The 107,034-nt window shown below is 40.9% G+C and overlaps 2 protein-coding genes and 1 long non-coding RNA gene across 6 annotated transcripts; 1 reads left to right on the top strand and 2 right to left on the bottom strand.

The window, feature by feature from the left end:
• Positions 1 to 23,283: 23,283 nt before the first annotated feature.
• PGS1 (phosphatidylglycerophosphate synthase 1) lies at positions 23,284 to 89,252 on the bottom strand. Of its 4 annotated transcripts, XM_072403443.1 has the most exons (11): positions 89,107 to 89,191; positions 55,194 to 55,367; positions 54,118 to 54,322; positions 52,671 to 52,748; positions 51,735 to 51,822; positions 50,464 to 50,653; positions 45,373 to 45,551; positions 41,980 to 42,474; positions 39,735 to 39,883; positions 32,769 to 32,895; positions 23,284 to 23,776 (listed from the first exon to the last, which is right to left on the bottom strand). In XM_072403443.1, exons 3-10 carry the CDS (start codon positions 54,121 to 54,123, stop codon positions 32,776 to 32,778), a joined length of 1,305 nt encoding a protein of 434 aa, XP_072259544.1. In that variant the 5' UTR covers positions 54,124 to 54,322; positions 55,194 to 55,367; positions 89,107 to 89,191; the 3' UTR covers positions 23,284 to 23,776; positions 32,769 to 32,775. The 4 variants fall into 4 exon arrangements, with proteins under 4 accessions (XP_072259544.1, XP_072259541.1, XP_072259542.1 ...); XM_072403440.1 differs by lacking the exon at positions 55,194 to 55,367 and having other exon boundaries at positions 89,107 to 89,252; XM_072403441.1 differs by lacking the exons at positions 55,194 to 55,367; positions 89,107 to 89,191 and adding an exon at positions 85,749 to 85,834.
• A 5,454-nt stretch (positions 89,253 to 94,706) lies between these two features.
• On the bottom strand, positions 94,707 to 97,395 carry LOC140325549 (uncharacterized). The gene is made up of 2 exons (XR_011919691.1): positions 97,167 to 97,395; positions 94,707 to 95,061 (listed from the first exon to the last, which is right to left on the bottom strand). It is a non-coding gene; the product is annotated as an uncharacterized lncRNA (long non-coding RNA).
• Positions 97,396 to 97,523: 128 nt separating this feature from the next.
• On the top strand, positions 97,524 to 100,133 carry SOCS3 (suppressor of cytokine signaling 3). The gene is made up of 2 exons (XM_072403439.1): positions 97,524 to 97,680; positions 98,513 to 100,133. Exon 2 carries the CDS (start codon positions 98,580 to 98,582, stop codon positions 99,177 to 99,179), a length of 600 nt encoding a protein of 199 aa, XP_072259540.1. The 5' UTR covers positions 97,524 to 97,680; positions 98,513 to 98,579; the 3' UTR covers positions 99,180 to 100,133.
• The last annotated feature ends 6,901 nt before the right edge of the window (positions 100,134 to 107,034 follow it).

Below are 107,034 nucleotides of genomic sequence, written 5' to 3'. Positions count from 1 at the left end.
GCTATATAAATACTGTATAATAATGTTAAAGACATTTCAGTGCTAATGCAAGCCAATTTTTTGGGGTGTCATGAACATACCCCGTGTTCAAAACCAAATAGGTAGCATAGACAACTAAATTCAACCACCAAGCAGTAAGTTGGAGCAGGTATTGATTGCCCAAGAACAGGACGGGACGTGTAATGATTTGTGGAGCTACCCTCTTCTAGCTAACCCTTGGTGTGAGTAGGCTGAAGGTTTCCAAATCTCAATGGTAGGGATGTTAAATTGGCACAATATGTGGATGAATGAGGATATTTAGGGCCCCTATCTTGGCTTCAGCATTGCTCCTCCAGTTTGACAAATGTGGCCTCTTGCAACCTAATTGTTCCGTCGATCTACAACATTCATCCTAATGTCCATGAAAGATTGTTCCTTTTCCTCAAAGAGATCGTCACCAGACTATTCAATTTAACTAAACTTACCGTAAGATTGTATGGGCATTTATAATTTTATTTATACTATTTACCTGCAGCGCGGTGTCTCATCTTAGATAAGAAGTCAACAGCCCAAGCAAATTCCAAGTTGTCACCAAAGTGACACCCTATATTATTTACCTTTGCCCCTATCCTGGCAGCTACAGAAAGTTATATTGGGAGTTAGGGAAAGGGAAGAGGACTTTGGCCACCATAGAGACCTCTAAAGAGCAAAGGGATGCAAAACATGTAAGGAGGCTGTGCAAAGTAACAGTCGATATTTCAAACATGTCCAAAAGGCACCTTGCCAATGAGCATTTTGTTGGTTATTTTACTTGCAGTTTTGGTGAATTTTTACCGCTTAATTTCCATGTCTTTGTTCTCACCCTGCCTCTGCCCACCAGTCTATAGTTCCTTTGCACTTCTTGGCTGCATGTGTTGCCTACCAGTCTTTGGTTTGCTTGTAATGCCTGACATTTGTTTGCACTCTACTGCTGCCTGCCAGTGTTTGCTAGCCAAGCTAGTGCTGCACTTTTTAAAGATGCAGGAAGGATGTTGGAAAATTGCCAAGTCCTGACCTGTAGTATTCACCCTTCTCTGCTGGGTCATCTATTTTTTGGAAGGTTGTGCACCTCTATAATATACAGTACTAGGCCAGTTGGGTCAAAGTATCCTGGCTTGGCCAGGCGCCCTGTGCCCCGAGGGTGCAGGAATAAGGATCCGTCCAACTGGAGAAGAGCCAATGAACCTTTGTGCACTTTTTTGTTCACACAGGTTTGGTTTTAAACACCCATTGCTGGCTTAAAAAAATATATGATAAAAGATTTTGTATCATCGTGTGTGGCCAACTTGTAATGGCATGAAACTATTCTTCTTCCAAACATAGACAGAAAACAAAACCAGAAAAATAAAAGATTTTCTCTGAACTTTGTGGGTTTTTCTTTCCTAGGAGTTCTCTTAGAAGGATGAGTAATTTTTGGCTGGAGTAATGGCAGCACTGTGAACTTATTTTTTATTAAAGGCTTCAGCATCCTCTACAAACTATTCTAAAAAGAAAAAGTCATGAGCAATCAGTGAGCCCGGTTCCAGGAACGATACTATAAAAGCATTTCCAGAAATAGAAAAAGTTTTGTGTATAAACTTATTCACTGCAAATGAGATTTCTTTCTTTTGTTTTCATTTGCGACATGTTTCAGAGAACTGCCATTAGAAGAAAATAAACTTCTGGCGAACACCGAAGTAAATAGAAGTGAGACGGTGAAAGAGGCCAGATGTGAAGGCGGTTGGCAAGCCTCAGAGAACCTCAGAGAGAACTCATCATCACGCACCTTTCACCTAAAAAGCAAAGGGGAAATCTACCTGCAACCAGCTACACCAGAAAAACCACCGGGGAACATTTATAACTTTAATGTCTTTACTTATCCATACAATTCCGATCAGACTGTTGTAAATCTTATCAAAGATTCCTGAGGTATGAAAAATCTTGTTTATGTATGGAATTCTATGAACACACAGTGAGATATTTCTCAAAGAGTATGACAGGTAAATATGTAGAGTGCTCAGTCATCAGCATCCATTGTGTTACTGATCCTTCTGTATTATATGTCTAATTGCTTGGTCTGCACCTGCGAGCCTAGGGATTCTTTATTATATATAAAAAAGAAAGCATTAAATGTCAAGCAAGAAACAGGTAGCATATGTGAGTAAACAAATGGCAGACAGAGCTAGCGGTGGAGCATAGGAAATTACAAGAAAGCAGTGCAGGCAAATGAGCACACAAAGGAAGGCAGCAATAGCAAGCAAGATGGACAGGCAGCGCAAGCAGACAAAAGGAGCCGGCACAGGCAGCGCAAGCAGACAAAAAGAGCTGGCAGGTATTTTAAGGGAGCAAAAACTGACCAGCAGCGCTATAAAGCAAGCACACGAAAGCAATAGATAACAAGCAAAAAGACAGCAAGAAAACAAGCAGTGCAAGTAAGCAAGAGACTGGCAAGCAAGAAAGCAAAAGGCCCAGCAGGTAGCACTAGCAAGAAGACAGGAAGTCCGTGTAAGCAAGCATAGGTTGGCAAGCAGTGATATAAAATGAGCAAAAGACAGAAGAAATGCGCAGGTTAGTAAAAACAAAAACTGGTAGGAGTACTAGCAAGCAAAAGACTGTCAGGCAGCGTGAGAAAGCAAGGAATGTAAGTGAGCGACGGGCAGTCACAAATATCAGGAGAGCAAATGGGCAATGCAAGCAACATTGGGGTTTTAGCCACAGTTTGCCATCTCCAAACCAAACCCATGTCCCCGTGTCTGCTGTTTTTGGGGCATACAATTTATATACAGAGTGCATATGGTTAAGGAAACATGGGGGCAGGTGATGAAGGGAAAAAAGCAATGGGGAATGATCCAAAATGAACAGGGAATGGTAGCGAATGGTACAAGATGAAGTCCCACCAAGTACCTATAATCCACTCCTTTAGATGTTTTATCACTGCCCACACTTGTTATTGGTGTAATGCCTGGGAAAGATATTTAAACCTCCTCAGCTATTTGGGAGTTGAGCAAACAAAACTCTGAGTATCTGTCTCAAGGCTTTTGTTTTAGTGCCAATACCTGAAGACCTCTGCCCATTTCCTTAGGATCCTATTCCTGCTCTTACCTTTTGCCTATTTGACCAAGCCTTTCCTGCTGATTTTGTAATCATATCTGCAGACAGATAGGTACAACCTTGGGGTCCGGTCAATGGATACACCATGGTGAACAAGGACAGCATGACAAAACTATGACAAGTAGATGTCATTCGTGGCGACTTTGGAATGTACAAGCAGAAGCCAATGGCGAAGCCAACCCACCAGGCTCCTGATGTTTGAGTTCTAGTGACCCTATAGCAAGAATTTCAGTTTTTATCTGTCTGAAAATGTCCAAAATGGAACCATTGGCTTTTCTAAGTCCAATAACCCAAATCAAGAGGCTACAACCAAAGCTTGAGATCTGTTAATGCCGAATCCTTAGTGTTGGCTCACCATTAGATTTGTTCCAGCCTGAATACCAGAAATGTTTTTGGAGTAGGAGTCCATGCAAAACCATGAACGTCTAATCAACATCTGTAGGTGTTATCGTAGCCTGATGTGCAATTTATTTGTCTGTGCCCTGAAGGGGTCATGGCAAGTTACACAGTCATACCCATTTACTCCACCTTTTCCTTTCACATCACCTTTTAACAATGCCGGAAATATTTTCTTAAAACTGAAAGAGAACGCACTTCCTTCTTACAACATATTTTTGCCGGGCCGCACAACATAAAATATTCATTTGCACATCATTCGATTGGCTCACAGCTTCCTGGTTCTCCCTGTGGATCTTGGGTTTACGCCATACCATGGAGAAGTGTATAGAAAGAGAAGACCCAACGAGTTTTGAAATATCTGGTTTCCAAACAAAGGAAATAAGCAATCGCCCTACAGTGTAATTTCAAATTGCTGAACAGAACTTGTGTCAGTATGACGACCTCCTATTGACACAGCTGCAGAGGGTCATGGTGGGCTTTGCATTTTGGGGTATTTGGAAAAGGCAAGATTTCATCCAATGCAATGACCAGATCTGAACTATATGGGCATTCAGCTGTGGTGTCCAAGCAGATTGTGCCTCATATGGTCAGCTTATATATTTTTTTTGGAAGGGGAATAGAACCCGATTATGCCACTTTATGCAATTATTACCATTTATTAAGAGATGTATGTGTATATAATAATCAGCTAGGGCCAATTAGATTGGGTGTTAGGGCCCATGCACATGTGTCCAGTGTGCTTGAAGTTTTAGGAATCCACATAATGTTTATATGTATATGATCAGAAGATGTAAAATTCTAAATATTCTAAAAGCCAGTGAATGGAATTATAAGATAGGGGGAGCTATAAGTTTATGTGTGATTGCCGATCTGTTCATGACAGTGACATAGAATTGCACTATGTTTCAACACGGATACCAGATAAAATATTGCACATCACCTACTGCTGACGCAATAAGCACTCGAACTTCCTCACACCGTTCACCGTGGGAACTTCTCAAGGCAATTATATGCGTGCCATACTATATTGCTGCAATGCCCGGCAATCAGGCAGAAATGTCACTTCTGCAAAAATCAATACTTCACCCCTGCACTGGGCGGTAAGGGGGACAAAATGTGGCGTTCAACAGATATCATTATGTCATTAATATGCAAACCTAAAAAATTATATAAGCATTACCATGTATTCCAAATCATCCTTAAAGGTCACTTTTATTAAAATAATACTTGATCTTGCCATGAGTCCTTGTTTGGGTCAACGCTTTGCCCCTAGCTACTAATTGATGTATTAGTCACAATCACCCCAGATGGAGATGGCAAAAAGCCATACCAATGCACAGCCATGGGCTACCACTGGCACCATCAGTAAACTGGATTAGGTGAAGCATGTGCAGCTAACACTAGAGATATGCATATAGACAGGAAGTGGCCGGAGGAAATCAGTAGTACTGGGAAGCAACAAAGAATGAAAGAGGTGAAAACAAGTATTTCATATAAGAAAAATTAAGATACACATCACTCCCCAGCTCCTGATATCCAGGCGTACCACCCAGCACTTTTCATTAACCACCCAGCTGTTTTTGGGGAGGTACTAACAAAATTGGGTCGCAATACAGAGACTGCCACCCACCTACAGTTATTTACCAAAAAAAAACACTGCACATTACGGTATGGTTTAGGTGGCTCTTAAAGTTGGTGCAATGTTTTGAGTCATTGACCAGGAGCAAGCACAGAGTTATAATTCTCATATTTTTCTGGCTCTCTATTCTGCAAGTTTTGCCTGGGTCAGCAACATGGAAGCAAGGAAACAGCCAGGCAATGGCATTCCCAATGTTCTCATGACTAATTTAAAGGATAAATACAGATTCCGTGCATACAAGTTCATCTTTGCCTATATTGAGCACAGTGAACCTCGGATTCTGGTAGCAGTGCAGAAGCTAAATCCTTGCCAGGTATATTTACTAAATTGCATTAAAGTTCTATAAAACCAGCTCCAAAAAATAATAAATAAATTATCATAAACAAGGCGAAACCATTCCCTAAAAAAATAACAACACAAGGAGCCTCCAAAATTATCCAATGTCAAAACCTGTTTGGTGCCATAAAAATTGGAGGTACAAATTCACAATTTGGCAACGTCTTTTATTCTTTACTCACACTGCGCAAAGCACAAATCATTCACATCAATGGAGTGTTTTGTCTGTGGGTTGGCACCCCATGCAACATGAATGGCACCACAGTGTTTTTAATACATTACCGTGCAGGTAAAACCTTGCAGTATTGCAACTCACCAGCATTAAAAAGCCTAATTGTATATTATTTAACCATTCATATATGGTCAGGCATTAAATAAAGCATGTTTCCATTCAGTGTAAGAAAGGAGAATGTATCCCCGGGGACAGTGTTTAAGTATCTACTATGGTAGGTGCCAGGCCAATTATGTAGGTTAAATGGGGAGGAAAGAAAGCGGCTTTTTTTGGCAAGCTGGTGTTTCCATTCATTTATAAGGCACACCTACACCTTTGCATTGCAGTATAATAAGCAATGTTGGTACAAGTGTGCTGAAAATCTTGGCAGCCCATACAGAATAGGCAGCATGGTCTGCAGGTGATTTCAATGCAACGCACAGGTGTGACGCCATTGAAAATCAGTACAGACAGCAGAAACTGGAATGCATGCAGATGTTTTCTAGTAAAGTTTATTAAATTCAGTCCAGACAAACCAAAAAAAGATTCTAGACCAGAACAGGATAGCAGTTACCTGAATCTAGATTTCTGTGCAACCGCCAGGAGCTACAGAAACCTCATCAGTAACTACAGCAAAAGGAAACTCCGCCGTCTGCTTTACAACACATTATGGAACATTGACAATGCGTTTCGTTTTTGTGCACTAAGGGAGTTTCTTACCTTTGTGCAGAGTTGTATGAGCTGAGGGTGCTTTAATCCCAGCCGTCACACACACAGGTGTTTACTATAAATGTCATTTAATCACAATCTTATACATTTTAACTACAGAAGGTGTGTAAGGTGTAAACTATCCAGATTTTTTTTTGTCTCATTTGAACTCAACATGATTGAAATGAGTGCCAACAAGAGGATATGTTTCATGATCATGAGTATTTCAAATCTGTATAGTTGACAGCAATGTCAGTAAGAGTTCTAGGCCAAGGCAGGTTTCCCTGGAAGGGTGGTGTTTGACATTGTAAGAATTATGGTTGCAGATAAAACAAGCTATTTTGGTGATTTCAGCAAAGTCTATTTAATCTTTGCTGCATATAGAATGAGCAAGCATGGCTGCACCCAAGGACATATGGGATGGTGCGCTATACAGAGGAGCAAGTTTTTATCACTGCATCACATTCTGATAAAAGTGTTTTTATTATGCATTTGAGAATAATAATTGTTGTGTTTCTTTTATTGTGTCTTACCTGGAGATTCTGCTAGTAACAGCACTTCCTATTGCAATGGGAGAACCACTGCTTTATAATACGTGTCAGCGTTCCATGCTTACTCCTTTCTACCACAAATACTGCAGCTGCTTTGTGAATTTAAGGTGAATCAACTGTCTAAAAGAACAGACAAAAAATCACATTGAATTAGGGCAGCTTGATCATTTCAATTAACCCTTTGAACAGTTGTGCTTTTGAAAGCATTGTAATGCACAGAAGTGTATTGCGCTGGTAAGGTTTGTTTAGCGGTGCCATTAATGGGCTGCTTAAATCTCTGCTGCTGGAAATGATCGGTCTTGATCTGTTCCAGCAAAAGTAAAATGAACGAGCACTGTTCACTTCACTTGGTGCACCGAAATGAAGAATAAATCCAGGACCGCGCATAAAAATGGAATCCAGTTTTGGAAGGATTAACCTCCTCGGCGGTTCATTTCTGTCCGGATTTATAGGTCTAAAAGTGGTACATTGTTTTTCATGAAAATGTATTTTACATTGTAGGCCTGTAATTCTTAAGCATAACTCACTGATATATGTCTAATATTTAATAAATGTAATACATTTAATAATAAACTTTAAATAAAAATCACAAAAATCTGTTAAAACAAGGGTGCATAAATAAATAAAAAATACTGAAACCTGTAATATACACTGTACTGTAGCACTGTAATATAACTGTACAACAGCATATATATATTGAAATAAATAGACATTTGAGTGGGTGCAACCTCTTGTAGGACACCCCAATGGGAGATCCGCAGCTGTAGCAATGAGTTAGCGGGTATGTGAGTCATACTGAAATGATTGTTTCAGTTTCCCTTTAACTTATAAAGGGAAGCGACAGAATTGCAGCAGTGCGGAGGGACTCCGAAACCAGAGGGTGGAAGAAGAACAGCACCGAGGGTTACTAAAAAATGTTCACTTCACAGAAGACAGTTTGAGCAGAGGTGGAGGAGCTCCCAAACTAGAAGGAAAGAAAAAGTAACTTTGGAGATATATGACTAGACACGTTCATCATGAGACTTTGCTCTTAAAGGAAACCTGAAAAATAAATGAAAAGCTGGTAGAGATGGGTTAGGATACCTATTGGGTTTTTATTTATGTTTGCATCCCATTTTTTGCCCCAGGGACTGCTGTAAACGAGGGTAAACTTTAAGTTGTCACATAGAAAAATCTTCCAATAGAGATATCTGTATTCAAAGTCATTTTCCTAGTTGTGGAGATTTCATTGTGTCTGCAAAAAGATGATGGAAAGAAAACTGCAGATTTTTCCTTTTTAAATTGCAGACCTCCATTCAGTCCTTTCCTGGAGTGAAGCAACATAGAAGCTGCAGCAAGTCAGATAGAGGCCCAGGATTAATTGGCCCCCTTTCTTTTAGCCTGATTGTCCCTGGCCTATCTGTTTTATGTTATTAAGTGAATGCACAATGCATAAGCATTACCTAGAACAGGGGTGCCCATGCTTTTTGGGCTTGGGAGCTACTTTTAAAATGACCAAGTCAAAATGATCTATCAACAAAAAAAACTTGGACTTTATTGGAATTTATTTTGAAAGGCAGGGCTCCGCGATCTACTTGCGTTGCCTTTGCGATCCACCGGTAGATCGCGATCTGTCTGTTGGGCACCCCTGCCCTAGTACAATCTGCTTGCAAATTCAGCCTGCCTTGGATTTCCCATTCTTGCAGACTGACATTCACCCATCAAGAAATTTATAAATTGGCATAATGCCTCCTAAGACCCCTTTATCTGCTTGCATTAGTGCTGAGGGTTTCCATACTCAAGAATAAGGGAGCTGTGATGTTTTTAGGAAGCTATGTACAGCTCTCTGCTGGTATAATCAGCATGCATTGCAGAGACGCATCACTGGGTCCAAAATAAAGTATTATAAAGTATTTATTACCATGATGATGAGCAAAGAGGAGGCAGATTAAACTTTGATAGAACCGGGAGCATATCTCAAAGATTAAGCAAATGACCCGGAGGAACAGGTTTGAACACATTTTTAAAATTCATTAAAAATATTCATTTAAAATATCATTAAATAAAATGAATAAAATCCTGAGATGAAAACCTAATCAGGGCTGTAGATCAGCATTAGATGATCCAGGATTTGATCAGAGGATATTGCAATGTGTATATGTATATTTGTATCAATTGTTGAAGAATTCCACCATCCTACCAAGCATGGAAGGAAATGAGTATTTTTATTGTTGCCCTCATTAAAAGACCCGCTGTATGATATTTTATTTTATTTCTTTTTTTTTTAACAATTAGTACATGTGCCTAATGGCAGTCCTCACCCCTACCATGCCAATTTTGGCAACCGTTTTACCTATAAATAGGCAGAATTTAATTCCCCCATATGCACAAATTCAGCCTAGACTACCAGAAAAGGGGATATTTTACACTTTAGACCAAGAGACACCACCAGGAGACATTCCTTATAATATTAAAAAACAAATCTGTATTAAATCAAACCATAAATACCATAGATAAAACAAAATGAGTAAAAACAATTCACAGTAAGGCTTGTAATGGTAATATCAAAAATATATACAAGATGCTACAGACCACAAATTCATATGAACTGGACGGTTACGCGTTTCACGTATTATCCGCATCTTCAGACAGTTATTGTGAAACGCCATATATAAGGTAAATCCCCAAGAACAAACATTTGTAAAATATATAACTTTTACCATTCTCTGTAAGTTTCCTATTGCCCCAAAAGTAATAGATATTTGCATTCCCAAAGATTTTTTGCAATACAAAGAGACTTCGGCTGAACTGAACACAGGATACAAAGGAGGCAAGGAATTAGAAAAATATACATGTATATTAAAAGTTAAATATAACTACAATGTAACAAAAATATTAAAAACAAAAACAAAAGTAACAAAAATAATAAAAACAAAAAGCCACATATGTGTTAGGGGTATTCTCATCTAATTATTTATAGGCCGTTGAATATTTTTGTATGAGGTGCCTCCTTATCCCCTTACTACTTCATTCTCCTATAGACTTCAGATTTCACCTTTAAGTTTAGGATAGACTACAAGATTCTGATAAAACTTTTGAGGAATATAACTCACACTGCAGATTTGGGGGAATTTTAAAGCTATGGATGCCTATTGAATTAAAAAAAAGAATGCCATGATTTGCATGTTGATTCTGTGGAAATTTAGGCTGAGGAATTGGGAATTTCCAGCCCATCCTTAACCAGATGAACTTTAACATATTATTTAATTAACCAATAAATATATTACTCAAACCCACATGAGTTACCAGGACACAGGACTGCATTACCAAACCACATTGTTATTTTAAAATAAGACGTCCACTGAAGTTTAGGATATGAATAGTCACAGAGGAATAAAATCAGAAATAAAATCCTTTTATTTTTTAGAACAGTAAGGAAGAGATATTTGTATAAAGTTACATATATTCTTTTTTGTGTCTATGACCCCATGGGGAGATTTTCAATCAGCCCCATTTAGTAGAGCCAACTAGGAATAGAAATTTTGCAAATAATAATAAAACAGGGCTTTTCCTAAATTTAAACTAAACTATTTTAGGTAGATTTCTACTTGAAAGGATACCTGTTTCTCGTGGGGTTACCAGAGCTTGGCCAAGGTCTGTCCACTTTCCCAATGGGTTTGCCCAGTGGAACCCAAAGGAAGCTATCCCCTCTATGGAGAGGCCGTCTATGAATAAGAAGCATATTATAGGGCCTGTTAATAAAATATAAGATACAATGTATCTGATATCTGGCCAGGAATATATGTTGTGTATCAGCTAAATTAAGATCTGGGAATTTTTTGTACTGTTTGATTGCCCTGCCCATATGCTTCAATATACATTGTATGGCAGCCAATATTTTCTTTGGCAGTGTTGTAGCTCTGTATGAATTTGCAAATGCAATTAATAAAAAATTTAGAAACATTTCAACATGTTTGTGTGTTGAGTTAGTGGATTATTTGCTGGAAAGTTTTCGTGTACGGTGAGTACCTGGGTTATCCGATAAACTTGGAATAGATTTTTTTAAAACACTGGAAATCAGTGTTTCAGTGGAAATCAACCTCTTTTGATCAGGGCCTGGAACAGAAGTACCTCTCACCCCCCGATGGCGGCCCTGGGCTGTTTTATGTCTTGGGTACAGTGGTAAAGAGTTAAAACCCCTGTAATTTGTTTCTATGTCCCACTGGGGAGATTTCTTTCACTTCTTGTCTTGACCTGACAGAAAGTAAGAGGGGATGTCCCAAAACTATAGGCAATGCCCTCTTTAACAGTCATTACTTGTACAAGAGTTCCCTTTAAAATATATACCCTCTAATCCTGATCCAGTGCAGCAAACAAATCAGATTTGCCCCCAATGACAGTTGTCACCAATCAAGAAATAATGAATCTCCCCATTTGGGTCACAGAGTGCAATAAAAAAAAAAAACTTAACAAATGCTCAAATCCCCAATTACCCCTAAAAATGGAAAATATGGTCTTTAAATAGACTTTACAAGGAGGAGACAAAATGATTGCTACAAACCAAAGAGCAACGTTTCCTTAGAATAGAAACCCAACAAACCAGATTGTTATATTTGGTCTGATCTATAAAAATAAAAGATAACTTGGAAAAAGGAAAGAAAAAGTTGTGTTTTTTGGCAAAATAGTAGTTCTTATTCATATGTATAAACTCCGGCTTTTTCCAAATTATCTAATATATCTGGGCATGGCACACAAAATAATAATTCAAGGATAGATAGACCCTCTTCCTTTTTTCTTTATTATTTCTATAAAAATAAAAAGCCAGACCTCCCCAATAAAATGTTCTGTGGAAGTTCTTGGTCTACTGTTAAAGCCAATGTGGTTATTGCTCTGTGGCATTTCGCCGTAGGAGAGTAGTCGCTGATTGATGTATAAAAAGAGAGAACCACGCCGTGGTTTATCGAGCTGCCATGGCGCTTAAAGCTGAGATCAAGGCAATTCTAGCAAAGACCAGTGACCTATTGCTGCTTTCTGGACCTAAAATTGCCATCAGCATTTTCTAAGCCCCTTACTTAGTATACTTCCTAGATCCCCTCTCTCATGTCTAAAAGTTCCAGCATTGCAAAACCAAAGCTTACTTGCTCGGGACTTAGTACAGAAGTAGCCCTTATCCACCTCGATGTTGGCTATTTCTGGACCTGATGTTGACCAATCCTGGTAAAACTCCTCAACAGAAAGCCATCATACAAGTGAAGTCTTCTGGACCCTCTGTAGACCCGGCCAATTTACATCCCATAAGAAAGGTTGATGTTACCAGGGAGGTACAAAATGCACCAAACAATTGGGAACTCTCCACAGTCCAGAGGAGAAAGACACAGGGACCTGGTGCATAATATAATCCCAAATTTTGGTAAGTAAAATTTGAGTTTATAGTATGCCAACCACAAAGCAGCTTCCACTGTCAAGCTCATCCAAAATGGTGTTGTGGTTTGAATGGGCAGTCCGCATTCCCTATGGGAACCTTTAAAAAATTGTAAGCCTATGTTCAGATGGACGCTCAATGTGGCATGCAGTTACCACAATTGGGTACAATTGGGTCTGGGTTCAATAAGGGATGTGGCCCATGTGATATATATGTATTTTATATATATATGATATATATATATAAAAAACCATAGGAGGACTTTAGTTGCGGTTGTCTGGATTAGGAACTGAATGGGCATAGGAAGAAGAAACACATATTTCATTTGCACTTCTTTTTGCGGTGCAAAACTGCTTTCTCATGCCAGGGAACCGTTGCCTCTGGGGAGACGCTGCATGTAGCATCTCCCCGGGGCAGCAATGAGCGGTACCAGCACCAGCTGGTCAAATGTGCAAGTGCTGGTGGTGTGAATGACCAACTGGCACGGGAGCCACAGGGGATCACCCAAACCCAAAGCTGGGCTAAACTTGCCCAAAAGTTTAAAAAAAAGCTTGGTAGGCTTTTGGAAAGTGCCTATGGAGGTGGTTGAGCAGGATTCTGCAGGCTCAAGCACTGACCGTAAAACTGCAATGCAGCTGCGCCGTCTGCAAAAAAAGAAGACTCAACAGCTCATTTAACTATTATTAATGATAACAAGAAGGAATGGCGGTTCCTTCTGCTAAAAAAAACCTTTTCCTAACCATTCGCCCATCACTTTTTCTGGTTACTGTCCTCAGAAACAAGGAGCCGCTGATGGTTTTGCACAAGCAAAATTTCAACACTGAAATGGGGACTTTTGTTGATCTGGGAAAAATGAGAATTCAAAGAGCAAGTTGTCTGACCGAGAAAAAGTGCCGTGAGCAGCAGAAAACGATTTCCCAGCAAGACACTTTGTGAGGGCATAAAGGAACTAGTTGAAAGGTTTTTGTGGAGGGGCCACAGTTTATTGGCTATTATCGCATTCCAAGAGAGGCCTCCGCACAAAGTTCAGCTGCTGAGGATGATCGTTACAAACTGATATTTTCCAACCAGTGCAGCCGTGTAAAGGAAAATTCACCTCATTTAACTTTTTCTGTAATTGCTGCAGATTTGGTAATAAAAGAGGACCTCCTGTTTTTAAAAAAAATAATCAGCAATTTGTTAATATACAAGGAAATACAAAGAATTTATTTTTCTGCCATTCAAAGATTTACTCCCTGTCTGGGAGGACGGTGGACCTGATTTTATTCTGCTGCGGTTCCGTAACACTTACAGGTCTTGTTCCTCCTCCAGCCTGTGATTGGACAGTAAAAGCAGAAGCAGCGCACTGATGAGTTCACCTTTTTGTCACCCTACTTACTTTTACCTATTAATGTTACATCTATCATTTTTTTACAAACCCCTGCAACATAAAATTTAAGCTGAATTTCAGGCAAATGCTTTTAACTTCCAAAAACATTTCGATTCTGTTCAGCAAGTCTTTCAACCCTGGCACCCCTGCCAGATAGCAGAGCCCATTCGGTGACTTTACTTTTCTTTACTGCATTTAAGACAAGGGTGTCAAACTCTGGCCCGGAGGACGAATCTGGCCCCCAACATCCTTTTTTTTTGGCCCCCAAAGGAATCCTAAATATATGAACTGCAGCTGGCCCGCCGCCGCATTGAAATAGCGCCGCTACTGCAATTCCCAGCATCACTCGTCTCTATAGACCAGCGGGCTCGCTGCCTATATGTGGCCCCGCATTGAACTGTTTTATAGACGCAAATAATGCCAGGACTTTTAGTAGCGGCGCTATTTCAATGAAGAGGGAGTTTCAGCGGTGGGCCATAAGATTTAGCTCCGCATTGGCTGTGTCTGGCATTTCCAGCTCTCCCCCTCAGCTTTTCCTTGCTACTCCAAGGCATGGACTTGAATGGTTGGATTTTCATAGAAGAATATTTGTATTATTATTGTTAGCCTGTGCAAAAAGGTTACCAATGGAATTTAACTCAGAAGGCTACAAATAGAGAAAAAGGGATAAGATTTTTTCTTAAAATAAAATTTATAAAAACATTTTATTGCCTCTTTCTCTATTATAAGCTTGTTCCAGATTGAATGTTATTGAATGTGTTTCCATATGAAAAGTGTTTATATCCAATGAGAAGGAAAAATGTACTAAATTTTTTCAATCAATTTTATGGTTGGTCCATGTGTTTGAGTTTGACACTCCTGATTTAAGAGATAAAGCTTTTTCTTTGCTTCCAGTAACAGGCAGTTCCCTAAACAGCCCATCTTTGCACTTAATGGTGCTGGAATATCTGCAGAGGTTGCTGGGGGTGCCATGAGCAATGGGCAATTTGTGGCTCTCAGTTTGGGTGAAACTAATGGCTTTTTGTCTATCTGTAAGGGTGACATTTTGGCCAGTAATGTAAGAGGCATTCTTCTAAATAAACAGGCTGTGTTTATAGGAATAACTGAACTGAAAGTTATTTTAAGGGGTTCCCACTAATTAAAAAGTTAAGAAAGTTCTATAGAATATCACTAAGTGACAGCTCTGGGGCTGTTGACATTACATCCAAGATGGCGGAACCCAGCTGCAATCCCAAGGCTATTGGGAAACATTTACAGCTGATTTCCATGCATAAAATACAATATATGCACATATAATCCAATGGTAAAATTGTTGTTTTGATGACAGGGTTTCTTTAAGATCAGCAGGATGCTTTGTGTAGAATTATTTACAGATTGTCCCCAGGTGACACAATAGACTTTGACCCCCACATGGGGCCAATGTGTATACTGGAAAGCAACCTGAGCAATAATTATATAAAAAAAGAAAACAAAGTGTCAGGACGAGGAACTAGCCACAGGAGACGTGGTAGGGAGGCGTGGAGTCCAGGCAATGATTATATATGCTGGGAAATGGGAACCTTCTATTCATGTCTTCCTTCCCTTGGGTACAATGACATAACGATCGTTTATGGCTGCCTGGAAGGAAAGAAAGGCGGTCAATGGGAGATCAGCAGTATTGATCTGACAGCTCTGCACACTTCTGCAATGACAATGAGAGAAAATCATTCACAGATTGAATGACCGAAGGATGGATACATACTGGGGAAATAATAGAAGGATGGGTACATACTGGGGGAATGATAAAAGGATGGATACATACTGGGGGAATGATAAAAGGATGGATACATACTGGGGGAATGACGGAAGGATGGATACATACTGGGGGTATGATAGAAGGATAGATACATACTGGGGGAATGATAGAAGGATGGATGCATACTGGGAGAATGACGGAAGGATGGATACATACTGGGGAAATAATAGAAGGATAGATACATACTGGGTGAATGATAGAAGGATGGGTACATACTGGGAGAATGATAGAAGGATGGATGCATACTGGGAGAATGATAGAAGGATGGATACATACTGGGAGAATGATAGAAGGATGGATACATACTGGGAGAATGATAGAAGGATGGGTACCTACTGGGTGAATGATAGAAGAATGGATGCATACTGGGAGAATGACGGAAGGATGGATACATACTGGGAGAATGACGGAAGGATGGATAAAAAAGCCAAAATATGTATTTATGAAATGGAAATATAACAGCCATGATATGCTTTTTATTAGAGTTGCTTTCCTAACTAACATCACATAAATATATATATATTTCTTTTTTATGAATGTGATATGTTAGTTAGGAAAGCAGCTCTAATATAAAGCATATCATGGCTGTTATATTTCTCTCTTTCTATCTCTCTCTCTCTCTCTCTCTCTCTCTCTCTCTCTCTCTGTATATATATATATATATATATATATATATATAAAGAGGCTTCACATTAATAAATTCATGCAATACCAATGCAGTTAAATGTGGCGAAACATAACCTGGTGCTGTCGGTTTCTGCACCGTTATTGCCCGGATATTGCCACCCATTCAGTAACGGCTGCCTGGTCGCAATGTTTTAAATATACTCACTGTTCCAGTTCTATGGTGGGTGCTGCCATCTTTTTTTTTTTGCCTTGAAGCCTTGATGATATAATGGTCACTTATGTTCATTTAGTGAATACCTAGAATACCTAGCATATCCCAGCATCAAATGCTGAGCAGCGCATGATTTTTAAAAGAAGAATACAACAATGTTTTGCCATTTCTTCCTCCAATAAACATCTGCCTGCATGCAGCTGTGCCGCAATGCTCATGTGCTAAAAGAAGGAGAAAATCATCAATTTGCTGCCTCTTTTGCCACTGTCCAGTCACAGGCTTGGGAAGGGACAGGACCTGTATGTGTTACTAAACTGTAGCAAAGTAAAATTGGATCTAATGTAAGGGTTGTAATAGGTAATAGGGCTGTGCAAACCTTAGGGCTACATAGTCTGAAATATAAATATTTTGTCAGATCACACAGCCCCCATCTATCTGATCCATCTGTGCATTTAGCTTTACTTGGAGTTCAGCTAATGTTTGTCTAAATGCAGCAAGAAAACAGAAAGACCAAGGGACCGACTTAACACGGAGAGAATTAAACGTTGCCAAAGGCAGATAACACTTCTGGGAAACAAACCGCCCTCTCCGGACCAACAGAACTTGTTTTGTATGGTTTCTGGAAAGTGTTGTGCAGGGAACAAGCTGGCGCTACATTTAGAACAAGGCTTCAGGCAGTCATGGTTAATTGTGTGGTAGGGAACGTTCACTCCGACAGGTATTACAGCAACCTGCAGGAACGCCTGTCCTCATGCTCTCCTTCACTGACAGGTGTAACTGGTGCTGCCTGTATTGTCAGGATGGTGAAATATCTTTTTGTGCCTGTAAGCACACAAATTTTTTAGACAAATTGGATGTGGCCCCTTTTGACAACATAAAAAAATTAGAATGAAGCCTACAGGTACAAATAAGGGTGTCAGGTGCATTGCACAGATGCCCAAAAACACTTTTAATGGAACAATAACAAATTGAGGCCAGGCAGGTGATGCCTCTTTTGCAATAAAATAATCTTACCTGCTGATCACAATTTTTTTCTAAAACACTCACCTGTCATTGCTCTGCCATGGCCGCCACCATCTTATTCCTGGAGTCAGGTCACTAATGGGCTGGGTTCACACTGTTGTAATGCAATCATGCATAAGTGGTAAATAACTAAACCCTAATACTGACCGTTCTGTTGCAAGACTCCGCCATCCTGTCTTTCACATTCCAATCTTTGGCCATCTTGATTGAATGGGCCAAGATGACGAAACTCCTGCACAGGTGCACTGGAGTTCATCCAGTCCTGGCAGCTGCGGGAAAACCAGGATGTGCCAGGTATCCCTGCATCCTACGCTGTGCATGCATTCTGACATAGGGATGTCATTTCAGTGCCAGTTATTGTTCTCCTTGCTGGAGGCTCTAACATGAGGATGCAAAGCCTGACCACTACCAAGATGGCCACTGCTTTGGAGGAGGGTATGGTGGCATATTAAAAAGGATACGCTTATAAATCAGTAATAGAGAAAAAGATCAGCAGCAGGGAGGTTTCAAATTAACAAAAAGTTATTTCATGACAGGGTTGCCTTAAACAGATCCCTAATCGGCCCAAGAATGGCTCACATGCTGGCGCATAAGGTCACAACATCTGCATTGTATCCTAAAATTGTATTTATTTCACCATAAAGCTTCTGCTGACGTCAGCAGCCCATTGCACGGATGCCGTGGCTTTACAGTCCCGGAATTGAAGTGCTGTCTATTACAGCTGGAATATTTACACATTGCACCATCTAGATCCTCCCTAATGCCTAACTAATTATTTGGAAAAAAGCACCTAAATGTTCAGAATCAAAATATTTCAACATTTTTTAACCTTTTCGCAGCTAACCCCTTAACCTTTTTTCAATCATGTGAAAAATGAAAACTCATAGAATAAAAAAAAATGGGGTTTTTTAATGTTCCACAATATTGGAGCAACCATTTATCAAACCTATCATTTTATAAAAAATAATACATCCAAAAAATTCTGCATTGGAAGGCCAAGTCAGGTAGATGAGCACCAAATACATCAAGATGTAAAAATTATGGTTGGCTGCAAAATGGCAACAAAATAGTATAGCCGAATTTTCCTTTTAAAAATCATCACAGGTCACAGGCGTTAACTGTAACTATTGGCACTGGGATTATTCTTCTAACTATGGTGTACGGTCTTTACTCAATAGGAAGCATGCAATCATTGCAAAGAAGAAGGGGCTTCACAATTTTTTTTAATATAATAAAAAAACACTGAATTTTCTTGATATTACAAGGGGGCTGACACAGTTTCTGAGCCATGGAAGGTTCAAGCTTCTTTTTACAAGGGCAATGCCAGGTCTGTAAATGTAAGCAAATGCTGCACTAAAAGTTGCAGAGTGTTTTTCCATTCCAGTATTGCATAAAAAGCAAAACACCAACCAAAAAAATGGTCAATAAAATATACTATAAAAGAAAAAGAAAAATTTCACTTTAATTTTCAACTTCAATTAAAAGAGTGTCTTTTACATTGGCGTCCAGTAGAAAGTCAAACCTTGATAGTGGTGTTTAGAATACCTTGCAAACAGCTAATTAGATCATTGGTGTGCAGCTTGGCAAGTGGCATTGGCTCCAGAATTCTACAGCCATCATCAAATGGGATAAGCTAAATTTCAGGGAACCCCTAGCAACCTCTGGAGGAACCCTAGGCTTCCATGGAACTTCCATGGAAAATGACAAGTCTAACCTTTCCTCAACTTAAAAAAAAACACTGCAAACAGAACGATCTTATTGCAGAAGGGACAGACTGTCCCTTCTGCAAATGTCCACACTGTCCACACTGAGCCGCGCAGTGTAGATTACTGGGATATACTGGCCTGCCGGAATGAACACCGTACATACGTCAGATGATTCTCCTCCGATTATTGCTTCAGGGCAGGTATCGGACGAGAATCTGACGTGTACAGCGCTCGTTCGACGTCATTCATCCATCCTGGCGGATCCATTAATGATCGTATTACGAGTGGAGGGAAGAGAGCGCAGCGGGGTGCCGCTTCATCATTCTCTCTCCTTTCCAAACAGCAGAAAGGCGCTGTATACACAGCGCTCATTCATGCATGTTGGAAAGGAATGGTGACAAAAGTGAGGGCAAGTGAGTATATTACAAAAGAATTGTGATCAAGTAAGTATGCCTATTTTATTACATAAGGGACATCACCTGACATTCTGCAATAAAGCTTCCTGGTTGCATTTTTTTATTTAATAAGTTTAGTTCCACTTTAAATTCTGTTAATTGATGGCTCTGTTTCCTTCAAAGCAGGGGTATAACAAAAAAAAAAAAATGAGTAAACTGGCATAAAACTCTTCTTGACCCCTGCACAGCAGCAGCCAGACTGGAAGAGGCCGGGACTAACACAAACCAATCCGGTATGCTGCATGCACATGAGCTGACCAGGAACATGCTAACAGGAGGTCGGTAAATGCAGCGATTTTTATAGGAGTTATGGTTATGGAACATATAATAGGATGAAGCCATGAATATGAACACCCTTAAGGTGTCCAATAAAAATGAGCAGTGCTTTTGTAAATTTGGCAATATCAGACCTAACAGTAACAAGTTGATTTCACTGAAAAATGTTAGAAAATTATTTTATTGCAAGGAAATATTACCCTTTTAAACTTTCTGTTTACTTTTGGAGCAAGAAGGCCTCTCTTCGGCCAACCTCACATCAGGAAAGGTCAAGTATGTTTTAGTATTCTATAGAAAGCGATTATCTGCCTCTTGGTGGTTAATCTGTTCACAGATTTGCAGAAGTTACACAGAGATCACAAAATGTGAGAACACTTCAGGAGAACAGTTATCGTGATATCTTACTACTGCCTAGCAGAAAATTGTAAATGAAGCAATTTATAGACTGATTATTCAGAAGAATGACTGATTTCTCTGTAATATCTGCCTAAATATTCAATTCCCTTTAACATTTGTAAGGTGTTAACACACGTTGCACAACAGCATTGAAAAATAAACAGAACAATGTTCAATTCCTGATAAACTTATGTAACCCACATTTCCTGAACTGAGTTCTGTAAAGGTGACCTTATATCAGATTCATCAGAGTTTTACGTAAAAGTCTGCTAGGCAACATTTGTGTGTTAATTGTTCATGTAGCACTGTCATATTCTGTAGCGTGATTCATTTATATCACCAAAGGAAGGTACAAATCCCATGGCCCCACCACTGACATACACCCAACAGGGCTAGACTGGGTGGAAGCCAACTAACCTGAGAGCTTTATGGTATCTGTGGGATTGATACACAAAATCCATGCAGTGTCCTTGGTGGGAATTAAATATGGGATTTCATTCATTGTCGATTCTCCTATAATTGCAAAAAATGCAGTAACTGGAAACTTACCTGTAAGGTGTATTTATAAATAAAACCTCAGTCCATTTTTTTTATCGCTGAATCCTAGCTAGAGAGATCCATTTTTCCCAATTGTCATGTTAGCCCCGTTTAGTTGTCCTGAACTGGAATAGAGGGGAAATCTTTTAATTGCAAGACTTGTTAGGGTTACAACGGTTTCAGAATAAATTTTCTAGTCAGACCGGATTTTTTTGGGGACTTGTAGTAAACTTTTATGCATTTTCTATATAATTTTGCCAAGCACAAGTGTAAAAAGTTTTTGCTATATGGCTCACCTACTCCCCATCCCTGATCCCTGAAGACACTATGCCCTATTCAGCAGCACCACCACTTTATCTGCCCTGTCACCTGCAGACACTGTGGCCAATTAAGCACCACCAGCCCTCTCCAGCACCACCTTCTTCCCCGCTGTGCCCCCTAAAGATATTCTGCCCAATTTAGCACCACCAGTCCTCTTCAGAACCAGATTTCCCCCTGACCCCTGCAGACGTTCTGCCCCTTTCAGCACCACCTTCTCCTCTGCTCTGTCCCCTGAAGACACTTTGCCCTAGTCAGCATTACCAGCCCTCTCCTAAACCACCTTCTCTCCTGCCCTGTCCCCTAAAGACACTTTCTAATTTAGTAGCACCAGTCCCTTCCAGCACCACTTTCTCCCCTGCCTTGTCCCCTGCAGACACTCTGCCCTATTCAGCACCACCTTCTCCCCTCCCCTGTCCCCTAAAGACATTCGGCCCCTTATAGCACCACCGGTACTCTACAAATTTGATTGACCCACATCATCATGCAACCAAACTTTCTGTGAGCTGAACGTTACAGGCAAACCTCCTAGGCTGTGTCTTCAGACCGGTCCAAGCTCGATGAAAGAAAGGGAAACACTTAAATATTTAGGTAATGCTGCAAAGGTGCATATACATTTTAAAACTCCCCATACATACACAACTTTAGCACTGTTTCTGACCCACCTCTATAGAGAATCAACAGAGACTTCCAAGTCCTATAACCATCTTTCCTCAAGTCCTAGAGGAGTTGAGGCATCGTCAGATCTACCCCAAACTTACCACCAGTTTCAGGGGTTTTCTTGACCTTTTTAACATAGGAAAACCCTGGAAATAACTTTCACGTCTTGGGAACCCCTGCTATAATTAACTATATCCACAGCTCACAGTACATTAGCATGATGGCCAGTGGTAAGAATTCCTCTTACATTGCTGGTCATTGGGAAGAATGTCACCCTTACAGAAAGCCAAAAAATGGTGTCACTTAAACTGACCTGAAAGTCACAAATTGCTCATTGCTCAAACAACCTCTGCAGGTACCCCAGAACCATTGTTGAGAAACTGAGACAGTAATATCTGACAGATCCACATTTGTCAGTATATATATCATTGCACTTTTTTTGCTTCAAATTACTTACCTGATATTGTTTGTAAACGAACATCCACCGTATTATTATTATCCAGTGTTTATATATGTTTATATAATGGTCTGACATATTACCAAGCACTTTACAAAGCCCATAGTCATGCACTAGCTATTCCTCAAAAGGATTCACAATTTAATGTCCCCACAATAGTCATAGGTCATTACCACAGTCTAAGGTCAATTCGGGGGCAGCCTATTAACCTAACTGCTTGTTTTGGAATGTGGAAGGAATCTGGAGTACCTGGATGAAACGTACACAAACACAGGGAGAACATGCAAACTCTATGCTGATAGTGTCCTGGCAGAGATTCGAACCTGGGACCTAGCGCTGCAAAAGATGTTTGCAGAACCTGGGACCTAACGCTGCAAAAGATGTTTGCAGAACCTGTATTTGGACTGCAATGGCTTAGCACCACCAACTGCCACCCCCTTGTCCATGGGTGAATGCCATAAAAGCTTACTCAATTAATGGCAGCTTGTGGAGCTTAGGCATCTGCGCAGGAATTTTATCAATGACAGTTAGAAATGGAGTAAAGGTTCATTTTGAAGTAAATATTCTTTACTATTGCAGTGTTCTCCTCAGCCCCTTTTAGCTGGGTGAACCACCCGGCTGTTTCTGGGTGGATACTGAAAAGTTAGGTCACAATAAATGGGGCACCTACAGCTTCTTCCCACTAAGATAAAAAGATAAGATAAAAAAAATCTGGGGAAAATATTGCATTGTATGCTTAAACCTTAACGTTAACCTATCCTTAGCTTTAAAATCTACAGACAATCAGATAGTCATATCCACTCATCACAATCAGGCTTTTTTCATTGTACCCAGCTCATTCTATTATAATTTTGGACGCCTATCAACTAGGGTCTTCCTGATTAAAATCACCAGACTTTAGTCTCTAATGACATTAAAGATGTTTTAATAGCTGTGACCCAAGCTTTAGTTCACATACAAAAGCTCAATAGCTGCATTGTTTCGTTGCAAGGTTCCTTTTTATTTTTATTAAGCTCAGCATATTATGATTTAGTAACACCGCCTGCATTGTGACTTTCAATGACAGGTCCTCTTACACAAAAAAAAAAAAACATGACAGGTTTTGTTACAAAGCATAACTTTAATTAATAAAGATAAAGTACTTTGTTTCAGATATCACACAGAGTAAACACCGACTGACCGCGCATAAAGGAGCCTTCAGACTGACACTTATGACAGTAGTGATCCGTCCATGTTTATGGGTGGCGGAAGTTTCCTGCAAACCACATGGCATTCCGCCCAGGCTTACCGCTAATTACCTTAAACACAGAGCCATTGTGTTATTGTTTTATTGACTTACATGCATGCTGCTTATAATTACAGAGGTGTTACTTAGCAAAGTAGTTCTATGGATAAAAGGTCTTATTAGGAGATTAGGAAGACTAAAAGCAGCAGCCTGGAACTCAAACATTGTTTTCTCTTCAAACACACAATGGTGTATGGGTAAAAAAATAATAAGCAGACGTTGCCTTCTTAATAGATCCCAATGATGTTTGAAAAACTGGTATGCCAATATGAAGCTTGCACTTGCATGTAGCCGTTCAGTAGTGTTATCTGAAAAATAATGGAAGCATAGTTAACAAGGCCTGTAAAAATGTTTGCACATGGTAGTCATGGGTGTGGATACAATTCCATTGTGGAAACTTGATTTTACCTATTGTTATTATTATTATTTATAATAAACAGGATTTATATAGCCCCAACATATTACACAGCGCTGTACATTAAATAGGGGGCTGCAAATGACAGACAGATACAGACAGTGACACAGGAGGAGATGCGCCTGTCCAGAAGAGCTTACAATCCAGGAGGAGGGGGAAGTATCACACAATAGGAGGGGGAAGTATCACACAATAGGAGGGGGATATAGATTGGTGGGTAGTGAGGATTTAGGATACAGAAGAAGACGAGTGGGTTAGTTTGCAAAAATGGGTTGAAGGAACCTTTTAAATGAGCAGAAAATAGAAGCAAGACTTGGAAGGAAGACAAAGATGAGAGTTCCAAAAAATTGTGGGTGGCCCACCACGATAAAGAGTGGAAGAAGCCATGAGATACCCCAACATGGGAAAAACAATAGCAAACACCCAAAAAAATGTGCAAAACCTAATCAGGTGCCATTTAGGTCAGGTTCAGACCTGCTTCTGGACTGAGGTATCCTGCCCGGCTCCTGGGAGCTGGCACCATGCTGCTCAGTCATTTGCACAACGCCACTGGCTTTAAAGAACCAGCGTCTGCACACTGGACAGCTGGCAGCAATGTGTGGTATTAGTACAGCTCATTGCCACCCTCTACTCATTCTCTACGGGGCTGCCAAAGGGAGAAGCTGCATGTAGCGTTTCCCCAGAGGCAGCGGTTCCTTGGCATGAGAAAGAGGCAACCGTACCACAACCTCATGGCTGGTGAGAACATATGTCCATATGTGCCAGTGTCAGCTGCACAGTATGGCTCTTGAGTAACTTTTAGACAGTGGACCAAGCCCATGCCATGTGTCAGTATGGCTGGATGTAGTCTGCACAAGGCACAACTGAGACATGGGGACAAAAGTTGTCACTCTTTAACAGGAAGAGCCTGATAAAAGGGTCTTTAAAAGGGTGTTGATTCATAAAAAGTGTTTGAAATGACGCTATCCTGAAACATTTAAAATGTAGGGATCCATAGACGACCTCCATGCACTAGAAACATCTGATGCTGTGTGACAGGAGGCAGATGTCACTGGATGCAATGACAGATCTGCCCCTGATCCAGAAAAAGGCAAAAAGCCTCAATGAGGCATCTGCCAAACGGTCTGCACGTTGGAGGACAGAATTCCTTCCTGATCCTCTCAGAGACAGATTGATTCTTCGGATTAATCCCCACACTGGTGAATCCCTCTAAAAACATCACTGCTACCGAGAAAGGCTTCCATATTTAAATCATTGGACATTGTTGGCAGACAGAAAATATAAACAGGTATTTGCTCAAGCCATGCTGGGTCGGTCTATCTTAAGATTGTAAAACATTTTTTTTTTTTTTTTTTTTTTTAGCTTTGCTTCCTCGAACCTTTGGCAAGTATCTCAAATGGTTTTTGAAGTCAACAATACATATCAGGAAAAAAAATGTTTTATTTGAGAATGTTTGCAAGAGGAATTTACATCTGAACAGACATAAATAACATCGGTGTAATATCAACGCAATGTAAAAATAAACACTACCTGTTCATGGAGTCCATATGCCTCTAAAGGCCCACTATGGGATCTATTCATTTTATCCAAATATTGCACACACTGGATTCAATTAGAAAAAAAACGTATGATGTGCTGCCCAATAACCAATAAATATAAAATGTTGTATTGGTACTTCTGGCAGCTACATATTTTTATATCTTTTCTGTCTTCAGATCCCAACAACATAAACTGTAATTTAAGCTATGTAGACATGTCGGATGAAAGTCGCCCAGGACGGGCAGTCGTGCACCTCCTGGACAAAAAAATCTGGCGTGTACAGCAGTCCCTTGAGTACGCTTATCAATCTGCCACCGTGATCAGGAAGCACGGTGAGATGATGTTTGCTCACCCTCACCCCTCCCCTCTCCATAGAAAAGAACAACGCTATGTGTACAGCGTTCATTCATTTATCTGTCATTGTTAGCAATTATGAAAGCGACAGTCACCTGACTTCTGTACACATAGAGCTTAATGACTTACCCCTTGTAGGATGACTCCATCTAAAGCCACAAGCAGACTGCATATGGAAGCTGTCTTTGAGCTAACCTATAGTGCACTGTTATTCCTTTGCCAGGGTATATTATTACAGATTGGTATAATAAAATTAAAACTGACCCAAGGCCATACAGATTAAAGAACTAAAGTCGCACTTAGAAAATTGGTGATTAGGTAGGTGTTTATTGCAGAAAGGGAACCCATTTTTTCAAACTCACCTACCCGTCTTTTTCTGTCTCCTAAACCCTCACTACTTCCCACCATTTCAAATCCCCCCACCCATTGTGTGCTACTTCCCCCACCTCTTAGATTGTAAGCTCTTCTGGGCAGGGTCTTCTCCTCCTACTGTGTCACTGTCTGTATCTGTCATTTGCAAACCCTATGTAATATACAGCGGTGCGTAATTTATTGGGGCTAAATAAACCTATTTACTAATAATACTGTGCTCGCAACAACTTGCAAGCACAATAACTGCAAATGCAATAACTGCTCTTACCTGCCTGATCACCGCCCAGCTGTCTAATTTTGCTGGGCTGCACCTGGCATTTCTGGCTACCCTTGCAGTGCTGGGAATTAATAAACATCCGGGATTATGCATGGGATCCAAGCATGGCCAATCAAAACGGTCAATGATTGTAAGGAGGAAGAAGAAAAGAAAGCAGCACTCTGCAACTGAATGGAAATGGGTGAGTAGTGCAGTTTAGACTCCTGTTTAATGTACGGCGCTGCATATTATGTTGGCGCTATATAAATCCTGTTTTAAAATAATAATAACACCACATGGACAACTATATGATATATTTCCCATATTGGTTCCCTTTTATTCTGGTAAATATACCACTGAAAGAACTTTTTATACCTGCAATAAAGATGTAAATAGCATTGCTATCTGCTCCAGTCACCTATGTGGACTATATCTCCCCCCCATCACGTTACAAAGGAGAAGATGTGTTCTGCAATCCTAACATGCTTTCTGTACTATGGTGACAACACAACTTCTTTATATTTACAGTAAGTGAGAGTTACCCTGACACAGGAATGCGTGTTACCAACAGGTTCACAGGGAAATAGATATATTGCAGCCACCACATCTAAAGACTAGTAAGTTGCAACATACGTAATAGTTTTTTCTTCAGCTTTTGATAAACTTACAAAAAAAAAAAAAAAACCCACACCTTAACTCATTTTATAGAATACAGCAATAAACGTCAACAACAAATATAAATGTAAAATTAGCCACACCTGGACAAACAATGTAATATAGGATATTGTAATCCCTTTTTTGTAGCTGATTGTTCTGTTATATGCAAAAACCAATTCATGTAATAGGAGGCTTAAAAGCGAGCCGGCATTGTTCATTTATGGGAAAGCTGGACAGGAAGTTAGTTGTATACTGGAAAATAAAACCCCAGACCCAAGACTTCTTTCATTCTAACAAGAAGTATTTCCATATCAGTATTTAAATGCCAGGAAATATTTAAAATGCTAAGTCTGCCAAAAAAGATATTTACATACAAAGATTTGTCTGGCTTTATATTCAACAGATAAAGACTTTGTATATGTATTAGTTTAAGAGACCCTGTCACCAACTTTTACAATACATGTAAATGCACAAGATGTAATTTATTGCAGATATTGTGCATATATGTGCTATATTCAGCACATGCGGATGTCTGAGTGTTCATTTTTTATTACTGTGTGCTGCAACACTGCAAAAATTAGATCTGCACAGTTTGTGAGAATGCCCCACAATGCACTATAGTGTGCTGTCCTGTGGTGCAATGCATAATACTCCAAAAGTGCATAAGGGTGCAATAAGGAATGAATGACACCGTATTACAGTTATGTTTACTTTACTGTGCGGCTGCAAGAATGTGTGGAAATGGACCCCAAAGGTTTACTTGCAGTGTTCTCCTTTGCTTAAATGATGTCTTATTCACTAACAATGTGCCTTTGCACTTGCTAGAAAATTTGGCCATTCATTTTCCCAGCAGAGACCCCCTGCCTGTTTGTATGTCATAGCCCGCTCTTCCTATGAGAGTATATAATTACTCTCTGTGCTTGGCCAGCCCATACCTACCCCAACCTTTTTAATATCTATTTAATATTCTAATGAGAATAATATAGAGCAGTCTTTCTCAACCTTTAACATAGGGAACCCCTGCCTAATTGGTATATTGACAGCTCATAGTACATTAGCATGGTGGTCAGTAGAAAGAACGGTTCTTGCATTGCTGGGAAAGTGGAAAAAAAATCATTGTAACTGACCTGAGATGTCAAAATTGCTCATTGCTCAAGGAACCCATTGCAACCCTGGTTTAGAACACTGTTAAAGAATGTCACTTGAGTGAAAAGCCTGGGCTGTGGATATCATATCTAAGATAGAAGGACCTAGCAACAGATTCCAGGCTTCTGGATGTTAGCACAAGTGATGCATTTAAGGGAAAATACTATGCATAAAGTTTAATAAATTGATAAAACTTTAATAAATAATAAACAACGTTAAATTCACATATATCACTATTGGAAAATTGGTGTTGAAAAGAACCACCAAGCAACAAGGTCCTGCTAAAGGATCTTTTTAAGATTGATCTCCAATCTAACAATTAGGCTGGGTACACAAGTGCAAAAATTATCGTTGGAAAGATCTTTCACAATCCTTTCCAACGACAAAAGATCGCATATATACATCGCTGTTCTGTAGAGAGGGGAGGGGGAAGAACGACGGAGCAGGACCCTGCTGCGCTCTCTCCCCTTCACTTTCATTACGATCATTCTTTGTCCGACGTTTGTCAATATTTGTGTTCGGAAGAAAGTGCAGTGTGATGGGGTTGTTTTTCTCAGGAATTGGCACTCAATGGAATCCCCTAAACTTGTGGCCTCTATAGCATCATCATTTTTCCTTTGTGTCTCCCTGGAGTCTCTGAGAGTTTAAAAAAAAAAAACAGGTACTTCCAGGTATGGCAGAGAAGATTCCCCTCATCCCCATCTGACAACACTGTACACATTGTGAAATGGAAACATATGGATACTTCAAGACCAATGTTGCCCCTTAAAGCCAAAAATCAGCACAGTTGGCTCAGTGGTTAGCACTCTGGCCTTTGCAGCGCTAGATCCCAGGTTCGAATCCCAGCCAGGACATTATCTGCAAGGAGTTTGTATGTTCTCCCAGTGTCTGCGTGGGTTTCCTCTGGTTACCTACTACATCCCAAAAAAAACATGCTGTAAATCTACTTTCTCTCAAAAATTTTCCTTAGACTACATTATTGACATATGAGGGACATTAGATTGTGAGCCCCTTTGAGGGACAGTTAGTGATATGACTATGGACCTCGTACAGTGCTGCGTAATATGTTGGCGCTATATAAATACTGGCTAATAATAACAATATTATAAAAAACAGTCCACGAAAGTATGTTCTTCATTTTAAAGGTAACTAGTGTAAGTACCTGAATTTGACTTATCAGAGTTTTGTAATCCCCTGTGCATAACTCAGCTTGGTAGGTGGAAAGACAAAAAGGGGTCAACAAGTTCTTTTGCAGAACACATGCATTGGAAGAAAAGAATATACCAGGATAGAAGCAGACGGCATTAGAGCGGAGGTGTGGAGCTGACCGAATGTATGCCGCAGTCAAGAAATATCAGGTCACTAACCTGGCTCAGTTCTCTGGCAGGGCTGCGTAAAAAATCTGATGGAGAGAAATGCAAATCCCCAGGAAAAAACTTTCATATATGAGTTTTAGCTATGAAATTTGCTTTTTTCCTGGAGCTCAGGTGGAAAAAAACAGATTGGAAACTATTAGTGGCCTTTCTAGAACCTCAAGGCCACTTAAAAGTACTATGGTGATTTTTTTCCAAACCAATATTATACTGTACTAAATCTCACTAAAACATAACCTTCCCACCAAAAAAAAAAAAAAATCATTTGTTTTCCTGTAACTGGTAAGAGAGAAAACCACTGTTTATATTTAGCTTTAAATTGGAGGGGGCGACTTCAAAAATCTCAGAATTGCAGCCTGTGAGAGCCCCAAGAAAGAGGCCAACTTGTGAAGTCGGACGATTTGCATAAATTCGTCGATGTGAAACTACGAGGGAGTTTCTAAAATCCTCCCCCTTTGGCTCAATCTCAACCTTTTAAATTTCATGAGGACTTCAGCAGCAGTGAAATTAAGAGGAAGTGTGACCTCAGCTCTGCCGTTTCTGCTGAATAAAACTATGACTTCTTTAAAGGGGGGCAGAGAGATGCGTTTTGGAGGAACAAAATGACAGAGCGCCCTTTGCCTTTCGTTGCAAAAGTCAAATGAGTCATGCCACTCAGAAAAAGATTTAGAAGAAAAAAAAAAAACCTGTGTGAGATTGGTAAAAGATGACAGCATAGGCCAGGACTTCCTCTTCTGCGTACTGCATTGTGAAACCACTTCTCTGTCATTGAACTTGATGCACACTGGACAGCTGACGAAGCCCCTCGTGATTTTTGATAAAATTAGATATACATTTAGGTTGGGGGTAAAGCAGGTCTGTTCTCACTGGCCGCTTCTAATGGATCTTTCATTAACTTTACAAGCCTGGGTATTTAAATAAATGACAGGGCATAATATGCAGCAACTGTATATTGGTTCAAAGAAAGTCCACCTAATCATTAAGCTCCAGTCCAATCGTTTTTTTTTTTATATACTGTAATGTTTCTCAACCCGGGTTCCTTGGGCAATGAGCAATTTGTGCCTCTCAGATCAAGTGACACCAATGATATTTTTGGCTATCTGTAAGGGTGACATTCTTCCCAATGGCAATGTAAGAGGCATCCTTTCATTACCACCACACTATGATACTGTAAGCTGTGGATATAGTAATTATAGCAGGGGTTCCCTGAAGACTTGAAGGTTATTTAAATGGTTCCCCTATGTTAGAAAGGTCAAGAAGATGTAGTAGGTATTACTTATAAAACATGAACTTTGAATAAATATATCTCATGCAAAGTTCACTTTATTTACATACATCTGCTTTGTAATGCTGAACAGCACATTATAAGAATGCAATCTTGCATGTAAATCATACAGAAGTGGTCAGGAATTTTAAATGAGGATGTATGATCTAAGCAACTTTGACTGTGGAATGACTGTCGGTGGTGGAATTGGTGGTTTTAGATTTACAGAAATTTCTTGTGATTTTTCGGGTAATATTCTAGTTAGTTGGATTATCAGACATGAATACGCAGCTGCCCAGACAACCAATCTTTACAGCACCGGCCCATCTCTACAGCACTGAAATAAAACCTTGAAAAGAATGAGCTTCAGTAACTTCTGTCATTTATTTTGTAATATCTGCTGCCATCTTATAAGAGTATCTGTCGTAAGCTGTGTACACACTTCCAATAATTATCGTTGTAAATGACAGATCGGCCGAAAATGGTTCACAAAAAAAGGTGACTAACGATGCCGACGAACAAGGATTGTCATTGGAAATGAATGACCGTCACGGCGGATCTGATTCACTATTTATTGTGTGTACAGTCGTTCAGTGATTGTGCATGTTTCTGCAATACACTTTCTCCTTTACATGTCACTCCCTGCATCGTTCAAACGATTGTATCTAGCATGTGTACACTATTGATGGATTATATTTGAACGATCGTATCGTTACTGCATGTACAGAATTGTGCACAATATGATCGTTGAACTATAACCACGCATAATCGTTAATCGGACGTAATCATTGCCTTTCTAACGATAATTATTGGAAGTGTGTACCTAGCTTTACTGTGATAGGGATGAAAGAAATTGAGCTCACTTGGACTTAATAAGAAAGCTGTCCATGCATGAGGAGACTAAATCTATTATATATCTATTTAATATTCTAAATAAGTAAAAGGCAGACTTGGTCAGTATCTGTTAGGCCAGGTTCAGACTGGTGGTGGGAACAATCCTTGCACCTTGCATACCTGTGTAGTTAAAGAGCTCCTGGAAGATGTAGTCCTTGGGACATTACTATACCAATCTCTTAGCAGTTGCCCTTTAGAAAAGTTTGATTTTCCTTTATTGCTAGGGTTTGTCTACTAGCTTTGCTATTCTGTGGAGCCTATCACTGACAACTGAAATAAATAAAATTATTTTGCTAGGTCTGATCACTTTTGCTTTCATAAAAAAAATGTCCAACGTCACAGAAGTCTTCTTCCTGTAACACTACCTTAAGACCAATGACCGCTATGTCTGCTCATCCCTCAGATACCAGTTTTGTAAAATTCCTTTTCCAGCTTAAGTTTTACAAGCAGTAACTTAATATTGACATCAATAAGAGGCCACAGGGATCTCAGACTCTCGGTGTGTCCTGCTCAGGCTCCCAGATAACAAATCTGCCTACAACCCCCTTTTGGAAAACTTCAGCTCCTATTGCATGATGTGATTTGTAGGCAAGTATAGTGGAAGATAAAAAAAATAAGACAGAAGTGACATTGGGGCTTAGTTGATTCCTTCCCATATAGATTGCCAATTCAGAAAAAATAGTAACCTTAGCACCATTAAAATGAATTTCTCCTACAAACACGGTGATTAAAAGATGTTCATTTAAGAGCCAAATAATGGGCAATAATAGTAAAAAATATACTATCCCAGCAATAAAATGAGTGTTTTTCTTGTGCATCTGGGATATATAAGATGCTTTCTACCATTTACAATCACAGTCTATTTACTTGCAGGTCCTTCCATTACCATTGTCCAGATATGGCTGAGGATAAATGCCATTATTTACACCTGATTGAGATATAGAATCTTTTGGGAATGTCTGCTTTAGCTAAACAAAAACCGGCACACTGACCGCTTCTATTATAAAAGAACACAGAATAATTCACTAACCAGAATGTCAGAAGAAATTCTTTATTAGAGGAGTCACCAATTTCACCCAAAGCTTAACATAGCGGCTGGGGTGCTGGAAAGTAGAAGGAGTCACTTCGTTTGAACGCTCGTACAGGCTCTCTTGCTCCTGAAACACATAAAAGTATTTTATTTTAGTAATTTAGAAAAGCTTGTGCCCGTTTTACACACTGTCAAAAACAGAAGAACTTTCAGCATTAAGCCTGGACTGATGACCTGGCAAATACCAGAAGGGGGTCTGATTTACAGGCAAGATATAGTTTTGTTTTTAGATGTAAAAGTGAAAGAAGTGGTCCTAATATAAATATTCAAATCCTTGTATTTATGGTTTTTTTAACTTTCTGTTTCGAGTTGACTAAAGGTTTGTAGATGCAAATCATGCCTATATAAGCTTGTTTGACATTTGGTTTCAAAATCATGGTCGTTAACATGGGGTTGCCCCCTGGGTTTGGAAGTTTAAAAAGTTCCACCTTTTTTGGAAGGATGTAGGGAGAAAAAAATTGTTAGGTCAGATACGCATATTGGACGTGATGACCTGGCTCTGTGCAGGCCACTAGAGTTCATTCAACCCAACATCTTCAAATCATGTTTTTATCGAGCTGGCATTGTTGTGCACATGGGCAAAGTCCTGTTGGAACAAAAAAGATGCTTCCCCGAAATTGTCACCACACAGTTAAAAGCACAAAGTCTTAAATTCCTTTCATTCTGTAACATTAATAATACCTTTCCCTAAACAAGCCATTTAAGCTACCAATGTACAGTGTCTGTTTCTTTTGTAATATCAACTGTGAGTTGTTGTTTATTTTCAAGCAGACTTTTTATTTTTTTGATTTGCACATATATAGCAATATCTTACTTGTTACACATATATATTTATAAATTGTAAGATCTTAGGATCTTAGACCCTGAGGCAGGGTCCTCTCCTCCTGTGTCACGGTCTGTAGCTGTCTGTCATTTGCAACCCCTATTTAATGTACAGAGCTGCGTAATATGTTGGTGCCATATAAATACTGTTTATTAATATTATTATCATCTCTAGACATACGTTACCCAACTAAACTTTGTAATAAAACACGATTGAAGTAGAAGAAGCAGATTGGTTCTGCAAAACGGGTCAAGTGAGCAACTTTTTTCAACTTGTTTGGAGGCTTCATAGAAGTTCAAATTTTTTTGGCAGCAGCACTTTGTCTAATGGTCATTAGGCACCTGGTTAAACTGACCTCTGTGAAGATATTTTTATATTGTTCTTGATCATTAGGGATCTTACTTTAAATTATGTATAAATAAAAATTATTTAATTTAAAATAATTATTTTTTACATATGTAATTTTGGCATGTAGTACCTTGATAAAATTATTAATTAGGGTCTATTTTCTAACCTTCACCAAACTCAATCATTTAGGGAGCCATCTACCGTTGGCCATGTAATGTATATGTATATCAAGCAGCTATATTTGACAATTACACATGCACATCCATCCCCTACTACAAGTGTACCAGACCGGGCCTGTTTGTTTGAAATGATTCCATAACAAGGAAAAGGCTACTTTTAAATGGCAATGATAATGATTTGGTAATGCTGACACGTGTTCCTGATTCATGTGAACCTAAGCTGAAGAAGCAGCTTGATACAATGATTACAATATAAATATTTTTTTGCAACCTGTTCAGTATTTGATCAATAGAGCCTTACAGACTGAACAACAGTGATAATTAAAAAACATTACTGCTCCACTGGGCTTACCATTTTTGTTGTCATTATGCTTTGGTTTTTAATCCCAGTTCAGTAGTAATAATATAAGAAGGAGAAGTTATGAACACCAATGTCTGCTTGAATTATGATTAAGTTTTATGTTCAGCTGGGTTTCAGGGACTCCTATACTTTCAGACCATAACCATCCCTAGGTACATTTCTATCCCTTGACACTTCTTTATCCTGCTGAGCTCATTTATGTTGAATACCAGCCCTTCTTTCCAGCTCTGTCCCTTTCTTCCATATTGACTTCTAAGGCAACTAGTGACCCTAACTGGATTTTCAACTACCGATCAAGGAGCAGGAGCTTTAAAGCTTAGAGAAGTTGTTCTTCAGGGACCAAGAAATCTATAGCAATACAAGAATGTGAGAATTATGGCAATCAACAGGAATGCAGAAAGCACTAGTCTGAAACGGTGCCATAAAGTATGAACGACACCCCAGAGTACCTTATGTACAGTACACTACCAAAGATAAAGCAGGTCCAATTTTTGATTTGTTGGGCAGCATATAAATGAATATACAGGCCTAATGAATACAGGCCTAATGAAAAGTGCACAAAAATGCACTCTTACATTTTTGGAAAAATCATTTTCCCTCCAAAACTAATTCCAAAAGTGCTAGTCTAAATTTTTCAGGTCTTGGATCCCACCAAAATCCTCAGTTGAATGCAGAGTTCTAGCAACAGATCCCCTGGGGTTTCACGGCAATGTTTACAAGCAGCCAGCCATTTTCTTTGCCTTCCCAATAATGGGCAAGGGAGATGCATGGGATTCTTAGCTCCTCCTATTCAATTCTCCATAAAATAAACATTTAGCAGACCTGGGAGTGCACAGGGAGTGTGGAAACTCTCACAGTAAGGACAGGAGGTGTGCAGACCTGACAACAAAGATGATAGGTGCCCCTAATATTGGTAATGGTAAATGTGCAGAGCCCTAATAATGGTAACTTAGGTGTGCAGAGCCCCTAATTACGGTAACGCTAGATGTGTGCGTTAGATGGATCAGTAGGTGTGCAGACTGACTAATGATGGTAACAGTAGGTGTGCAGACTGACTAATGATGGTAACAGTAGGTGTGCAGAGCGCTAATGATGGTAACAGTAGGTGTGCAGAGCCCTAATGATGGTGATGGTAGGTGTGCAGAGCACTAATAATGGGACCAGTAGGTGTGCAGACCCTCGAACTCAATGCAGAAATGTTACCAATGGAGTTTTCAAAGGATAAAACTGACTGGTTTCATGATAGCCATACATCGACTTTAGTTCAATCAATCAACTAGTCAAAAATCAGAAGACTTTACCACCACACTCCACGATCGATGTGTTGAGAAGATAACTTGTCTGTGCACATACAAAAATCAATCAAGAGGTCTCAAAAACCTGCCAGATACTTGTACGATCAATGTAAATTTTCCAACCTGACCAATGTTGATCACGTAGGTCAAATCTTAATGGACTCTGCCATTAAAGGAGATAAAACAACCTGTGTATGGCAAACTGAACTCTCCAGCAAACCTGAAACCAAGTGAGTGATTCAAAAATACTGCCTATCAGTTCCTTACCGTTCACACAACTGGGCCATTAATACTAAGCTCATCCTTGACAGTAAGGTAAATAAAAGCCTTTTTTTTTACCACAACTCCCCTCTATCACATGCATTGCAAAACGTCCTGTGATAGCAAACCATTGCCAGTAAGTTCACAATGCAGGGTGTGTAATAAGGAAGCTTAACCAAAGCCATCAGGGCCATAAACCACATCACACACATCCCAGAGTGTGTAAAAATATAAAACTGCTGCACTGTAGCATTTCCTGACTTACTGTAAAACCACACGAGGGGACATTAGGGAAAAGCTGAAGCAAGTGGCGTGATGTCAGCGATGGCCTTGCAGGGCTGCTGGGTTTGGCTTTCTGCAAATCAAGCCTCTTACGTCATAGTCTGCAATTGTCCAAAACCTTTGCCATTGCATGGGAGGAAATGGATACTCATCAAGGCTTGTTTTACAATAACTGACACAGCAATTCTTTCATAAAAATGTGAACTGTGGTAAAACTTCACGTCTGGCTTAAAATAGACATTTGCGGATCTAGTGTCATGTACCGGGCTGATGTATAAGAAACTAGGACACATAAATAGGTTGTCGTTATACTGCAATGGATAAGCATTTTTGCTTATTTTCTCATGTGTATAATTTTTGTTTTTTTGCTTTAATAGGTATGCGTGACCCTACAGTTTAAGAGCAACTTTATGTCTAATACAGACGAGCAGATCCGATGCCAATTTTGCACTCAATCAACCAGCCTGATCAATTTTAATATCATTTAGAAGTCCCACAAATATATCCTAATTCCCCCCCATTGGATTTAAATTGTCATATCTGATTGCTCCAAGTCCAGTAAAGGACTAACTTCTTTTACCATCATTATCTGTTCAATTTACTTCCCATCACTGTATCAGATAGTGACATTTGTTCCATGGGTACTGGTTCGAGTTTTATGAGGGGATTTAACTTCCGGTTGTGTTCCTGCATAGGAACTGAAGAAAAACCTGTCCAATAGAAGACAACAAAACAAACTCAAAATGCCAGAAAGTCTGAAAAAAGATTTTTTTTTTTTTTTTTTTTTTTTTTTTTTAAAGATGCTGGTTTTTGGTCTCTTTACAATGTCCAGAACTTCTTAGGTCTTGCCACCCATCAACATCAACTAAGCAATGATGAAGCACCAGAAGCCAACAGAGAGAAGGTCTTTGGATTGTGATATTCAAAGAAAGAATGAAGAAAATGTCTAAATCAATATCAAAAGAAGATATCCAAAGAATGAATGAATGAAGGGTGCCAAAGCTCCAAAGTGGAACTAAGGGAATGACATAAGTCCCGAGAAGGAGTTCATTTAGTCCCGGGATGTGCTGGGTATCCTGCCAACCAATTCAGCATTTTGACAGATATAAAAGAGCGATCACTAAGGTAGGAATGAATGTTTATTGCAGAGTGAATATATGTCAAGACAAAAATACCAAGACTACAATTACGAATGTCTGAAAAGAATACCTGGATGCCACTGAAATAGTAAAAGAAGGGAAATCTTCCAATAAAGACACTATTGCCTTAACATCTTTCTAAGGGTGTATTTCCCTCACTTTGGATCAATCTCCTCCCACGTCCTGTTGTGTCTTGAGACAGGAAGCAAAGGAAAAAATTCCAAATGGAAAACACTAACAAAACGTAATGATTTTAGCTTTATATATAATTTTTTAATTTGGGATTGCTGCATAAAATGCAGATGCTTCTAATTGAGCTGGTCCGATTCTATGGATAGAACAACAGTGCTCAGATGGAGTCAATGGAGTCTGTTGCTGTGGCAGCAATATTTATGATGGCCCAAAGTACAAATTTCCTGGCATGAGATCTCCGAATCACCGTCACCTATTCCCCCCGGGGCATGTCTGCTGTTTTCTCAGAAGGGATATAAATAAGTCCATCTGTCGGAGTGGAAGCGATGAGAGGGAGCTGTGAGGGCGCTCAGAGTTGACTTAACAAGCCACCGATACCACAGCAGAAGCCTGACTTGGCAGCTGTCAAGGGGGATTCTCATTTACAAACACTTCTGGGAGGACAAAACCTCAAATGCTTGAAATAGAAAGAGTCCCACACCTCTCCAGAAACACTGCAAAGTAAATAACAGCCTCCAGTACATACAATAGAGCCACCTACACATACAAAGGGATTCTAACATGTAATACATGGGCTGTGGTGGTAAAACATCTTATATGTTGTAAGGTGAAGGATCTTCTCTAAGCTGGATGGGTAAATGTTTCAAAGGGCGATACCTCTCTGTAGGAGTTAGAAATTTATCTATGCCAACCCCAACTCTGACAAGTAAAAAAAGAAATCAATTTTAGATACCCCTGTAGGGTAGCTGAAATCAAAACAAAGGGAAGGAAATGGATCTTCTGGAATGTAAATAAAGAATTTACCTAATAAAATTGAAGGTGATTATAGATTGCACAATTCAACTGGAGCATTCAAAAATAGATTTCTTACAAGAACAAGGCTAAATCCTAGTTCATCAAGTTGCGATAAGTCTCAGACGCCCGACCCGACTGCTGTCTAAAATACATCAACCCTAGGAAGCTTGGATTGGCACTGAAACACTCTGGGGTAATCTCACGGGCGACCACTGTTAGGGCACCGCTTACTTCCATAGGCGTCACACTAACCATCTCAACTTTCCCCTGAAGAAGCCTTTTGGTGAAATGCGTTGGGAACCACAACTTGATGAACCTTGTTATTCTTAGAAATCCATTTTTGAATGCACTAGTTGGCCTATGTCTAGTTGAATTGCACAATACATAATGTTTGTAATCACCTTTAGTTTTATTAAGTAAATTCTTCTTTTTTTTGCCCAAAAATCCCTTTCCGTCGCTTTCTTTAGTTTCAACTATACTTGCAATAGAGGAGTTTCTATTTTGGTTGGGTAGATGAAGAGAATGCACAAACCCATTCTGTGACATAGAAAATTTCCGTCTGGTCACATGACACAGAAGAAAAAGCTCCTACAAGGAACTGACTTCTCTTTCTAGTTACCGTTTTTCTAGAAGCAGGTGCAAATCGTGAGTTACCAAACTTTTTACTTGTACAACAGTCAGAAATTTTATTATATGGTCATCAAAAGAAGGTATTAGGGATTGTAAAATAAACTTTGTAGAATTTCTTTCATTATCAGCTAGACTTTAGAAAGTAGTTGCACATGACTGGGTTGCAATAAGTAAAAAAAATAAATAAATAAAGATGGCTGTAGATAGAGCGAGGAAGCCTTAAAACCCCTAAAGGATTTCTATGAAGTCTCATTGGGGAAATGCACACTCTATACATGTCTTGGTGACTTTGAGGGGCTCAGGGTTTTTAGGATCAAATTAAATTCTTCCTTAAAACAAAAAAAACACATGCAAATGTGCAATCTCCAGACCCTTTTAGCAGGGTGCACCACCTGGCATTTTTCAGTAACCACCTGGCTGTTTATAGGTGGTTTATAAAGAGTTGGCTTGCAATACAGGGCTGCCACCTGCCCACAATTTTTAGCACAAAAATTGAACACTAATTTAAAAAACTGGTATTATTGCCTATTAAATGATTCATTGGTGAACCGTGCTCACTACTTTTACAGCACCACCACCACCACCCTGGGAAGGAAATCACCTGATGGAGCTGCCTCTGCAAGTCCTGGTTCTCTGTCACCAAAGCGATCTGGGCCTCCAGATCCCGATGGACTGATCTGTACCCAAAATTTGGAGAACCGATGAGCGTGAGACAGGGCATGCTTTTACCTGCTGGGTACAGCCACAGACCTGCAGAGTGAGATATAAAAAAAACACAAAATAAGCAAAGAGAAAGCCATCTTTTCCTTTAACGTAATACATTACATTCTTTTCTCATTTTGAGAGCAATCACATTGCAGAAATAACAAAAATGAAAAAAGAAAATGCACGTCAATTGCGCACACACTCGGCCCTTCACTTTGCTGTGGTTTCCTGGCAGTGTGCACGCCAGGATTTACAGTCAGTCGACTGTCAGGTTCAGCCAGTTTCACACATCAAGACACCTGAGCTTCGATTCTTTGTAACAGAGAAAGCAGAAGAGGAACAAAAGACCTTTCACATATTGTTCCTGCTTTAGCTAGAAGCCGGTCGAGACTTGACAAAGTTAGTCATCTATACCGCTGTCTCATGTACCTGGAACCTGTACTTCGCATTATTTGCATTTCCTTTTTTTATGAGCTTGTATAACAAAGATTGGAGAAAAGGAAAAATATAAGGATGTTGCTCAATGTAGCCAGGAACTAGAATTTATTATGTAAACTGAACTAGGAAAATGAAAGCTGAAAGCTGACGGATATAAACTAGTAAAATGCTCCTGTAAATAAAGCTAATTTCCAGGCAAAAAAAATTGTTTTGGGGGTTTAAATAAGCCTCAGAGCTAAAGTTTAACATCATTTTTTTAATATGCTGTAAATCTGCCTTCCAGGTGTACAAATATATTGCCAAAATAATTTCAAAGCCAGGAAAAGCTATTGCAGCTTTTTAAGGGAATCTGTAAGGTGTCTTACATTATAGTATCCCATTCTAGGCACATTTTACAGGATGCAAGCAATAAAGTGTGGGATTGGGCAGTTCAAGTCCCAGAGGAGAATGCATCCATTAATTCCAGGAGCATCTGTTGTACTGGTGTCAGCGGTGCTCTGCAACAAATATAGAGTGGGGTTAACAAGATCGCTTTATTGCTAATAGAGTGCAGAAGCTACCATACTTTTAAACCCCAAAATAGTGGAGTCAATTCCAGCCTAGAGTAGGGAAGAATATGGCAAGCCCATGTCAGGTTTATTGCTGTCTGTCCCACCCGGGAAGATTTCCTTCTTTCCTGCTGTTATGACCACTCAGAAAGTGAGGCCTAGTATTTGCAAGCAACATGTCAGATCAATAACAACAACTACAATGTGAAGAGGTAAAAAGCCTCCAGTTTTCCCTTAAATCACAGTTGTACAGGTTCTTCTGTTGTGATAAAATTGCTTACTTCCATACGCACGCTGCACAAGGGAGCTGTGATGTTTTTAGGAAGACACATACAGCACCTTACCAGGCATAATCTGTCTGCACTGCATACAGACCCAGCGGTGACAAAGGTACAAAGGACAAAATATAAACAGAATAAACTTTTTTTTAAAATTGAGTTGTTGCTACAATTGCTTGTGACTGCACAGATATTCCAGCAAGCTGAAAATCTTCTGAACAGGTAAGTTTCGATTTAGGAAAAGACACATGCTTTCTGTACATGTGTAGTGCATAGCCTTATGGCAGATGTCCCATTGCAGCCAGCTGGCCCAGTAAAAGACTTCCTGATAATGTGATTTTTGATAAACAGGAAGTGCCCTAGGAAATGGCAGGTCAGGTTCAAGCTGAGCAAAGTGTGAGGGAATATTCCAAATTTATAGGACCACCTGTGTGTCCTTTAGCAACCAGTAATCTGCGCCCCTTTATTTTTCCACGTCATGCTGAAAAAAAAATAGGTGACCGGAAATCATTAGGTGTGTAGGAGCTGCAGGCCCAATGTTCAGAAAAGGCATACAAACATCTATCCAATCTCCTATAGCCATTATCCAAGAGTTCCGAAGCTTGGCACAGACAGAGAAAATTCAGCCTGCTCCTCACTGTGACTCACAGAATGCTGGAGGCTTTACAGGCAGCCGATGGACACCTTGATCCAGAAGGGGTGGGGGGAGCAGTTTGGGCTGTCGGGAAATATTAAAGGTTAAAGAAAATCACATTACCGTTACTGACAAAAGCCAAAAATGCTATCCAAGGGGAGAATCACTAAGCGCTGCTAACATGTTATTTATGTGGGCAGCCTGCTTGTTCATGAGCGTACCTGTTAGGCCCTGTGTGCTTACCTTTAGCATGAAATGTCCACTGGTCTCTAAAGTATTCTCGCAGATTGACCCGATGGTGTTGCCTTTTCTTACAGACTTCATTAAAAAACTGATGTTCTATGTGCACGTAGGCAGAGGGTATGGCTCCTGCAATACCCCGAGCCCCATAAAAGCCATTGACTTCTGGTGAGGCAAGCAGGATCTTATAGTCAGCCCGGGTGCCCAGTACTAGGTCCATGTACCCCTGTGTCAGGTTAAAATAGCCGGTAGTTAGATGCAACCGGTCTCCTCGTTCGGCCTCTGTCAGCAATGTTTCTGTAACCAGCTCGTCTATCTGGATACCAAAAGGCCTCATTTGCACCAGCGGGTAAACCCAAGTATCTGGAGGCTCTGTTCCCAAGGCAGGCTGTCCGCTCTGAAAGCTGGCACTGTGTATTTCACATTGTTTGCGTCTAGCAGTCTCTATCACGTCTATTACTTTCTCCCTGGCAGCTTCACAATACTTCTTCTTGTCCCCTATACAGAAAGAAAAAAAAAAAATAGAAGATAGGTTTTTCCTTCTACATTAGCAAGAATACTTACAGGTACTGACAGATGGGTACAGATCGCAAAGATGTACAGTCAAAGAATTGGGGCATCACAGATACAGGTTTACTTCCTAATTCTAGAAGCCAAACTAAAACCTTCACCCAATACGGAATGGTGGCATGAAGTGGCAATTTTTGCTTTCGCTGGATGGGAATAAAGGTAAACCCCAAGCAAAAACAAATAAATCAAAATAGTTACCTCTATAAAACAGAAGATAACACATAATTGCAAGAAACCTTAAAAAAATTATTTACTATATTTGTGGGAAGATAAAAATGTAAAATGCAAAAGATGACTTGTGTAAATTCTTCCCCAAAAATAGCAATGCATTTCCTTGTATATATATATATATATATATATATACACACATACACACACACACATATATATATATATATATATATGTGCCCAGGGTCATAGCTCTAAATCTACAGTGTAAGACACTGCTGCACCTGACTGCTATATGCAGCAAACATATGGAGAGATTTGGTGATTTCAATGCTGTTTACTGATCACTGTTGCATTTACTGAGACTCTGATATGAGAAATGCAAAACCCTGGTACTACCAAGGTGGCATTTTCTATACACAGACACATACCTCAATGGATTCCATAGCAATAATGGGGGAAAAGCCAGCTGCAGGGAGACCACATGCATTATTGGTGACTAATCCATTACCTTTAAATTGCCTTTTTTGGAATGATTTTCAGTTGCAGACATAATTCATTCTGCAGCAAAGCAGCACTGTTCTTCTTTACTTACCAAACTGTATTGTTTTACACATCTGTTCTGTTCTGCATATTACAAAGCACTTGGCTGGTTGGTATATAGGTCCATATTTGTGCACTAGATCATCACCGCTTACACCCTTGTTTGGGTACCCAATAGTGCAACCATTTTCCCACGTTCTTTAAAGTTCCACTGTACCGTCATAGAAGTGTTTACCTGCTTACTGTACAGCTCTGCAAAATATGCTGAGCCCTTCTAATTAAAAGACAATCAAAATATCACTATATTATTTTGAAGGAACTTTTGAAGTGTGAGACTTTCTTGTGGGTTTGCTTCCTGTCAACGCCAGCAGTCCTGCATGTGATCTAGGGTAAATCTTTTTTTTTTTCTTGTCTATTTGATTTGGCAGGATGTTAAAGGAGGCATGCAGCATCGTGAGACACAGATGAAACCACAAGATACTGTTAATAAGAAAAACAAGGCGGGGGTTTGGAATAGGGGGGTCAGCTAGCGGCTGGCGGGGCCTGCAAGGAGATTTAACAACAGATGTATGAAAAGGTCTGTTCTTAGGATGGCCACTTTCACTACAGGGAACCAAGTATGATGCTGTAATGGGACCTGTAACAAATGTGCTTCCAAACCTCACACACACCCTATGAGGTCCTATGTTATCCAAGTCCTGCAGCCAAGGCTTGTCATAACACAGATGCGGTTCTCACCAAATTTGTTGAACTGCATTTCACAAATAATTTAATACCATGGAGATAAAAACAGCAGTTCTATTGAACCATAAACATCGTTTTATTAACACCCTTAGATTGGTAGTATAAAATTTAAATACCTCAAACTGACCTCCAGCCTTCTCTTTACCTTCAGAGTCTTGCACAATGTCCATTAGAAGCTGCAGCAGGTCAGATAGAGACTGCTACATTTCTTGGCTAGAGGACAACCAACATGACCTTTCATCCCTAGCTTGACTGTTCCTGTCCTACCCTTTACATTCATTGGATTTTGGTTCTTTAACAGAGGCACAGCATTACCTAGGGACTGCAGTATGCGAATGTAGCATACCAGCAACCTAGCTACTCATCAAGGGATTTTGAGATTTGAATTCCTCCTCCCAAGGGCCAGACCACTACTGCGTGCATCAGGATTCTCCCCTACTTATGTGTGTTAAATTCCCCCACCTCTTGATTGTAAGCTCTTCAGGGCCGGGTCCTCTCCTCCTGTGTCACGGTTTGTATTCGTCTGTCATTTGCAACCCCTATTTAATGTACAGCGCTGCGTAATATGTTGGTGTTATATAAATCCTGTTTATTAATAATAATAATAATAATAATAATAATAATAATTGAGAGCTCTTGGGGGGAAGAACTGAAACAATGTGCTTTAATGTTCTCAGAAAGCAATGTACAGAACTTACCAGCCTTTCAATGAGAACCAATGATGTCACCAATAATATTAAATGATTTCATGAAAAAAATATATTTTTATTTAAAAATATCATTAGCATGTTGATGAAAAGGAAAGGAAGAACCAAGAACGACAAACTAAGTAATTTATATTTTGGCTTCAAACTATTTGAAAACCCTCACAATTAAATTATTTTAATAGATTCCTTTAATTTTTTTAAATATACCACCAAAAATACAAAAAGAAACTGGTAGTTATTTGTCAAATTTAACCCTCAACTTTAAATCAACATACCACTAAAAATTTTTCTGCACTTGTTTAACAAAAACAAGTGTCATTTTGGCAAGAAATCCAATAAATCAATAACTTTTGTGCTGTCTTCCTGGGCTGTTACAAGTTACATTGTTCCCAGAAATCTCCATAGATTACTAAACACCCTATTGCCTTTTGCTATGTAAGAGAAAAGATAAAAAGCATTCCATGGTGATATACTAGGACAACAACGCTGTTTCCCTGTACATATAGTATGGAAAGTTAGAACTGTCATTCTAGGATCAGAAGAAAATAAACTAATAAGTTGTAATATAGGAAACATTTGTTTTTGGATTTAGATACATCCTACACCTCCACCACTTTTGGGGGCACAAGACTAATTTACGGCAGCAGAGAGAACACTGTCCCACCTTCATAGGGGTGCTCCATGCCTTCCTCAACCTCAATGGAATCATCTGGCTGCAGTTGTAGAGAGACATCCCCGACTGCCTCTACCAGTTCACTAAAGAAGTTGGCCACCTGAGTGCAGCCCTGTAGAAGGATGTAACGGTCCTGGCGATTGGTAAAGTATGAATCACTGAGGTTTGCACTGAAAAAGAACCAGAAATAATCAATAAATAGGTAGCAAGGTGGATGCATTAGACCAGGGGTGTCAAACTCTGGCCGCCAAAAGGAATTTTGTTTTTTCGCCCCTAAAGGAATTCTAAATATTAATTGCAGCTGGCCCGCCGCTGCATTGAAATAGCGCCGCTACTAAAATTCCCAGTACCACATGCGTCTATAGACCAGCGGGCTCTCTGCCTATGCGTGGCCCCGTATTGGACTGTTTCATTGACGCAGGGAATTGTAGTAGCGGTGCTATTTCTCTATTATAGGCTTGTTCCAGATTGAATGTGAAGCAAAACCTCTTTGTTTGAACATGAAAAGGTTTTATATCAAATGAGAAGGTAAAACTTCCTCAATTTTTTCAATAAACTTCAAGTTTGGCCTAATTTTTTAATTTTGGCCCACTGCGTAACTGAGTTTGACACCCCTGCATTAGACCGAGTATGAAAATTAGAACAGTGAGAGCAGAAAGGAATAACAGTCCATCAAAGTATTCTAAACTGCGGATCTATGTTTGTCCCAAATAAGTTCAAAATTCACAACAGTGCAGTAACAAGCCTCATGTAACATGTTAGCGTGTTCTAAAGCAGTCTATACAAATGCATGCATTTCATAAAAAAATTTGGACGTGCATACATTTGTTCCCAAAACAGTGTACCACAATAAATGTGTGTTACACTCTGTTGTGGTGCATTGCAATGAATTGTGTTAGAGTGACATTGGCAATAAGTGGCACCACAACACATGTTGCAGTAACATCACTGTCCCTGAATTGCACAGGTGTGAATGGGCCCTTGCTGTTGATCAACTTGCTACTTCTGCAGAAGTCGGTTTCAAACCCTAACTATGCTTTCAGTAATACAATATTTGGTAAGGTTTTTTTTTTAACTTTCATTCAGCAAGTTTGAGGTCATATCCTCTTTATCTTGATTTCAGGCCGATATTGAAAATGCTGCCCTCCTAAACCTTAGTGATTCACCAAAGTATTTAATGAGAGACCTAACCCTTTACTGTTTACTCACAATACAGCAATGTAATGCCCACAAGCTAACTTGGCAGGGATTTTTCCACTGCCTCCTTTTGGGTTTGAGGTCTGCAGTCGTGATGAAGGATGGGTAAGGGTGACAAAACTCGGGCACGGACACAGGCATTTATCCATCCTGTCACTGAGGTATGCTGAGAATGTACAATAAGTTCATTCTAACACATCTTGTGGGGAGGAAGGTAAGACTTTTTTGGCAGAAGTGACATGTCTCTTTAGCAATCACAGGCAGTACAGTGCCTCGGTGGCATAGTCTGCATGGATTTGGTATGTGCTTCCTGTGTTGGGAAACTTTTCTCCAAGCACTTTGATTTTCCTAAACACATACCTGTAGGTTTATTACTCCATATATATACTGGTAGATAAGCTACCCCATATATTGTCCTTGCACTAAGCACCAAAATATCATGATGCTATATAAATAATGATAACAATCATTTCCTCCATCCTGTACGTTTTTCTGCAACCTTTCCTGATATGAATAATCCCTCAGAAAAGAGATTCAATTTACTACATGTGTAAAGAAAAACAAAAGACAATTTGCAATGTTTGTTTGTTTGTTTAACATAGCTAACTGGAAATCTTGCAAGAGCACGTGAGCTTCTTTTGGGAAACTAACAGGAAAGGTAAAAAACAAAGCCTTCTATTACGACGTGCCGTGTAGGAGTCATAACCACATTAAGAGGAAGAAAAATTCTAATTTCTTTATCCAATGAGTAAAAGGTTTACTTAAGTCTTTCCCTTCTTTTCCTTCAGTTCCCACAGTACTTGTTGGGGTTAAATTTGCACTGACATAACAGAAACATGTAGGATGCCACTGCTGACCCCCTACTAAAAGGGTTAGTTGCCTGGTTGGTAAAGTGCAACTATCCTTAAAAAAAAAAATACAAAAATACAAAAAACACACTTACCTTTACTTCTGCAGAGACCTTAACCTCGGTACCCCTTCATCCTGGAATCCTCCTTCGTCGCCATCTTCTTCCGTCTTCTTTCTTCTCCTGGCTACATCATTTTATATTGCACTGCACAGGCGTGACAAAGCCTGTTGTAAATGGGGGGAAAAAGTGTACCGATCTTGTTCCCCATGTGTGAGATCTGCACTTTTATTTCCATTGTAGGAAAAAGCTCCTTCTGCTCATGCCCGAGATCAGATATGCGCAAAACGAGCAGCCAAAAGCCTCCTGGGATGTGACGTTGCTATCCCAGGTGGCTCTGCGTTCCCATTTAGTTCAAGACAGGAAAGGGAAGGGATTCCTCTTTTTCATAAAAAAAGATAATTTTTACTTTATATAGAAGCATTATCTACCCTTTTATGTAAAGTAAAAACTTTGGTAATAGGTCCACTTCCAAATGAACCATGGAAACTAAATTTTTCTGAGCCACTGAGCAGGAACAAGCATGAATATAATACAATTATGACTTTACTGTGCACTTGTTTGGAGTCCATGGCTAAAATATATCTACAACCAAATGATTTAGTGTGGTGAATTGTTAAAACCTGTTGAGTTTTGTTAAAAAAAAAAAAAAAAACTTGTGTAGACACAACGAGTTGGGAGGAAATAAGTGGAGTCAGGTCAGGTCAATGGAACAAGTGTCCCTACTAGAAGATTCCCAAACCTTTTGTGGTGACAAATTTTGGCTTTTACCTTACTCTGAGTAAAACACCTGTTGTTCCTGATAGCATTCCAGTGCTTTTGTAAATTTCTGCACAGCCAAAATGTCAATGTTATTAGCTTTCCCAACTGTCAATATCTTCTATCTATAGAAATGAGATGAGGAAGCATTTTGTGTATCATTTTATCCAATCGGGAGCAATTAAACCCAGGCTGACAACACTGCTGCTCCATAGACACAGAACAAGAGTTTTGTCAGAACAGGAAGTGTGTAACTGGCACAATCACCATATGAAAATAAGTTCCATAAAAATAGATATAAAACAGATTTAAAATACACTTTAGGCGATACTGATGAGACTCAATCAGTGACAGACAGTATTTTTAGAAACAATTGACTAATAGATGCCTGTGTTTTTCCCATGACAGGTTTCCTTTAATGATAGAGGAATAAAGCGGGTGATACGTCCACTTTTGAGTAATGCCGGGAAATGTTTACATAAGAGTTTTGTAATACAAGATAGTCTATAATTAGAAAAGGCAAAATACTTCTGCATATTACCTGCAAGCTGCCGCTCGTTACATACTGACAATTAACAGCTAATAAGGGTGCAGCCAAACATTTCTGATTGTTTAATTTACAGCTGTGACTAAAGGTAATTGATTACACTATATTTATGATCTTATAAAGGGATCATTAGAAACATGTTTATGAGATGAGAGTTTGGCTGGTTTTAATATGTTTAAAATATACAATACATTTGTGTATCGTGTCTAAAACAGAACAGTAACTGACCAACCTGCCAAAAGATTTATAGTTCTGTTCTCGGAGACTTTATTTGGGCACCAGAGTCAGGTACTAAAACTGCAGTAAAACAGCGCGGTCCTAAACACATTAACTGTACCTGTGATTTGCCCATACAGGTCAAAATGACATATTCATTGTCACGTTGTCCATTTAGTGTCTTCTTTAGTGTCATAGTGTAATACAGGGCAGACTGCATTCCCTTAGCGCCCCATATTGTTTCTCTAAAATTGTCCAAGAAAGTGGGAGCAGGTTACCGCCCACATGTGCCAAATAATTCAAATGAGTGGAGGGATATTATCCATCAAGGTGTGCTTCAGCATCAACTGGCATTGTGGCCTATTATGTGGCACAGGAGCACTGATGGACAAGTGAACTTTCTGGGCATTTAGGGGTAATGGAAGAGTAATGGAAGAGAATGTGACCCATTTTTCTTTCTCCCCACAGTGCAGAACTGGAGTAATAAATTACCATGCACCAGATCAGTTTGCAGTTATACAATGCATGTCATACCAGCTCCCCTATCACACTCACACTGTGGTTGTTACCATGGGTTCATACCTCCTGTATGAGCAATTAAAAAGAATTCCAGCATGTGATGGGAGAGCAGGTGTTCTACACACTTATTAGCAAGGCCACTAGAAGGGCAAGTATATTGACTCTTCTTTTATAGACTGCATACTGTGTAGAAATGGCCCCGTGGTGCTAGAGGCGCCTTAATAAATGCAAAACTGCAAAAATTGGTGTTTTCCAATATCCTTTTAAAGCAGAAGTCAAGCCAAAATACCCATAAATTCCCTACAACAGCTTTACAAATCTACCACCATTCAAGAGACTCCTAAATATATGTGGGAGTATTGATTAATCTGACCTCCAGCCTTGCACAGTTGTACAGACTCCTCCCCTGTACTAAGGCAGCTTACTCTCTCATTTCACTGAACACCTCTTACAACTTATATTGGAAGCTGCATCAATTCAGATGAAGGCCGCCTCATTTCCTGGATGGAGGAAGTCCAGCAACATATACACTTTCCTCCCCAGACTTGCTTTTTCCTGGCCTGTCCCATTTGATCAGTTCTGTATCATGGAGGTTCATCAGCATTATGTGTAGATATTACCTAGGGTGATGGGCATGCAAATGCAGCGAGCCTAGAATCTCACACTACTTCACATTGACACCCCACATCAAGCACAACTTCTCCCAAGATCAAGCTCACTGCTTGCACCAAGGCTGAAGACCTCTGACAGGAGTACTGAGGCAGGGTGCTGCGTTTTTCAGGTATGCACAGAAGCCTGCCAGTCTCTCTTACTAGCTATGATATGCCTGCATTGCATTAAACACTGGGTCCAAAATAAGGTGTACCTTGAAAATGGAAATAAATGGATTGAAATTTGTATGTCTAATCTCACTTCATTGTCCCTTAGGTGTTCTTACCCACTAAGGATGACATTGTCATCAAACAGATAGACCTTCATGTGCTGCAGGCCGATTGTCTCATTAAATCTCTCCGGAGTAAGAGCTCGCAGTAGGCCGCGCAGGTTTGGCGTGTGGAAGAGAGAGACGCGTACTCGGTCTGGGTATTTACGCAGCAGAGGAAGTAACATGCTGCGGGAATTCTTCTTACCTGTAATTGAAGTTTCACACAAAATTTAAAATTATTTCATGGCACCATTTGAAATCACAGACCTCTTATTTAAAGTACAATTCCACATTCATATTACCAACCAAATCCCTTAAAAGATTCTATTTAAATTCAATGTTTTTTTTTGCCTGTTATTTACCTGTAAAATAATTTAAATCATTTAAATGATCCTCTTAAAATAAATTTCAGCTCTTCAGGGAACCTCCACTGGTTCAGTTTGTGTCAATCAAACTAACCTAAGAGGTACAAATGGCTCAAAGTTTAAGGAACCCCTAGCAACCTCTGGAGGAACCCGAGGATTCCACAGAACCCAGAATATAGAATTAGGCTTTGCTCACTTCCTGGCTATAACATATAATTGCTAATTGAGATGAAGGGAAGGAAATAGTAGCTGGAGAAGCACAGATAGCAATTAGGAAGAGAGGGGACTGTGATATGCAATAAAGTGGGAAACTACTAGGATATTGACTATCCTGAAATGAAAACCTCTTCCTTCTCTGGGTGGCTATACTCTCTGCTTCACTTTATCTATAAAAGAAAGCTATGGTTGCCACACAGACAGTGCTTCGTTATGTCTGCCTTTGTTCCTCTCCTTTATATGGGAGCCGATAGGGTTGGTAGGTTATAAAAACAAAAAATTGTTTCCTGCTTTCATTTTATCTAAGAGGAAGAGTCAAGGACAATTTATTTATCGCAGGATCAACCAGTATTTTCAGTATGTGCTGAAAAGGTTCTTAAGAAAACAAAAGCAGTCACCAAATCCAAGTGGTATACTGCAATATATTACATTTTTGTTTTTGGGTTTTCATTAGCTTTAACAGGTTAACAAGAAGAATTTACATTACTGTGTTTATGTCGTGTTAATCATCAGAAATGTACTTGAAGATGGAATCGTACTTTAAACAGGCTGTTCACACCACAAATGACATACACATTGATCACAGGCTGTGTGCCACCATCCTCTTATGTGATGAGAGAGTGTTTTTCAGTGATTACCATCTGACTGCCTGTTATCACATCAGAGGGAGGTGCCAAAAACCTGTTCCAGGGGTCTGCCACTGACCCCGCGATCCTCGAGTGTAGTCCAGTAGTATAGATACTTGCAGGTCTTCTGACTCGGTACGGTACAGCGCATCTTCTATACAGTCCACCTGCAGAGGGAAAAAGAGATTGGAGGACAGAGTTTTAGAAGTATCATCTTAAAGATATACTACAGGTTATGCAAAAAGTGTCTGAATACAAGTGGTTTTAGTATTAGGACCAGTCATTGCTGCTCCCTCTCCCAGTGTAGGGTGGCCTTGTACCTACCCCCTTCTGTATTATTCTGAATGCAGTCTGTAGCAAATGGGCCTGCTGGGTCCTTTCCAAAACTTAGTAGCACAGAGATGATGTTGCTATTAGCTTTATAAGGTCATTAACTGTGTTGTAGAGGCATTTGATACATACAAAGATGATTTGTATTCATTGTGGCTACTTAGAAATATATAAATGAAACCCCTTTGGTGCCCGGAGTTTAGCTTCAAAAGTTCAAAATTCAAAAAGTCCTCCAACCTTGCCCAATTATAATGCATATTTAAATTTAGCTAAAGAAAGATGAAGTGTGGCTACAACTCTTTTTTAACTATCACTGCAAAATGTGGATAAGGGTTATGATAACTAAGGTTTTACTTTACCCAGTAAGGGGAAACCCTAAAAACCCCAAAACCTTATAATTGTCCTAGTGTCTGTTCTGCACAATTCTTGTTACATTATGTCTCTAGTAGTACCTGTCATCAGTAAATAAATCTAAAAAATTAACAGACACAGACGTATCTGATAGGAGGTTCTAATCCTGCCCTAATGCTGTGAGACATAAAATAAAAAATATATAATGAAGTTTTGGCTGGACAATGGAGGTATAATGTAAAACCTTTAACACTTATCCAAGTCAATTATTTATAGAAAATAACTGCATCTAATCCTCTTATTCAAGTGCAGTCTGTGTCTCTCTGCTGCTCACCAGCTCTTGCTCCAGAGGGCCAGTTCCAAGGTACAGCGATGCCATAGTTATTCGCTTTTTGGCAGCCTTCACCTGGGCCTGGAAGGGAAAAAGGTAACAAGTAAAGTTTATGCTTTTGGAGAAGAATAAAATACGGTAATGGAAGGTGGGACTATATAAATAGGACTTATGGACATTTATATTAATATACAAGCTCTGGTGTCTAGTCATGTCACCAATACTTAAGCACTGACCATATGGTCGCCATTTAAAGCATATTGGGGACAAGCTTCAGGAGACAGTTCAAGTACAGGTTGTCAGTCGATGTTTCTTTTTTAAATAGTTTCCTGGTATCAGTTTGCCAAGACCCTCAATGGTGACAGGGTCAAGATCTTTTGGGATGTATCTACAGGGAATTCAGCGGAATACATTCCAGTGAAATGATTAAAACTGAAACCTGTGCTTTGCCCATAGAGGAAAATGCATAGTTTTCATGTGAACCACCCAGCATCACGTACGTTTCTTTTCTTGGGTTACCAGGTACTTTTAGGCAGCTGGAAAGGAAAGGAAGTTGCAGTATTGTGTTTCACAAGCTTGGACATGGACAATCCTGTTTTTATGAAGGTCTGTCCTGCTGTCTATCCCAGTAAAGCATTGGTTCTTGGAGGACAGTTTTTTACAGGGTCATTTACATCATATTATGCAAATCCAGGATTATCAAGGACATGCTATATGCCTAATGGTAAACCCTGCAGAGCGGCTGGTAAAAATATACCAACACACTGGGGTCTTAACTTTCTGTACTGCATGAGGTAAATGCTCATTTGGCTGAGGTAAATTGAATAAAGTAAAATATGTGCCAATTCCTCCTATCAATACACCCCTTGGTGTTCTTCAAGGGTGCTTTACTTTACTTCCCAGTTGCAGTCCTCTGACATCACTGTGCACAATGCACCATGCAGTCCTACATTGTACAGGACGACGGTGATTGTTCACCTGCATTCAAAAGCTCAAGAACATGGGATGGCACCAGCTTCCAGAGAATGAAGAGGTAAGTCAAGTATTTTACTAAATCTTTCACGCCCAGCCAAACTAGCATTTACCCTTTGGGGGAAGAGGGGCATCCCCACTTCACGGGTAAGTACAGCAGCCTAGGGCTACAAAGTTTTTTTTGTTAACCCAACCCTTGGACTGGTGGAAGAGACACAAAACCTATTCTTTATTAACCTAACCTTTATTACCCTAATCAAACATTAGACTGATACATCAGATGAAAATATTTGTGACTACTAGTCACAGAGAGAATATACGCATTCAGATTTTTCCAATCTGGAATGGCTCATACAAATAATGAATCATGTGTTCCAGGCTTGCTAAAATGCGTAATTCTACCAGAACAGACAGATCTGCATATAAATATTTTGTAACGGTGACTGTCTCAATTCCATCACCCCCAGGGACTACTCACTTTCATGACTTGGTAGAACTCTGTTGGAGTGGAAAGAATCTTCACACTTGAGCTGGAGATACCGAATTCTGGTACCAGGTTCCCGACCCATTGAAATCTATGTGCTCCGCGTGGGCAGACGCAGCCAAGATGAGGAGGGCGCTGCTTGGTAGTTGCTGGTGGTACAGTAGGAGCCACCAGTGGTGCCAAAAGAAACAAGGGAGTCCTAGAAAATAAAAAAATGTAAATGATTAAAAAGTTACATACAACGGCAGCCAATCATACAGGCACAATCCAAAGACTTGACAGAAATGTCCAAAAGCTGGTTGAAAAGTTGAACCTAAATGCCATTTTTTGCATTCTAGGACATATGAGAATTTTTTTTTTGGTACTTTCAGATACAAGTAATCATGTGACTTACTCTTACACTTTTCCCATCTGACTGCTCTGGAGCCTTGTGATTGGCCCAGCACCGTCACACGGGGGCAGAGAAGAAGGTCACAGCCCTGTGTAAGCTCTGGCAAGCTGTTTTCAGAACTAACCCAGGCACTGAAGTAAGGAAATATTAATATATATGCCACAGAAAGGTTAAAGTGCATGTAAATTTTAGCACCTAAGGGCCTACAGTACAAGAATATTCCTGCCTGTTTCACCTATTCTGTTGAGCTGTGCTCCCTCCACCTTCATTATTCCTCTATCACTCATCAAATGACTAGACATCAATGGGGCAGCCTTGACATGCTAAAGAAACGCCCTTTCTCTACCAATATGGTCGCCTCCACCCAGACACATAGAAAAGAACAAGGCAAGGTGAGTCAGTAATGTGTAAAAAAAGCAAAGAAGTCTACAGGCACTACTGGGAATTATCATTATTATTAGCTAGAATATATATATATATAGCACCGACATATTACACGGCACTGTACAAAGTCCACAGTCATGTGACTAGCTGTCCCTCAAGGGAGCTCACAATCTAATATCCCTACCATAGTCATATGTCATTAACACAGTCCAAGGTTAATTTGGGGGAAGCCAATTAACCTAACTGCATGTTTTTTGAATGCGAGAGGAAACCAGAGTACCCGGAGGAAACTCACACAAACACAGAGAGAACTGGCAAACTCCATGCAGATAGAGTCCTGGCCGAGATTGGAACCTGGGACCCAGCACTTCAAAGGCCAGAGGGCTAACCACTGGGACACCATGAACCATACATTTGTAAGACAGTGGCTCCAATTTTATTGCTGTTTTCAGAAACCCCCTTGCTGCACCTAAAAAAAAGAAGTGAAGTCAATGTCCTTATAATGAATCCGATTCATGAACGAAGAATGAAACCCAATTGGCTGCCCTGGGTAACAGCTTTACTTTTGATTTAATTTTTCAAAAATCAGAACTCTTGTCTATTTCTAGATGAGAGATATTGGTCACAACAGTTTCACCTTTTCTGGATGTTCTGTTTTCGCTGAAATTTTTTCTAATTTCTCCCTTTTAAAAGAAATGCAGGAGATTCCTGTAAGGCTTTCAGTATGGGGTAGCAATGTATTTGATACTGGGAAGTCCCGTAGTTTCTTTTATCAGACTTATTGCCATCTGCTCAGAAATATAAGTGAAACGAGGAACCAGCAATGCAGACGAGAGAAGAAAAAAAAGTGTCTGTTCTTCTAATATTCCCTCTAACGAGCCCTTATTGTGATTATGACTGATAACACTTGGAGTGATTGTGAAAGAGAAACGTCATATTATATGCAGGTATCAATGAAAACTTGTTTCAGAATCTGCATTAAGTGTTTACAAGGTTTGGGTGTGCAAAACTTACAATCTTATAACAAAATTTGAACTCTGTTCTGTGCCTCAAAAGTTTGGGTCTGTCTTAAAAAAGCAAGACAGCTTTTGTGCATTAAATATTGGAGGAAATGGAAGTTAAAGTCCATCTACAAGCAAAGTCACCCCCTATAAATCCGCTAGGTATTAAATATATTTTTAAAAAAAGCTAAAACCCATCCTTACTCCAAAGTCCACATCCTTTGCCGGCACAGCACCATCTGACTGCCCTGGAGCTAGGTGATTGGCCCAGCACTGTCACATGGGGTGGCAGGGAAGACTATGCAACCAGCATAGTCTTTGTCTACACTGCCTGGGTCATCTCTTTGGAGCGTCATTACTGCACACTTCTAGGTCTTAAGGGGACCCCAGTGCTGGACAGCCAATAGGATGTTTCATTGATGCCCAGTTGGCTCCAGTCATTGACATCCTCATATACAGTGTTCTCCCCAGACCCTTTTAGCTGGGCACACCACCCAGCACAAAAACAGCTAAGTGGTTGGGTCACAATACAGGGACTGCCATCCGCTTACAGCTTCTTCACACCCAGCATACAAAAAACTTTCTGGGGCTGGGTTTACCCTTCATAGGTCTCCACTAAGTGGAAATCCATCTTACCTCCATCTTTAGAAGATTTATATGCCCGTATTCAGGATGTTCGTTTGATGGAGTACCTTACTGCTCTACTCAGGAACAATGTAACAACATTTGAACAGATCTGAGAACCATGGGATGATTATTATGCCCAATTGCAGGTGTAATGGGTTCCTTTGATCTTCCTCATTTCCTATAACCAATAGCCTCAGAAAACCCTTCTCCTCCCCTTTTTTTTTCTTATTTTTAATTACTTTATAGTCATGTTTTCAGTTCAGTTTCATTTTCTTTGTCCTTTGGTCTAGGTATAATGTTATGTTTTGTATATGGGATCCCCCTGGTTTGCCATTATTACCTAGGACTGCATTGTTTAAGTCATACTCCACCATTGTTATATATATATATATATATATATATATATATACACACACACATATTTATATGTTATTATATGGCTTTGCTATTGTATTGATTTTGCTCCTGTATACTATGTTAATAACTATGTTCTTTTTGTTTTGTTTCTTTTGTTGTATATGAAAAAAGTTCAATAAAAAAAGTTTCAATAATAAAAAAGTTTCACAAAAAACTTTCTGGGGAAAACACTGATAAACATTGCAGAACCCAGTGTCGGTGTCATCAGGATTTGGTGTCATGCGATAATAGGTCTGTCCATATTTAAGCACCGGGAAGTGGAAAGATGGTCAGGTGGCTTTTGCAAGACCCTGGAATAATAAAATATTACCTTCTACACCTGGATTCCTCAAGAGGTTCCTGGGGGTTCCCTGAGCAATAAGCAATTTGGAGGTCTCAAGTCAGTTACCACTAACACCAATGATGTTTTTGGCTATGTATAAGGGTGATACTTTTCCCACTGCTCAGCAATACAAGAGGCATTCTTCCTACTAACCACTACACTAATGTACAGTGGTCTGTAGATATAGAAATTATAGTATGGGTTCCCGCCAGGGTTCGCCCATGTCGAAAAGGTTAAGAAAAGCTACTCTACACCTAGAAAACAAATCATACGTTACAGTAACCACCGTTTTATTAACAAATTGAAACAAACTACAATGTTAGCGCAAATTAAATACTCGCGGCCCATATCCTCTAATATCCCTGTAATGGAACACTATAATGACATTAGGCTTGTGGGAAATGGCTCTTTGTATGGAAAGGGGGGGGGGGGAAGGAGAAGGGACAGAGCGGTAACAAGAATCATTCATAAGATTTCTGGAAGTCCATTTCGACAGTGTGATTCATGACAAAGAGAGGTTTTCTAACGGCTCTTTATAACAAAGGCCAGATTCCCAGAAGCCTGATGTTTGCTAATGCCAGGTCAGTGCAATAAGGCTCTGAGTCAGCCTGCAGGAACGGTTTGCACAAGTAAGCACTGGACAGGCTATACAATGCCGCCTACACCTTTATACATACCTGCGGATAGGAACTGTGTATATATGTTATACCTGGGGCCACTCCTAGGTGTCTGAGCTAGACATGACACATTAAGAACATTTTGTTCATATTGTGTTACTTCCCCCACCTCCTAGATTGTAAGCTCTTCGGGGCAGGGTCTTTTCCTCCTCCTGTGTCACTGTCTATATCTGTCTGTCATTTGCAAACCCTATTTATGTACAGCTCTGTGTGATATGTTGGCGCTATATAAATCCCGTTTATTAATAAAGTCATGGCATGACATTCACATGTAGGTGGGTGATTGCACAGGATATATGCAGCTGCTGACACCTGGACACTACGCTTGTATTGTTCTTCCATCAGATGCAAGAAAGCTTGATCTGTGAAGCACAGGATTCACCGGCGGGAAACTTTGGGGTTCTAATTTAAAAACAAATTGTAGCATGAGGACTTGAAGATTTGTTTTTTTGTCTTTTTTTTCACCTGTTAATACGAACAGCAGAAGTAGAAAATAGTGTCTGTAATTGGAACTTTTAAGGCAGTCTAGACAAAAACCATAACTATATAAAAAGACAAAATTTTATTATAGCAAAATATAAAACGTATTCACATAGATCAACACATGTTATAAAAGTCTTTAATACCTCCATAAAAAACACAATAGTAGGTATAATGACCAACTCTAAATAAAAGCGTACTGCTAGATGTGCTAAAAGAAACTGGATAAGTATAGTTGTTATGATACTGTAACATTTCTGACAAATCCGACACGTTTCGCAGATGTAATTCGCTTCCTCAGGGATTTATCCAGGTTCTATTAGCACATCTAGCACTACGCTTTCATTTGGAGTGGGTCATTATACCTACCATTGAATTTTTATGGAGGTAATATTTTTTAAGTGCTGATCGATGTGAATATTTTTATATTTTGCTTTAATAAAATTTTATCTTTTCATATAGTTATGGTTTTTGTCTAGACTGCCTTAAAAGTCCCAAGTACATACACTATTTTCTACTATTTTAAATAGGAATGTAGGCAGCTTGATGCAAACATCACAAGCTTTGACAATTGTCTTTGCGATATGAACAGTACCACACACTTCTAGTCCTAGGATGATATCACTTACTATACTGATTCTGTAGAGGAGTACAATTAGCATAGAACACTTTTCACTCTTTTTCACGTATGGAAAAAGAGATTAATGGCAGTGTTCTCCCCAGTCTCTTTTAGCCGGGCGCACCACCTGGCACTTATCAGTAACCATCTGGCTGTTTTAGGGTGGTTGCTGATGAGTTGGGTGACAATACAGGGGCTGTCACCCACCTACAAATTTTTCCCACCTGGCTTAAAGCAATTTCTGGGTTCAACACTGAATGGTGACACCAGTGTTCTCCCCAGACCCTTTTAGCTGGGTACACCACCCAGCTCTTATCAGTAACCACCCGGCTGTTTTTTGTTGGTTACTGAAAAGTTGGGTCACAATACAGTGGCTGCCACCCGCCTACATCTTCGTCCCACCTTAAAAAAAAAGTTGGGGGAGAATACTGGGACCGCATACCATTTTACAAAGGCTAAAGGTTCAACAGTTCCACTATCTGACTAAACCCAAAAAACAAAACTGCAACTTTCCAGGTGGTTACTTTCATTTTTCATACCAGTTTAGCCAGTGTAGAAAATACCTGTCGATCTTCTAAGAAATGAAGCGTGAAATGAGCTAGAAACAAACCAAGGTTATATTTCTCATGTAAATCTTATCCTATCGGCCACCAATATAATAAAGATGAACAAAGGCAGACATGTTTTAAAGCAGAACAAATTGTGTGATCAGGCAGGGCTTTTTTGTATGAAACATTTACCTGCCAGATCGCTGTCCTTTCCTGTGAAAAAATATGCATGCGCAGTTCGATGTAAAAAACTGGGATACCCAACGCATTCTGGCTTCCCCTGCAGATGTCGGGACTAAATAAATTCCCGCATTCCTGCACAGGAGTTAAGGTATCCCGGTCTGGCCTATCAAGGTGGCAGAAGATAGAAACTAAGAAGAGAAAAAGGAAGAAGATGGTGGCACCCGCGGGGACAGGTGAGTGTATTTAAAAAATTGCGATCAGGCAGGTAAGAGTATTTTATTGCAGAAAGGACAGGTGATACCTGAATAAAGGACCGGCTTGATTGGAATTTGAGAAAAAGGTTTAGTTTGGCTTTAAGTGAAGTTTGGGGGATAACTGACTTTCACTGTACAGTGAAGGAGAAAGGGTGGGTTTGGACCTGCCTGGTCCCATGTAGCTCCCTGCAGCATCTGCAGATATCACAGCATGCAGCAGTGAGATTACTATATTGCTCACTGCCGCCCCCTATCCATTCTCCATGGAGCTACATGTAGCAAAGGCAGCGGTTCACCGGCATGAGGAAGCAGTAGTTGCATCGCAAGCTCACCGCCAGTCTGAACACAGCCAAAATTTAGTCACCCAAAGACAGGAAGCATGTTACATACACAATCACAAAATGAAATAAAATGTGAAAAGAGAAAACCAATTCAGTAAAAAAAAAAAAATAGGTGCAATACATACCATGTCTAATTTAGACACAGTATAATCTTACATTTGTATTTATAGGGTCACAGGCCAAAACCAACCCATGCAATACCACGATTACAAAAAAAAATGTAGTCGCAGGCTCTGCAGCTTACTTATAATAAAGACCTGGCTGTGTTGCCTGCATTACAAGACCAGCTGAACTGATCTACAAATATTTTGCTCAGCTTTCATATATGTTTTTCAGCCCTATGCCTGGAATCAGGTTTCCAAGTGTGACTTACACAATCAACCCCTATTCCCAAAAACACATTGCATTCCATCGACAACATCTTGCACCACATCATTGTCTAAGCCAAAATATATGACATGTATCACAAAATGTCTCATATTAGGCAATGACTTCCCACCCTTTACACATAATAAGAGGATACGGGAAGATGTGAACGCTATACCACAATGTGAACAATAAGTCCTTAACCCAACCACCGCATTGAAAACAAGTCACATTGTGGCACTTCTCAGGCCTGGCTCGGGTCACGGCCGACTCCGCTCTTTAATCTCTGTGGCCGATCTCTCGGTTTTGTTCAGCAAGCAAAACAAAAGTGATACAGGGGGGGAAATATTGCGATGTAGAATAAGTCAGAAGAGGTAAACACTTTTCTTCAATGCACATTACCTAATTCTCACAAAAAAAAATGATTCAGAATACTTAGATGATGATAGCAGATGATATTGAAAAGATGTTTCCAGTAAAGGTAACATAATTGTATTGAATATGAAAGCTGAACTCTAGGCATATGTAATACAAGAAAAATACAATTAAAATGTATAGTTTTATTTGCATCTAGAACATGATTCCAAATTTGTCTTCAGGTGTATTTAAATGGGTTCTGTAATAGTAGAATTTCTTTTTTTATTATTATTACCATTAATATTTTTATTAATAAACAGGATTTATATAGCGCCAACATAAAACGCAGTGCGGTTTGATAAATTGGGGTTGCAAATGACCGACAGATGATGGTAATGACAGACAGTGACACAGGAGAAGAGGACCCTGGCCCCGAAAAGCTTACAATCTAAGAGGTGGGGGAAGCAGCCTACAATTGGAGTAGGATATGAAATGGTGGGAAGTAGTGTAGGTTTTTAAGAGTTCTCTAGGGGCAGCTCTAGAAAAGTCTTGGAGCCGTGCATGTGAAGAGGTTATGAGTGAGGAAGTCATTAGTAGGTCATTGGAGAAGGGAGGAGAGCGGCTAGGGGACTATTTTAAACTTACCTTTTCTCGGTGAAAGCCTGTGATCAATGTACTTCGAACCCCGCGCCAATTTGATTTCTGTCTTCTTTCCACCGATCCGTTATGTCCCACGCTCCCATCTTCCTGAAGACATTGCTAGATCTTACTGATTGGGTGACTTGTCTTGTGACGTGGACATGGAAAATGTAAACGAAGAGCGAGCGTCAATCTCACTTTGCCAATGCTGAGATTGTGCGCTGGTTTGCGTACATTTCTATGACGCCCCCGATGAAGCAGCGCTCAATCTTGGGCATGCAAAAAAGAAGTACACAGCAGCCCCTAGGATATGTGACGCAAGTATCCAAGGAGGCTGTGGGCTTCCCTTTCAGTCTTTAAAAATCCACGATCAGGCAGGTCTTTATCACAGAAAGGGACAGGCAATGTCCCTTCTGCCAAAATCCCTTCCCTTCAACTTTGGTTGGCAGGATACCTGGCAGTGCCAGCTTTTCCTCTAAGTCTGCCATGCATGTGCAGGAATTACTTCATCCCAAGCCAGCCAATCAAGATAGGCAAAGATGAGCTGTGCATACGCAGCCTCAGCTTTGGTTGGCAGGATACGTCGCAATCGCGGCTTCCTCACCGCATGCCGGGAATGAATGAACTCCTGCATGCCTGCGTGGAGGTATGGCTATCCGGACAATCAAGATAGCCGAAGATTGCCTCCACGAAGAGAATAAAGACAAATATGGCGGTGCCCTTTGAGGGAACAACGGGTATGGTGGGCTTAGTCCTGCGCTTTAGGTGTAAAACAATAAAAAAAACCCGGAACAAAAAATGCCCATGCTACCACGTAGCATCTCCTGAGGGGCAGCAGTTCCTAGCGTGAGGAAGAGGTAAGTGCGCTGCAAACTCACCACAAGTGTGAACCTAGACCAACATATGCAAAAATATTTTTATGCCGTAAAATATAAACATTAAATATTTCCTACACCGTTTACCCCATGGGCCTCACCCATTTGTAGCCGTTCCCGACAAAACATGCTTCCGCAAATTCTTTGGACACACGCTAAAGATTTAAGTCTGCTCAAATTTCAGCTTCCAGTAAGTGGAGGGGTATGAGGGGGGCACCCGATGTTCTCTCATTGAGAAGGATTTATCTCGGATTTCTGTACATTTGATATAAGACACATTTATATATTTCTCGGGATGGTGGAATGTCATCTGGCGGCAGTACAGAGGCTAAAGAATCTGACATGGGATGTCATCGCTGGGGGACGCAATTCCTGGCAGATAAAGCCTCCTTCTCGTACGGGGCGAGAGCTCTGCTATTAATCAACGCACAAAAGTAAATAAAATATATTCCCAGGAGACAGGCGTATTATAGTAAGATTACAGAGGAGGAGGGGAAGGGAACGCACCTGAACAACAGCCAGCTAATGCTTAATGTGCACCGGGCTCACCTCATCCAGGGAGCAATGCTTAATTTCTCCAGAATGGAGCTCATAAAAAGGTCAACAGGTTAAAGCAGCCAGGGGCTGCTGCGATGTCTTTGCAAATACCAAGCCGCGTTCACCTCAGTGACCTGTATAGATGCACGTGCAACTTGCAGAGCTGAATTCCAGGAAAACTAATAATGTTATAAATACAAAAGACATGTCTATGATTACTTGAATCCTGGTGTCCTTTGTGTATTTATTCCTGCTCTGTGCAATAATCGAGCCTTAAAGGGGAACTGAACCTGCATTATTCACCTGTCCTTGTTCTTTGCAGGGCGCTGCCATTATTTGCTTTTTTCTTCTCCAGTAGACCAGTGTTTCTTGACCTTTTTAACATGTAGGAACCATTAAAATAATTTTCAGGTCTTCATGAAATCTTCTAGAATTCCTATATCCACAGCTCACAGTGTTAGTGTGGGGGGTCAATGGAAAGAATGCCTTATACATTGCTGGCCATTGGGAAGAAAGTCACCCTTACAGATAGCCAAAAAAAGATAATGGGGTGTCACTTACACTGACCTGAGGCAAGGATTGCTTAAAGGAACCCCTTGCAACCTCTGGAGGAACCCTAGGGTGCAAACTCAATGGAAAAGCCAGGATTGTCGGGTATCCTGAATGCCAAAGCAGAATCTGTGCATGCACAGCTCAGTTTTTTGGAGCAATCAGACAGGTAGGAGAATTATTGCAAAATGAACCTTGCCTGTTGCTTTCTGAAATATTGACCTGCATGGCCATAGATTTTTAAAAGTGGAACTTCAGTTCTGCCTTACAAAACTCCCATTTTTCTTTGTGCAGGAGTTTCCTGTATTAAATAGCAGCGACTGCTGCTCTCTCTTTGTGCCACCCACAAACACATGGGCGGCACGGTGGCTCAGAAAATAGTTCTTTGGCTAATATAATTGTTAGGCCCCCAGGTTCCAATCTTGGTCAGGACACCATCTGCATGGAGTTTGCATGTTCTCCCTGTGGTTTTACTCCAGTTCCACATTCCAGAAACATGCAGGTAGGTTAATTGGCTTCCACCCAAATTGGCTTTGACTATGTGAATGACATATGACTATGTTAGGGACATTACATTGTGAGCCCCAGGGACAGTTAGTGACATGGCTATGGACTTTAAGTGCTGCGTGATATGTTGGTGCTATATAAATGCAAAACAATAATAATAATAATAATAATAATAATAAATTCTTTGTTCTCTGCAAAGGTCACATGCAGACCAGGGACAAAGATGCTGCCTCTGTTACACAGTAAGATCCGAGACAGCAAAGTCATTTGAGGATTTTGATCCTTTGTTGTTAGTAAATTTAAAAACTAAATTGTGCCTGGGGCTCAGCTCTAAAGTGTATGTCAAAATAATAAAGAACACACGTATTACAGCATTCTGTTTGCAATACATACACATTTCCCTAGTGGCTCCAAACTTCCTCTGCATAACTGACATGTTGCTTCTGAGTTGAATCAAATAGGATTTCATACCCTTTCCCAACTGATTTGGCTATTTTTATAACAAATGGTTACGTATGGTGTAAAGCAGGGGTCGGCAAAGTTTTATAGCCAATAGGCCATTTATGGGGTGGGCGGGACCTGCCCTAATGGCTCCGCCCACCACCAGCGAACGCCCCCTGAAATGAAATCCCTCTCCTCCATATGCATTGCGGAGGAGAAGAATTTACCCTTCAGGGAGCTTTCCCTATCTATCGCCGCGGCGATAAATAGGGGAGCAACTGCAAGAGGGCAGCACTGGAGCTCTGGCGGCTGCGGCTCCGGTAGTTCCTAACGCCCCCCCGCTGATCTGGAGGCGAGCCGCGTGTTGCCAGCCAGCATTAAGCCGGATCGGCCAGGGGGTGTTAGGCTGGAACGGACTACCTGCTAGGCCGTATCTGGTCTAAAAGCTGGAGTTTGCCGACCCCTGATATAAAGAGTTCTTTAGCAAAATTTAGGAACCTTGCCTAAAAAAAAAATACCTGCATTCAACTGGAACTAATCAATGTGATTTCACTTGGTTAACGGTCACATAAGAAAACTGGGCAAATTTTTGGAGTAACAGTGGAAAAAAAACTCAGAAATATTTTGTGATTGCACTTGCTTAACAGTCAGGCCATTCCCGAATTATTTTTTTCCCAAGGACTTTGCTAAAAGCATTTTTAGCAGCAACCACTGTCTACCCTATCTTATTTTTTTATGCTATCTGTACCTAGATTAGCTTCACCTTGGCTAGCCATGCACCGTCCTTTACAGAGGGCATCTTAGACCTCATTCTTGGTGTCAGCCACAGCTCCGTGTGCTGTTTGGACACACAAGTTCAGATCAAGGAGCTTAAGGGAACCCATAATAAGGCAGTAGCAGTTAATAAGCAGCTCTACGTGAGCTTCTATCATCCCTTTGTTGAAGTCATGTGACCCAATGCCACAGTGTGGGCAAGTCATTCTGCCCTTGAGCCTTTTCTGTGAGTTTACGTAAGTGCGGACGGGTGTCACATGACCTCGCCTTCTAGAAAGTGCAATAAAGCATCTCTGTGCAGGGAAAGCAGCTGATATTAGAAAGATTCTAATTTTTGGTTTTCAAAAAAAAAAAGCTAGACTTGAGGTTTATCATAATGAGATGCATATCTTTACTGAAGTTCCACTTTAAAAAGTTCACATCAGGCAGAGCTTTAATGGAAAAAAAAAAATTCCTACCTGCCTTGTCGCCTTTCAACTTTCAAAATTTGCCCTGGTGGCTAGGATACCTGGCTTCTCCTGGGGGTCCTAAGACTCCCGGCCTGGCCAATCAAGATGGCCAAAGATAAGAATGCCGGTGATATAAAGGAAGAAGATGGCAGTATAATCTCATAATATCATAATATTCAAGTATTACCGCGTCCTAATCTAATGGAAGGCATTTCCAGTGCTCTGTTTTGGCAGACAAGTGTAACAACTGCACCCCCTCACCACACAAACGTGTAGTAAAGTGAAAATAAGTTCCAAACTTTGGCAAAAATTGGCATGAGCAGGTGATGTCTCTTCTGTAATAAGTATTCTTACCTGCCTGATCACCATCCCAGTCGTCAAAACTTGCTGAGCTGCAAACAAGCAGCTGAGTGTTTGCTGCCGGGATAGCCAGACAAATAAGGTGCTCAAAGTTCGGAATGTAGAGGAGAAGAAGAAAGATGATGACGCAACCCATGATGGAACAAGGACAGATTTGTGTCTATTGAGTTTAGAACCGCTTTAAAGGGAAGAAAAGGGGAGTATCTGGCCAGCCCTTTCATTTTACTGAGGATATTGGGTCTCAGGCTGGTGCCTGTTAAACTTTACAGTCAGATTAGGGCACGAAAGTGAGGTTAGGACCATAACATTGGAGGTTATTAGTACAATGGGCCTGATTTATTAAAGCTCTCCAAGGCTGGAGAGGATACATTTTCATCAGTGAAGCTGGGTGATCCAGCAAACCTGGAATGGATTTCTTCAAAGTCATTTGCTAGCAAATGTTTCAAATGCTGGACTAGATGCATTCCAGGTTTGCTTGATCACCCAGCTTCACTGTTGAAGGTGTATCTTTTCCAGCTCTGGAGAGCTTTAATAAATCAGGCTCAATGATTTTGAAATTTAACATCTAACTGGGGCTCCAATCAGGCTTTTAAAAAGCCAAACAACTAAATACAGATATTCCAGTTTCGCAGGAATGAGCTAAAATTACCCACCAGCTTCCTATAGATCACTCAGAAACTTTGATGGTTAGATTTTATCACTGGGTTCCTATTCTCCACCAGCCAAGGTATCACCGATCAATCTTTTTTCTTTCCACGAGAATGCAGAAGTATTAGTGAGACTCCCCTGGATAGAATCTTTGGTTTTGAGATTTCCATAGTTAGCAGATTAGCCATCACCCTTCCAGCCCTAATGGGAAATCTGGCCGAGGCAGAAACTGGCCTTTTCATTGAGGAAGTGTGCAAGTGGAAATTACAATGGACAGTGGCTTAGTGTGATGGGGAATTTTACACAAACACAGATACACATATATTTATATATCAGTCAGGGTAACCATGCTGGATAAACAGGAGATTTCCCGGCCGTAGTATTGTACAGCATTGCCCTTTTGTATTTGATTATTTCGTCATGGCTTTGGTGAAAGGGGAACTTTGTATTATTTTCTGACTTTACAGTGTTTCTCCTGGAACTATTCACAACCACCCACACTTTGCTTTATACAGTGTTTCCATTCCTCAGTCTCTTGGTAACTGTTGTTGATCCTTAGGGTTTCCTGTTATAATCATCTGTAATTGGATATAGAAGGCTTCAGAGAACTGCGTGCGTTCGGTACGGCACAATCTTCTGTGCAGAGAACGCACTTTTGTGCTTTTCCTGATACCAGTCTGAGAACGTGACATTGAATCCTCAGACAGATGTGGGTGGGTGATTTTTAATGTCCAAGGTGATTGCTCATGATCTAAAGTGTAGCCTCAGGTTTGTAGACACGGTAGATTTTCGGAGCTGGAAATGGTCATTGTTAGGGACAGATGAACGAACGAGAATGGGGGAGAACAAAAATGAAAAGTTGGGGTTTGCAGGTAAAAAAAAATCTTATATTGTATTAAATTATTGCCAAACAATTAGAAACAATTCCTAAAATACATACAAATTATTATGGTCTTGACCCATGGGTTAAAATGGGTATTTTCAGTCCACCATCACATGCACGGATACAAGACTTCTCTAGAGCTGCCCCGACTCTCTGGAATGGTCTTCTTCATCCTATTCGGCTTGATCCTACTTTCTGCTTATTTAAAAGAGCGCTCAAAACTCATTTTTTCATACTTGCCTACCTGTCTTCTTCTGTCTTTTGAAATCGTCACTACTTCCCCCCACTACATATCTCACATCCTATTGTGTGTAAATTCCCCCAACTACTAGATTGTAAGCTCTTCAGGGCAGGGTCCTCTCCTCCTGTATCACTGTCTGAATTAGTCTATCATTTGCAACCCCCATGTACAGCGCTGCATAATATGTTTTTATGCGCGCTATATAAATCTTGTTTATTATTAATAAATAATAATAATATAAAGGTATATTCCCTGACTATACCATGATAATGGTAAACATGGTTAATTCGTCTTCTTAGGCCAATATGTTTCACCGTGTGGCTTCCTCAGGGAATGCATAGAGATCATTGAGTAGTTGGTAGTAGTCTCTCATAGGTCTGGAGGACCCCTTAAGGCTTAATCATCTCTACACCACATTGACAAGCTGATACAGGATTCCTTAACCCCTGCAACATCATCTTAAACAGAGATTTAGATGTGGTCCTTAAGGGGTGCTCCAGACCTAAGAGAGACTACTACTATTACCAAATATGCCTCCTGTTAACGGTCTCTACGCATCCCCTGAGGAAGCCACACAGTGAAAGGTGTCGAGATTAGAGACAAATTAACCGTGTTTACCATTACCATGTTATAGTCAGGGAATATACCTGTATAGTCAAGGTGGTCTGAATATACCCAATTTAACCCATGGGTCAAGACCATAATGATTTGTATGAATTTTAAGTATTGCTTCTAGTCGCAATAATTTAATACAATATAAGCTTTTTTAAGCCAACAAACCCCAACTTTTCCTTCTCTATTTTTGTTCTTACTGAGTATATATATTTTGGGTGGCAATGGAATTTGCGCAACAGGGTAACTTGCTATCTTCCTTTCTCTAACACAAGGATGGGGGAGAGCAAGCGAGCAGAACCCTGCTGTGCTCCCTTGTTTTACATAGCAACTAGTTTTACATTACATTATGTAAAACTCTGTAATATAAAACCTTGTTTTACATAGCTGTCATTCCCAATCCTCGATCCACTGTGAGGTATCCATGATGGACATCAGGTGGCTGCTGCATACGTCAGAGCACGATCATTCACCGTGATTATCTGATGTGTGTGTGCATAGCCTTCAGACTTTTGGCAGATGTTCCCGTGTAGCACCCTGCTGCTGCTAAGGCCACCCCCGCCTGCACCTCTGAGCCGGTTCCTAAAGGTCCGACTTTGGACATTTTGCAACAAGTGGCAGAATACATGTAGCATTTCTCCCAACTAAGCAGTTCAAGGGTGTGAGGAACAACAACCTCACCCTCAGTCCAATGACAGACTGCTATTCTTTACTATAGAGAAGATGCTGGGGGGTGCTTCCTGCCTGTCCTCCCCTCCAAAAAAAAACAGAACAGTGCAGTCTGTACAAAGGGAGAATTAGCAACAGCTGTGCTGCAGTGCTAACAAGGAGCCAACGAAATGAGGAGAGAGCTCTTCATCCTGATACTTCAAGAGCTGAATACTTGAATATATGCAGTCTTCAAAATATCTGCAGTCTCTGTATGTAGGATCTCAGTAGCAAAAAGCCAGCTGTGCTGCATTGTTTATATGCAAAGAAGGAGCCTGCAGATAGGAGACAGCAGAGTGACCCATTTTTTGTCTTTTTTGCATTTATATATTATTATTATTATTATTATTATTATTATTATTATTATTATTATTAAACAGGATTTATATAGCGCCAACACATTATGCAGCGCTGTACATTAAATAGGGGTTGCAAATGACAGACTAATACAGGGAGTGATATAGGAGGAGAGGATAATGCTGAAATCTTCCGTAGTGCTTTAGAGAATACACAGCCATGCCAATGTCTCCCAAAAAATAAAAAAAAAACACATCCCAATGTCCTTTCCACAGGTATAGCTTAATGCCTTAGGCTTTATACAGTTTTGGAAGGGAAGACAATTAACCTACCACTATGATTTTTGAATGTGGAAGGAAACCAGAGTACCCAGAGGGCATTTACAGAAAACAGGTGATGTATTCCCAATTGGTTTCCATATGTAACAACGTACCATTGTACTCTGTACTATGTCCCTAATTAAGAGATTGTGCATTGAACATCTTTGTTCCCTTCATTAAGCCCACCAGCCCAATAACACTTACCTGAACACAAAGTCCATAGTGCCTCCGCCAACACAAAAAAATCAGCAACGGCCAATTTAAGCTTTTGTAAGAATTCTGGATTCTGAGTAGCGAAGTTGTGGGGTGATTATATGGCTGCTTTTCTGGCCCAATCAGAAGAAAGATTTGCTGCGGTCAACTCTTGCTAAGAGAATTAAGTGCCACTCGAAAGGTTCTCACTGGGTGCTTGTGCCACTTCGAGAGCCCTTTACAAGGACTTCCAGGATGAAAGGAGACCTTTCAATAAGAACTAAGAGTACTTCAGGTGCAAAAATGTGCAGTAATGTTAAGCAAGAGATCTTAACAGTAAAGAATGATTGAAAGAATAATAGAAGGATTGAGAAAGGGGCACAAACATGCAGTCAGGTTAATTGGCTTCCCCCAAAATTGACCTTAGACTGTAATAATGACATATGACTATGGAAGAGATTGTGAGCCCCTTTGAGATTGACATGACTATGGATTTGTACAGTGCTGCCTAATATGTTGGTGTTATATAAATATTGTGTAATACTATTAACGTGCCTGTGGGCAGGAGCACAATTTGCAGAGATATTAAAAAAGTTTAGCCCAGTGGTTGCCAACCAGTGGTCCACAGAAAAATGTGGATATTATTTGCAATTTTAAGGTTTTATTATTAATGAAACAAAACTTAAAATTATAATAAGTTATTTTATTCTGAATGAATGTTCACCTTTATTTTGCACTAAATTCACAAACTGTACTAGAGACGTAAAAACAAGGGAGGCGCAGCATGACGTCAGTGTAGTATTAAGTTGTATGAGGCAACCATTGCGGAAACGTACGCTTCAGTATTGTTTCCACCATTACAACAGTTACCCCGCTCCGCCAATACCGATTCTTATCTGATTGTTTTATTTTATTTGTTTATTTCTCAGATGCTCTTTTAGGTAAGCATGACCTTAGCTGTGTATTTTCTTTAACTGTTATATTTAATAGCATCAAATAGTTTGACTTTGATAACTATCATTTCTTGTTTGGTCTTGGAATGAAATAAACCCATAATAAGTGAGAAAAAGCAAACAAATATTTTGCATTTCTTTAGTAATACCAAAGATAATGCAACTAATTTAATAGTAACAATAGTAATATTTCACTTAACCGTGAGCTGATCAATGAATCAGAGCCGCCACAGTCCTTGTCAGCACCATTACGGAGATGATTATTTTACATGAGTATTTATATTAATTATACTGAAGTATTTATCTTTTTTTTTTTTTTTTTTTTTAAATCATATTAATGGTCCTTAAAGTTATGATTTTAGTGGTCCATGAGGTCCGAAAAGTTGGCGACCTTTGGTCTTTCCAGTTTATGTGGAGTACGATATTATATTCAACTTCAATACACTATATTGGCCTTATGGGGAACTCAGGAACATTGGAAAACAAATTCTGGCCCTTAGGCTGCTTGAACATAAAAATTGTAATACATCTGTGCATGGAAAAAGCTCAGTTCCTTCTCCTCAGTACAGCAGCTGGTGCTGCTTCTTTCAAACCAATATTCAAAGGCTTAGATTTAAGTACTTCCAGAAAATATGGGCAGCAGAAATCATAATAAAGACATATGAACTCAGTTTACACATTAAAGTGTATTCCAGTAAGCTATTTGTGTCTTATCAGTTACCAATGAGGAATACTGCAGTAATTGTCAAGAATAGGAAAAGCTGGGAGATAACCGGGAATAGCCAGGTGCATCCTCTCTTTCATACATGAAGACAGTTTTCACCTGATCAGTAGATAACTACATTTTATCCAACCAGGAGGCCCAGATGCAATGGTAGAAAGGGGTCATTTCAACACAAAAGAAAAAGAAGTCAGTTCTCAAAGCGTCCTTTAACCACTTGCAACACACTTGTTCAAGGACCGAAAATGTTCAAATATTTACCAGTGCTTTAAAAGTGGCAGCAAACAAAACATTTATTTCATTTAAACCCGAACTTAAGCCAAACTTGGACAATTAGCTATAAAAGCAATTTTATAGCAGGTGGAAAGAGGTGACTATTCCCACCTTCTAAATGGAGTGCAAGGTCTTTTAGCACCCAAGTGTGCCCCCTCCCTCCATGACTTGTAAACTGCTCATTTAGTATAGGTTGTGCTTCTTTCTAGTTCTTTGTGCTTTCCTCTTACCAAACTGCACACAGAAGGCAACTCACCTGCTGCTGAAGCCCCCTGAAAATTCAAAGCAAAGTCAACAGCACCCTTTTACCCCTAGGATGACAGTGTTGATGGATAATGACTGAAACAGTGTTTCTCAACCAGGGTTCCTCCAGAGGTTGTTAAGGGTTTTCTGAGCAATTTGTGCTTTCTAGGTAAGTTTAAGTGACACCAACGATCTTTTTGGCTATCTGTAAGGGTGACATTCTTCCCAATGGTGAGCAGTGTAAGAGGGTTTCTTTCCATTGGCCACCACACTAATATACAGTGATCTGTGGATATAATAATTATACCAGGGGATCCTTTAAGACCTATAAGTTATTGCATCAAAAGGTCAAGAAAAGCTGTACATAGAATTAATTATTTTAATTTTTTTGTACTAGGGTCCAAGGAGAAGATTGAGATGAGAGGCAATGTCCGATGGTGAATCTCATGCTGTCACAATGTGTAACATGCTCCTCCATACCTGGAAGTACAGGATATTTTCCATGATCCTGTACATCAAGACAACTGAATAACAAGTAAAATTATTTTACTTCCTACTGCCAACACAAAAATGTATTTTGAAGTTCCTATTCAGTAAAAAAACTTTTCTGTTTGGTCTTGGATATCCCACACAAAGGTTAGCTTTGTAATGGCACCAACACTTTAGTAAAACTAGGAATATGGTGCAGATTTATCAGGTTCATCCAGGTTCTTCGTTACATATTCGGTGTCAATGCCCAGTGGCTTTCTCCGCCTGGACTAAAGTATGCTGCCGACTGGCTGACCTATGCAGTACGCCAATCTCATGTGCCCCCAAGATAGCCCCACTCAATAGCACACCAATTTTCCTCATTTCATGCCGATTTCATCTCATGCTTCACATTCTCACCGTTGCAAAACAACGGACCAAAGCATGGAAGTCTCCGGATACCGGTTTTCTAATAGTGATAAGGTGGGGTCTCTTGGACTATGGCCCATGAAAAAGCATACAACTTAGTTGCATGACTCCACGGAATAAAGTAGTCCGCCGACTGGCCGCCCTCATTAATTATGCCAATCTCGTGCAGTGTTCTCACCAGCCCCTTTTGGCTGGGTGCACCATCCAGCACTTTTCAGTAACCACCCGGCTGATTTTGGGTGGGTACTGAAGAGTTGGGTCACAATACCAGGCTCCCCACCCACCTACAGTTCCTTTGCACCCAGACTGAAAAATAATTCTCAGTTGAACACTGCCGTGTGACTCCATGATAGCCCTAATCAAGAGCAAACCAACTTTGGACACGGACATCTCATGCTTCAAGTTTTCCCTGCTGCAAAACAATGTATTACCAAAGTATGGAACTCTATAGATATCAGTTTCTTAGAGGTGAGTCTCCTGGACTATGGCTTACAAAAAGCATACGGCTCAGTTACATGACACCATGCCAAAATTCGAAGCCATCTGCTCCCCATGTCCCAGCATTTTTTTTTTTTTTTTGCCTTAAAGCAGGGTCAAAAACTGATGATTAATTTCTCATCCCACTCTCCCCATCACCTTTCTTGTTAGTCTCCTTGCTTCGGTTTCCTGTGTCTTCCGTTCCTCAAGTCTTTCCTGCTCTTTTTCGGCCTTCTTATGAAACGCTGAATTATGTTTCACACAACCTCTCAAAATGGCCTTGATTGATTAAACCTCTCCAAGGCTGGAGAGGGTACACTTTCACCAGTGAACCTGGGTGATCCAGCAAACTTGCAAAAGATCTGGTCCAGGATTCAAAACATTTGCTCGCATTACTTTCAAGAAATCTATTCCAGGTCTAGATCATCCAGCTTCACTGATTCAAGTGTATCCTATCCAGTCTTGGAGAGCTTTTTAAAATCAGGCCCATCAGGCCCTCGTGTTTCCAAATTTACTATTCTTTTTTCTTGACCGTGATTATGTTATCACCCCCTTTACAATTATATGTTTTTTGCACTGTTTCACTACTTCTGATATTGAATCTGCTTGTTTAGTATTATTTTGTATTTTTTTTTCAAACCCTCAATAAATATTATTCCATAAAGGAAGCCAGTGTCTGAAAAAAAAAATATCTTTTGCTGGAGTTGGACTTTAATCTCTGGATACCCGTAAGCCGTATAACTTCATCGACCGCACTCTGCCAGACTGTACCGAGAGCCTGAAAGTCTGCTTCCCTTTATTTTTATACTTAGCTGGAACACGGCACAAATAGAGCTCTTCAAGACAAAGTCTGGGTATGTAGAGTTACAGAGGTGTCATAGGCCATGTTTTACTCATCGGTGGATGAGGTAATGCCTATTTGTCTGGTAATAACTATCCAGATTCCTAAAAGTGCACAGTGGGCTGCATATAAACACTACACGCAAAGAGGAGGAGGTAAAATGGTCAAGATATACAAAGCTGGGAATGGTGAAAATGGCATTTCTCAAGCTTTACAACCCTGACGTAGCCTTAGTCCCACTCATATTTTACGAGGAGGAGGATCTGGTAGATTAGGTCACTTTGATGATTTTTGTGTACATTGGGTGGCTTATAGTATATGTTACCGTAAAAGAATTTAGAAAAAAAAATCTGCTTGTGTTCTAATAAAAATGGTCACGAAAGCCATAATAAATAAACAGCAGGAAAGCATCAGCTTTAAGGAATGCAAAAACGGCTGCAATAGGCATGCAGGCCTGGGGTTTTTTTTATAAAAAGAAACTGCAAGCTGAGTTCCAGGTTTCACTTTAGGAAGAAATACTGATCAGGCTATATTTGTAAATAACAAAAGCATTAAAAAAGCTTATACTCACCAGTGATCTCGCCAGGCCATTTTAGCTGGGCGCACCACCCGGCATTTTTCAATAACCACCCGGCAGTTTTTGGAGTGAGTTGGATCACAATACAGGGGCAGCTAGTCACTTACAGCTTCTTCCCACCTAGCTTAAAAAGAAATGCTATGCTAACTCTCACCATGCAGAATCCGTTCTGAGCTGAATGATGGCCAGCGTCATCCTGTGAGCCCAGGGTGTCAAAGACATGGAGCGGGTTCATTAAGCCATCCTATACTTACAGGAGAATATTGCAGAGAACAATACCGCATAATTACATTGTGCTTCTCTGTATGGCATTTAGGACACCTCAAACCACCAAGAACAGAAGAGGAAGAAGGGGACTCCCAGGTTTACATGACCAAACAAATGAAAAACCTGAACCAGTAGGTAATTGGTGTCGAAATGTAATAGCTATACTGTGAGTGCTTGCCGACCCCAAAGGTGAATAGGATATAAATTGCAAAGAGAAAAAAACAGCAAGTTTTGTTTTAGCAAGATTTTTAGCAAGAAATTATACATTTTTCAAGAATACAATACAAAAAATGATGAATTTTACATGGAGAATGTAAGAAATCCATCCATGGCCATAACAATGGCACCAAATAGTATGCAACTACTACGAAATGGAAACTGGAAGTATAGTCCAGTGTGGACCTAAAGGTATAGGTTTGTAAATGTGTACGTTCGTGTTTCGCCCATTGTAGGCTTCTTCTTCTTCTTAAGTGACCAAAAACAACTGTGCAGCACGGTGGCTCAGAGGTTAGCACTCCGGCCTTTCCAAGTTCCCAAGGCCAGGACATTATCTGCATGGAGTTTGCAGGTGTCCTCCGGGTACTCTGGTTTCCAACCACATTCCAAAAACATGCAGTAAGGTAATTGGCTTTCCCCCAGACTGTAATAAAGACATATGACTTTGGTAGGGACATTAGATTGTGAGCCCCTCTGAGGGACAGCTAGTGACATAACTATGGGCTTTGTACAGCGCTGCATAATATGTCTGCGCTAAATAAATACTGTGCAAAAATAATAACTGTCAAAAAGTTAGATGTATCCAGGCAGGAGAAGGGTATTATAAAGGTTTAATATCTAGAGAGCTACATAAACTTTATCCAATTTTGTCTTGTTATTAACTTCTTGCTGTTACCGTACAATAGGGCTTAAACTGGAAGAGGAAGAAGTGGCCCATATAGCCAACTGGTTGTGGTACTGTGCACAGAGAAGAATGAAATTAGCTTGTCCACTTACAGACAAAGTAATTGTGGAGGGACAAGACCCAGACTAAGCCCCTTTACTCGCTTTATTCCTCCTCTTCTTGGTCCCCTGCAGCCTTTTCTCTAAGGCATTCCATGCAACAGTCAAATTCGCTGATGGCATGCCCCAAAATGCCGGACCAATATCAAGGATGCAGAGGGCCTGCCTACAACCTGGAGCATCGGATGAAAGTACGCCATCCCCTGGGGAAGTCAGGGTTAAGGTAACACTCCTTTTCATATATCCACAAGACATAAAGGAGCAATAAAAAAATGCACTAAAGGTGTAGCCCCAATGCATGGATAAATTTATTTTTTCCTGGAATTGAGCTTTATGTGCAAAACAAAATCAGCCCGCTTTTATCTGTTAAAGTGTGGAAGTGTGTGACAGTGCTGTGAAAATCTCAGAGTTGGAAAAGCAGACTTCTTTTGTTATGTCAAACATTTCCTACCTATAGGCTTAATTCAGTGTTTTCCCCAGCCCCTTTCAGCAGGGTGCACCGCCCAGCACTTTTTAGTAACCAGCAAAAGTTTTTGAAAAGTCAGACCTCTTCTGAGCTGAATTATAGCCAAACAAATTCTGGGGAGACCACTACAGTCATTTGGCTTAAGATGGAACTTTTACAGCAGATTTTCATCTTATGGATATAACCGCAGGCTGTGCCAGTACTTTCTAAAAACAGACTTGGACTGAAAGGCTTCGGTATAACCGCCTGACCATTCTCAGTGTTACAATAAATAAAGCTTTGGCTTCCTTTTACATATTCAAGAATTTCTGAAGCAAAACATGAAACAACATTCAGCCAGACATATAAGAAGTGGGCTGGGAATTCTGGGAAGTTCTGCACACACAGAGTACTGTGGTTGCAATCCATCACAATGGCGTTGCAGCTCCGGATCCCTGGTTGGGGGTCTTATCTAAGACGCTCTTTCCATGGAGTCTGGATGTGGTTTTCCACCAAAATGATAAATCCTGGTGGGTTACTTGGCTCCCCCCTTCCCAAATCCTGAGCCTAAACCTAATGTGGTGGAGACAGACCCCCATGAGGGAGCTGACAGATTTGCCTCTTTGAACTCTAAAAACTGCTTTGCAATACTTCAGCACTATATACATATTAGAAATATATGAGAAAGATAAATGTCATGGTAAAAGGAGGTAGGGGGGTTGTTGCAAAGAAGATCAAAAAGCTAAAAACAGCAAAAAAAACCCATCAAACTGATGCTATGGGCGGCCTCACCAGAAGGGAGGATTTGCAGCTAGTAAAAGGAGGGGCGAGCTTTACTTTTACAGGAAAAGTGAAGATTTGCATATTGCTTCAGCTGTCTATATCTCAGGATCTAGATCGCTGTGACACCACATTTTTACTGAAAGTAATTTGTAACTGGAGATATTTTAATAAGTTCTGCAGTGTTATTTTTACATGCACGCCGATGAATAAACAACAGTCTTAAGAACCATCTGTGCAATGCATGGGAAAAAAACAAAAAAGATGCAATAAAAGCTGTCGCAGTGCAATTCATAAAAATTAAGTATGACAATACAATGGAGCTGATTTATTAAAGCTTTAGACTATCATGGGATAACCTGGGTGATTATTAATATTTTTAAACAGGATTTATATAGCGCCAACATATTGTGCAGCGCTGCACATCAAAGAGGCGTAGCAAAGGACAAATACACATTGAGACAGGAGGAGGAGAGGACCCTGCCCAAAAAACCTAAAATGGATCTGGTAAAGGATTGAAAATATTTGCCAATAGCTAAAACTTTTTAAGGAATCCATTCCAGGTTTGCTGGATCAACCAGGTCCCCCCTGTCTATCACCTCCCATCTTGGAGGGCATTATTAAATCAGGGCCTGTATGGATTCAACCTCTGTAATATAAGGCTGTGGTCACCATAGAAAACCACATAAATGCTACAACTTGAAAGCCTCCCTAAGACGTCCCTGTCCGGCAATTTCCAAACCGTAGGCGACATTTTCAATTATTTTGCTATTTTGTCTCTTTAAGTGCACTTTTTTTTTTCTTTCTTTTATTGCACCATAAGGGCCATGTGAGCAACTGGACTAAATACTGGGAAAACATTACACGACATCCCGAAATAGAGAGAAGCTGCTTACTCACAATTTCTTCGCCTCCCCCAATTCCACCAACTCCTTCTTATTCTTTCCAGTGTTTGCTGATACAACCTGCTGACCTCATTAACACAACATCAGAACTAAAACTGCAGACACACGCATGAAACTACTGATGGGACTATGAATGTTAGATGTGAAAAGGGAAAAACGTTATTACAAAGTGAGATATATATATTCACACATACACACACATATTTATATATTTCAGCCAAAACCTTAAACTAGTAACAAGTGAAGTGAATAACATTCATCTGGTTTTATTGGCCCCGGTCATGGCATACGCTGAATGATTCTGTTCTTAAAGGTGATGTGTAAGAAGTATGATAAATGGGTAAATGTAAAGATCTGAATGACACTGAAAGGTCCAATGAAGTAGAAAATTGACAAAAATGGTCCAAGGAAAGGCGATTGCAAGTCATGGCTGTCCTAGGCTCATGGATGTACGTGGTCCACAGAAGAACTACTATAGTACAAATTGCTAAAAAACCCTAAAGCGGAACTAAAAAACAAAGTTCAACTTTTAAGAATTCATGAGCAAGCAAGTCATTATTGCAGAAAGGGACAGGCGATGTCTGGAATAATCCTTTCTACCTCCCGGATAGGTTTTCGGCAAAAAGCTGTACATTCGCAGCTTCAACTTTGGTTGCAAGGACACTTGGTATTCCTGGGTTCCCCTGCACGAGCTTGGAATGAATGAACTCCTACACATCCCAAGTACGGGCAAATGGTTTCCAGGATCCCTGGTATTCTTTGGTGCCTCTGTGCAATCCGGAAATGATCGAACTCTCATGTGCTTGTGCAAGAGTTACACCATCCATCAAGATAACCAAACATCTCTACTGGAAAAGGAGAAATAAAGAAGATGGTTCCGTTTTGCAGGGGATGGAAGACAGGGGGATGTGGGTTTAGTTCTGCTAAAAAATGGGCAAGTGCAAAAATCTGAAAGACACTGACAGGTCAAATGGCGGAAGTTGACTTGGTCTACCATAAGCAGATTCATCTACCGGTGAATCGTCAACAAAGGTGCCCAAGGCTCAATGATGTGCATGGTCTGATCCCACAGAACTACTACTGTAGTACAAATTGCTTAAAGGTGATATAAAGGTGTCAAAACACAAAAGGTATCCCAAGCTAATGCATTTGGGGCAGCCTAAGTGCAGATCAAAGTGTCCATGCTGGGCATCATCAGAACTGGACCATGGAGCAATGAGGTGCCCAGGGTAAAACAGGGTGAACGGGAATTCTACTGCAGTGACAACTGTGCAGAAAACTTCAGTACAGAAGGTGACAAATTTATACAAGTACAAGGGGCAGAGGCAGAGAAGGCTTGTTTGTGTTTTATGTAAACAGAGTAAAAATAATACAATTTTATTTCCAAGTTTTAGAACAATATATTATATAAAACAATGGTCAAAAACAAGCACATACATTGTAGGCTTATTTGAAAATATTCTACTATCCACCTGCAAAAATTCATACAATTAGTGTCAAAATAGGAGTACATGTCTCGTTTTACTGACGCGTTTCACACCTTGGCTTCATCAGGGGACATGGAGACCCACATGGAGACCGAAAGAAAAAAAGTTTTTTTTAAAGTTGAAAAGAGACTGCCTGACTGGTTTAAATACGTTATGTTATATTTTGAATAGGCTGAAGATTATGAAAAGGCTGAAGATTAGTAACTAGTTCAGAATGGTGAATCAAAACAATGGCATCGGGTGTAGGGTTAGGTAATCAGAAGCATATTTGTCCTAGCCCAGAGAAATATTTGATTTCTGCTTTAGGTTGGAAAATAAACGAAATTGCTGGGAAAGGGGAGGTTGCAGGTTTGTAATTGGAAGGGAGAAGAAAACTCAGATAGTTAGAAGGGAGACTTTTACTCAGATAGTTAGTGAACAGTCGAAAAGACGAGATGCCCGCAGCCAGTCAAAAAGGCAAAATATATATACACAATGTTCTCCCAGACCCCTTTTAGCTGGGCGCACCATCCAGCACTTTTCAGTAACCATCCGGCTGCTTTTAGGTGGTTACTCAAGAGTTGGGTCACAATACAGGGGCTGCCACCGGCCTACAGCTTCTTCCTACCCGGATGTATGGGTTCAACATCGTGTATATACAATGGTGGACATGCATATTAGTATCTGATTGGTTTGATAGTGTAGGAAGAAGCAATAAGTTCAATCCACTATTCAATCCCTCTGCTACTTTCTAATTTTTATCCACTCACCAACCACTTACTGTGCTTGTGAACAGAAAAAAAAGAAATTAAAAAATTCGAGCACGAGTTCCAATTGACCCTAGAGGATGTCTGAAAGAATATGGTGCTGTAATTTAAAGAAGAAGCATTGAAGGGGAGTCGTGTTATGTCTGCAAGAGATAATAAACACCTAGAAGTGGCACATTACTTAGAAATCACCAAAAATATCTCATGCTAGGTCCACTTTAAGAAAGTCCAAGGTGATTTAACTTCAAAGCATCTTGGTTTTGGGTGGGCCAACCCTTGATGATGTTCTAACAATATAAATCAGGGTGTACCTGGAATAATCCCACAGTTTAATGTTTGCAGCATTGTGAGTGTACCATTTGCGTAAAATGCTGAGTTTTTTCGAGCGGTGGCCCGGCGTGTTAAGACAAGTTGGTTTTCCTCCACAAGTCATGAGTACTTCCTGCATACGGCAGAACGCGTATATAGAGATGGCTATCAATAGGCAGCTGGCTGATACACAGGATTCACCAGTTCTTGGTTCAAGTTCCTGTTGTTCCTTGCCAGTTTCCCAGAAGTAGTCCAGCTCAAGCAGAGTCACAGGAGGGGGAAGGAATCTCAAGGATAAGCGGCTGCTGATTGCTCACCCTGCAGGATGTGAGGGCAGCTTACCACACTGATTCAACAGATGTTTCACTGCTGGGAAACGTTACTAAACAGCCAAAGGAGAAACCTCAAAAGGGTGAGATCACCTGAGCCAGCAGCGTTGGCCTTCTGTCACATGGATACCACCAAGATAAATACGCTTGTTTGCTGGTTAAACAAGGCCTGTGTTCTTTTCGCAGACGTACCATGACTTGCCTCTCCCTAAAGGTGGTCCTTGGATAATAAAAGTACATCTGGGGAAGACCAGACAACAAAGAAGCAGCAGAAAAAGTAGACCATCTGAGGATAATAGTTAAAGTGCAGTTTGCTTGTCCTCCCCCAACCTTTTATTTTTTCGGTACCTTTCCGAGAAAACAGTCAGCCATTATTTTCTATGGCAAGACTTTGTATATTAAAGAGACCCTGGCCCAGCCTATTTCTTTGGCATTCAACAGTTCCAAGACTCATCCATCCTTCCTATCGCTCCTCTTCTGCTGCCTCTCTCCATTGGCTTCCATTTCACCTTAGAATCAAATTCAAGCTTCTGTGCTTTGCCTTCAAATCTCTCCACAGTTCTTGCCCCACTTACCTTCTGACCAGATAGCAAAATCCCTCCTAGCCTACTCACCCACCATTCCATATCCTCTCTATTGTGTGATACTTCTCCCACCTCCTAGATTGTAAGCTCTTCGGGTCCTCTCCTCCTCCTGTGTAACTGCCTGTATTTGTAACCCCCATTTAACGTACAGCACTACATAATATTTTGGCATGATATAAATACTGTTTATTATTAAATATTATTATTATTATTATTAATATTATTATTATTATCAATAATAATAAGATGACCCGCAATACCTATGTCCCTAGCCATGTGTGGTTCCTTCTCAGCCCTATGCCTCTACAATGAGTTTGGGTAAAGAGGAAGGAACTATAATGCGCAGGAGGGTTCACCGGCATCCAACTATTTTTGGAATGCCAAAAACTTGAAAGGCGGCTATGGAAATGAAACAGAGGGGAGTTCGGAGACATTGGTGGCTCTTCTAATATAGTGTTTCCGAACCAGGGTTCCTCCAGAGGTTGCTGGGGGTTCCTTAGCAATGAGCAATTTGTGTCTCCTATGTCAGTTTAGGTGACCCCAATGATCTTTTTGGCTATCCGTAAGGGTGACATTCTTCCAAAGGCCAGTAATGTAAGAGAAACTCTTCCTACTGACTACCACAGTAATATAGTGGGAGCTGTGGATGTAGTGATCATAGGAGGGGTTCCTCAAGACTTTAAAGTTATTTTAAGGGTTCCTCTATGTAAAAAGGTTGATAAAAGCTGTTCCAATACAAAGAACTGACTTTCTGATGTGTTTAAAAAGTCCCTACAAGGTCTCTAAAGAGTACAACAGGCCATGGATAGATTATGGAAAACTTGGAACTTCTGTCGGGTTTTTACTGCTGTCCATTGGGCTAAATAAAGAGGTTTTTCCTTCCTTCCTGCACTGGAGACCAGGGCTGTGGAGTCGGAAGCAATTACTGGGTACCAGGAGTCAGCCGACTCCAACCCCACAGTCCTATGTTGGAGACAATGGTTTCACCAGACAGGAAGGCCGACCATGAAACAGCAATGCAAACTAAAGCAAAAATGTGTTTTGTAAAGAATACTGTTGCTCATTGCACTTCCGGTCACGTTCAGCCAATATCACCCAACAGCCATAAAAGTCCAACAAGAGTTTAAACACTAAAAATGAAAAGTTTTGGCACTCTTGGCTGCTGTTACCTGTAAGTACTCCTGTTTCTACCCCAAGAGCTGGCCCTCTCCTCCACTATCTGACGCACCCAGGATCTAGAAGTACCCTCGCCATCCTCCATGGTATACAAAGAGAAAGTTACAAAGGATTGGGCAGGGACAAGGAACGGGATGAGTTGCCAAGGAGGAGGACTAGGGCAAGGAATAGGGTAAGTATTTTTTATTTTATTTCACTATCCTCTAACTTTGCAGAGGGAGAAATCCCATTGTATGGGTACATTTATCAGCAGCCCAGAACAAGGTTTTGAATGGGATTTTTAAGCTTGCCGGAAAAACAAAAAAGCAAAATAATGAGCAGGCCAGGCAGTACAGACTTCAATGTATCCACATCAGAAGAATGTGGTTCAACACACAGATTTTCAGCCACATGGAGAGGATTCCAAGGTCTGGCTATTTAAGTACACTTATATGAAGGACCAATTGTGAGCTCATGCAAGATTCAGAATAGTCAATCTTCAACTGTTATACCTGAACAGCCCTACTTATAAAAGACCTAAGGGGGCTTCCTTGTTCTATCGACATAAAACGTGGCATTTCAATTAAAAGCTCTGGAATCAGCAGCAACCTCACAGTCCCTGAAATGTCACACCATGTCCCCGGATATATAGCCATATATCAGCACTCCATAATGGTCTGCATTACTTCAATATTAGGATTCTGCATTGGCAAAGTTTGAAAGCTGAGAATATCAAAGTGAAAATGTGACATCTCTCATTTACCCCCCATATTGAAAACATTTCCAGGTCCTTTCACTTTCATCTGCGCAACATCTCCAAAATCCGCCCCTACCCGTCTCCAGAGACCACCAAACTCCTTGTACAGGCTCTTATCTGGACTACTGTAACCTCCTCCTCTCTGGTATTCCACTAACCCGGCTCTCTCCTCTACAATCTATTATGCATGCTGCAGCCAGACTCATCCATCCTTCCCACCACTCCATCTCTGCTGCATCTCTTTGTAGTTCTATTCATTGGCTTCCATTTCACCTGAGAATCAAATTCATCTCATGTGCTTTGCCTTCAAATCCCTCCATAGTTCTTGTCCCACTTACCTTTCTGACCTGACAGAAAAATTCTCCCCTAGCCGATCTCTTCTCCCCTTCAATGACCTACTAATGACTTCCTCACTCATAACCTCATCACATGCATGACTCCAAGACTTTTCTAGAGCTGCCCTGACCCTCTGGAATGGTCTTTCTTATACTATTCAGCTTGATCCTATTACTGCTTATTTAAAGGAGCACTCAAAACCAATTTTTTCAACCTCACCTACCCGTCTTCTTCTGTCTCCTAAACCCTCATTACTTCCCAACACTCCATTCTGTGTGATACTTCCCCCACTTCTTGGATTGTAAGCTCTTCTGGGCAGGGTCCTCTCCTCCTCCTGTGTCACTGTCTGTCTGTCATTTGAAACCCCCATTTAATGTACAGCGCTGCGTAATATGTTGGCACTATATATATCCCGTTTAATAATAATAATCTATCCAGTGTCAGTATCACTAAAGGGCAGGTTCAGAGCTGCCGTCAGATCAAATGATCCTGCATGGCTCCCAATGGCTGGCACCTCGGCTTACACATCTGACATCAGGTGGTAGTGAGCGGTACCGCTTACTGCTGCCCCCATTCATTTTCTATTGGGTTGCTGAGAGTAGATGCTACATATAGCGTCTGCCCATAGCAGTGAGTAAAGAGGATGCTTAGCTTTTTTCTCTGGAGTCACTTTTACACCAGCCAGGCCAGTGAAATGCCAATCCCCTAACTGAGAGACTCGGAAGTGTTCCATGCCAGCAAGGGCTCAATTCCATAGAAATGGAACACACTGCTGGCGACCAGAAGACCTGAATGTACAGAATGGCCCTTACCCTACTTGTAAAATTTATACGAATGTGCAACCAGAATGCAATCTGAACCAAAGCACTGCTCACCTTGTGAGATAATAAAATCATCTAAAAAATCACAATAAACTGCAGCACTCAGTGTTCTCCCTGCCCCCCTTTAGCTGGGCACACCACCCGGCACTTTTTAGTAACCACCCGACGAGTTGGGACACCTGAAGAGTTGGGTGACAATACAGGGGCTGCCACACAATTTCTTCCCACCCGGCTCAAAAACATTTCATTCTGATTCCCAAATCAGAAAGAAGAGCATTCACCACTGCCAGCGATTGTTCAGATGGTAATGCACTGAGCGGAATGAAAACCCATCATACAACAATGTAACTAGAGGTCCAAGTCTGAACACATCTGCCTTGTAAAAACTGGAGGGAAATATTTATATTGCTTGCAGCAACCAAAGAACGTTTAACTTGCATGCATGAATACCAAGTACCTCCTGCAGATCTGGCCTGACCGGGAGTACTTGGCATGCATGTGTGAAAGTTTGCAAGCCAAAGAAAGTTTTACTTAAGTTTATGTAGTCTGAATGAAACCGAGTGATATGATAACAGAAGTTGGTCACAGGATCTTCAGAGCTGAGAAATCATGTATGCAGGTGGTACTGACAGTTACTGTGGGTGGCACAACGGGCATTGCACCTTTGGCCATAGCCTCCCATCAGAGCAGCAACCAATAAACAAGCTTTATTATCCATACTCACATTTTTTTTCTTACTTTGTGGTTGCAATTGAGGCAATTCTCAGGGGAGAACAGCGTGGCAACTGCAGACATCATAAGACACTGGCACGTGATTGAAGACTAGGCAGACGCCAACTGAACACAGCAGTGTAGTCATGTGTACAGTCACACGGGTACTGATGGAAGATATTGTGGGTGGTATATATAACATGACAACAAAAAATTATTTAGGTGCAGCAGAATTGTGCAGTGCTAATGGAATATGTCTGCAGTTTTTATATATATATTAAAATGTCTGTGCCAAGCACGGGGTATGGTGTGTGGTATGTGATATCCAGCCCGGGGTGCTGTGCTGCCAAGGACAAATGATTTCAACAAAGTCAACTAAAAGGACACTGCCAGCTTCATACACCTGGAGCACATGGCTCAGGAGGAAATGCCAAAACTAATATTTAAAAAGCATATAGTGGTAACATTATAGACTCAGGGAATCAGACATTCCCTCAACAATGAATCACTGTCATTGAAGCACATGGACCTGGAAGATTGCCTTCAAATCTCTCCCCAGTTATTGTCTTACTTACCTTTCTGACCTGATAGAAAAATACTCCCCCAGCCGCTCTCTTTGCTCCTCCAATGACCTAATAATGACTTCCTCGCTCATAACCTCATCACACGCACGACTCCAAAACTTTTCTAGAGTTGCTCCCACTCTCTGAAATGGTCTTCCTCGTCCTATTCAGCTTGCTCCTACTTTCTGCTCATTTAAAAGAGCCCTCAAAACCCAACGCTTCAACCTCACCTAGCCGTCATCTTCTGTCTCCTAAACCCTCACTACTACCCACCATTCCATATCCCCCTTCTATTGTGTGATACTTCTTCTACCTCCTAGATTGTAAGCTCTTCGGGCCAGGGTCCTCTCCTCCTCCTGTGTCACTGTCTGTATCTGTCTGTCATTTGCAACCCCTATTTAATTACAGCGCAGCATAACATGTTGGCGCTATATAAATACAATATAATAATAATTCTCTCTTTTATATATAGATCCCTAAATGTCCAGGGCATACAGAATACACAAGAAGAGTCAGCAATGCCTAGAGCCCTGTCAGTGCTATAGAGACCTGGCACTGAGCCACCATAGCCCCAGCTAACCATGGAATTATAGTGTGTTCAGTGAAAAAAAAAATATTGCATGCAAGTTTTTTTTTTTGATGCCTCAGTCAGGCTTTTTATTTGAAGGAACACACATTATTGTCGGAAGCAATTCTTAACACAGTATTGATAAAAACGTAGAGGATGGCACAGCAGGGCAACGCTCATTCCTTCTCCCCTCTCCATAAAACAGAAGAAGGATGGGTGTATAGAGCTTTGGTAATTCACATTTCACCAGGAACATTCACATTCAAAGATCATTTCCAATCTGACTTCTGCATTGACTGAATGAGTTTAAAACTCACTTTACACGCCATGGTGAACACATTTCATTCATTCGATTATTACATTCACATTTTGTGCTTTGCAACTTTTATTTCAGATTAAAGATTCCTAACATATTCTACACAAACATTCCCTGCAGATTTGGGTGAATCCTCCAAACACGGTGCACACACAGAGCACATAGGAGTTGTTTATCAATGAACCCCACTCAGATGAAGAAAATGTCAGACTCCCCCTCCGTCATTTCCCCCCAAAATATTGTGTTGCACAAATTTACAGGCAGTCACTGCAAACAAGACAAATGCTGGCCTCTGGGTCTGGTTGCAGATTAAACGACATAATGGTCCTAATTTAATAAAGCTCTTCCACACTGGAAAAGATGGACTATCGTGGGAAAATCTGGGTGATCCAGCAAACCTGGAAAGATATGATGCGGCGTTGAATACATTTGCCAGCTAATAGCAAATGATGTTTAAGAAATTAATTCCAGGTTTGCTGGATCACCCAGATTCCCCCATGATAGTCTACCTCCTCCAGTCTTGGAGATACCAGGGGCAGTAGCAATGGATTTCATTGATTTGGCACCTGTAGAAGATTGCATGAGTGGGATTTTGGCACAGCACCTCCTAGAGTGCTATTTATATGAAAAGGACACTGGCACCACTGTATTCCTTTGGGAAGGGCATTGGCAGCACTGAATATCTATGACATGGGCATTGCCGAACCTGCATTCCTATAAGCTGGGCACCACCAGCGATGTACACCTATCACATGGGCACCGCCAACACTTTAGTCTTATGACATGGGGACCTCTAGTACTGGAGTGCTATATTCCTGTAAAATGGGCACTGCCAGCATCAACTTCATATGTGATGAGGATTACCAGCAATGTATTTCTGGAGTAGGGGCACCCTTAGTATTGTATTCTATGATATGGGTATTGCCAGCTCTGGTGATAGGGGCACCACTAGACTAATATATGCATGTGAAAGGGGCACAGGTGGCACCATTTTCATATGGGATCAACAGTGCAGGAATGTATTTCTCTGACATGGGCATTGTAGAGGCTGTATTCCTATTGGCTGGGTACCACCAGTGCTGTACAACATCACATGGCACCGTCACCACGATCGTCCCATGACATGGGCACCGCCAGCACCGTAATCTCATGACATGGGCACCGCAGTTTCATGACATGGGCACCACCAGCACCGTAGTCCCATGACATGGGCACCGCCAGCACCGTAGTCCCATGACATGGGCACCGCCAGCACCGTAGTCTCATGACATGGGCACCGCCAGCACCATAGTCTCATGACATGGGCACCGCCAGCAACCTAGTCATCTCATGACATGGGCACAGCCAGCAACCTAGTCGTCTCATGACATGGGCACAGCCAGCAACCTAGTCGTCTCATGACATGGGCACGGCTATAGTGTTTTATTCCTATGTAATGGGCACTGCCAACACCATCTTCCTATGGAATGGGCATTGCCATCACTGTATTGTATTCCTAGGAGATGGCTACCACCTGTCCTGTATGCCTTTGGCATGGGCACTGCCAGGACTGTATACCCATCAGCTGGGCACCACCAACACTGTACATCTACCACATGGGCACCGTCAGCCCAGTCTTATGACATGAGCAATGCCAATACTGAAAACCAATGACATTGGCACCAGCACTGTATTCCTATGACATGGGCACTGCCAACACTGTAGGTTTATACCATTGGCACTGCCAACAAGAAAAAACGAAGCGTTACTACAGCCGTGGCATTACCACAAACCAATTACAGGGTCTTCCCCAGCACCTTACAGGTAAAAAATTTTAATTAAAAGAGTCCCTGACGACACCGGGCATCCAGGTGACAGGGCAATGCCAGCCCAGAGGCCACACTGACTAGTGAGGAATACAACAGGCGCCACGGCGGGCTCATACCTGCCACCTCGGTCCCGGTTCCGGTCACACAACCGGGCCAGCAGTGCCATCAGCCCGGGACCCCGGATCCTCCTCCATAGCACTGCGGGCGCCGCCATCTTGGCCGGAACTGTCAGCGCTGAAACCACGCCCCCTGTGTGTCTCCGCAGCTAGGAAACCACGTGACTATTGCAAACTGCACACACGTGGCAGATGTCTTGTGCTGCCAGGATGGATAAATAATCCAGAATAAATGAATACACAAATCTCTCTGTTATCATTATGTATATTGATAAACCATTTACAAATACAAATCTGCATGAATACATTTTTTAAATTTTATAATATGCAGCAACAGTATGATTTTTTTCTAAATTGCAACATATTATTTTTGCAACCAGTCACAAGATGAATGTGTGATGTTTGTGTGTAGGAAAATGATTTCTTGGGTTATGGATTGATCAGCCATATTGCTAAATATTATTCAAAAACATGTAAATTGTATTGTGTACAGCAGAAGTGTCAAATACACAGAGGGACGAAATTAAAAACTTAGACAAAGTCGCAGGCCAAACTTGAAATTTACTTTAAAAATTGAAGTTTTTCCTTCTTATAAAACATTTTCCTATGGAAACAAAGAGGTTATGCTTAACATTCAATCTGGAACAAGTCTATTATAGAGAAATATGCCTAAATTTTTTTTTAATTTAATTTTATTTTTTATGCCTTTTTCTCTATTTGTAGCCTTTTGAGTTAACTTTCAATGGGGTTACTGTGCCAAGGATTTGGATCAATCTATTGCATATTACTGCATTCTCGTGTTCTTGTTTCTTCTTATGGAGATTGTTTTAATTTGACAAAGAATGCAATGTAAAAACAAATGAATTCCTGCATGCAACAGCTCTATAATAATTCCTGATTATTTCAACATTTTGTAATGAGTTTATCTGTCAGTATAAACTCCAATGGGGCCATGCATAGGCAGAGAGCTGTTCTATGGACGCAAATGATGCCGCTACTACAATTCCTGGCATTACTTGCGTCTATAGAACAGTTCAATGCGGGGCCACACATAGGCCGCTGGTCTATAGACGCAAGTGATGCCGGGAATTGTAGTAGCGGCATCACTCAGTGCAATCCGTAGTAGCAGCGGACCAGCAGCAATTCATATTAAGAATTCTTTTAGGGGCCAAAAAAAAGGATGTTTCAACACAGGTTTGGCCCGCGGGCCAGAGTTTGACACCCCTGGTGTACATAAACAATCATGTGCATTCAATCAGATTTCAGAATGGAACCACTGGCAGAATTTTCTACACTTGTGTCCTATGTTTTGGAACGTACTATTGATCAATTTGCAATATCAGTCACACAAAAAAACAAAAATGGCAGCCAATCTGTTCGTGTGTAAGAGGACCCAGGGCTGGGGGCACCATTCACATTCATTTCCTGGAATTTTCCTATTTGTTTTAACACCAATTTACCTTTAATCTGAATTCCCAGAAGAGACAATAGAGGCCATTATCATATAATGTGACCAGTGAGATAAGTGTGTAATCACGGTGTGAATGTTTGGAGTTCATGTGATTCACATTCCCAGCAGGATGGTCACTTACATAAAACCTTTCACTTTCACAGAAATGCTATGTAATATGTGCTGGCTCACTCGGTTGTGATATCTGTACTGTGATGGTACAAATATGAAAATTTACAATGTGTGCTGCCATAAATAGCTCAATAAACAGATCATTAAAGCCAAAGTTCTTTCTTCATCACAGCTCGGCACTTTATATTTCCAGGAAGTTATTTCTCATTTCAATGTTTGTTTTTTCCCATGATGCAACTTACTGGGTGATTTCCATTTTTTTGTCCAATCAAATTTTGGGGCCTTTTCACAACTACAGTGGAAAACTTTGAGGTTGGTGGCCCCGTGTGCCTAGCAAATAGGAGCAGCAAATTTGGCACAAATCTTCCAACAGCAAACGCTCAACCAAAAGTGACTTAGAACTGTGCGGTGATCCGCTGCAGCAAGGTGTAAAATAAATGGTCCTACCAATTCTGTTCAAGTTGGAACCACGGGTAAAAACAAAATAAAACGATATGGTTCATCATGGGTTTACAATGGCCCTTACACTCATCACACGCATGGCTCCAGGACTTTTCTAGAGCTGCCCCAACTCTTTGGTCTTCCTCATCCTATTCGGCTTGCTGCTACTTTCTGCTCATTTAAAAGAGCACTCAAAACCCATTTTTTTAAACTTGCCTACCCATCTTCTTCTGTGTTTTGAAACCACCACTACTTCCACCTCTACATATCTCCCATCTTACTCTATGTTTCTTCCCCCACCTACTAGATTGTAAGCTCTTCTGGGCAAGGTCCTCTCCTCCTGTGTCACTGTCTGTATCTGTCTGTCATTTGCAACCCCTATTTAATGTACAGTGCTGTGTAATATGTTGGCGCTATATAAATCCTGTTTATTATTAACAATAATATGATTCATCATGGTTTTCCAATGGGCCTTACACTCCGCCTATAGCCCATTTCATATCGAGTATCTAAACACAAAAGCAAAAATGTAACATATGGCAGCTCACCATTTCTTAGGACCCATCTAATCCATTAGGGCCCATTTAGGGAACATTAGATGGGTCCTTAAAGTGGAACTAAACTCTTGATTAATAACCCATGCCCATTCAATGGCAGGGTGCCATCTTCTTCTTTCTTTGTTTGCTTCCCAAAGGCGATCTTTGGCCTACTTGATTGGCGGTGCTAGGATGTCGTACTGTAATTCCTGGGCAGGCTCATGGATGTATGTGCAAAGAAAACAGGTGAAAATCTAGCATAAATACAGTAAAACCCCAGCGTCATTTGTAGGGGCGTATCGAATGGCCAAGTGGTGACTACTGTTGTACTAAAGACACAGTGGGGTGCCATTCGCTCGTCCTCCCTTCTCCCCCCTCAATAGAACAGAACTGCACTGTATGTACCGCACTCGCTCATTTATTTGTCACTGGAAACAATCCCAAAAGATTCCTGGCGATAGAATTCCAGACCTTTAGGCTACGTACACACGTGCAATAATTGTCGTTGGAAATAATTGATTTACAACCAATCATTCGATAATTGTTAACAAGAAAAGTGCATAACAACAGGCCAACGACGCCAATGAATGAGGAATGTCGCTGGAAACGAGCGGCTGTCCTGGCGGATCTGTTTGGGCGACGATTGTTCCTTATCTATGGTGTGTACGGTCGTGTAATGATCGTGGATGGTTCTGCCGTACACTTTCCCCGGTACACGTCACTTCCTGCATCGTATCTACCAATATGTGTACATTATTGGTGGATTATGTTTTAACGATTATTTCGATTGATCGTATAGTGCACGATTCTGTACTGCTGTAACGATACGATCATTCAAAATAATCGTGAATAATTGTAGATCTGTCATTAATCGTTTGTTTTCTAGTGACAATTATTGCACATGTGTACGTAGCCAAGATTAACAAAGTTCATTATTTTTTATAAAAATAATGAAAAATAAAAGTGTTGATTTTAGAGGTGACCTCATTTTGTTTAGCACTTTACAATAAATTCGTATCATGACCACCGTCTCACATGTGCATAGGACCAGGCTTCGCGTGGCAGGAAACCCACACAGAACCCTCTGTGGATGGTAAACCCGGTGGGCATTGAGCCCAGAGCTGCTGTGAGACAAGGGAGCTAACCACTTTTTATTTCACAACCCTAAAAGTAGTCAAATAAATGACGTTACACTTTCATTTTCTAAACGTAAAAAAATCTCTCGGCTCCGGTTAGTATACATCATCTCCACGCCGAAATTCAAGCCCTTTGATTGCAGACGTTGGCCCGGGGCCAGGCAGGCCCAAGTATTGCAGGGAAATTCCTTTGGGACTCTCTTAGTAAAAATCACCAGACTCAGTTAGGGGAACTGGCGAGGTCTTTCTGTCTAAATCTGACTAAATTGTGTTTCACTCAGTAGCGGCCGGCCCCTTTCCTAGTTGTGTCAGACTTATTGAGAAAAAGAGAGCGCCTTCTTCATAGTTATAAGAAAGAGGAAGTGAGACGGGGCCCTGAGCGGCCTTCACAATGAAGCATTGCGGCATCTATCAACAATTTATGTTTGCTGTCATGGTTTTCCTCAATAAATTGGTTAGGCAATATTGTAATTGATCATATTGCTCATTAAGGACAGGCGAGCAACAGCGGCAATACCTAGTGGATTGCAAGGCAATCGTTTCATTGCGGCTTGCACAATTAAATTTAAACACATGCAAAAAAAGGGAAGGGCAGCTGGCACTCATGATGTGCATGTATGTGCAATATATTATATGTTATGATAGACTTAGGGCCGTTCTAGACTGAGGGGAGATGCAGTATTCTGCCGCAGGCTAAACCGCAGTCCAATCTGTTCCTATAGAACGTGTGGCAGAATACTTTGAGTCTATAAGAACAGAAGCGATTCATCTTTTTAAATGCCACTGCAGCAGATTGTGGCACAGATTTTAAAAGTCACTTTTGGCCACCCAGTTGCTGTTTGAAGATTCACACCATGGCCACAGCCAAGTACAAATCTGATTGCCCTGTTGTACGGTTTGCCTCTTCCGGGCACACAGAAGCAGTTTGCAGGCCGCCCATTAGTGGCCAAGCATGCAGTTTTACACCAAGGACCTTTACATGGCAAAGCACCCACTTTTGCACTGCAACAGTTTTTTGGAGGGGATAAAACATTATTTATGAAATACAGATATACAGTTAGCATTACTGTATGCAGCAAGAAGCTATGTTGTGATTGTACCATTACGGACCATTAGGCACTTTAGTATGAAATAGCCGAAATTTCTAATAAAAAGGGCAAACTTGTTGCTTTTTTCTTTATTCCACAATGCACTGCTCTGCAACCTATTGCCCAGGCAGTGACACATGAGGGTGGCTGCAGTCCCTACCTAGCCCCATTCAAATAATAATTGTTAAAAAAGTCATATTCACTTAGGACCCCCAGAGGGATAGGACCCTCCAATTAGGGCCGGCACATTAGGAATGTGAGCTTGCACATATCTGTATTCTCCTGCTTACTGAGATCCGATCTTCCATACCAGCTGTGAATTGTTTTGGTTTCCCTGCTTGGACAATTTCCAAATGATATTCTGCCCTAAGATCAATGAAAAATATGATCAAGGCAATTGGCTGATTCTACATTTAATAATTCAAAAACAATGCATGGAGGGGTCGGCCTAAATGATCCATTCCATTTCCATTCAATTAGTTGGGCCCCTGCGCTAAATTGTTGTTGGTAAATCAAACATGGATTGTAACATGTACGGTCGACTTTAGGCACATTGAATTGCCAATGTTTTGCAAAAACTGGGCAAAACATTAATCCCCCCCCCCCCATTTATGAGGGAGCCATTATACCACCTGACATCGCATGCACGTATAGGAAATGGCCAGATTATAAACTATTACTAGGGGAGCGGCCAAAGTGTGCCAACGTCTTTTGGAGGAGAGGCTACTTTGGTGTTGGATGGCGCACACACAAGGAATGCGAGGCTCCCTCCGCACGCTTACGTCATTGCAACTTTTTTTTTCCACACTTATTAACATTTCTTTCCTTTCGCTCATCTCAGGTTTATCTAAGGCCGTGCGTGCCGTCGTCCTATGTGAACACACTGGGCCCTATTCATTTCTCACCGTGCGGCCGTCCAGGGAATAGGCTCTTTCACTCCTCTTTTTTTTTTTACAGTCAGGAAAAGTATTTTCTGTCCTGTTCCACTGCAGTTTGCCAGGCCGTAAGCCAGAGCCGCCGCGCTGCGTGCAGCCCCAGGCACATGGTTTCCATTTCACCTGAAGAGGCCGCAGCTGTGTTTTCAAAGCCCTGATTCCCAGAAGGGGAGAGGGTGTTTGTGTAGTTACAGGCAGGCAGGGAGACCAGAGATACATGGCAGAGGGACGCAAGTCCTGCAAAAAAAAAATAATAATAATAAATAAAACGTTACTGAGCTCCGCAGGGCTGCTGTTAACCCAGTCAGTCCTGCCTGGAAATGCAGAATGTAAAATACATAAATGGGAGTTGTGTTTCCTGCCAAAGGATTTGTAATTTTGCCAACCCAATCTTGCAATTTACTCAACTATGCCGGGTCGGTGACCTGACTTTTTTCTACTGCAGAAAAGCAATACATCTTGGTCAGCTCCCCACCCTAGGCCTCTTACCACACAATGAAGGAGCAGCAGCCCATTGAGGCGCTTATCATTCTGGCCTCTCCTTGTTAGCTCTGTGCAATGCAGCTCATCTGATTGGCTCCCATTCCTGACCTTTCCTCTCCCAGTCTAAGCCCTGCTGTGCAAAAGATTTCAAAGAACTAATATGAAGTCAAATTCAGTACTAACTGCATTTAAAAACACTTTGATGAATATATTGACTGCATTCCTTGGTGTAGTTTTTTTAACTGCTTGTAGTTCAATTTTAAAGGTTGATTCTACCTAAAGCTGATTGTAGACAAATACAGTTACCAGTTGGCTATTTACATACTGACAAAGCTATTCTCCTAATCTGGAAAGGCAACAGCAATTGCATGCAGTTTTAAGGTGCGTACACACTTCCAATTTTTATCGTTCCAATCGAACGACGAACGATCGATTGGGCAAAAAATCGTTCTTAAAAAAGTAACCAACGACGCCGACGAACGAGGAAAATTGTTGGAAACGAACGACCGGACCGGCGGATCGGATATTAAATAGGGATTGCAAATGACAGACTAATACAGACAGTGATACAGGAGGAGAGGACCCTGCCCCGAAGAGCTTACAATCTAGTAGATTGACTGCATTCATTGGTGTAGTTTTTTTAACTGCTTGTAGTTCAATTTTAAAGGTTGATTCTACCTAAAGCTGATTGTAGACAAATACAGTTGCCAGTTGGCTATTTACATACTGACAAAGCTATCCTCCTAATCTGGAAAGGCAACAGCAATTGCATGCAGTTTTACTCTACTGTGATAGATTATTTTACGATATAAGGAAAGTTGAATGTGTATTGTGTTCAAAAGCCCATTTACTGTACAATGCATCTAGAATTTTCCACACGCCCCATTTTTTAACACAGTGCAGCACATAAATTGTGCTGCTGGTGCATTACAGCACATGCGCAATGCAGTATTTTGCGTTAAAATTATTTGAAATAAACAGCGACAAATGCACCACAATGCCGTATATGCGGTGTGGTGTGTTGGCTCCTAATGCATGGATGTACATGCTTTTTACAATGCCCACTAAGGACTCCCCAATGGTGCCATCGCATAGGATAGTGTGAAATATGGACCCTGGAGATAAAATTAGTTCAACACAATGGCCGAACTTTTAAACAGGCTGTACTGCAATGTTGTACGGAGTATTCTATAGAAATATTTATTTATTATGTCTGTTTTATATGCAAAAAAAGGCAAATAGACCCAAGCTTTCCACATTCCTATGGGTACTCTTTAAGGCATAATTGTGCATTCATCGAAGAGATCGATTGTGTTATATAATCACTTTGTTATATTTATAAATATTGTTATGATTTTTTTCTGCATAAACCTAAACAATCAGTTTGGCCAAGCTGATGTTTTTGTATGAATGCATAAGGGGATGGGGGAGGTCAACTCAGTTGAAACAATTGGAATTAGACAAAACGTTCTATGCAAATTGTATCCATCACAAAAGTTACCCCTTTGTGCCTGTACAGGCTTAGGAATTATCCACCATGACCATTGCGGAATGCTAAAACTTTGCTTTTGCCATGGGAGTCAGCCTACAGCTGTCCACATTTATTAGCGGAACGCTCGGACGGACAAAACATTTCGCCCAAATTTCCAACCCGGCCAATGCGGATACTTCAAGCGAAAAAAAACCTAGCTTACGAAAACAGTTTACAAAACAGAACGTCTCGCCCCGCCTTGCCATCTGAAATTTCTCAAAAAGGAAGATTTATCCTTTAAGAAGATCATTATTACTAATAATAAGCATTGCGGGAAGGAGTCATTCCTGTAAAACGTATTCGAAAAAAAGGAAATCTTTCGGCGTACTCTGAATATTTGCAATAATGAGATTTCCAGTGATTTTGTTGGTTGTCGCCTCGTCGAGGCTTCAAATGCAAAACAATGATCGATCGGTCACGGTCAGCGTGTGTGTCCCAGCGATTCTTGGAAGGAAACCCCTTTTAGAGAATGGGAGATGCCTGAGTTGTGAGGCCTGCCAGGAATTGGGAGGCAGGATTTGGAAGGCTGCCGTCAGCAAGCTGTGTGTGTGTATGATACACAGCATTAACATTACAGGAAGAACCTCTTCCAGGAATAGACCAGAGAAGGGAGGGGGGGGATTGTAATGATGCTGGGGAGGGGGTGAGGGGGGAGGAGGAGTTTTCTGTATAAGAACTGTGTGTGTGATCTCATGGAGTTACACATTCATTTGTAACAAGAAGCAAGCACATCTGTGGATTATAGTCTTCTCATAGGGAATATACTTCTCCCCTAAACTTCAAAGGGATTCTTTTTACTGGTTTTGAGATCCTCAAAGTACCCACCCTGTGAAAAAGATCAGGTAAGAAAAAAATAATGCTTCAAAAATATTTATTTAAAGAATCTGGTTCGGTCTAGAAAAATCAAGGAAGAAAATCTAGCAAAAAGTTTATAATGCAACGTTTGGTTGAAATTCTTATTCAAAGTATAATATTGCATTTGAAAGTTTTTGAGTGTCTAAAACTTTAGACTGCAAGTCAATGGGAAGATAGATACTGTAGATGTAGAACAAAGAGTTTTTGGACTGTGATTGTTTTTGGCGAAAAGAGGAGTTAAGTAAAGTTAGAGTTCAGTAAAAAGTCACAATTTGCTGAGGGGATGATGAAATGGCCTCTTTGTATTTTTGAACTCTTTTGTTTCGGTATTCCTGCACTGGTTTTTCAAGTATCCTATGCTCTCCGATGGAAAATGTTCAGACTTGCTTTGGGAAAACTCAGGAACTCTGCCTACGGCGTGCCAAAGTAGACAGAGAACTGCATATTTCTCAGCCAAATGTGCCCTTGTCTTTTGGTTTCAAAGGGCCTATCCAAAGCTTGAAAACTAAATACCGTCTACAGAGTTGATTACATTGCTGCCGTGGTTTACGGGATTAGTCGATGCAAAGGTGGAGCTGCTCCTAAACCCGGGTTATAAATAGAGGTTTGACGATGATCAGTAATTTCTGGCATCTGGAAAAGGCAGCAGCTCGCCATATTTCCACCCCCCCTTCGCTTTATTATACTGCTCCATTGTTCTGCTCAGTACATATTAACCCCTATAGACCAGTGCTGATTTTTGCATTTTTTTGGTAATTGTTGGCACATTGCCCTGTCTGTACATTGTGCACTAACATAGCATTTGTTCTTCATTTGCAGGTTACATCCATCGATTGCACACAAGGGTTGTGCATCCAAAGTTTTAGCCAAGCTGGCTCCCACCGTCATGGTCACGCAGAGCAAGTTCCCGAGTATGAGCCGGGCGCTGGACTCAAGCCTAAGGCTCAAGACCTTCTCTTCCCGTAGCGAGTACAATTTGGTGCTGAGCGCGGTCCATAAACTTCAGGAGAGTGGATTTTATTGGAGCACAGTGACTGGTAGTCAAGCCAACTTGCTCCTCAGCACCGAACCAGCAGGCACCTTCCTGATCAGGGACAGCTCTGACAACCGGCATTTCTTCACCCTCAGCGTTAAAACTGAATCTGGCACCAAGAACTTACGCATTCAATGCGAACCATGCGGATTCTCTCTACAGACTGACCCACGCAGTTCGCAGCCTGTACCCAGGTTCGACTGTGTGCTGAAACTACTTCGGCATTACATGCCAGCCAAAGACTCCAACAACAGCAACAGGCGCTGCTATTACATTTACTCTGGCGGTGAACGCGTCCCGTTGCTTCTTTCCAGGCCCCTCTCCTCTAGTGTCTCTTCTCTGCAGCACCTGTGCAGAAAAGCCGTCAACGGACAACTGGAAGGCTTTGAAGCGCGAGAACAGCTACCTCTGCCCATTAAAGACTTTCTTCAGGAATATGATTCTCCTGTGTAGCGGTGATGCACCAGGCACAATGGAGGCAAAGAATGAAACCAAACAAAGGCTTTGTGCTGAGACAAAGCGTAGGGGCACAGGCAAAATGGCCTCGTGCAGGACTACGACAAAATGGAGTATGAGCGGTATTGATGTGGAAAGTAGTACCGGGCACACAGATATCTTAACGGACTGGGTCAAATCTTTTTCACCAAGTGCCTAAAGGTAGAGGACGATACTCAGGCAAATGCTCAACAGACTGTACTTACTAAGGGACTGTTTTTTGCAAGCTGCCCCCCCCCCCCCCATCCCCGTTTACATTGCATGCAAAGGAAGGGGGGCAAATGTTGCGGCTCAAAAGACTTCTGGTTCCAGACGCAAACCGAGAACGGAATGTCTGTCCTTCAGGGTATGAGCGCAACAGTGAAACATTTGTTATACTGTCACCTACGTAGCCTTAATCTGCTGCTGGACTCATGGTTAGACGCACGCACTGCAGGGCATTACCTGTATATGTGAAGAATATACACATTCGCAGTGTGAAGCTGGATGCATGCTCAAAAATACAAACAAATAAATGCACAAGAACGACAAAAATTCTGGCCCCCAGCAGACTAAAGTTTTGCACAAAGTAACTCTGCCCCCCTTCTTCTCCCGCCTGGGGCCCAATAACTTACCCAAAATACAGCAAAACTGAAATGGCAACAAAACAAAAAAAAAACAACTAAAAAACATTTCTTTACTCCTCGATCTATGCAGCCAGTTGACTCTGCAGAATTGTATTTTGCACAAGAGGCTATGGACCAGATCATGCCCTGACTACCCCCCTTGGGGTGGAATGTGACTCTGACCTCGCGTATGTTTACAAGGTATCCCCTGTGGGTGCCAATGACCAAGGACCTTTGCACTTATTTATATTTTACACATGTTGGTAATTTATAATAAAAAATGCCTATTTTTGAAAAAAAAAAAAAACATTTTTGGTGTGCCAGTTTATGTGTGTGGTTGAGGCCTAAAATGTATGTAATGTTTTTTATCTTTTTGTTTATTATTAGCACTGTCATAGTCTGTTGTACAATAGAGGACGCCTAAGACCCCTATAATATTAATTTTTTTTTTGTCCAGTCAGGGAGACCCCCCCCAAGGCTACGTTCACACCCATGGCGGGAATAGGCATTCCCGGGGGATTCCCAGCGGCTGGCACATTGCCAGTTGCTTGGGTGCCCGCCTAAAGTGGGCAGTACTGAACTGCCCATTGCTGCCCCCATTCTTTATGTACTGTATGTGGCACCCTAACCCTGCATATGGTGCCCGAACCAGTGGCCTACATAGCCAGCATTGAGCCCCTGTGCAGAACTGGCTTTGAGCCCCCTGCCAAACATAATTGGGGCTCTAAATATCTGGCCCTGGTCTGACCCGAGGTAGCTGATTCAAGGTAATAGAAAGCCATGCCCGCACCCCGACCTCACCACCAGTCTGAACATAGCCTAAAGCTAGCTATCAGTTCACAACAGTTCAGTTTTCCAAACAATGTGATCAGTTGCCATGGGCAACTCAGACACTTGTTAGTATATGAGGACCACTTTTGTTCCTGTAGTGCTGTGTGTACAAACATAGCATGGGGCCCACAATGTCCTGTTAAAATTGCATAGGACTCTATTTATTATTGCTATTATTATTATTATAACAATATTAATAAAAAACAGGATTTATAAAGCGCCAAAATATTACGTAGTGCTGTACATTAAATAGGGGATGCAAATGACAGACAGATACAGACATTGACACAGGAGGAGGAGAGCACCCTGCCCCGAAGAGCTTACATTCTAAGAGGAGGGGGAAGTAGCACACAATAGGAGAGAATCTGACATTCCCTGGTGGGAATCAATTACTGCTAATATTGAAACACATGGACCTAGAGATTCCCACCAGGGAATGTTTGAAGGGAATGTAAGATTCACAGTGTTATAAATAGGCTGGGTGACAGATGTAAATGGCTGATTTAAAGGGTACCTGTAAAAAACTTCATGAATAAAAAAGTCTCATAAGGTAAAATTTACATTAAAAGGGCCAAGCTTTGTCATTAAAGTTCCCAGATTGCCTGTGGCAACCAATGGGCAATGGCCAATCTGCAAGCCAGTAGAGGGATTTGCTAGCCTGAGGCCGCAATGATGCATTCAGACGATATGCCATGGCACCAAGCACTGTGGTCTGTTTACTAAATGAGCCCGGGCTAGCTATGTAGGCCTAGAGTGTATGCAAAGAAAGTGCTGCCCGTGTTTCCTATAGCAAACTGTCAGATTCTCCTTGTTATGGATAAAATAAAGGGCAAAAAGAGTTTGGTTGCTGGGGGTAACGAGGCCTACACACACTCTAGGCCAGATAGTTGTTTACATTACGCAGAAAGCTGATTGGCTGCCACTAGTGACAGCATCTCGTACAAAAGCACTCTCGTACGTCATCCTCGCTCCAAAAAAAGGATTCCATTGTTATGTTGTCACAACAAGAAGATTCTCATAACAGGTTTTAATAAAGAGCAGCCTGTCTACGCAGGGTTAAAGGGCCCAATCCTAAATTCCAGCCACAGAATGGAGCCCTGCGAGTTCTCAGCACACCTGTGGCGGTGTCACGTAACGCACAGGGTTAACAGGAGTGCCGCTAATGGCTGCCACGGGCCCCGGGCTGACTGGCAAGTGTGTATTCTTCAGGGAAGTTATCCCTTCCTCTGTTAGATTTAGGAATGTGGGTCCGTGCGTCACACTTCAGATAATTATATTCCTGTTAGCGCCGCCTCCAACGCACTTCCTGGTTTCCAGGACAACTGGATCACTGAGGAAACACACAGATTCCTATCGGAGTGCCAGGAAATTTAGGAGGGGTGGCGATGGTGGTATGGGGTGGGGGCAGGGGGGTTGGTTAGTGGTTAGGCTCTCCAACACCTGTAAGAACACGTCTCGTAAAGCCGGCGGTGGTGTGCCAGACGCTTCCTAAAACGCTTGTCTGGGAGAAAAGGGGGCATTGAAGCAAAAGTCGGATGAATGTATAACCGAATCTCAGGCCTAGGAGGGGCTTGGGCCCCGTGCTGAGAAAATTTCACCCAGGAATAATTTTGGATGGATGGAGATTATTTTTTGTTTCAAAGCAGAACAAATGAAAAAATCAGGTGGGCTCTTCTGTTGCAGAAGCAAAAAGGTGCAATGTGTGCCGCTGCACAAGGACCCAGACCCCTTTCAGCCACAAAGGGCCCATATGGGGACCGCACGTCAGCTCTTTACTAGGGCCCACAAGGGCCATATTCGCCACTGTGCAGAAGGGACAGGCGATGTCTCCTATGCAAAAAAAAGAAAAAAAAAAACATATGATCCTGGATAGCCGGCTGCAGGGAATGAATTAACTCGCTGCACGTGTGCAGGAGTTACGTCTTCCCGTTCTGGTCAATCAAGACAGCCGAAGGTCCAGAACTCCAGAAGAGGTAAAGAGGTTGGTACCGAGGAAGGAGCGAGGAGAGGTAGGTGTAATTAAAAAAATTACAGGTGGGTGAGTTTATTTTATTGCAGAAGAGACATCATTTTTCCTTCTGCAATGAAGAACCCACCTGGTTCCATTTTTTTGGTAGGTTTAGTTCTGCTTTAAGTGCGTCACAAGTGAAATATGAAAGCTTCAATGGCTTGATGTCTTCTAGAAATACTAAGTGCCTGGCTGTCATGCTGAACAGCTGGGTCTGAGGTATAGAAGCCAGAGGTTCAAAATGACGTCCAGGCAAAAAATATTTTCAAAAGGTGAGATTGGATTCCTTAATAGCCCGGACCTCGCTGCAGTCTCAAGGGCAGATCTAGAAAGCTCCAAAGTGTGCAGCTGCACAATGGCCCCAGGACCATTCTCAGCCAACAGGGCCACGTGTCAGTTCCATAGGGCAGCCCAAGTCAGTTTGCACAGGAGCCTGCTATTGGCCGCCATTGCTCAGCGCCACCTTATTGCATTAAGATGCAAGGGGTTTCAGGTTTTTGTGGATAATTTTGAAAAATACGCCAAAGCTTGTTATGAAAATGAGTCAACAAGTGGGATGAAGAAGCTGCCATGTCTGTCTGACTGTTATGTTGATCCACAGACCTCAGTATTTTCACAGTAAGTCACTGACCTAGAGCCAAATTACAGATCTCTGAATTATGCCAACACTGGCTGCATGCTTGCTCAGAGGCACATCATTCATTCCCTTTAGGCATTGTCTCCTATTGCCTCACTGTGCCATCACAGGGGTCAGCAAACTTTTCTGGCTACTAGGCCATTTTAAGAGGGCAAGAAGGCACACTAGGCCAGACTCTTTCTCGAGTTCCGCGCTGATGGCTCCGCTCTCACCAAGAACGCCCCTAATGGGAAATCCCTCTGCTCCGCAATGCATATGATGGAGAGGGAACGCCCTCAAAAGTAAATCCCTCTCCTCCGTATGCATTCCGGAATGTCCCCTGGCGGTGGAAGTGTTAACACCGGCCACGGTAAATAGGGAAGGGAGGCATAACAAGGGGGCTCAAGAGCCGCATTCGGCTCTGAAATCACGGGTTGCCGACCCCTGCTGGCCAGGATTAGGCCAGATCGACCAGGGGGGGCGTTAGGCCGGAACGGACTACTGGATAGGCCGTATCTGGCCTAAAGGCCGGAGCTGGCCGACCCCTGCTGGATTGGTAATTGAACTTGCAGGGACAGGACCTCTTCATGCTGTGGGGCCCCAACATTAGATATCAAGTTTCCGGGCCCGATACAAATCCACTTTGATCAATTTTTATTTCGATTGACCTTTTTTTTTTTTTTTATAACTGTTAGCCGTGAATTATAATTCAAAAAGTTGTGCTACTGGACGGTGCATTCAATGTACAATTTACTTTTTTAACAAAATAAAATCAATGCTTTATAACCAAAATGCTAATTGATTGATTTTTGTTTATGGGATCAATCACCAAATTCCTGAAGAATCATGCAGAATAGAAATCAATTTATTGTTATCAATACTTGGAAAGTTTCGAACATGACTAATCAAGATTCCTTCAATTCTACAATCCGATTGATCAAATACAGAAATAAAAAATATGATTTATTACATGGAGTGCTTGACTCGCCAGTTATAGTCTGATCATTTCTTTTACAGTGACAGGTTGACTTTAAAATGAAGCAAAATTCACAGGTTTGTTCTGTTAAACCAGGGGTGTGAAGCCCTGGCCAGGGGGCCAAATCTGGCCCCAATGTCCTTTTTTTTGGCCCCCAAAGGAATCCTAAATATGAACTGAAGCTGGCCTGCCGCTGCATTGAAATAGTGCCGCTACTACAATTCTCACTATCACTTGCGTCTATAGACCAGCGGGCTCTCTGCCTATGCGTGGCCCCACATTGGACTGTTTTATAGACACAAATAATGCCGGGACTTTTAGTAGTGGCGTTATTTCATTGAAGAGGGAGTTTCAGCGGCGGGCCACTCATAAGATTTAGCTCCGCATTGGCCGCGTCTGGCATTTCTAGCACTCCCCCTCAGCTACTCCAAGGCATGGACTTGAATGGTTGGATTTTCATTGAAGAATATTATTATTATTGTTAGCCTGTGCAAAAAGGTTACCATTGTAATTTAACTCAGAGGGCTACAAATAGAGAGAGGCATTCTTTAATAAAATTTACAAAAAAATTCTTATGCCTCTTTCTCTATTATAGGCTTGTTCCAGAATATGAAGCAAAACCTCTTTGTTTCCATATGAAAAGGGTTTATATCTAATGAGAAGGAAACATTTCCTCAATTTGTTCAATAAATGTCAAGGTTGGCCCACGACTTTATCTAAGTTTTTAATTTTGGCCCTCTGTGTATTTGAGTTTGACGCCCCTGTGTTATACAGAGGAGGCCCAATTACAGTCTCAGTCATTCAGAGAAGGTGGAAGTGATGGAAAAAAAGTTTTGCGCAATATAAATCACTCGGTTTTGTATTGTAAACAATTTATAACATCCGTGAAATTCACATGTATGGAAGATGCTGAGGTCACTTGTAACGCAGGCTTTCTGTGAAATCCATCTCCAGGACACATTGTCCTGACCACCAGTGCTACATCCTGTTCTTCCATGTTAATCAGATTTCAGGATCAACAAAAGATTTTCTTTACTGGAAAGACTTTTTTTGAATGTCCCGTTGACAGCACTATAGCAGAAAGAGGTCGGCTTACCATAAATGATATTTTAGTTTCACATGGATGCTGGAGAGTTCATACTGGATTTAGGATTGGGTGAATCAAACAAAAGGATGTAAAGTCTTCCAGTTTGTTTCACTTATACTGTACAGACAACACATTTCTGTCACTGGAAACAATGTTTGTGTTTGTTTCCACTTGCACACAGCACAGTTCAGTTCTATGGAGAGGGGGGAGGATGAGCAACCATTAGGCACCCCATTGTGTTTTCCTCTATAGGATGACAGTGATCATACCGGTCATATTACAGGACCCCAAAACACGTGCCACATTTTCACCCAGAAAAACCATGATCATTCTTTTGGGAAACAGTCATCTAGAGTGTGTATGTAGTTTTAAGGAGACACTCCAGCTAGGAAAAAAAAAGCTTATGTCTGCCAGCATGCTGTTGTGAAGGGACCTTGGTTTCTGTATGGAAACAGTGGTCTCTCTGCATAGGTGTAATAAGCTCTCTTCCTTTTGCAAATAGCTAATTCGTTCTCTGCTTTTATAAAGCAAAATTCGTGTCAAACACGCGTTCCCTACTGCTCCATTCACTTATGGGAGCGCTTAATCAAATCCCTTTGTAAACTTTGTGACGGTATATGTTGGAGATTGCACAGGGCTAATGACCTTCTCTACGTTCTAACAGTGTTTTAGCCTAAACATTGGCTAGATTAGGCATCCTTGGAGGAAGGGAGAAGGCCACAGGCTTCTGCATACCCGTTTACTCGAGTTCCTGCAGGCGAATGCTGTGTTGTAGAGCGGAGTCATTGCTAATTTGGATTTAAGTGAGGAGGCGGGCCAATCAACCACCAAGATACCAAAAACTGGTGCCGTTGTTGCCTATTAATAACCAGGGATTTTTCTATTCTAGAATGCCATGGACCCAGAAGGTCGAAACTGGAGTAAAAAAAAAAAAATCCATTCTCATCGCTTTACTCATCCAATCAGATTTTCCTTTTCGTTCCCAAATTCTATCCCGGGAGGCTGTGATTGGTTGCCATGAGTATAACTGTTTTTCCTTGAAACATTATGATCAGTACAGTGTGTGTTCATGTATGTATTCAGAACTTTCCCAGAACCCCCCCCCAGCAGCAGGAGGATTTGGGTGGGGCGAATGCAGAAGGAAAAGGGGGCGATTACAACACAAATCCCCCCTCCTCGTTAGCTGGCTTTGGCGTTTTGTGTTTCCATCACCATGGATATCGGTCATTCTTGCCCAGTTTCCAAACGCTTACTGAAACATTTCCACACTGGATTCCTGAACTGTGCGCTCATTGTTCAGCACAGCTGCAGGGCGTGCGCAGAACGGGGAACACGGTGACACAGGGACACTTTATGCTGGTGGGCGATGAAAAAAGAACCGACCAGGGGAATCCCTACAATGCAGCTAAACTCCCACTGCAGCTATAGGAACATGCAAAAAAAGATTTGTTTGTGTCACCACGCTGAGTTTCCATTTGAAAAAAAAGAAAAAATTCAATGCAATCATAAAAAAAACATAATCAGCAATAAAATTTAAAGGGTACGTCAGCAAATTGAAAATATAGGTAGGGGTTAAATGAGAGCTCCATGATATCTGATGGGATAGGGAGGCAAATACAAATAATATTTGGTGCCCTAACAAGAATTAGCAGTGCAGTTTTTATATAGTTTATATATATAGTTTAATACT

The sequence above is a fragment of the Pyxicephalus adspersus genome, chromosome 3 (genome assembly GCF_032062135.1).
Source record: "Pyxicephalus adspersus chromosome 3, UCB_Pads_2.0, whole genome shotgun sequence".
Lineage (NCBI taxonomy): Eukaryota > Metazoa > Chordata > Amphibia > Anura > Pyxicephalidae > Pyxicephalus > Pyxicephalus adspersus.
This window is presented reverse-complemented; position numbering and strand designations above follow the sequence as displayed.

Bases quoted from the DNA above. Each gene is read 5' to 3' on its own strand.
- PGS1 (XM_072403440.1), bottom strand. From the start codon at position 89,204: ATGGCGGCGCCCGCAGTGCTATGGAGGAGGATCCGGGGTCCCGGGCTG. The intron at 54,323-89,106 runs GTATGAGCCCGC...TTTATTTTCTAG, and splicing joins AACCGGGACCGAGGTGGCAG to GACTCCCTTGTTTCTTTTGG. The intron at 39,884-41,979 runs GTAAGCACACAG...CTCACTCTGCAG, and splicing joins GTGGACATTTCATGCTAAAG to GTCTGTGGCTGTACCCAGCA.
- SOCS3 (XM_072403439.1), top strand. From the start codon at position 98,580: ATGGTCACGCAGAGCAAGTTCCCGAGTATGAGCCGGGCGCTGGACTCA.